This window comes from Cyprinodon tularosa, unplaced genomic scaffold (assembly GCF_016077235.1).
Source record: "Cyprinodon tularosa strain WSP-4 unplaced genomic scaffold, ASM1607723v1 ctg163, whole genome shotgun sequence".
In the NCBI taxonomy this organism is placed as follows: domain Eukaryota; kingdom Metazoa; phylum Chordata; class Actinopteri; order Cyprinodontiformes; family Cyprinodontidae; genus Cyprinodon; species Cyprinodon tularosa.
The window spans coordinates 1-144,179 of NW_024038467.1; the positions used below are offsets into that span (position 1 = coordinate 1).

Genomic DNA, 144,179 nt, shown 5'->3' on the forward strand with positions numbered 1-144,179 from the left:
TGCCACGGCAGCACAGCTGAGGAATAGTTCCGGCAGTGAGTCAGCGGTGCTGCCACGGCAGCACAGCTGAGGAATAGTTCCGCCAGTGAGTCAGCGGTGCTGCCACGGCAGCACAGCTGAGGAATAGTTCCGCCAGTGAGTCAGCGGTGCTGCCACGGCAGCACAGCTGAGGAATAGTTCCGCCAGTGAGTCAGCGGTGCTGCCACGGCAGCACAGCTGAGGAATAGTTCCGCCAGTGAGTCAGCGGTGCTGCCACGGCAGCACAGCTGAGGAATAGTTCCGCCAGTGAGTCAGCGGTGCTGCCACGGCAGCACAGCTGAGGAATAGTTCCGCCAGTGAGTCAGCGGTGCTGCCACGGCAGCACAGCTGAGGAATAGTTCCGCCAGTGAGTCAGCGGTGCTGCCACGGCAGCAAAGCTGAGGAATAGTTCCGGCAGTGAGTAAGTGCTGGTGCCACGGCAGCAGAGTTGAAGAACTTTGCTGCCGTGGCACCACTGTGAAGTGGATATGTTGGAATGTTATAGATATATATAATGCTCATTAAACCTTTTGCCAGAGTGGAAGCGGTTTTTTATAGGCTAGATATATGAATCCAAACAACTGTAAAAATGCAGCATTAATAATTTCAGTTGAATGGTTCCTCAAGGCTTTTTCCCTCAGATTAGCTGTTGCCTGAAGTGCACTTAAAATGACATTTGAATCTGTGGTAGAAATAAGACATTTAAAATATAAAAGAATTCCTTAGCTTTTGATTAAAATTATAATTTTAGCAGAAATTAGAATATTATTTTGACATTTAAAAGGTCATTTTAATTTTTACTCATTATTTTAAAATTTTTTGTAAATAGTAAAATAACATCAGCACTTCAGAATTATCTGTGGTTTACCCTGCATGCAAGATAATTGTTCGAATTACACAAGAAGAATGAAATAAAAAATATAGAGAATCATTTTTTTGGAAATCTAAAGCAGAATTTTGGTCAGTGATAACAAAACTGCTGATGTTTCTTAAACTGTAGTCATGAGGCTATGCATATGAATCATGTATAAAATGTCTATTTTTAGATTGTTGTAGTAGGTTTTGTTTTATTGAAGGACATATTCATCAGCTTATAGTGTTTGTCAGGAATCCACTTCTGTCAAGATGTAGGTTAGAGATTGTTTTTGGTAAAGGAGGCAGGAGGTATGATGTATTGGTCCTCCATTTCAAAGCACCATTTGGAATTAGGCCTTTGGCTCTTCCCATAGAGATAACAGCTATATCATGTGAATTCTTGCAGCTCTGGGCAAACACTTGTGTATCCGGTATGCAGTTCTGAAACGGGAACAGATGCAGTTGGTAAGGCTTTTACTAACATTTTAAAGATGACCAGGAGGACAAATGAAATAAAAACATAAAAATCCGACATTTTCAAAGAAATTAAGCAATTTGTTTTTAGCCTTCAAACAGTTGACCTTATAAACAGAGGTGTCAAATACAAATACTTTGTTACTTTACACTTTTTTTACTTTAGTCTTCAGCATGCTCATTAAAAATATATTCATCAGTTAAACCTTTATGTTTTCCTAAAATGTGAAAATCCCTGTCAGAAGACAAGGATGTTTTTCAGAATATTTATGATGCTCAGCAGCCATACCAGAATATGAGGCCTCTAGAGGAGAAGCCATGGAGGAGACCAGGTAAATCGGTTATTGTATATAATCTACATGACAACAAATTTTGCACCAGTTAAACCATCCATACAGATATTAACTTGGTAACATTTCTTTACTTTAGGGGCTGATATCTCTAATTACTTTAACTATGGTTTTGATGAAGAAAGCTGGAGGGCATACTGCGCTAAGCAATACAAAGTACAAGCCTTTCAAAGACATATTACTAAAGTCATGGTAAGATATTATGAATATTAATGATAAAAATATGAAATTATTTTCTTGGAAAAGAAAGAAACATTTTGAATGTGACTTTTGTGTTACTGCCTGGGCTACAGAGGCAGCAGGCTGAATATGAAGAAGCAGCGTCTCGGCGATCTGCATCAGGAAGACCATCTCAGAAATTCAGCAGGTCAGTGAGATACGTTTGGTCTGACTGTGCACATCCTTGTTCATCCATCATAACAGTATTGCATTCAGTGTTACACAGTAGTCTAGTTGTAGAAAAAGAAGGGGGATAGTGGAATTTTGTTTTTTTCAAAGCATACATTGCCTGATTTATATAGTCTATTAACCTAAATCAGTATGCATGGTATGGTTTTTACATGTTAGGTACGCCGGTCATTGAAATTGACCAAGGCACTTTACAATAGAACTGCAGTCAGTTCCAGAACAAGCATGGCTATCATTTCCCCTACATAGTTAGTGACAAATTTCCAACTGGGATCAGCTTCATATTTATTTATTTATCTATTTATTTTGCTCAGGCTACTTGTAAGCCCACAGCCAACCGAATGTTGTTAGGGTGATATTATTGCAATTACTGTTAATACAGTACATAGTAGAAATTGTACACATTCAGGTATGGGGGGATGGTCATTTAAGAAGGGGGATCATTTTTAAGATTTTTTTAAAAAGGGGGATGCCACTACCCCCACCCCCCTACCCCCATCCTTCCTCAACTTGAGTACTGGCATTACAGCTGCCTTACAGCTGCATTACAGCTGCAGGAGATGCACTGAAATAGCTGTTTCTGTTTAGTACTCTGCTCAGCAAATTATTGTTGTTTTACAAAATAGATATTTAGTAAAATGATCCAAGTAAATCCAGGGGTTGTCAATTTTAATTTAATTCTGACATTTGTTCTGTTAGGCGTTTGACATGAACTGTGACCCCGTTCTGTTTTTAACAGAAAAACAAAAAAATAGTGCTGCTATTAACTTTTACTGTGTGACTTTAACTGATTAAAGAAATTATTAGGAGACAAAAATAAATATGAATAACTTTAAAAAATACAGAAAATGAAAATATGTATATTTTTTATATTGTAACTGTTGTATACTGTATGTTTGTATAATTGTATATGGGAGAATATAACGGTTGCAGGGTCCTAACCTAATGAGACAGTGACAGAAGCAGAGAGGAGAAAGGTGTTATTCTGATCTGGTACAAAGCTTGCCTGAAGATTATTTTTTTTTCTTCTCTAAGCAAGAAAAAGGATTTAAGACAAGCACTTAACAACTTAATGAATTAGTTGTTTAAGTTGGATAGTGAATATTTACTGTTCAGATTCATCAGGGTAGTTCTGATGCAGGCAGTCCCCTTATGGTCACCTGCTCTCTGCTAGCTCCCAGCTCCTACGGTGGTGAGATTAAAAGCTGTGAATAAATTTCCAAAGTTAAAACAACAACAGTAAAAACAAAAATTCATAGCTTTGAGGGTATGTTATACAAAGCTGTCAGATCACTGTATTAGGTTATGCAGATGAGACACATTCCTTTCGTTTCCCAGCTTTGGGTCACAGATCCTATGCACAGGATTAGGGAACAGGAAGATAACTGCCCATAGAATGACAGCTCGCATCAGGGGAAACAAGAGATAAACAACACTGACTTCATGATTGATTTAAGGTTATTTATTTTAATTTTTCCCAAAGGGAAAATTTAAAATAATTTGTAAATAGTACATTTATATTTTAGTTTTAGTGGCCATGGTAATTCTGGTCCTTAGTTTAAATATAGTCAGACTTTAGATTTAACTTTTTCCTGCTCCCCCTCAGCACATATATTCTTATTTCATATCATACTTTACCCCTACTCAGCAATGATGTTACCAGATCCTAAACAGGCAAAAAAAAGTAAAATGAAACAGTACCTAACAAGCTCCCAAATTTGGTGAATTGTATCTGGGGAAGACTACTAACATGAGGACCCAAATTTGGGTCCTCAGCACTCGCCCCTACAAGATCCAAGAAGTGTCCAAGAGGTTAATCCTTCTCCTAGGTTATTAATCCAAGCAAATGTCAATTCAAAGCGTCAATGTCTCAAAGAACTTATTTTATTCATGTCAATACAACTTTTCTAATAACAGCTTTTCTCTGTGTCCGTTTGTCAAGGTTAAATTGGCATTAACTGACAGTGTTTCTTAAGTAAAGTGCAATAACTTCTACATGGTTAACCTTTTATTTTAAATATCACTCAGTCAGACATATAATGATTCAATAGTGTTTCCTGGCAATGATCGTACTAAAATCTCCCCCCACACTACTTGTCCTTTAGTTTAAAGTTAGTGAAGAAGCTAACCACAGGCATCAGTATCAGCCTAGATGAAATGCCAGTACATATTATTCAATAAGAGTTTCTTGATGATGCTCTTAACCATCGGCAAGGTTACCCTTCAGGAGAGGTCATGTAAATCTCAGTGCTATGGAGGGTCATGAATCTACCTCACTTTATATAACAAAGCAGGACCAGAGGGGATGCAGAAAGCCATACTGTCATCTTCCTCAGTGACGCTACCTATTATTACCTATTTTTTTGCATTTTTCTCCAGTTTTACCTCCAAGTCCAAAGAAATGTTGGGAAACAAATTGCATTGAATTTTAAAAAGCACAAAGCTTTAGCTAGGAGTTTTCATATGACCCCCCCCCCCCCCCCCCCCCCCCCCCCCCCCCCCCTCCCTATGATTGAGTTCCAGTGACAGAAAGAGGTTAGTGTCCCATCAGTGTGTGTGTTTCTCTTGTGTGTCTTCTGTCAGGTTGTGTGTTAGAAAGTGTATGTGTGATTAGGAGGGTTGGATTTTTGTAAAAGACTGTAGTAAGAAAAAGGCAAACTGACTCAGATAAGGAGGTTTAATGCATTAATGGACCAGTGGAGGGTTGATATAGGGGCAGTGGGAGGGAGATTAGGCCAAACTAATGTGCTGCTTTTAAAATAAGTGCACATCCACATACCATATGCTCATGATTTAAGCCTAATTGGAAAGAGGATTCAAGAAGGCCTTGGTGACCAAGTTTTTGGTGATGTATTGCATAAATGTTACCTAAATGTTCGACCACACTGTGTGCTAATGTGCTTTTTATTACATGATCAACAGAAGAAAGAAAGCTAAATGTACAAGGAGAAGAGGCAGAGCTGGGAGCAGAAGCAAAGCGGAAGCGTGCCTTTTTGGCAGCAATGCTGCCAAATATACTCAGGTAATGTGTGTTTGTCTAATAAGGGAAAAAGACACCCTCTAAAGCTATTTATAACTTTGGATGGGTGGCAAATAAAAGAGAAAATTCTAAATCCCTTCATGCACTAAAAAAGGATGCAGTTCCTCTGCCTTCTTTTGTCACAACCATCTAGTTACAACCGTTAACCTTTACTTATTAAGTCATGATAGAACCAAATAAAAATCTTTAAATCAAAAACAATGTTATAATCATTTGCTAAATAGATATTAAAGAGAGAAATAAGAAAATAAGTGCAAACAGTAAAAATATGGATAGCTAAAAAATATGATATTTTAACACAGAAGTTTTATACATCTATAAATGTAGAATTTTTATACAATCAGTAATACTGTTTAAAATGTATATATTTATAATAATTTATGATTTACAAAATTTACAATTTACTATGAATTAACACATGTGGAATTATATACTTAACAAGAAAGTGTGAAACAACTGTAAATATGTCTTATATTCTAGGTTTTTCAAAGTAGCGACCTTGTACTTTCATTACTGCTTTGCCAACTCTTGGAATTCTCTTGATGAGATCAAGAGGTAGTCATCTGGTCTTCCAACAGTATTGAAGGAGTTCCCAGAGATGCTTAGCACTTGTTGGCCCTGTTGCCTTCACTCTGCGGTCCAACTCACCCTGAAACCATCTCGATTGGGTTCAGGTCCTATCAATGGGGTAGCGACGCAATAGTAAACCCGTAAGCAACATTATCTAAGTGGGCCCCATATGAAGTACAACACCCCATTCCCCCTATGCTATGGATTACCCATAATTCCAAGTCGTAGTGTAAAAAAATTAAAATACTCAAATACATTGTTCTTTTAAGCTCTTTATTGCAGTTTGAAACATATCATATGCATTTTTTACCAACCGTCTAATGAAATATACACTGTTAATAACATAGTAATTAAAAGTACCACTGTCTGTTATCTTTCGGTTAGGTTTCCATGGCTTCATAGTTATCCTAAGTTTATCCCAGTGCGTTCCCTTATCCTCTACCTTTCCCCTTAGTCATCCTTCAGTTTGTAGTCATTAGTTGTATTCCCCTTTAGTTTAATTTAAGTTATTTTCTGGTCACAATTAAGCCCTTGTTTTTTCCCTGGTTACTCTTTCTTGCCCCCTAGTCCCTTTTTCCTTTCTCCAAAGTGTGTTTCTAGCCACTTCTGTCCACACCTGCTTCCAATTAGCTGATTACACCATTCATTGTTCTGTCGTCCTTATATTCTCTCCCTCTGCAGTTACTCGGTGCTGAATTTTCTTCATTCTTTATATAAGGATCTCCTGAGCTTCTCCTAGTTTTTGTTTCTGAGTTCCTTGCCTGTATTTTCTGGATTTATGTTTCTGTTACCGTCTACTTCATCATTAAATCTGCAAGAAACCATCTCTGCCTTCCATTTCTGCATTTGGGTCCTCAACAAGTATCAACTAAACCTGACAATAGGGCACTCCGAGTCTTTGAAAGGTTCATAGGTATTAAAATGAGGAAGATAATTTACATTTTTTTGTTTCAATTTGACCACCCTTAAAAAGGCTGCAGGCAATTCAAGGAAGATACCTAACACTCTTAACTAAGTAAAAGTTGCCTCAGTATTTCCTACCCCACTCCTGTTTAATAATACGGTGCTGCAGGATAGACACACAGAGGTTCCAATACCAATATTAGCAATATATTTGTATGAATGAGTTTCCTTTTTTTGTTGTTAAATTGTATTTTCACTTGTTTTGCCACAAAAAGTAGACACAAAAGGTTTCCCTTCAACTTAAGTAAGACAAAAACTTTCCCCCTTGATTTAAACCACACTAACCCTTCCTGTTTTGTAGTTATTTGTGAATGACCAACATGATACAGTAACTAAAGTCAAACATTTTAGTTTTCTGTTTGTAGATTGTGTTGTTTGTAATTTGATTGTGTTTGTTGCATGACAGGAGGCTGGTGGGATTACCCACAAGAAGACCAATGTTGCCAATTTCGATTTGCATCATTCACTGAATGTCAACACTCTGCTCCCCTTTGTGCCTCCACAATGTAAGTCACCATGCTTCACCATTTGCTAATAAATTATATATGTATAAACGTAAACATTTCATATAATTTAGGAGCAGATGAATCATATCTACATCAAACACAGAGTTTTTTTTTTAGATGTATGGGGCCTTAGGGGAACCACCCCTCGTCATGCAGCTGCACAAATGCCTCATTGCACTCTGAGGGTGTTTTGTTAACCTGCAACTCATATCCAAATATACAGCCCAAGTAGAGAAGTGAAGACTGATACATGCATTTGTGCATGTGTGTGTGCTTGCAGCAGACTATGATGAGTTATATGGTTTCAAATCAGGTCTGTATTCAGCCAGGTGTTTTTAGCCGTATCCAGGAGGGGGTCCATCAGGTCTGTCTGTCAGAGGACTTCCTCTTGGCTTTTAAAGGGAATGAGATAGAAATCCAGAAGGACTTCCTGGCGAAAGTGAACAGCTAAGGACATAACATATTTTCTTCTTCAAAGGCCCCAAAATAGAAACATCAGCTTGGGTCCAACTCTTACCCCTCATCCTGTGAGCCCCATATCGTGCAGCAAAGCCATGCCCGGGCTGGTAATGCAAGCAAAATATCAAACATCCTGCTGTCTGCAGCTTTGAACAGAAAACTCTTGCTTTGAAGTGTATATTTGTCGCTTTCCTCTGTGTAGGCTACTCATGTTCTTTAAGTTACAGTCACAACCTTCTCTCAAATGCAAATGGCTAACGTGATAAAAATAGACCTTACAAAAGAAAAAAATAATAAATAAATAAAAGGGAACAAAGTGCTTGGTCTGCATATTCCCAGCATGAAAATGTGCTGAGCAGACTGGCTGTGGGTAAGGGGCAGATAAAAACACTGTTGATAATATTTTTTACTGAGGTCACATCAGATGCCAGATAGATTTGTTAGGTGCAGATTGTGCTGCAGAACTATGTCATTATAAGTTTATACCTGAGGCTCAACTCCTATCAGTTATACGTTCAACAGAGAATTCACGCTGAACTAAGGAGCTTAAGGATGCAATTCTGCAGCTTCAGCTTCCTTCAGCTGGTTAGTAGGTCACTATGGTCAGTAACAGAGCTTAACCTTAGCTAAGCCCATGTTTTTTCTAAATAGGCTACAAGATCACCAAATGTTCTCTGACAACATGCATTAATGGTGAGATTTTATGTGTTCCATTTTTGCAGCAGACATTGAACGAAGCAAAGGAATGATAAATATGATGGTACACGACCTGCACTTGTATAAGGCTTTCATCAAATCTGAGAAGTCCAAAGCTTCATCAGTCACTTACACATTTGTACGTATGTGACAGCTGACATGTATGATGTCAATTGGCCCTTTGACCACCAGCAATAAAATACCACATTCATTTTAAGTAATTTGTAATAATTTTGTTGTTTAAAAAATATTTAAAAAACAATTATGAGAAAATATCTTTTTTAGGAATTTTTAAAAAATGTATGTAAAAAATACTTTAACGGAAACCACAAAATAGATGAAAAGCTAACAGCAAAAAAAAAAATTATATATATATATACATATATATATAAAGATATAAATTTAAAGATATAGAAGATATAAAAACATAAAGATATAAAGAGAACATGCTAGCTGCGTAATCTTTTGGATTTTAACAGTATAAGGCAAAATATATCAGTGAACAGGAGCGTGGCGGTTGTGATTTAGATGTTTACTGTTTTCCTGATGGCTTTCAAATAGTTCATGAAAAGGTTGTATTGAGTTTCTGACAATGCTCAATTACCAAATCCGACTATAGCACTGAATGATGTAGAGGTCTGGGTGATTTTGTATCACACAACTGCATTTTCTCAACCCAATTATCGAACAAATTTGTACCCAATTTCATACAGGTAATACATTTGAATTACTCACAGCGTTCTAAGGATATGCATGTATATGGATTGTAATTAAATCAAATATGCTTAGTTTGATACTGGTCATAATATAATACAGTGAAATTCAGATTATACAGACAACTAGTGAAATGTTATGTATGTTAGGGAACCATCCTGGTGGCATAAAGTCACTTACTTTGTAAAAATAAGGACTATTCCACAAAGGGTGCCTTTGTGGAAGCATCAATGTTTTTATTTCTTTGTCAATTTGATTTGATCATCAGTGCCATGATTCTTCAATTATGTACATTTTAATGCTTTTTTCCATGCAAGATTAATTTTCTCTTCATCTGTGGTCAGATTTGTAAATAAGTCACCCATTAACTCAGTTCCTCTGACTTTACTTAACAAAAATTCGAAGGCTTTTTGAACATCAGACTATTTTTAAAAAACAAAACATTTTATTTTATGTCTGTATGACAGTTTGAACTTTGACCTACTTAACTTTTTCCAGGGTTGCCTTGATTTGATAGTAAAGGTACTGGATTTATTTCTCTGTGAAGTATTTTTCATGAGGAAGTTTGCAGTATGCCTCCATGTTGCGCACCACTAACCTAAATTGGCTCTATTGTTGCAACTATGGGTGTAAATTTGTCACACTAAGAGTAGCATTAGCTTTTGCAATGCTGCTCGCCTTCTCCAAGTTCTTGGGAATTTTGGAGACAGTCTCTGTCATGGTTTTAAGAAGTTTGGCCCACATGCAGACATAGACGGGGAAACAAGGAGCAGTTTCTGAATGGTTCAGAACGGTAGCCACAGGCGAGGTTTGGAACATCAGTGTTTTGGGTTCTACGGGAGGAAAGAAGAAACTGATTAAGACTAGAAAAAGCTAAAGAAACCTGCTCTGTTGCTGCTCTGCTTACCGCCAGGTACGGATGACTTATCCAGGGAGGGTGAGTGAAGGAATTCGATCTGTAACTCACAGCTTTCTGATGGGAGGAGGTAGCTGAGCGACAGGTGGGACTTACTGTAGGCGGGGGCCCGAGCAGCACTGCACTGCAGAGGCAGGTTCGAGGAGCAGCTGAAGGAACCAGTGTGAATCCAGGAAAGTTATCTCTTGTCTGGCTCGGTAGCAACGAGGGGGCTCGAGGGGAACGCCAGAGCAGAATCTGAGCAGCAGGGATTCAGAGACCAGTCTTCAGAGCATGGAGACCGGCAGGTGAGCAAACCAGAGCTCAACGAACTGAGGGAGACAGGAGACAGGTTAGGATCAGGAATTCAAAACATCAGGTTTCAGAGATCTGTCGACAGGACAGAGCCCTAGGCATACCACAACGGTTTACCACTCTGGCGTCCTTCAGCTGACTGAACGCTCCTCTTGAGCTCAGCAGAGCAGCCTCAAGAAGCTGCAGGTGTGGGACCACGCCCACCTGTCAACAAAAACCACCTGTGGAAGAGAATAAGCAGAGCACAAAACACGGAACCCTGACAGTCTCCAGATTGGTCCTATGTGTGTGACTGGCATAACCGTCGGAGTCTTGTCTGTTTCTGGACGAAGCTGTTTGTGGTCTGGCTCAATAAAGAGTCAGGGCGGCGGGCACATTAACGGTTCTGGCTACATCCCGCTGTGCAAAAAAATATCAACATGATTTTTTCCCCTTTTTTCGTTTTAAGCCTCAATGCTAGTTTATCAATACAGCAGCACTATGTGAAGCATTACTATGCGTCGCCATATATATTATAATCCACAGACCTCAAGAGATGATCTCTCCTTCTATGTGAAAAATGGAAAAAAACTGCTATTTATATAGGAAGTAACTTCCAGTAGGACCCAACAAAGTTTTACAGGCTATCTGCTGTGACTAGCTGTGGGTTTAGGAAAAGCAACAGAGAAATACAGATTACTGCTGCAAGGGCAATTTTGATGCTAAAGGAGAAAGTACACATACTTAATGGTAGCAGTTGCTCAGTTAGTGGCTTCATCGAGGAGAGAAACACTGTTTAAACAGATAAGCACTAAGTTTATTAAAACCATCTATGAGATGAAAAGGATACAGTATCCATATCATTTATTTGTAGCAGTAGCCTTATCAGCCTTGTACATAATGACAGGACCAAGTGTTTTATGTTCAGATGGAGAAAATGATATTCCACAGACCTGAAAGTTATGCTTATCTTTGCAGCACAGCTGTTGATATTGAGTGGTGCTCGCTCAGGTAGTGAATTTAACAATTTGATGTATGCTGCATAAACGCTAATGTTAGCACTGGGAGTTTGAGTGAATATTCAATTTTTTTTAATTCTCAAGTGTTTTATTAAAATGTGTTGATATTTAACAGTAAAGTATTATCCGTCTTTTTATCGGAAAACAATTGCTTTGGTATGTGCAATCAGTTAAGTTAAAAGATGAATATTACAGGCTGAAGAATAAAGGGCACCATATTCTACTGTAGAAGCATATTCTTATGCTCTGGAAAGGAGCACCCATTGGTTTACAGCAAACTATCAGCTCCATCTGAGAGTCTGCAGCCTGCACCTCTGTGAAACGTTAGCATGAGACAAAGTCACGCAAACACAGTCGGTAGCCATTAGCCCTTAGCTATTAACTCTCTCATATGCTGCCAAGCATAAAAGTACAGTCCTTATCAAACACTCACTGCAGGTAGAAACAATTACTCATGCTAACCTTGAAGGCATCTGTGTAGACAAGCTGGTGTTTATTGTAAATGCACGTTTATTTCTGTGCCCCATTGTATGAAGCAAGCACTGCTTATTTTCTTTTTAATGGTGAATAAACATGTAGCTTAGTATTCATGAGGTGTTTTATGCAGTGACTTCATCTTGTGATGAGTCGGCTCTCAGGTGCATGTATCTGATGAATCACAACACGCTCTCTTTGTCTGCGGTCTTTAAAGCGATCACCTGAAGCCCCCCAGCCCTTCACTTCTGGCTTTTGTGACCAAGACTTAGAAGTTTGAAAACACATTTTCTTTCTGTGTGTTACCGTATGTCAGAGATCTTGTGTCCTTGTTCTCTCAACTGTATGGCACTTCTGTTTGGGGAAAAAAAAAATATATATATATATCTATCTATATATATATATAGATATAGATATATTGTTTTTTTTTTCTGTTACATTAGGGGTTAGCTTGGTCCTCTGGGCAAAGTACAGGATTTGTGCAATGGCTCATATCATTATTCCATCTGTTTTAACTACTTAATTGTCCTCTATCTTGAAAAGCTGCACTAAGCTTTTCTCACATTAGGGGTCATTATTAGAAACCCCCCCCTGAAAGCATAGTATCCAGATGTTAATGTGTTTTTGCCATGTGTTTACTCTCAACTCTTTTGTGTGAAAGCTGTTGTTCAAAGCAAGTTGAGTATGTAATTTGTGGTTGATTGTTTTGCTAGCTCTCATAAAATTTGTGCACTATCATAAGTTAGACCATTAACCGTGAAGAGAGTGATCTCTGGAGCTGATGCTTAATAATGGCCACATTTGTTGCTCTTATTTTAATACTTTAACTTGTACACAATAAAAGCCTTACAATATGTTGTTAATAAAAAATGAATAACACTTAAACTGTTTTTAAATAAAATATTATTATAAAGTTGTGGGATATCCTTACTTGTCTTATCAAAGACCTTTTCATTCCCTTTTGATCACTACAGTAGATCTAGCACTGATAACACCTGCAGTATGCGCTATTTGGTAAAATCTTAAATAATCACCATATGATATGAATATATTCAAGGCACCGACATTCTTTAGCAAGCTGTTGTTTTCTTTACAGTTTTTTTATAGACCACCAATTGTATTATCTTGTAGTATTTTTCTTACCGTAGACAGGAAATGCTTTGGAGAAAGAAATGACTTGAACCTGTAACAGCATGCACATGTTGAACATGCCCTCTCTATGTCCATATTACTTGGTTTAAATTATTTGATCCAGTATTCAGCCAATAATATTAGAAATGTCTTGATTAGGGTCCCACAATTCTGGGAGTTTTCGGGTTGAAAAATATAGTTCTTTGATTGCTTCTCATTGAATTCCCCAATGGCATTTTATATGATATATTGAAATTTTTTCTTGTTGTTTGCTTTTTTTTAATATATTTTTTATATTAATTGAAGTTTCACTGGTCAGCATTGATACATGGCTATAATGTCTTAATTTGGTTATGCCCCTGGTAAATGCCATAGTGCGCTGTTTAAGCATCATTTGGCATCTTTACTACTTTCTTATGTTACTGTATTGTACTTATAACTCTGACATGTAAACCCATTGTGCAGTAAATTAGCTTCTGCTATAAACTGTATGATGCAGATATCAGACTTCTGCACAACAGTTTGTCTGTGTTGTTGTACCTATGCCCTATCAAATAATACAAATAAAAACATTTAAAGAACACTGGATACATTGTGCTGAAGCTCAAACTTCAAACTGGAGTGGAGGCCAGCTACCAGACCACAGAAATAAGAGGTGAATTCTGTGATGCCAGTCTGTGGTGTCCTTAAGATATCTACCGTAATTTCAGGACAGAGTACACGAAACAAGCATATTTTGTGAAAAGTGTCGCTTTACTTTGTGACAGAAAAAGATAAGAAAAATATCCAAGACCTTGATCTCTTTCACTGCATTAATCCAGTCCTCAGGTTATTAAAATTTACAAAAGTCTTTTATCCTTAGAGTTTAGTTTGTCCACTGATATGTAACAGAAAAATATGCTTTTTAAGGTTAAAAGAAACAGATCAGAACATAATCTGTCAATTGATTTGAAACGTGTAAGACCGAATGATGGAAGTTCCAAAAAACATGGAAATAGTTGGATCCATTTCCTCGACATCACCAACAGGTACCCGCTTCCTGATGTCCTTTCTGAACAGGGGGTTTGTCAAATCTTATTATGCTTTTCCAACATATTTCACACAACATGTTTACATTTTTTCATCATTCACTGAATCTAATAGATAAGGTCCCAAATTTCCTTTGGAAGTGTTAGATTACCTTCCTTTTCCCACTTCACTTTGACATAAGCAGTGCTGTCCTTCTCACACCGCAGGTTTGGGTTGTACAATCTGGAAATAATTCAATTATATAAATGTTTCCAAAAAACGATATTTAAATTTACCTTTAGATCCTGATTAATGAAACTTCTGAGCTATATACGCATGAAGAATGTGTGTGTGTTTAAATCGTGTATTCTGTTTAAAGTCTGAAAACTTGAAAATGCACTTATTTGTTTTTCTACGTTTAATAGTGTCAAACTCAAGGCCCATGGAGCAAATTATCTGGCCCTCAACAGCCACTAATTAGTGCTTCTCCTTAAAGGTTTTATTTCCTGCCTTGGCCGGTTAAGTGAATTAAATTAAATATTTTCCTATGAAGAGCCACTGAGAACTTAAACCATTTTTTCTGTCATGCTTGATTGGGTCGCAAGGGTTACTGGTGCCTGTCTCCAGCTGTCTATGGGCGAGAGGCAGGGTACACCCTGGACAGGTCGCCGGTCCATCACAGGGCAACACAAATAGGACAAACAACCATTCACACACACTCACACTTAAGGAGAATTTAGAGAAGCCAATTAACCTAACAGTCCTTTAGACTGTGGGAGGAAGTTGGAGTACCCGGAGAGAACCCATGCATGCTCAGGGAGAACATGCAAACTCCATGCAGAAAGACCCCGGGCCGGAAATCAAACCTTTTTTTCTGCAAAGCAGCAGTGCTACCCACTGTTCCACTGAACAGAAACGGCTTTCAAATGCAACCAGTACGATGAAATAGTTTGATGCCTTGATGCTGATTATTATCTTTTTTTGTTTTTACAGCTTCTTCTTTCCAGCTGTATCAACCTGTGTCCTCCTCTAGCATGCTGGGCAGGTGAGTTCATGAGTTCATGAGTGTGTATTATTTTAGAGACCAGACTGTAGAGAAGGGTCATGATAGACTGTGGATGAGATAGGAAAAGTACCAGGAAAAGGAAGCAGCTGATCTGAATTTGGGAAATTTGGCCTGGATGAAAGGAGCAATTAAAAAGATAAGTTAAAACAACAAAAAAACAATCTACTGATTTCTGATGAAGTCAAAGTATCTTGTTGGGCTCTAAAGTATAAGACATTAAAACTCTGACTTTTTAGCTCAGTGATATTTCTCTGTGTATGCTGTTGCTCATCCTGTAACTGAAACAATAGCCAAATAAGGTAGAAATCAGATTAAAAGCTTGTTTATGCCTAAAGCCTCCTGTTTATCTGGATCCGAGGCATCGCTCACTATGTCCTTCTGATCCATGTCACAAACTGTCTTCAGACTCCCACACTTTGACCCTTGATTTATACAGCTAAGATCAAAAGTGAGCCACATTGTACCCCAAACTCCCTCATTTTTTTATATAGACACAATTTAGACCCTCTTCAGTTTTGTTTGATGAAAGGTTTGTTTCTTTTGGATGTTGTCCGCGTGCAGCTTGTCTCAATCTCTACATGTTTGTCTGTCTCTAAAGCTTCCTGTGTCTTTATCTTTTTTTCCTTTCCTAATTCCTGTTCTTTCCCTATCTCCTAATTTGCTGTATCTGACGTGTTCCTGAATTCACTTTTGCACTTTGTCCTGAAAATGTTTTTCTTCTCACATCGGAATCCAGCTGCCAAATCCTCACATCCTCCAGAGACTTACTGTTCCTTTAAACTCTGCCAGCCATCTCCTGTGCACTTTATGAATCATTTCCTTTAGATTTTTTTCCTTTTATTTTTATTTTCTATTATTTTTAGACACACATGTACATAGTTTAAAGTTTTGTTCCAGCTTTCCCTTTAGCTGCCCAGTCTTTCATTGTAGGAAATGAGAAACACCAGGTTTTACTGGCATGAGCTGGTCGCCTGCTTACAATAATGTAAAACCAAATGTTGATCTTTGCCCCACATATATTCTAGTAAATTTACATTGTGCTAGGTTTAGGTGAAAAAATGATGGTTCCATTATAATATTATGTTGTCTGTGTGATCTTCTTGGTCTTTTAGTCAGTATTTATTTAAACTGAATTTATTCAGGTGTATCCGATTTAATAGGGTTTAATGAAATTGTATGCATTATTAAAGTTTCATTCATAAGAAAAAAATGGACAACCATGCATCAGTTTCTGTCTTTCTTGTTGTTTGTGTTTGTCTTTCACAACTGACTACAAACCTTTTTCATGTTGAAAGTACTCTCTCACTGTCGAAGAAAATAAAATAAAAGATGGCAACAGAAAATTTAAAAAACAAAATTAGAATGAATTCCAATTTTATTTTATTTTTTTTTATATGCATTTTTCCTGCTCTTCAATATACTAAACATGCATATTTATGTAACTGTAGAAAAGAAACATAGAAAGTGTCTCACTGTTTGACTTGCACTGAGCTTAGTTTTAGGGTTGAATATTTTCTGTTTTATTGATCTAGAAAAATCTTTTTTTTTCATGTCTACTGTATATTACAAAGAGGGATAGGATTCCCACTTTTTTAAATATGCTTGGTGTTTTTTGGTGTGTTTAAAGGGTGGATAGGACTACAAACTGACTTTCTCAATAAAAGCCTCCTGAATGTTTGGGGTCCTGAAAATTTTATGAAATTAAAAGGAAAGATAAATGACAAGTAATAACAGAAATCGTAAAAGACAACTCATTCTGTTGTATCTAAAAAAAAGTTGTGTTTGAAGAATATTTTATTTTTGTGTGTAAAAAATTTGCCTGAAGATAATCCCGAGTCTATCTCCATTAACCCCTGCCTAGCTTATGTTACAATCTTAAATCATTGTCTTTGGCCACAAACACTAATTGCAAAGGCTTCTATCAGTCCTCAAGCCACACTTAGGAGACCTCTGGTTTATCACATGTGATCTTGATGAGTTAAGATGGTGATTCTAACAAGACAACATGAACCATGGTTTTAGAGGTATATGGTCTTTTGAGAGGAATTATTAAACCAATATGTGTTTTATAGCTGTAATAATCAGTATGTATTGGATCTGGGGCACATAAAGCCCTGATTTATTTTTTTCCTGTCAATCTTCTGCTGTGAGCCACATGTCTGACTAAATCCACATTTAATTCATTCACTGTATTCCATTCATAAGCAATCCTTTATCTGTTAATTCCTGAGAAATAAAGATAAAATGCAGGTGTCTTGAAGCCTTTGCTGTTAGATTTTTGGCACATCATGTTTTGGACTCACACCGCTGGATGAGCTTCATACACTTTTGCTTCATCCTCAGAGCACCGGAAGTTTTCAGTTGGAAAGTTTGAGCGTCCAAGCCATGTGGAGGGCAGAAGATCTAGCAGTATCCGTAATATGCCCTCCATCCATTCTCCATGGGTTGGCGAGCGCACACTGTGCTTTGACAATGAGCCAGTCGCTTCAAACACTTGGAAAACATTGCTGCGCTTTCGGAGAAGTGCTTTGATCATTTTGCAGAGTTGTGCACTATTTTCTTTTCAGCTGATTCACTTTTAATTTTTTTTGCTTACACTGTTTGTCATTATCATACTAATGATCTGAAACTCCACATAAAACAATGACAGTTAGGAATATTGCATCAACAGCTAGAGGCAGATGTTAAACTGTTTGCAGAACAGAGATGGTTTAGTAAATGTCTGATTCCAGTTCTTTCTCTGAAAGATTTCTCTCATTCTCCGTTTCAGCGGTAACACTGGAAACTTTGATCAGCCCTCAACTTCATCGAATGCTGATTTTGTAGGTAGGGAATAAATCATTCTGTGAAATTAAATGACCATAGGGGATATATTACATACAGATACTCCCTAAATTATTTGTTTCTGACTGATGATTTTACTTCTTTCTGGTAGAAAATGGAACAGGCATCTAGCAAAAATCTTTTATAACATTAGGAGCATCAAAAAAAGTGAATAATTTTTTCCGTTTTAACAAAAGTGATATGTGGAGCTTTTTTAATACATGCATTGAGAAGTCTTTGTTGGCATTAAAGCCATCACACTCCTCTTATCGTTGTTGAGGCAGCTTATGGTACTGGCATTAAGAGATTTTATCCTGGATGAAGCACTCCAAGTCTGTAAGGTAAAAAGACCTCCTGGCCATCATCACGTCCCACCTTTACATATTCTTTATTAGTTAGAACCTAGATAAAATCAACAGTCCAGTAAATCAATGCCTAATTCTGCCATTGCCAGGAAACAACTGAAAAGACAGTGAAACTGTTTTTCAGTGAAGCATGTTTCACATTATATTGGACTGAGACTGAGCTGACCAAGACAGTCGTTTTTCCAAACTTAAATTTAGACTTGTGTGAAATTTATGCTTGCACATCTGGCCAAAGATTATGGAGTTATTTTTGTGTTTTTATTAAATTCAAGAAAAAAGGCTAGCTTAAAGGGGAAGACCATTTTAAAATCAAAATAAATATATTGCAGAGAAAACATTTTCACACTGATTGCAGAAGCTTATTTGAGACCAAAGAAGTTTTGAGAGTAAATATTTTATCATTAATGAAATGAAAGCTGATTTGTAAAAAAGAAAACTGACAGGAAATGTTTCAACTCATCTGTGTACGTTTACAGGAAAACTGAGTAGGATATTTACAGGAAACAAAACAAAAAACTGAATCATTATTGGACTTAGGACTAAATTCATGTTGGCATCAGAAAAGAGTAGATTCTCAGCTTTTCAGAGAAGTAGATTAAAGGACCTTCGGTGATCCTCAGTTCAAAGCACGAAGCCGAAAAGGAAATGTAGAAAACCAAGAATGTAAATGATTAATATAAACTGAGCTAAATTGTTTCCATGCAGCATAAGAGAGGGGATTTTTATTTTAGATAATCAATTGATTACTGTAATATAAACCCAGGGAGAGCCATGGAAAAATATACAGCCCGTGTGAAAAAAAAATACACTCCATTGCAAAAGAGCTTCAAGTGCTGAAACCTATGGCAACACCAGGAGAAAAAAGTACCAACATATGCTAAACATTTGCTGTGGAATGAGGAAACAAGAAGATGCATTAGCTTTAGCCAAGCAATAATTACATGTACACACTCTTGGAAGGGATTAGGCCTCTTTCTCTTTGGGGATTATGGATGAAAAGAGTCACTCTGATTTCCCCTTCAAAAATCACGTAGTGCCCTACTACCCTGACGCCTAACATTCAGAGCACTGCTTCACATAGCCTCAAACACTGATGCCCCACATTCCCACTGAACTCATCAATGAGCATTGACCAGTCACCTGATGTCTAATCATTATCTATGCAAGCAGCCAGCGATTATAATGCATATATGCATAGTTCCTCCTCCTTGCACACCGACCAGCTGACCAAAGGCTTGTACTGAATGTGTGACAAAAGACATTTGCTCAAAATAAAGAAACTGTAGGATCAGATAAATTCTCCCATAATTACCTCTATGCATAAAAAAAAATACACAGAATATTCCCCAGTGTTTAACACTGCCTTACAGAACTGAGGTGGTGAATGTGTTTTTTATATTTTGTCACACTGCTAATGCAGGGCATTCATGCAGGGGGGCGGGGGTTGGGTGCTTTTCTCACTCATTCCGACAAGATTTATTTTCCTCCTTTGGTTTAATAAAACATAACATTGCTTTATGTTTTATTCAGTTGTTAAGCTCCTACACTGTATTGCAGTATATTAGCGTGTTTAAGAGGAGTGGGTGGAGGGAAAAAAAAAATATAGATTATAATCTGCTCTTCTATTAGTCAGCAGACTGATAGAAGTATGATAGTATTTTAAATTGTTCATATTAACCTTGACTCTTAGTTATTTTCATCATTTTATTTTTACTTCTTTATGTATAACTTTAAGATTGACTACTTATATCAGGTGAACGATATGTATTTTATTTAGTATTTTCATAATAATTATTATTTTAAGAACTATCATTGTGACCTCAATCTTCATGGCTTTGAACTTCATCTTTCTTTTATGGCCACTCTCAAATCTGCTCATTTTGATGGTTTTAACCAAATTGGTTTGCACATAGGCTGCACGGTCATGCAATGGCTAGCACTGCTGCATTGTAGCAAGAAGGTTTGGGGTTTGATTCCTGGCCCGGGGTCTTTCTGTATGAAGTTTGCATGTTCTAGCTGAGCACGCATGGGTCCAAAAGGTTATTGGCTTCTCTACATTCTCCTTAGGTGTGAGTGTGTCAGAGGCATACAGTTGGACCTGCACTTTCACAAAAAGGTGGCTATTCAAATATAAATACATTCTATACACTATATAAATACAGTGGGGCAAAAAAGTATTTAGTCAGCCACCAATAGTGCAAGTTCTCCCACTAAAAGAGATGAGAGAGGCCGGTAATTGTCATCATAGATATACCTCAACTATAAGAGACAAAATGAGAAAAAAAAAAATCCAGAAAATCACATTGTCTGATTTTTAAAGAATGTATTTGCAAAATATGGTGAAAAATAAGTATTTGGTCAGTTACAAACAAACAAGATTTCTGGCTCTCACAGACCTGTAACTTCTTCTGTAAGAGGCTCCACTGTCCTCCACTCGTTACCTTCATTAATGGCACCTGTTTGAACCCGTTATCAGTGTAAAAGACACCTGTCCACAACCTTAAACAGTCACACTCTAAACTCCACCATGGCCAAAACTAGAGAGCTGTCAAAGGACACCCGAAACAAAATTATAGACCTGCACCAGGCTGGGAAGTCTGAATGTGCAATAGGTAAACAGCTTGGTGTGAAGAAATCAACTGTGGGATCAATTATTAGAAAATGGAAAACATACAAGACCACTGATAATCTTCCTCGATCTGGGGCTCCATGCAAGATCTCACCCCGTGGGGTCAAAATGATCACAAGAACGGTGAGTAAAAATCACAGAACCACACGGGGGGACCTAGTGAATGACCTGCAGAGAGCTGGGACCAAAGTAACAAAGGCTACCATCAGTAACACACTACGCCGCCAGGGACTCAAATCCTGCAGTGCCAGACGTGTCCCCCTGCTTAAGCCAGTACATGTCAAGGCCCGTCTCAAGTTTGCTAGAGAGCATTTGGATGATCCAGACGATGACTGGGAGAATATCATATGGTCAGATGAAACCAAAATAGAACTTTTTGGTAAAAACTCTACTCGTCGTGTTTGGAGGAGAGAGAATGCTGAGTTGCATCCAAAGAACATCATACCTACAGTGGGGCATGGGGGTGGAAACATCATGCTTTGGGGCTGTTTTTCTGCTAATTGACCAGGACGACTAATCCGTGTGAAGGAAAGAATGAATGGGGCCATGTATCGTCAAATTTTGAGTGAAAACCTCTTTCCATCAGCAAGGGCATTGAAGATGAAACGAGGCTGGGTCTTTCAGCATGACAATGATCCCAAACACACCGCCCGGGTAACGAAGGAGTGGCTTCGTAAGAAGCATTTCAAGGTCCTGGAGTGGCCTAGCCAGTCTCCAGATCTCAACCCCATAGAAAATCTTTGGAGGGAGTTGAAAGTCCGTGTTGCCCAGCGACAGCCCCAGAACATCACTGCTCTAGAGCTAGAGGAGATCTGCATGGAGGAATGGGCCAAAATACCAGCAACAGTGTTTGAAAACCTTGTGAAGACTTACAGAAAATGTTTGATCTCTGTCATTGCCAACAAAGGGTATATAAAAAAGTATTGAGATGAACTTTTGGTATTGACCAAATACTTATTTTCCACCATATTTTGCAAATAAATTCTTTAAAAATCAGACAATGTGATTTTCTGGATTTTTTTTTCTCATTTTGTCTCTCATAGTTGAGGTATATCTATGATGAAAATTACCGGCCTCTCTCATCTTTTTAAGTGGGAGAACTTGCACTATTGGTGGCTGACTAAATACTTTTTTGCCCCACTGTAGATACTGCACTGTTCAGTTTTTAATCTGTAAAGATAATTAAAAGCCACATATCATTATCCTTAAACTTTGCAATCAGGTTCCCACTTGTCTCGGTTTATCACCTTCATTTCCTAATAAAAATAGATGTAAACAGAAAAAGCTTGAGGCAGAACAAATGATTAATCCCCTCAATTTGGCATTCACATAAAATATGTGCTGCAGTCTTTTGGTTTAACTGACTTTTGATTACCTATGCAAATGAGTGGCAAATTATTCAAACTGACATACTGTAGCTATAATTAAAGTACTTCCCATATAGTCAATAGTTCCACCTTTCATGGATGTTCCTAATGGTTGTTCCTAATACCGGTATTTAAATCACTCAGTCCTTATTGTACTTAAAGCTCAGGACAGTCTTGTGTGTCAGGAGAGGGAAATAGGACATTAGGACAGCTGGGAAGCTGTAGGCTAACCACATAAGACGGGAAGAACAGGAGTCACATGTGTTTGACAGGCACTATAGAAATACTCAGGAGATTTCACTATTACTGCTTCATATCTTTGCATTCATGGTCCTTTGTGTGTTTGCTGCCCACACAATATGGGCTCTACTAACTAGTTTGCCCTGAATTCAATTCACATGATCTGACTTCGTGGCGTGTATCACGCATGTGCTTATGCACAGCTTATATGTTTCCAGTTACTTTGATTTATGACTGTGTTTTGGTGTATTTTTAGCTTGAAACTGGAAGTCATTGTGTATGACTGTGTGAAATGAAGAGAAACATATGGAGCTTTTTGTCTCTTTGTTGGTAGCCACTCTTATTGTTCATTCAAGTGTTGAGTGTAGATGCTGCATGACAGATTTATGGCTGCATTTCTTATGCTGAGTCACACAAAGGCCATCAGTTTCTGCCCACTGGTTGTTTCTCAGTTGATTTTAAGGTTCAGCTATTGGTTTTAAACTGCTGTTATAAAAGACTGTCTTACATGTACTGTCATCAATGCATTACACATGGCTAAAGTTCAAATAAAGACCAAGTGATACATCATACATCTTTGACAAAGTTGACCTTTTTTCGTGGGCACAAGCTGAGCACTCTATTGACCATTTGGTGAACACTTGTGACGTGATAGTAAATCTCAGCCTTGGCTCATTAACGTAGCTCAGTCCAGCTGGCACAGCTTCTGTCTGTCTTATCAGCCTTTTCCTCCACACATGTGGCCAGATGTGCAAGAGACAATGGTGACATCTAATATTAATTTATCTATGCGGTATCAGTTCACTTAAAAAGTTGTATATTGAAAGACTTTTCTACTAGCTTTAAAAACTGCCCCCTTTCTGATTTAAGGATAGTTTAGAAGGGGACGTTTCTTTGAGGAAATTATCGTCCAGTTTAAATTTGTAGAAGTTGAACTAAACTTTAAATTAAATTTATGTTTTATTATGTTTTATTTCAACATTGATGGAGGTATATATATAGGTATCAGTATTTAGCGCCATTGATGGCGCTATATACTGATTCATTTTTTCAAATTTTTTGCTTTAGATGTAGGAGACATGGTAAACTCTAACATAAGCCAGGAGAAGCACGTGAAAATGGCTGTCTTGATTTCCATCAGCTGTTATTCTGTGTTTTGTTATTTTCAATCTGGCTTCAGGGCTTTTCTTGGGTTCTGCACATTCTTAAAACAACATCTGTTTTAGTTTTCTATCCGTTCAAATAGTTTCAGGCCCTAATGTGACACACGGTTCCCTTTATCATGAAGTCATGCATGTTATGCCCATCTTTTTCTGGGGGCTGCAGCTCAACCCGTAGTCTGAGTTATGAGTATATGATCTGTGCTTTAACTCCAATATAAGCCTACCTATGAGCTGCTAAAAATGCAGATCTACATGGCTGTCTCAATGTTAGCTTTGTAGTGGACTGACAACCTATATCAACCTATATCTCTCAACATGTGTAAGTCCGAATACTCTGCTGCTTCTGCATAGGCTGCCCTTTCATCCATTACAAATCTGAATATGTCTGAATAGAAACAGACACTTTTTGTCACAACTTTAAGTGTCTTCTTTTCAAACCTCTTGAACCTTATCAGTGTGTTAGTCCAACAAACTTTAGTTTCACAATGTTGTATAAATAAACATTTTAAAGTGTGGTTTGGGTAGAAAGGGGCTAAGCTATGAGTAGCAGCTATTCACATGGAGAACAACACAGAGAGATGTTGTCTGAGGTCTCTCCATATTCCATTTAAAAATATACCTTCAGCTCTTTACATCACTATTTCTCTGTTATTTCTATCTAAAATAATTATTTATTTTCTTATTGCTCCTTAAAGCAAAGCTGTTGGTAAAACATTGACACAGCAAGAACAAGAGTTGGTATAGTATATGTATTTTTCATGATTCTCAGAGAAAAACAGATCAGAGATGAAAAGTGTTGCTTTGTGTTAACCTTTTTAAGAAATATGCTTTTTCTCCTGCAAAGTATTAAGCCTTTTGTTGATTTGTTTTAAATAACAAATTTTCCACTTTGTAAACACAGAATCTGTAGTAGTTTCTGTATAATCTAGATCTTTAGATATTTTTTTATTTTAGAAGCAGAGGTTGACAGGATTGATTTATTTGTGTTGTTGACCATATGTCCATTGTTCCCTTCACGCAGTCCTTTTTTCATCTTTTTCTAACTATTTTTGTTTAAAAGAACTATATATCTTGTGGCATTTTTGGGCAGTTTTTTGCTCCACTTCCACCCGTATTTAATCTGCATCTTTCGCTATCTAAAGAATAGGAGCTGCTCAGAAATAGTTCCTAAATCTCATAGGTTTAACGCTCTTTTATCCTTCGGGGATAGAAGTGTTTTCTATTTTTACTTTAGCTCTATCTTTTCTATTTTGCCATAAAATAGTAAGTTAGGAATGGTCACTAGAAGAGGCTGAAACAAAAATAACAACAATCTCTAAATCCATTTAATTCAGAAACCAACCTTTCTTTCAGCTATGCTGGATGTTTAGCAGATATTATGATACTGTGTGAAATGATTTGCTTTAATTTGTCAGACATCCTGACAAATTGAAGCTTCTTTAATCTTCCTTTATACTGTGTATCCATTCATTCTGTCTTGTTGATTCTGCCAATGGTTCAGTACTGACTACAGGATGCTCAAATGGTCCCATTGTCTGAATTTTCTCTTTAGATTCAAAAAAATCCAAACAACATCCATTATGTCTGATTCAGAGAGTTTTAGTTTTTATATATGATTTTAACACAATTAAACACATTGTTATTATTGAAAAAAACAGTTTTTACTGTCTGACAATAAAAAATAGCCTCTAGGTGTCTAGATTGATCATCATAGGTTGAAGCTTTTATTTTGTGTTTGATATTACAGTAGCAGCCATTGAAAATGGCCGTTCCCAGTCAAACACCAGCTGAATGGCAGCACACTTCCCTCCAACTCCCAGCAAAATCCCCTCCAACTTCCAGCCACTGGAGTAACCGCCCCCCCCCCCCCCCCTTACATATTTTTTTACTCCACCCTTTCACTGAATTACAGGCTCTGTCCAGGAGATGACACTTCTCTTTAGGTGTTAATGTTCAATCATGACAGAAAAATTATTTTAGTACAAATATTGATGTTTAAAAAGGAATTGTAGAGGACCAGCCAGTGACCAGCCAAAAGGGCCATAAAGGAAAGTGGGGAAATTTTGAATGGCAACTACTGTAGGTTTAGCATTCTTCTTATATTGTTTTTTTTTTCATGCCGGAATAAAGCCAGTTTGATCAGTTAGATTTATTTGATTATATGTTTTTCCCTTCTTTTTGCTATTATACCTGTTTATTAATTTATTTTTTAAATGATTGAAGACTGGGCTTGCTGGTCTGCAGCAGTTGATTGTTTTCTTTATTAGGTGAAAGTGATGTAGCAACTTCAGACCATTATTTAGGAAGATCTCACAAAAAACAAATGTTCAATACCAATCTCCCACTCTATCTTCCCCTCATTTGTGAACAAGACCCCAAGATACTTAAACTCCTCCACTAAGGGCAGTACATCCTCCCCAACCTGGAGAATCCACTCTACCCTTTTCCGGGTCAAGAAACATAGTCTTGGATTTGGAGGCACTGATCCTCATCCTGGACTGCGAACTCCAGTGAGAGCTGTAGATCAGACCCTGATAAAGCCAATAGAACCACATCATCTGCAAATAACAGAGACATGATCAACACCTTGGCTGGGCCTAGAAATTCTGTCCATAAAAGTTATGAACAGAATCAGTTCATTGTTATTTTGTTATTTTTAAAGGTTTTGACCAAGTCTATTACTTCTATGTAGATATAGGCTGGCCATTATTCATGCCTCTTCTTTTGAAAAATATGGATGATCAGTCTTTTTTTCTTTAAGATTCCATATCACATTCATGAAGTTCTATTTCAGAATCATCATACATTTTTCCTATTAATCTGCAAATGCTTCTGCTATGTCTCTACGGCATGCCAATGCCATCATTTACATACCCACTGTGTGCTGTATTTTTGAGATAAGCCTGTGTTATATTGGACTTTCTATGATAAAATGCCAATAAACAGCTGGCCCTGTTTTCCCATTTTGTAAGAAATCCTTCAACTTCCACTATTAAAATCTCATCCTCTTTATCTCTCACTATTTTTAACGTAGTCAGAATAGTCTTATCTGCTTTTGTTGAATGTTCCATAATCAATTCTCTAATCTCTTTCTCTAGAAGCCTTTCAGTCTAGAAAATATTAATAATATATTTCCTGGTGATATTTCACCATTATTATTGATTTTTCTCTTGTATTTATTTTACTCATCTACTTTGAATTGAACTGAAACATTTATTTCCATCCATCTTATCCATTTTTGTCTATACAGCAGTGTGGTACTTTGTGCATATGTTGTTGAAATATATTGAATGATTATAATGGGAAGTAGAATAAAATGTGTGATCCATTTTATTTTCTCTCCATACATCAATAAGGCTAAACAATTTAGTGATATTATCCAGCAATTTATTTTTCATCATACCCTGGAGACTCCATCTCCAGGCATTGAGCCCTCGCTGGTCCATTAGAATTTTCATTCACGCCTCTCTCCTTATTGAGCTTGCCTATTTTAGCCATATTCTCCAATATCTCTTTAAGTGACTGTAGATTCCAGTTTTTCACACTTTCTGCCTGTCATATTCTCTACAAATTTAAATGATTCATGTACATTTTAAGTGTATTCATATGACCTCTCTGTTTTGCATGCTTTGATTGTAATTCTTTTTACTGATCTCAAATGGCTGAATGTGATCATTTGTTTTATGTTCCTATTGATGTAGTTTCTATTTAAGTTCATGCCCTGGAGGTATTTCTTATGCACACACATCATTACTACTGGAATTACTTATTGTAACCCAAGCAGACTTAAAGCCTGGAACTGATTTGAATCACTGTTTTCTTCTGATCACTTTAAGGAAACCTCTTTTGTTTTCAAAATTGTTCTTAAACAGATACATTGATGCTTGAACTGTTTCAAAATGTTGAGTTATCAAACAAAGTGACCAAAGCTTAAAAAAAGTTTCACACAACAAACATTAAATAATAAAATGCTAAATTAAGTTAGGTCAAATTATGTAGCAATGTACAAACTTACAATGAGAAACATAATGATGACTGACTATTATTAAATTAGAACTTAGACTGACCAACAAACCATTTAGTTGAGATTACTGGAAAAAAAGGGGTTATTACACCACAAACTCTACCACTATGTGAGTTAAATTTAAACATATAATCAATCAAAATGCACCACATGTTTATGCTGTTGCTTCAGTTTCAGTTGTTTTTTTCTAGTTATTGTTAGATTTAAATGTTATTTTTAAATGTGGCAATTACCAACCACCAATTGGATTATGGGTAAATGGGTAAAAGGATGGATTCCAATAAAGTAAAAACAAGACAAGTATCAAGGGAAAAGTCTTCAAACTTGGAAACCAAGATTGTTTTTTTTTTTACTTTTTTAGAATGACTGTCATCCGGATGACTGAGGATCTTCATCAGCATAAGGGATGGATAAATTTAAAATACAGTATGCTCAGCCTAATTTTAATTTTTTTGTTTTGTTTTGTTTAACAAAGCAATACAAATAAAGTTCGCCTATGGACCCTTGCAGCCATTTAACTGATTTTTACAGTTTAATTTATGGTGCTTGTTTCTATGTTACTAGTGGTGACTCAGAGACAGATTTAAGTCTTGGCTCTGGATTTATGCTGATTACAGAAAACTCTAAATAAGGCATGTTTAACAATGCACTGAGGATTTAAATCTATTTTCTCTCTATCTCTTTGTATTAAATGAATAGCTTGTTAAGCTCTTTAGCAAGTCTGAGGACCCCAAAGCAGTTTAAACTTCATTCAGCCATTTAACCATTTTCTGTCCACATTTATACGCTGATGTTTGCCTTTACATCAAACACTTTGTTGTGGTGTTTGAGCCTCTTTAATTGAGTCCATTCCTAAAGGTTAAGTTGATTGTAAATCCAAAACCATGCTGCCTGTTTTTAAGACTTTCATTGTTTCATATGACTTGTTTTGGGAAAGTTGTCTTAACCTGTACTGTTATATAATATTTGCACCAATCAGAGATCTGAGGCAGATTTTCTGATGTTTTTGTTAAGCTCTCATTTTGGGTTACTATTTGTAACCAATAAGTATTGGTGTGAGATCTTATAATTACCGATTTTTTTTCTTATTCTTATTATTTAAATCCCAGACTGTGGGAACTTATCATTTTTGTTGGTGAGCTGCAACTGCTTGCTTTTATTTTCCCAGTAGAGAACTCACAGCTGTGCTCACAAACAACTGAAGGTCTGGCTCTCTGATAATTGTCATGACAGAACTCTCATTTGTCGAGAGCTGTCATGACATTTGAGTTTATTTTTTTACCCTTCACCCACACAGTAGTAAACAAAGACTGTCATTTGAACAGCATTAGCTGCATCTGTTCACTCTACCTACTGAAAAGAAACTCATTTGCATGAAAACAAAAGCTGAATGTCATCTAAAAGTTCTTCATCTATACTTTTTCTTAGGTAATACATTCAGTAAGATTTTATCAGCTTTCAAACCAAGAGCGTGAAGGTGCTAGAATTTTATTTTATTTTTTCTGTCAGGTGTTTACTTATCTGAAGAAGTTTTTTTCATCTCAATGAAGACTGTGTTTATATCTTTAACAATAACAGACACCTCACTTATTTAATTCAAATAACATTGTTTTAAAAGTCCTAACCTAACAGTCTTCTCTGGGCCTCATACTGTATTAATGCTCTTTGGCTGCCTCAAACTATGAGGTATCGATATAACCCACACAACATTCGTGTTTTACTGTTCTTCTAAACACTAACACAAAACTGCATAAATCTTAGTGCAGATTAAAACAATGGTTTATCAAATAAAATATGATTTGTTTGAGTTCCTCTCCACTTGAAACCTGTATGCTTAACAGTCGTTTTTTTTAACGGTTAAACCAGTTGGTCTTTTAAAACAACATCTTTGCATTAATTTTACTACATGGTATGAGTTATGTTTGATTTGACTTGAATGTTTATGAGCCTATTACTTTTTTGGATCTATAGATCCAGTTTAAGGTATGGGCTGAGACAGTTTTTTAGGTTTGATGTCAGAGTCTCTGGCTGTTCTACGCTTCCAATATATATTGGTTAGGAAATATCTACAGTATCACTTTAGGTAATGAACTCTTTATTTAGAAATGAGTCCAAGGTTTTTTTAAAGTTCACAAGTTTAATATTTATATATATAGTCTGTATCAATTGCTCAACCCAAGGAATCTGGATTTTCCCTAATATCCTAGATGTCAGAGAGAGAGGCTGTAGTGGTGTCTACTGTCTGCCTCTATAAGACACATGTGCACAATTATTTCTGCATGTTTTGTCAGATAGAATTAATTTGAATCAATTTGGGTCAGTGTTGTTGCTGACCCACAAATCATAGTTAACATGGTGATGTTAGCCTAGAACTTTAGTTAAATTCCCACAACAGGGACTTTGTAGGTTTGTTTAGATTTTTGACACAACATTGGAAACACACGGCTGTCCTGCAACAAAATGCTTTAATTTTAGAGAAAAAAAATCCTACCAGCAATCCAAGATGAGGGGGCCAGAATGAATCCTCCAGTGCCTAAAGGCAGTTGTTGCTGCCAAACAAAGCAAAACAGCTGTAAGGTTTTGGTGGAGGTTCCTTTTTTTGCATGTGTCACCTTATTTTGCCTTTCTTTTACTTTGTGTATTTTTTTTTATTCATGCTGACTAACTTTCCTTTATAATATTTGTTTGATGATTTGAGATACTGGAAACGATAAAAGTAAAACTGGAAGAAATCTGTAAGAATGTCAATACTTTTTTACGGCACCATATGATATTTAACTGTATTTTTTCTTTTAGGGAGAGGAAGGAAGCCAGTGGAGCGCAGGGAGCATGTGAAGAGACGTCACAGAATTGGGGGAGTCACTGGTAAAAAGAAGCAGAGAGATGAAAAGGAGAGAGCCCAAAGAAACATCAAGGATTAAAACTCACATATTCCCAAAGAGTAAAGATGAAATGATAAAAAAAAGATCTATCATTGAATTATCTCTTTACTTTTAGTATCAGCAGGCATAGGGACATAAGTGGGAAAAATGACAGCGAGGAAAGGAAGACAAGAAACTATAAAGCAAAGGCCAAATATGTTGAAAGGCCTTGGAAAGCAACTCTACTATCTAAGAAAAGAAATGAATATTTTAATGAGCATATGACTAACAAATCTGCTTGAAAAGAATTATCTCTAAAGGTTTTAGATTGTAAAATTGATTATTTTTTTCTCTTTATAATCCTCTAAGTTCTCTGCTTATTGTTAATTTTCTGGTTGTAGCTGTTTGAATCCATGTGAAATCGAAAAGTCTGAACTCTTTTTGCCAAATGATTTTTATTGAGCCTTTTACCATCAGATATACTACACAGACCGAAGCGTGACAGACAGAACCACAGTAAAGAGACCTCAGGCCATCCACTGTTACACAGAAACCTACTCAATTTTTTTCTTGAAAGTAAGAAAATTAGTAAGGCCTCCACAAATGTTCTTATTTAAATGTTATTTGTTTACATGTTATGAACACATTGATCCTTTATTTTTTTCATACATTTTCTTTGTCAGTGGTTTTCAATAACTTAGCCATAGCTTCTGAGACAACAGAAAAAAACCTCACAGACTACTACTTGGCAACGTGTCTTCAGCTCAATGGATGAAGATGACAACCACTGTCAGTACAAACATAATAAAGCCTACGTTTAAAGGCCGTACGACAAACAGAAGAAACATATTACAAGTGCTTGGTTCAGTAGGTTTTTTTATAGACACCCAACATTTACGTAAAGAAATGTGAGTCCAGCTTAACGCATATCCTAATATGTATCTATTGAAATTGGCAACAAGTCTTGTCTCCATTCAGTCCTTCCACCCCACTCACTGGATGCTGTTCAAGATGCAGACAATGTCCTTTAAATGTTCAGCCAGTTTAGAATTTCCGTAGGGGCAAGTCATCCTTCTGGTAACAGTCCAGTCTCTTATCTGTACCCCTGCAAAGTCCTGGCAAAGTCCTTCAGCCCATCTGCAGTGAGGTATCCACACAGCCACAGCACAGTCATGAGCTCCTCTCCCACACAGCAAGCTTAGGGTGGTCGGCCAGTCTACAGTTCTGCCTTCCACATTCCTTGTCATTGCCGATAAAGCGGTGCTGGATGGCTTAGAGCACCGTTACAGCAGACTGCCAGGCCAAGACACGATGGTCAGAGTGATTCTGCCCCGGAGCTCCTTCAGAAGACGAACCAGAGCTGTGTGCGTCATCCCCCATGTGCTCTTCCCGTTCACCTCAAGCAAGATGTCCCCACATCTTCAAAGACAGACATAACAAACCTTTCTTAATTAATTTGTCACATCGAAGGGAATCTGAAATATTTTTTTAATGGGCTGCAGTATTTAAATATACCTTATCCTGCCATCATTGTAGGCTGGTGTTCCCTCCACGATGGAGCGGATAAAAAAAGATTGATTGCAGTTGACCTCCTCCTGACCTCCCACAATGCTGAAGCCCAGACTGCCCGATGTATTCCGCCGCAGGACGATGTCTTTGCAGCAGTAGAGATGTCTGCAGGAGCCAAGAAGAAGATTAAGCACACTAATCTCTTAGTTGAACCTTTCAATTACAAACAGTACATCTTTCTAGAGTATGTATGCAGCAGAAAAGCTAATAAAGCCGACCCTCCAACTTCAGTGGATCACAGCTTAATGGAAAAAAAAGTCATAGCCTTGAAATATTTACAATTTGCCACATTAACACAACTAATTTTTTATTGGGTTTTTATGCGATAAGCCAAACTAAAGTAGTACACAAATCGATTAGTGAAAGGATACATTGCTTTATTTATAACATTTAGTACTTGTTACCACATTCTAATGAGCTTGTTAAAGGGAAAACACATCAAAATTGCTTTTTAGTTTTGTATAAGCAAGAAGAGTGGCTGTTTATTAGTGTCAGAGCAAGGCTGTTACCATGACAACGTAAAAGCCTCTTATATAACATTAATAAAAGCCTTTAGTCCTTGCAGGTTTAATGATTTATTAGTATTGAATATAAAAAAAAATAATAATAATGATAGTTTCTTTCCTACTGCTTCTGTCAAAACGTCAGGGTTCACCAGCTGGCAGAGGTTAAAAAATAGACCTGTTCAAGCTGCGTGAACTGTCCTTAAAAATATCTATAGTGAAGACTAAGGTCACAGCAGGGTGCTTACCTGGGAAGCTGCAGCCACGAGACCCACAGTGGGGAGTAATCGTCATTAGGTAGTGGGCTCTTGGTGCTCTCTGTTGGGGACGGCGTGAGACAAGGCGGCAATGTGCACTCCTGCATGCTGTCCTCTGGTGGACGCATCTCCAAGACCTTGAGCACGACAGGAGACGAGGTGTTCTTCAAGTTGGCCACGGCCTCACCTCGTGTCACCCCTGTCAATTCCATGCCGTTCACGTTCAGCAAAATGTCACCTATTGGTGGGAAAGAGGTGACAGCAGAGCTTATCGTCACTACAGCATTAGTGCCCTGATATCTTCTTTGGAAAGACATCATAGAACCTGCGCAGCTCTTCTCCCTGCTTAATATTCACCATACTTGCAGCTGGATTACAAAGAGAGTGAAACCAAAGGCCAGCTGGGTTTTTGAAGCCTGCTAATGATGAAAGTGATGCAAAGCTGGACAGCGCAAACCAGCTTGCTAGTAAGCAACACAAAAGACACATTTGCCCTGCGAGAAAACGCAAATGAATGCACCGTCACAATCACACAGAGACAGCTGCTGCTGCTGTGTCCCCGACGAATACAGTAATGTGCACCTTGAACCGTACACAAGGCAAAAGACTTATTGCTAATTTTATGAGGTATTCATATTAGTGTTATGCCCCATCACAATATTTCTGTCCCTCCTCTCATAAAAGAAGCTTCAGCTGGGGATAAGTGGCCAGGGAATGGGCTCTAACAGGTTGGGTTGCTTGAATCAGCATTCACAGTGCATCAGCTTTTCCATTCAAAGCGCCTAAAGATTTCGATGTTTTTGTCACATTGCAACCAAAAACAATGTCTTTTCTGACTTTTATCTTGTAAATAATTGGAAAATTAGAATGTTTAGATAGATATGTAGTCTTCAAAGGTGTTTAGAAAAGAGAATCTCTATAGTTGATACTGCTATCACCATGATTTAACGTGATCACAATGTTCATGGTGATGAGGATGCAGTTTAGTGTTTTTTCAACACATGGATGTTGCAAAATATTGACTCTGCATGGCGTTTGATGAATTGCTATTCTGACTAGAGAGATGAGATGTGCCAGGTTCTTATTTTACTTGTGGGAAACTGCCAACAAGTGTAATTTCTTTCAACACTGGCCATTTTCTTTCCCCTTTTCCATAAAGGCAGTGCAGGGAGTACCGACTTTAAAATGTAATGGCGTTTGTTAATGTGTCTTTTTATTTTTTATTTAAGGGAAATAAAAATGTTATGGTACTTGTAATGACATTGTGTTGCTGCCATCTGATTGATTAATGCAGTCTGTGTTGTAGGAGAGAACTGCTTTTTTTGTGTGTAAATAGTCTATTTTTCTTTGTTAAGCATTGCACCTGTAATATAGCCAATCCAAGCCTTTGAACATCCGTCAATATTAAGTTCTAAAATATCTTGTTTGCTTTCTTGTTCTTTTATTAAAACCCTTAAACAGAACCACATCTACATCAATATATTGCAATTGAGTGTCTTTACTCTCTTCTCCAGCTACAAAGAAACCAAAGGAATGCGGATTATAGGGATGTCCCAATACAACTTTTTCAGATGAGATACTGATGTTACAGCTTTAAGTAATGACCTGATACGACATCAGCATTAATCAGACATACTATTATTATTACTCTTTCTGTAAAGTAGCATGTTAGCCAAGGTTTGATGAAGTCATATTTCTCAAACAGAGAACAATAACCAACTATAGTCGGCATGAACACAACTAAGGCATCTTTTATCAACCAATGACTTACATGAATGTCAAACAGAGGCAGATAGAAGCAGAGGGTTTTTATCAGCTTGCTTGAATCAGAGATTTTAAATATATTTTTTTAGCTTTTATAGATCTCTGATATCAACATAGGATTGGAACATTTGTAGCAGATTTATAAACAAAGATTTCAAATATGTTTCCCTACTTATTAATTCATAATAAAAATCAATCCACAGTTTTCCTTTCAGCAAATTCTCCCACCCGAGTTGTGGATCTTCGCAGCTCCTTCACAGTTATTGTGGGTCTTTTGTCTGCCTCTGTGATTTACACTGTTTTGCCTGACCTATGAGTTTAGGTGGACATCCATCTCTCTGTAGTTTTCAGTTGCACCATATTCTTTCCATTCTGAGATGATTGTTGGAAAAATGCCTCATGAAATGATAAAATGTTTGTTTCTTTATCTTAAAACTCCTTTAAATTTCTTAAAAACTTTTTCCATGAAATGTTTGCTCTATCGCTTTATCACTAACAAACCTCTGATTTATTCACATAACATTTGTACTTAGAATAAAGTCCACAAAGCTGGACTATCTACTAATTAGCTAGATTCATTTAGACGGTTGCACAATATTTGACTTAAAGATATCAGATTAAAACGGGCTAATCACACCCTTTTCAGATTTTTATTTATGCTATAATTTGTGTTTGTCTAGTTTTTAACTGTAACTTGGCAAGCTGCCAATAATGAGCGGATAGGAATACTTTTGTGAAAATATGTTTTTGTAAATCTGCTCCAACATGTAATACATTTTCATCGCTGATCTGCAAATGTTTGTGTTTTTATTGAGAGGGAAACAAATCTGCAGAGCAATGAACTACATCCGCAGCAGAGTTTTTCCGCTGGATGATTAACCTTCATAATGAAAGACGAGTATGAAGCGCTCATCCATCATTTTCTCTGTGCTCTTCTCTATAGAAAGACTGATCCGTGACAGACAGACTGCAGTAATCTCTCTGATCTACACAACACTAACAAAGCATAACAAATAAGAGTAATCAGTAGTAATTACAGGTCATTAAATGTATTTCCCTGAAATTTCCATCATAAATCAGATAATGTTCGTAATACCTTTGCGAATGGATCCCTCCTGTCCCACCACTCCATCCGGGTCCACATTTGTGACATAGATGGGAAGGTCCCATCCCCTGCTAGACATGCCGCCAGCCACTGTCATACCCAGTGAGTCGTATGGCTCCTTGGTTAGTGTGACTGTTTTCTCGTAGCATGCAGGCTTTTGACAGGAGTCCTTTACGAGAAACAGAGAAACAAAAAAATGTTATTTTTAACACAAGTTTCCAGAATACAGTTTAAAAAGTAATACAAATGGCTGTAAAGTGTACAATGGTGGATGGCAGACATATGGACCTATTTATTAATTTATAATGTATGTATGATGGGTGGAGGTACAGGTAGGGACTAACAGAGTAATGGATTGGTATAAGGATTAATTATTTAGCAAAGGCGTAGAATTCAGCACCATTTAAATGTTTTCCAGAATAAGTAGGAACCCAGCAGGCTCTAAATGTCACTACTGAAGCATTTTAACGTATAGTCATCTTATTATTATGAAAACAATAAAGTAAAGCATGCTAGGAGCTAACACCAAGGGCACCTTGTTCAAACTGCATGCTCTAATTAAAATTTCGAGGAGCTAATTTGCATAATAATAACGTCTATTATCTCTAAGACTTGCGATAATGCTGAAAAGTCAACTGGGTGCCATCCATGGAATGCCACTCTAATGTCACACTCATAGAGGATAGGTAATTGATGAATGACCTCATTAGCATAACTGCTTTGGAATGATATATGATGTTAAGTACTTTAGCATGTCAGCCGATTCAAGTGCCCCCTCAGTCTTGTTCAGCACAGACTAACTAATTAATTCATATGCACACTATGATGTTTGTGGGAAAAGTGGGTTTAGACTTTATTTATGGTGAGATTGTAGGAGAGAACAACACATCCAGACACATTGAGGTTGATGGGCTGGAGCTTGTCCTGCTATGGTAATGTGCTGCTTGCGCACATTTCGGCTGAGCTTACAGCGGATCACTTCCAGTCACGTTATTGACCCGAGGGCACTGCACTGACTCAAGCTGCGCCGAAGTTCTCCATAATCAGAGGCCTCATACGTGTTACGCAGCATGTGAATCACATCTCCTGCTCTCCTGAGCGGTGCTGTTATTAAACCTTAATGCTGTCTCATGAGCTCTAAAGGTTTTGCCACAACCAACCAGAGTCACTGTATCTTTTTATGGACACGCTGAGACAATAAGCTGCTGGTCAAATAGATGAAAATGTAATGAAGCCACGGGAAGAAATATCAAAGGGTCCACAGGGGGTGCATCTTCAGTTCTAGGTAATAATGGGCTATTACCCTGAATGTATCTGAATACTAATGTTAATATACACAATGTTCATATAACAGGTAGATCAGTTCAGTGTCTGGTTTGTTTTTAAGCACCTGTTGCTTTGTTTTGCTGGTAGTCTTTCAAACTATTTGATCCCCTATAGGAGAGGACTGATGGTTGTACCACATGTCACCAGTTTCCCCATTAAAATGAATCACATCCTCCATGTCTTATATCTTTGTTTCCGTGCAAAAAAAAAAAAAGCTCCGTTTGTCAATTCAAGCATTATTTGTGAGTGTTGCTGCAAGGACCTCTGTCCTCTCTGCTTGATTCCCTTAACCTCACCAAATGCCTCTTTGTTTAACTGTCTCTTTTTTTTTTTTTTACCATGGGCCATGACTAAACCATTACTGCGTTAATTTAGCTATTTCCTTTCTGTGATTTCTCCCAAGTATTTTAGATTCTGAGTTAAACTGCGCCTCTTTCCTCAAAAGAGTCAAGTACAAAGCCAAAACCAGTTGTCATTGAAACTGCAGACTTACAGCAATGCAAAGCCTATATTAATGCATAAATAACCTATTTTCTTTCTTGTTGTCACTCTATGCTTGACCCCTCCCACACACTCTCTTCTCAGCTGGTTATAGCTCAGACCAACCTGGGTTCTGAGTTGGTATGGGTTAATTCGACATCTTTAACCAAAGACCCTTTTAAGAGAGTATGAAAAACCCTACAATGCTGAGCTTACTTAAAATAAGTTTTAAGTTCCATCCATCCATCCATCCATCCATCCATCCATCCATCCATCCATCCATCCATCCATCCATCCATCCATCCATCCATCCATCCATCCATCCATCCATCCATCCATCCATCCATCCATCCATCCATCCATCCATCCATCCCCAATTTATTATAACTGTAAAACATGCATATACGACTTACATATAAATACATTTAATTGAATAAACTCTATCCAAAACTCGGTATAAGGTTGTATTATTTTAGTTCTTTTGTTTAAAATCCATCCATCCATTTTCTTGCGCTTATCCGGTTCTGGGTCACGGAGGCGGCGGTCTAAGCAAAGATGCCCAGACTTCCCGATCCACACACACTTCCTCCAGCTGCTCTGGGGGATCCCGAGGCCACACTAGCCCAGCTCAGAGACATACCGTATTTTCACGACTATAAGGCGCACTTAAACGTCTTTTTTTTCCCTCAAAATGTGCGGTGCGCCCTTTGGTGCGGTGCGCCCTATGTGTGTTGTAACTGCGACTTTTGAGACCACCTCATTGAGGAGATGATGAAAGAGTGGCTGAATGTAAGGAGACCAGGTGTTTTTTTTCCACTCATCACCATCGCTGTTAATATGTGACTCCATGCGTGCCCATCTCACAGCTGATGTGAAAAACATGGGGAAACAAATTAACGCTGTGCTCGCTGTTCAACCGCTCGACATCGGTGTGAACCGGACCCAGCAGGTGCAGCAGAAGCAGCGAGTTTACATGCAAAGTCAATGGTTGACGCGCGTATAGGTGCAGTAAAAGGTCCCGCAGCGCGTTTTGAGCCGCAGGTGCAGCACGTCGGGAGCGTTTAAGCATCTGACGCACCGCCAACGCGCTGCTGCTGCTCGAGATGGAAAAATTGAAGTTTTGCTGCTGGACGCGCCGCATCAACCAATCAGAGAAGCTGATCTGGGAGCTGACAGCGAGACAGACACAGCGCTCTGATGACATATGATATTAACGCAAAGAAAAGGGCTGGATGGATGAGGAGATGATGAAAGCGTGGCTGAGGGAGGTGTATGTGAGGAGAACAGGTGTTTTTTTCCACGCATCACCATCGCAGTTAATCTGTGACTCCATGCGTGCCCATCTCACAGCTGATGAGAAAAACATGGTGAAAAAAAATAAACGCTGTGCTCGCCGTTATCCCGGGAGGTCTGACAAAGGAACTTCAACCGCTCGACATCGGTGTGAAGCGGCCGTTCAAAGTAAGGCTGCGAGCGGCGTGGGAGCGATGGATGACAGACTGAGACCACAGTTTCAGGATAAGTGGAAGGCAGCGCCGGGCAAGTTACGCCACCGTTTGCGGATGGATTGTAGATGCTTGGACTAACGTGTCTGCTGGCTCTGTTGTTCAAGCTTTCGCAAAAGCCGGCATTATTTCTGAGGAGCCGCCCGGCACGGAAAGTGACTCTGACAGCGAAGATGGGAAACTGGCATGTCTGATTTAGCGCAGCTGTTTAATTCAGAAACAGAGGATGATGACTTTGATGGGTTTGATTACTACTCTGTAATAAATACATGAATAAAGCACAATCATACTCAGTTTTGCCCCCGCTCTATTTTTCTACCTGAAAACTTAATTCAACAGCAGCCTCTGGGCGGGTCTCCTCCTCTTCACAGCGGTGGCTGGCAGGTGTTTTTTCATCTAAATAATCTAAATCTTGCAGCTATATTTGCTGTGATCAGTGGGAATAAAGTAGTTTTAATATGTTTTTAAGTGAGAAAGTCCACCTGAAAACTTAATAATTGCAGTCAGTTCATCCAGATTATCTATTTCTGTCGGAGGCGCTCAGACCCCCACATACCAGCGGTGCACCGACAGCAGAAATCCTTTCATCAGCAGCCTCTAAGCAGGGTAGCCTCCAGGTTCACCGCGGCTGCTGGCAGGTGTTTTTCCTCTAAATAATTTTAGCTGCAGGCTTATACCGGCAATAAAAGCGAACAAATTCCGTCGGCAGGTTTCAGGATTTTAAGTTAATTTAGGAGTGATCACAGCGCTGTGTCATCTGCGATGTGTTTGTCTCACGGCCAGCACCCTGGTTTGATTAATAGTTTGTAATAAATACATGAATAAAGCACAATCATACTCAGTTTTGCCCCCGCTGTATTTTTAAATACGCAGTAGAGGTATTTCAAGGTAGTAGAGGACATGTACCTGTATATAAAAAACGCGCCCTATAGTCCGGTGCGCCTTATGTGTGTGTTAAATACAGAAATGGGACACATAACTAAGAGTGCGCCTTTTAGTACGGTGCGCCTTATGGTCGTGAAAATACCCTCCATCGTGTCCTGGGCCTTCAATGAGGCCTCCTCCTAATGGGACATGCCTGGAACACCACCCAAGGAAGGCGACCGGGAGGCATCCGAGACAGATGGCAGGCCACCTCAGCTGGCTCCTTTCGAAGTGGAGGAGCAACGATTCTACTCTGAGCTCCTCCCGGGTAACTGAGCTCCTCACCTGATCTCGAAGGGTGTGCACAGCCACCCTGCGAATGAAACTCATTTCGTCCGCTTGTATTTGTGATCTTGTCCTTTTGGTCATTACCAGGATCTCATGACCATAGGTGAAGGTGGGAACGTAGATTGCTCAGTAAATTGAACGACAGTCCTATACAGCGACAGCATCACTGCAGACGCTGCACCGATCTGTCTATCCATCTCACGATCCATCCGTGCCTCACTCGTGAACAAGACACCAAGATACTTGAACTCCTACACTTGACACAAGAACTCTGCACCGACCTGAAGAGGGAAGTCCACCTTTCTCCGGTGGAAAACCATGACCTTCGATTTGGAGGTGCTGATCCCCATACCGGCTGCCCCACACTGCAAACTGGCGTACAGTATTCACTGTACTGGCATACAGTGCATTTTTGTAAAAAATCTTGTATTAATTCAATTGTGCCATCTGCTTATTATTCAATTATTAAAAAAAAAATTGTCAACAAGTAATTTGATTATCGAACTAATTGTTGCAGCCCTACATTCCAATATTTTCCAGTAGGATGTTTGCAAGGCAGACATAAGAGGGCCTTTAAAAAAAAGAAAAAAAAATGATGGTAAAGCTAAAGTATGTATGAAAAATTGACAAACAATCTGATATTTATCTATAAAAAAGTCAGAGCATTTTGCAAATTTTTAAAACAATATTTTTCAACTTAGAAATTCATTATCTAAACAGACTTTCACCATATATCGCTTAAATTAATAAAAATAGTATAGTAGTTCCAGGATTACTTCTTAGCTTTATTGTTTCTGCCTTTTCTTAAGAACAAAATATGTATTTATTCTCTGCATTGTTTTCTATTCTATTTGATTAAAACAGTTTTCTCAGCTGTTATTCAGTTTAACAGTTGTGTTTGTTTGGTATTGCAGAAAAATTGACAAACTTCCTGCAGTAGTTCTACCACCTCAACAAGGAGGACCTCTGTTGTAATGCATTAACTAGTTTGATAAGCTGAAGTTCTTTTAGCATTGTTTTTTTACGTATTGACATTTTTTATTCTTTAATGTATTCATTTGTTCATGCCTTTTAGAAGTCAAAGTTTCATCTAGATTTTTTGATTTAGGACTCAAATAGTATCACTATATAAAACTATGAGGTATTTTTATTTAGCACACCAACTGGTATAGTAAAGGAAATAAACTTAGAGGATAAAATAAATCACTTTTCTCACCAAAATCTTCTAAAGATGTTGAACGCATTGTACTATTGCTAAAAAATTATTTATTCACATGACAAGCTGAATGAACACTAAGGTTATAAATTCAATCCCATTTGTTTGTCCTAACAGGAGAAGAGAACGGATAGGAATACTTAGTTTGCTGGATAAATGCTGTAAAGTAGTTTAGCTGATATGAATACAGCAAATCTGCAAGGATAGTAGACTTTCCTGCTTGTCGTTGAATGAAATGCTTGATTTTGATTGGAGAATAATTGCTCCATGAATCATTTGTACCTGAGAGGGAATAATTATCAAAAGAACAAAGCTTTTCTCTGTGTGTTTAGTAGTGCTTTTTTCTCCTGCGTATGTATTTGTTCTTCTCTTACCAGCAGCGTTTGTTCCATATCCACAGGGGAGTATGGTGGGGGACCATCCATGCCCCACGGTCCTTCTGGTAGGATGTCTGGGGTAGGCAGGCAGATCTGACGAGATACGATGAAATGCACACACTGCTCGCTTGCCTAAAACCAACGACAAAACAACAAAAGCCTTTTTTGAATCATTTGCAAATTGATATGTGTTATTTTCATTAAGTAAAAACATATGTTTAAAATGATTGTTTTCTTTGGAAAAAAAGAATCCCCTCTATCTGATCCCCACTTTTACCGTTGTGTATTAACACTCACTGCCTCACAGTCACAGACTGGATGTTTGCAGCCGTCTCCCTGCTCTCCTATTCCTTGTGAGATTTTTGCCAGTCTGTGTAACACAGCACCGAGGCCCGAATTAGCCAGTCAAACCCATTATTGCTCTAATTGGACTAATTCAGTTTCTTCCCTGCCAGTTCTTAATCTCTGACAGAAAGTGGCTGCTCTGAGAGGCCATCTTGGCTCCATAGAGATTTAAAAGAGCCAGTCAGACTGCTCAGACAGGAACTGTGAGCCCAGAGACCTTCCACACTCAGCCATAAACATGCAGTAATTAACCACTATTAACCAAATACACGCCATCACAGGCTGGCATCAACCAGGAACCAGAGGCGGCCGCACGGCCCCTGGTCCATTGGGGAGTCGCCACAATTAAACAGCATTAACTGCAGTGAGTGCAGACACGACAGCACAGCTCAACACAATTAGCTTGAATCACCACAATTATCTTTAATACCTCAGGGAGGCAGAGTAGGAGCAGAGCACAGTTGGTTGTGGTCGGAAACAGAATTTAGGTTGAATTTGTCACAACTGTGAACTTTGTGAGGGAAGTTAATGGTTTATGTGTGGCCTGCAGCCACCGCTGACTGACCTGGATAAGCAAAGCGGCGTGCTCCGGCGCCCCATAACGAAGATCATGCCCGTTGATGGCCAGCACACGGTCCCCTATGCACAGCTGCCCATCACGTGCAGCAAGCCCCCCCTCCAGCAGGTGAAAGATAAAGACCCCATGCTCCTCTGCTCGCCGGACCAGTTTGATCCCTAGCTGTTCCTCTGGAGTGCTCTTATTCAGGACCACGTGGACGCTGTCATCTCTAACCGGATGGTGGGGTAGGCCAAGAGACTGCTGCACACCCGCACCATGAGTGTGGCCGTGCGAGTGGGAACGGTAGCGGTGCCGCTGTTCTCTGAGCACGGTTAGCCGCAGGAGTTGGCACGGCTGTCTAAGGGTTGTCACAGCAAAATAGTGAGGCACATTGCTTATGTCAATGCCATTGACCTGGAAGGGAGAGAAAAAAGAAGTGTAACTCTAGATATGACCACTTGATGTTAATTTACTTCTTTTTATACCTTTAGAATCATGTCCCCAGGCAGCAAGCGGCCATCCCGAGCAATGACACCCTCTCTGTAGATATCCTGGATCAGGATGCGAACCAGAGGGGTCTCATTGCCGCCAACGATGCTGATGGCCAGCGGGTCGGAGGGATCCTGTCGTGTGATCTTAATACTGGTCAGTTCACCATCTGGGATCAGGTGATGAAGCTGAGGAAGAGCCAGCACTGATGGAGAAAATATGGAGAGCTTGATTAAACGGGAGGAAATGGTGTAAATAACCATGACCTTGGTAACCTTGGTAAATAACCAAGACCATGGTGGAGAGGTTCAGCTTAGGAACCAGCTGCCTCTTCTTTATAAAAATACTAAAATAAGGTTTTATAAACCGAGAGGAAATTTTTTTTTTTGCTTAGTGTCTTTTGCTTATGTGCTGCAAGCTGTGTTGCTGTACAAGACAGCTTGCAAAACTGGCTGTAGTTTGTGAATCTAAAATGTGTTTTCATAAAGTTTATTTTGCGACGTATCTCATCAGTTTGTGAAATGAAATTCATAATTTTCTGATATCTCCAAAAAAGTTCGTCTAACCTTTTCACCTTTTTTTTTTTTTTTTATCAACAACACACTTCTCCTTGATTTGTCTTATTTATTTTTTTACTGATTAAAAATCAGTGGGGTCCAAATAAAGAAAATCAACATCTAGCAAAGGTCTGGAGACATTTTTATTTATAATCCGTTACTTTAAACAGCATTTAACTCTGAAATTAAATGCAGGTGTTTATTCGTCCATGTTACATTAAATTTTTACAAAAAGATATAAAGAATTTCATTTTAAAATCTAAATTGTTTTTGAAGTAGAGAACAACAATCTTTCAGTTTAGTATATAGACAATATCCTGACTCACTTTTTTTCTTTCTTTCTTTTTTATGGCCTAATGAGAGCAGTGGGCTTTAGGCTGACCTGCAAGGCTTTAAACCTGGGTTTGATTGGTGACAAAGCCATTCTCAAGCACAATCAAGGTTCTCATTTTGAGCCTGGATAAATATTTATTTTTGATGGTGGAGAATCCTGCTTCACAGCAGCAGGTACAGTAGAGCCAAAAATACTCAAAATGTGCAGGTTCATCTTTGAGCTCACCATTTCACTTTTCATTTACTAGTTCACAGAGCTTCTTCCAGCAATCCACACTTTCTCTACTCTCTTTCTGTCATTGTCTTCTCCTTCTTTCCCATTGCCTGGCTATCCACAGGTTTGCCTGCTGTGTCTAAAAGAAGCTAGCATCAGCAACCCAGACTGACAGCTCATTGGATAATTTGTATCACGTGCAGCCTGGTCCCAGATGCTCTACCATACAAACAGGAGAAGCGGCACAAGTGAAGTTAGACACTGTCGTTGGACAACATGCAGTAATTTATAAATGTTTTAAATCAGGTTTGGTCCAGATGTTGGGAACTGGAAGAAATGGAATACATGTAGCATGTATTGCGTATGTAAAATGCAAATCCCTTTTTTCAGGATTTTATTTGTGGTAAGTTTAATAGTCATGTATAGAAATTCCTCTACTTTCTGTATATCTTTCAGGGAAACTTTCATTAAAATGGTTTAAGATTTATCATTGTAAAATAACATTGTTGGAAAGTCCATTTTAAAAGGCAAATACACTTGTCTCTTAATTTTTCTCTTTCCTTTGTGAATCTGCCTTTTCCCTCAGACACAGCGGTGAATTCCACATTGTAATCTGAATAATTTGCAGTAGCATCTTTGGTCATGGGCTTTGACCAGTCACTATCAGAGAAGACATATTTCTCACCTTGGGTCTTTTACTTTGGTAAAAAAAAACTCTCTCTCCTCTTATTCCTCTGAGAACTGTCCCCTGTCTCTGGGCAGTCGCCTCTGTGGTTCATTCTACCCAGTGCTGCACTTTCTCCTTTCCAGAGTCAATATTTTGTCTTTATCACAGCACATTGCTTCAGGGGTGCAGAACACTCACTGAGACCTGCAGCTCTTATGTAACCCTTTTTCTCACCATTACCACCATTTGAGTCTCTTCTTCAAACTCATAATTCTAAAATTTCTTATTCATTTTTATGCACAGGAACTTTTTAATGCAATTATTTTTACTATTATTTGTTTCTAACTAAATCTGCATCCATCTTTTACCTTTTACACAGTACGGCCCGCTCTCTCCCTTACTCTGAGCATTCAATTAATATTTAAACGGTTCTCTCAGCCTCCTCAGTGATGGCCTTTGAGAATCATCTACTCTCCAGTCATTTGTCATTCTTCATTCTTACATAATACCATATTCCTTCTCTACATCCCACCCTGCTGGGTCTTTAACTCTACATAATACTCTATTATGGTGGACTACATTTCTTCAGTTTAAAATGCTTCTGTATTGCATTTTTTTTTTAATTTACTTTATGAGGTGTTATTAATATGTAATACTCTCCCTGGGCACTACTTTGACAAAGATGATTCAAGCCTGAAGGTGAAGAGGGGGGATGAAGGGATGCAGGGTCACTGAGGATGCAGAGGACGAATCAGAAGATGGATAGGAACAACAGACAGTGGAGAAGGGGGAGAATCATGTGATCTGCCTCATCTCAAGTGACCTCTGATATACCATCACTATGCAAAATGCCTCAGGCTACCACTCTCTCTTCTGATTTCTCAGGAGAGATGCAGAAGACCAGTGGCCTTCTGCAATCTGTGGCTAAATTATTAAAGAAACATATGCTTCTGCTGTTGCACCCAAGGCCTAAAGTCATATCACCTTCCTTGCATAGCTAAGGGGAACAGAACAAATATAAACATTTGGTTAACACTAGTGATGCGCCGATTGCCATTTTTTGGCCCCTATACCTGGCTTTGCAGTATTGGCCGATACCATACCGATACCATCTGTTTAAAATTAATGTGTGTGTAAATATATGAAGAACTGCATACTACTTGGATGTAAAATTATGGCTTTGTCAAGCTGCTGCCTACCTTTGTGAATGAGGAAAAAGACTAATAATAAAGTGAATCCAGTAGAACTTTTTATTGCCTACCTGGAATGGATGACAAAAGCTGAATAGTCATTTGGCTCTCTAAATGGTATCGGTGCCCTATTTGTCGGCACTCCCCGATACTGATACCACCATTTTAGTGCAGTATCGAGGCCCTGCTCAATACTGTATCGGTATCGTTGCAGCACTAGTTAACACATGCACTTCCTAGTCTGTGTCTATTAAAGTACCTTTAGGAATCACACAGATTGATGTAAGAAGCTTTGCTCCATACCCTCTGGAGGAACGCTGGAATTCCTGGCGTTGTCTCTCTCCTCTGATGTCTCATTGCTGACCGCAGTGCCACTCTTGGTCCTCCGTAGGACGCTGAATGCCCGGTTTAACCTCCTGAAGGAGCGGCTCCTCACTGAAGATCGGTCAAAGTTTCTGACTGCAGAAAGGAGAGAAGCCTTTTATAAATGAGCTCACTTGCAACATGCCCAGACATGTCTGAGTCAGTTTCCAGCCAATCCCTGACTCTCTACTGGTAAAACCTTATGCAGGATATCGTACTGATGAATTTAAGAATTAAAAAGAGAGCAGGTTTGGTAGGATTGAGTTTTATGTTTCATACATACTTTTGGCATAGAAACTACAGAAATAAATAGTGTTTTATTGATGCATTACATCAAAGGGAATCTATAGGGATTATGCTGCTGTCATCTATAGGGAAAGTAAGACTAAACTCCTCATCAATCTCTGCATTTCTAAAGTGCGATTTGCAGACCTGCATATGACCCTTTTGAAACTTCCTGAAAAGGACACACCTGCTTGACTTTGTGTTTGCTCAGCTGTGCAAAAAATAGAAATGAAAAAGTAATGTTTATTTTAAACCCTGCAGAACTCCTGCTGTAAACATGCATGGACAATGTCAAATGTTTTTACATCTCTGTGTATCAGAAAGGTACTTGAATACTAATTAATTTCAGTAATCGACTTCCAAAAGGGAAATTCCAGTTATCTAAATTCATAACACAGTGATTTTAAGTGGGGATTTCTGTTCATTATTTTGACAATTATAGCTTTAAAACACATGAAAATCCAAAGTGTAATTTCTTAGAAAATATAAATGAAACATAACTTCAATGAAAAATAAGTACTGTTTACAAATGGCTGACAGTTCTGTCAGGGTAGCAGTTATTCTTGTTTTCTGTGAATCATTTTCTTTCAGTTTTTCCTTCCATCTAGCTTCCCATTTGACATGTCTGCATACAGCAAAGGTTATAAGCAGTTATTTTCTCCATCGTTGTTGATGTTGTTACTGATTGTCTGTTAGTTAATTGAAAAATCGCCAGTCTTCCCCATAATTATATACAGTAGGCCATATAACAATCGTTATCTTTTCAAGACATAACCATCAAAACATACCAAAATGAACTCTTGAAATATCTTACTGTTTATAATGCATATTTCTCATTTTCACTTCTTGGAATGAAAAACTGGCATAAATTGTATTTTCAATGACATTCTGAATGACTGAGTCCTGAAGCAGACTGGCAGCTCTGTAGAGAGTTGCATTATGCTGTTTGCTGCACCTGCTCTTCTCTCAGACTCTTTGGCAATTTGGCACCAACTATGCCCAATTCCTGCCTTTTTGAACAGCAAATGGATCCTTCACAAGACCAGAGGACTAACATGTTGTTTGTTTGGTAAACAATAAATACCCATTTAAAGGAAAAAACTGAACAGGTTTGAGTATGTCCATTACTTTTTAAATTAAATTATAGTTTTCTGATATAGATGGTGATGCTAAAGCTGGAGGTTATTTAAAAAGCAAGTCCAAAGTGTCTTGTCATTCCTTATTTCTTATCATCACAATGTCCCTCTGCTATGTTACCTGAAGCATTTTAATGAATCTTGTACATCTCTATCAGTTGTTGGCATCAAGAACATGATGGGTTCAAATGCGTGAATGTATTATTGGTATGCAGGGTATGAATAAATGGAACTTAAAAGAGAACAGCTTGCTGAATATTGCACTGAAGGAATCCTTTAGATCAGGGGTCACCAACTCGGTGCACACGGGCCCCAAAGGGCCCACAAGGACCACATACTGTGCCCTCAATGTCTTCTGAGAAGAGAACAACTCACCAGTAGACTTTGTTTCAGATCTTATTTTAGTCCGTTTCTCTTCTTTTTAATCATTTATAAATAACTTGATCATATTAACCATATAGAGCTTTTTAGCATTTATAGAGATTTAAAAGTTAAACATAACAATGTGTTTATTATGAATACAGTTTAGGTGAACATGGATCATAGGTCAATATTGGTAACCCTCCCTATGACTGAGTAACCAGGAAGCAACCCTCAGCCTTAAAAAGGTTGGTAACCCCTGCATTAGATATGGTTATATTGTTGTTGGTGACATGCTAATTAGTATTTGTAGAAGATATGTATATATATTTGCTTTTTAGCATTTCTCTTCCAGCTTTATTTGCAGAAGTAAGTTCAATTAGATATTATTGCTTGTTTTGGGTCAGTAGAAAAGGTTGTTTAATGTAGCAGCTCATAAATGAATAAATCCAGTCTGAGAACTGAGCATTAGTGAAAGAACACAATCTGGACTCAAGTAACCATGTCCTAAAGAGAGCAGCCCTTCTTGCTGCTTTGATTTGCAGAGTAGAGGGGGATGAAGCGAGGCCCCTGCCCCAGCCTGGCTGCTCCGTGCACGGAGCCTCTGCAGCACCACTCCCTCCCTCTGCGGTCCCAGAGAGATGCGAAGGTTTCTGACAGCCACATTATTCTTTAAAAAGTGCCAGCGGCTGCTGGAGCTGACAGCTTGTTCAGCAGTTGCAGCGCTCATGGTGATGGCGGTGGGGCGCTCAGCTGGCTGAGCTTAAAATGCTGCTGCAGCGTCATTTGGTGTCCCGAGCTCTTACTCTGGAACAGGGACAGAGAGGAACTCTCATGACTACCTCCTGATAACACAGGTGGGAAAAAAATGGAAGGAGAGCTGAGATCACGTCACCAGGCAATATCACACACTTGCAGTAGCTATTTTTAACCCGCCTCTCATTATGGTTCTCCTTTACAGTACAGTGTTCCTACCCTTTCAGTGACTTCCTCTCTGTGTGACTTTCTCTCTTTGTTTCTCTGTTGGTTTCCTTAAATAGTATTTTTTATAGATTTGTGTGGAAAAGAAAAAACAGTAGCAGGGCTAATTGGTTAACAGGATTTCTATCAGAGAGCATTAGGTAGAACAATTGTGTTTAAAAGCGAATGAGCGCCTGGGTAAACCTCAGTTTTAAATACATGTTTGAATAAGATTAAAACCATACACCTTTGACTTTGTACTATACCTTTTAGAAGCATTCATATCCCTCGAGCTTTGTAACATTTTTTATCTCGCAAACACAAACCAATAGATCTAAGAGAGATTTCAGGTTACAGTTCAACAAAAAGTTGCACAAAATCCATGTTGTTGCTTGTTGGAAGATGGAAGGAGCTAAATATAAGACTAGAATGGAGGAAAAACTATTAGAGACTTGAAGATATTTTCACCCCATTTGGTCAACAACTCAAGACTTTATTGTTTATCAATTATTGAAATAATCATTAACTATTTTAGTAAACGATTAATCATTAAATAGATGTATTTATACACACATTGGATTTCAGAATTTTTCTACCCATACTGTTTACATATGATCACTACTGCACTTTATGGAATGGAAATGTTCATTTACTGTCTGAAAAGCAGTACTAAACAAAATAATCATTAACTATTTTAGTAAACGATTAATCATTAAATAGAGTATAGGGACTGTAAAACATGCCTTTAGCTGACAGAGCTACCCACTTAGAGCATTAATTATATCAAAATTGTAAAAAGAAAATATATATAAAGATTTTGCATTTAAGATTAAAATACTTTATTGTCTGTAATTATTCTCTATCCACAACTTTTCTACTCCTCAAGTAGAAAAGTTTTGGTTTCATCTGGTTTAATTTGGTAAAAAATCTTCTTATTAATTGATTAATCAAAAAGATAATTGACAGATTAACCGATTTGCAAAGTAATTGTTGGTTGCAGCCCTAAATCTAGATGTTAAAATGTTCAAGTTAAATAGATCAAAATTCAATTGGCTTAAAAATCTTAATTCACTGATGATCTCCAGCTAATAAAGCTCAAGCTTAAACTATTATGCAACTAAAAATGTGCAGGCTGAAGCTGAGTGGATAGAGACAAACCAAGAAACTAGCAGTTGCAATTGCAGCAAAAGTATTACTTTCTAAATACACCCCTTAGACTTTTGTTTTTAAAAAAATAAAGGGAAAAAGCATGATTTGCTTTCCACCTCAAAACTATTGGTCAATGAGTTCTAATCAAAGCTAAAAAACTTTAGGTGTAACATATCAAAGTTGGAAATGTGTGACCAGAAACGTTTAAATGAACTGCATGATGTTTTTCTCAGTTACGAGATGTCATACAGTAAAGAGCATAACCGCACACATCCACACACTGCAAACAAACTCACTCTTCTTGGTGCTGCTTCGAGCAGCAAGGCTGGTCATGCTGCCTGACTGACTGTTGTCCTCCATGCTGGGGTCAAAGGCCGGGTTGACCAGCCCGGGTTCGTCTGAGAGCAGAGCCACGGCGGCGGAGGTGGGTCCATCACTGGGCAGCGTGGCCACGGTGAGTTCTGATGTGCTGTCTGTACACTCACCCTCCTGCGAGCGGCGCTTCCTGTCTGTTGAGAGTCCATAGTGGGAGGCCCCTTTACACCTACAAACAGTAGAAAAAAGATCAATAGTTTAGACTAATAAGGATTGTAAGTGTACTTCAAAATTTAATTAATGCAATTATTATGGAACATTACAGATGCATCAATGAGTTTTAGTGGGATGTTGATATGGCACTCCAACAAAGCAATGGAAAAATTTAAAGTAAGTCTTTGTGATTTTGCCAAAAATATAAATTGCAGTTTTCTTTCCAACCAAAAAAGCAAATTTCTTTAAATGTCTCATTCAGGTACATGTTTGGCTCCAGGATTTCATGGTCTTGAAAATTTCTTGTCCAAAGCCCATTGACACAGGTAGGGATCAGTGACGTGCGGTGAGGTTCATAGCTGGTGAGGCACTGACGTCATCAGAATCAGATTTGCAAATAGATGCATAGATTGACAGCAGTTTACAGGTTATGTTTCACTTCTGCATCCTTACACATACAAACTGTAGCTCACAAAACACACATTTCCTTAAAAAACAAAACAAAATAAATGTTATTACTGTCTTACCGTTACTTATAAATGAATAGAAGTCCTCCTTATCTTCCTTCAGTTTTAAAAGTCTCTCTGTCTCAATGGAGATCACTGCCAGGGAAGAAAGCCTTCCTTGATCCGTCCTGTTCCTGCCTTATGTTTTCAGTCTCTTGAGCACCCCCTGCCATGAGGCAAGAGAACTGCCTGCCTCACCTCGAACTTGTTCTCTGCCGTTTATAATCGCTCATTACACGAAACACGTTACACAAACACAGTTGGTGACAAAAAGCTCTGTACATTATATACATAAGCCAAATTATTAGAAATAAGTTCACATATTACATTTGTTTAAACTATTTTATTGACGCCGTACAGCAACATGCTCTCTCCGCTTTGCAGCCAGCGCAGAGCCAGGGGTTGCGCAATCCAAGGTGAGGCAGAGCTCGCTGCTGCCTCACCGGCATCGCTTCCAAGCATTTGAATGGGAAAATAAGAAAATTCAGCGATTTTGAACAAATAAAAATCGAAATTGGTGAAGCTACATGAAAAATGAATATTTTTTAGTACAAACCACCGGATGAATATAACAATTTAAATTACTTTATGATTATATATTTTCTTTCTTTCCATGATGGCTGGTGAGGCACTGCCTCACCTGCCTCCCCTGACCGCACGTCACTGGTAGGGATGGGAATCGAAAACCGGTTCCTGTTAAGAACCGGTTCCGTATTTTCCGATTCCATGGCATCGTTTGGCAGCTCACTGAACGATTCTTTTTTCGATTCCCGCAGCACCAGAGCCTAGAGCGCCGGCTCTGGGGAGCACGACTTACGTCACGTTTTTTACGTAAGTTACGTAAGTTACGCAAGTTACGCAAGTTACGCAAGTTGGAAGAACTATTCGAGGAGGAAGACAACGAGCTGCGGTCACTTTGTGAATCAAAGCCCCGTCTTTCCTTAGCCCAGAGGGTAGATCAGGAAATCCAGCTCTATAAAAGCTTGCCCTCCATCCCCTGCAGGGATAGCGCCACACTGTGGTGGTGGAACAAGCAAGATACGCTGCCCTTGCTATCTGACTGGCTGAAAACTACCTCTGTGTGCAGGCTTCCTCCACCCCATCTGAGAGGGTGTTCTCCACGGCTGGAGACACCATAAGCCCTGAAAGATCCTGTATCCTTCCAGAAAAAGCAGATATGCTCATCTTTCTGCAAAAGAACTGTTAATTTTTCCTACTACTGTTTTATAATTAGTATTTTTTGTTATTTAAAATAGGTTATTATCCCATCATTTGTTATTAGACATTGTTGGTTATTAAGTTTGTTCTTGTATATTTATTTTTCATTTAAACACAGATGTTACTCCAGTTTCACATTTCCTGTGGACATCTTGATCTTGTTGAGTTTGTAAGATTGTGCAATAGTTAAGTAAACAAAGTTGATTCTGATAATCAAACTGTTTGTTCTCCTTTTTCCCCCAAATTGGAATCGAAAAAAGAATCGATAAAGAATCGAATCATTTCATAGAATCGAAAAGGGAATCGGAATCGTGAAAATCTTTTCAATTCCCAACCCTAGACACAGGCCTTCACTGATAAGTGGAAAACAGCTTTCTTCTAGCTTGCTTGCATAGATGTGATTCTCTCCCCACATTAATCTTATTATCACCACCTTTATGGCTCTGATGAAAAACTTAGTGTCTTTGGTTAAATGTAATATGACTAAAAATCCAGTGCCTCTTTGAAACAGAAATTACTTCTTTTTTTTAGCTGTGATTACATAGCGCATGCAATTAATTGTCCATCCCTGACATGAACTGAAAAGTTACGCCTTAACCAACCCTACATCAATTTTAACAGTTCTTCTATGATGCTTTCTTAAACTCAGTTAGATTGGGTGGGGAGCAACCGTCGAAAATATATATTTAAAGTTTTGTCACAGATTTAAAATTGCTTGAAGTTTGGACTTTGACTAGGCCATTGTAACAGGTGAATCTGCTTTAATGAAACTGTTACTAGCTGCATGTTTCAGGTCATTGTCCTGCCGGAATATCAATCTTTAGCTCAGTTTTCTTTAGGTGTTCTAACATCTGAGCTCAAGAGAAGCATCCCCATGTTATAATGCTGACATTAGTTTGATCTGAGGAATATAGTATTAAGTAGTGTTGCACTGACACCGGTACCAGCATCGTAGCACTAATGGTGGTATCAGTATCAACGAGTACCAACAAATAGGGCACCGATACCATTTTGAGAGCCAAAAGTTTATTCAACTATTGTCAGCTATTCAAGGGAGGCAATAAAAAGTTCTACTGGATTCACTTTGTATTAGTCTTTTTCCTGCTTCACAAAGGTAAACTTGATGGTATCGGTATCGGCCAATACTGCAAAGTCATGTATCGGATATCGGTATCGGGACCATCGGGGCCAAAAAATTTGTGTCTGCTTATGATTGAAAATAACTAAATAAATAGGATTAGCGCCTTAAAAAATGTTTTCTAACAAGTCTCTGAGGCCTTTCCAGGATAGATGTATTTATACACACATTGGATTTCAGAATTTATTTCCCCATACTGTTTACATTTGATCACAACTGCACTTTATGGAATGGAAATGTTAATTTACTGTCTGAAAAGCTGTACTAAACGAAATTTTGATTTGTATACACTCTGTGTATATAAATGACAAAAAAGTTGTCTTAGTCTAAGAAAAATCAAATTCTCTTCACTATTTCGATCTCTGAAGGTTGCATCCAATTTTAGGTACAGTTATCAAAGTAGAGGTGGCTAATTACACGTGCATACCTATTTTCAGCTTTTTCTTAAACAATTTGATGCACTTTCTGTCCTACTGACAATTTAAAAAAAAGAAACCTGAATTTTGCCATTTTAGAAAACATGCAGGGTAGGTGAATTGAACAGTGAGACCGGTGATGTATGGTAGCTTGCTTTCATAATGAACCTGTCATGATCGGTACACGAATGTGACCCAATTATGCAGAACACCACGACACAGGAAACAGATGAAAAGTTAACAGAGTTTATTGAATACAATCCAATGATAGTATGTTCTGGTTCTGGTCCTGGGCAAACGGGTTCACCGGAGTCTGTGAGGAAGACAGTTAGTTAGCTGGGCTCTTAGCGGTTTGTCCTTTGATAGTCTCTGGTGTGTACCTTGTGGGTCCTTGAATGGATCTTGGAGAGGAAGGTTGTTGGAACTGGAGAGAGTCTGATTAGCTGAGTCCGTTAGCTGCTTCAGCGTCTTGCTTCTAGAAAGGTAGCAGACCTTGACTTTGGATTTCCAGCTCTTGGTCCAGAGCTGCAAGAGAATCCAGGGGAAGTCTTCAGGTTTGGCTCTGAGGGCAGGCTCGGCGGGTTAAGCTCTACCAGAGCTTCACGAAGGAAGATCAGGTTTTCCAACTGGCTCAACACTGCGGCGTTGAGGCAAGGTCTGAAGACAGCTTAAGTAGAGGGTCCTCCTGATGATGGTAACGAGCAGCAGCTGTGCAGAGGGCTCTGCTCAGGAGGATCCACGGCGGACTCTGCTGGAGAAGAGAGGTACTTCTCCAGCTTCCAACAGAACCTTCTGCAGAGGCAGTCTGAGTCGACCCAAACAGATTCCTGTTAACATTTATTAAAAAGGTCAGGCTCTCAAAACACTGATGGGAGCAGATTTCAGGTTTTTCCTTCAGGCTGCAGCCTCTGCTGTGAGGAAGCCTCACACAAAGACTGCTTATCTGACCTCAGCGCTCAAACAGCAGCTCTCTGAGATAACGTACCACCTGTACACTAAGCTACAAATACTCTGTTGGCATCAATTTTTGGCTTTTCCAGTGTGAATTCATATCACAGTGTGAAGCTACCATGACATTAGCTTTACCTTCAAAATGTTGATAAAACATCCACTTTTAGTTGCTTGTTCACCTTCCAGCTCACAGTATCCACACATAGGATACGTTTTCTCTGCCGCATTGAGCATGACTGTAACTGACAGTTAACTGAGTACAAAGTGTAAGAAATCATCCGCTGGTGAGGAGAGAGGGCGAGGAGTCGACACCACATCTGAATATGGAACAGAAATTGTTTGATTGTTGTTACACTGAAAGACAAATTTAATTCCTGAGCTCCAGATGTCTTCTGTCTGTCAACAACAGTGTAATCACTGCACACAATCATTCTCTCTAGTGCGTGTACAAATGCTCACTTACACTGCAACAGTAAGAAACTAGGGATGTGTGCATACATCGCAAGCATTTCTCTGCACACCAGAGTGTTTTGTTTTTGGAGATTTTTTTTCCACCCTCCGTAAGCCATAAAGGCTTCATCAGAGGCAGGAATAACTCTGCCTTGTGTCTCCGACAGTCTCTGCGGAGCCATCAGCACAAACATTAACTCGGTTTTAATGAGCTGGATCAGACCCAGGCTCTGCTTCACCGGTAGCTCCGGAAAAAAAGAAAACACAGGTGGTGTGGCAGTTTTCTCCTGTTCTCTGCGACTTTTTTTTTTTTTTTTTTTAAGTTTTAGCCAAATAAGACAGTAAAAGTGAGGTAAAATGACAAAGATTACTTTAGAGTCACAAAGAAATAAGAATGTGAGCTTCTTAGCCAATGCCGAGTTAGGACCCCGAGGGCTCCACATCGCCAGAAGCAGCATTTTGTCTCAATTACAGAGCTGTCTGAGCAGGTCATGCTCTGTGTCCACATTTCACAGAGAAAATCATTTCATACAAAACTGGGTTCTACATCTCACTTGTAGCCATGAGTCAGATTCCATTCAGATATAACATTACACCAAGCTGAATGCCTATTGATCGCCTTCACTCAAACTTCATCATACACTGCATGTGTGTGTACCTGTATGTGGACAGAGCCCCTCTGAGGCTTGGCCATTCACTAAATAAATTGATAACTACCAACAGCAATATGCCACTTAACCAAGTGATGTGGTCTAAGAGAAATCAATATTTGAGTGGACAGGCAAGGAGAGGGCAGCTTTAGTCAAGTCGCTCACTGTCAGACGGTTTAAAATTGAACATTTGATTAAAACCCTGGAGTGTCTCATAGGGATGTCACATGGTGTGACAACGTTCAGTCAGTCTGGGGCTCCGAAACAATCTTACCCAAAACTTTTCGTCCTGTTGTTACATTTTAGATCATCTGAAGCAACAAAAGCAATTATTTCAGTCTATTATCTGAAAAAAATCTAAGCATAAACAACTGATGATATTTAGCTTAATCTTAAAACCAGATGTTTCTTAACCAGAAAATGACATAATCAAACTGGTTTAAAATATTGCTGAAAAAAAATTGCCTTTCAATCTTATTTCTATCACTTGCTTTTTCTTATAGTAACTTTGCCTCATCTGTTCCTGTTTGGCTGTGATGCCATCCTGAAGAGAAATATCAGCTGTGCTGCTTTCATCAACACTCTTGTTTCTGGATGCTGGAGATAGGCCTGTTTTCCAGTGTGTTCCTGTTTCTCTGACCGTGACTGGCCGGGTGTGCTCTCTTCATCCTCTGATATGGGAGCTGGGAATTTTTCCTCTCCACTGTCGCTACAAGCATGCTTAGTGTGGGGGATTGCATTTGAGTCAATGAGTCGATGCAATCAACTGGCTTTCCTTAGATAGAAAACTTTGAATCAGTTGGACTGTATGATCTGGTTGAACTGTAAAGTGCCTTGAGATGACTTGTGGTGTGAATTGGCGCTATATAAATAAACCTAATTGAATTGAATTGAATTTTCAACCTAATTATATAGAAACTGTTTTCGCCTCAACACACAGTTTAGTGCTTCATTATATGTCCAATAACAATCTGATGATTTAAACTTGGACCAATTCAAATATTCAAAGATAGGAAATTCCTGCCGGTTATCAAAACAAGCAGCAGTATTAAATCGTAGCTTATTTTGTAACTAAACAAAAAAGCCTGACTTAAATATACATTGCTCTAATACACGTTGCTCTGTTTCAGCAGAACCTTGACAAAACTTACTCATGCATTCAACTTTAGCAGAACTGAGTAATGAAACTTTGTTTTCACAGGTCTGCCTAAAAAGACAATCAGACAGACTGCTGCTGCCAACACCCTCCCAGCTCTGAGATCAGTTCACCCTGGCTCCCCACATCCAAGAGAATAGACTTTAAAATACGTCTGTTAGTCTATGGCTGTGTTCTAATCCAGCAACTTATCCTCTCAAGGCTAAATTTGTAAGCCGATGTGGCGGGTAATTTTTGGTTTATTAAAAAGTTTTATCTTTTAAGCACAGATTCCAATCTCTGCAGAATGGGGGCTATGAATCTGATATCTGTGATGACGCTACTGCTGCTGAAGTTCCTCAGAAATGAAGTTAGCACACAGAACAGCAGTAAGAATTTCGGCATCCATATTTTGCCTGCTTTGTGAGTCAAAAGTCCCGGTTGCTAGGCAACAGAGAGTACGCTGAGTGAGGGGTGGGTACAGTCGGAGAAGGCTGGACCTGTTTGAATCTATAGCTAACCTCTTCCAGCCTCCTCATTTTGATAAAATCGAGCACACCTCATAAATCACTGAACAGCTTAACAAGAAATACATTACAGACTTACTCTCAGTTTATCAACCATCCACATCTGCCAGGTCTTCTGTACCAAATCTACTCTGCATACCCAGAACCAGAACCAAATCGCTTTTAGTTGTTATGCTTCACTGATCTGGAAGAACCTCCAAAAAAACTTTAAAACTACCAAAATCCTTTGTTACCTAAAGTCAAGATTAAAACCTATTTCTTTAGAGTAGCCTTTGACTGTGCTTTTTAAATGTCATTAGGAAGGTCTTTGAGACCATATTTTTCGTTCTATCAATCATTTCCTTTTTTATGTAATCATCTTATCAAAGTATTTTACTTTTATTCTCTTTATTTATTCATGTTACCAACTGCAATGTACTTTTATTTTTCTTATGTACAGCACTTTGAATTTTCTTCCAGCTCAAATGATCTATAGAAATGAACTTGCCTGATAATGTTGACCAACAACATTTACTGTTTCCTTTTGAGTCATTAACTTCATCAGGATGAGGCCAGACTGATAAGTATAGTAATATTAATACTCAGCAGTTTATGTGTTTTTTAGGGCAGATAAATTCAATGTTTCTAAATTGAGCATCTAATTCATTATCTTTAAAGTCTTTGGATTTTAGATTTAAATTTGCCTTTGTATATATAGATGGGATCAGCAAACAAAGCTAAAAATCCTGATTTTTTAAACCAACGTTTCCACTTAAAGCAGGGCTTTTATGTCCACACTAAAAATAACATTGAGCTTGCGCATCTCCAGCTACATAAAGACAAACATTATTCTGACTTCTATTCTTCCTTTCAAGAAATAATGCAAACGTTTTTTGTCATTTAATTAATCGAATTTAGTTTCTTTAACACAATTGTTTCATGTTAGTAGGGTCGAACATAAAAAATCGTGATATAGTAACTAAATATGATTAAGTAAATGCCAAAAGCATTATTCTTTTCAGTGAATGCTTCTGTCCATTTCGCTGGACCTTTTACTCCAATGACAAAGCTATTCTAATTTGCCATTTTTTCATGGATGATCACAAAGATTAGTAGGGGCTCATTAGCACTGCTGTAGCCTTGACTCAGTTATCACATCATCTCTCTAAATCCAAGGATCTGTGGAGAGATAAAGAGTGAAGACACGTGCTCATCCTTCCAGCGCTCTCTCCTCCCCCTTCCTCCTCCTGGTCCCTGTACAATAACAATTACTCGTAATGCTTGCAGTGATGCAGTGGTCGTCCCGATGCACCCTGGTTGTGACACACACAGTCTTTTTCTTGTGATGTGCTATAAACACCAGCTCACAACTCATCCGAGCCTGTGAAATTCTCCAATCCTCTTTAGGAGTGAGTGGATTATCCTTTCTAACCCAAATACACGCCGCCCTCCCTTACTGCAGTGGACAATCACGTTAGGCCTCCCTCCTACTGCAATGCAAATTACCCTTACTGAAGAAACAATGTCAGATAAGGTGCACAGATACAGGAGAGGATTTTTATTTATTTAATAAGTCTCAGAAACAATGTTCTCTCATACGTTCATTATTCTTACTAAGGAACAGTTTCTGCACAACATGAATGACTCTCCCCCTTTCCTCCCTCTAACTCCTTTAAAATAGTGGCAGCCACCTGTTCTCATTCCAGCCAGCTTTTTCGGGTTCTTTAAAAATCCCAGGCAACACCTGATGTGTAAAAAAACAAGAGAAATGAAAGCATTTCCGGCAAAAGGTGGCCTGCAGGTTTTTCTCACAACACAATGTGAGAAATACAGTAGGTGTGTGTTTGTGTGAAAAGGCTTTTTGAGCCATGTGTTGAGTGTATTCTTAGAACGCTAATGAATGTGGGGATGCACAAACACAGTTGGAGTTTTATCCACTCATTAGTCAGTTTAGAGCTCAAGGGATGGTTGTTGTTTGCAGCTCAGATTGTCTTAACCAACTGCCCATGGCAGGAAAACAAAACAGAATATGCTTTTTGCCTTCATACTGTTAAAAGGTAAATAGCTGTTGAGGCATGTTCTCAATCCAATTTTCATTGCTTGCAATATACAGTACAGAAAAGGCAATGTTGAAAAACAACCTTCAGTATCTATTCATTCAATGGGAGCCCAGGCCTTACAGCACAGCCAATCTATCTGATTCAATAAGAGAAGATAATTTTTCTGAACTAATATTAAGCTAAAGCAAAAATATAAATTTTTCTATGCATAAAAAAAAACTGGACTAATCCCTGGAGACCAATATGTTGCCTAAAAGCAAATAAGCAGCGTTTACAATAGAGGAGCCTATTCCTGAAACCCAAGCAGCATTCTGTTGTTATTGTTGCCTCTCTGTATTTCTACTGTATTCACCAATCAGAAAACAAAGTACGGGTGTGGATCCTTTACACAAAAACAATGAAGACATTGATCCAGTCATATAAGCCTAAACTTATCTACAGCTCGTGTCATTTTGTTAAATTCATATGTGATGGAGTTTTAAATCAGTAAAGCCTGTTTGCAGCCCTGTGTGGCAAAAAAAGGAGAAAAACATTCAGTAAGGGCAATATTTGTTTATTCTTTGTGTTTCAGGCTGTTGATGTTCAGAGGCGAAAATAGAAACTATCTCCCCTCCCACATTCATTAACAGAGCATAAGCTATAAAAAGAGACACACAGATAGATGATGTGTTTGTATATTTGTGGAAGATAATATTTTTGGATATGTCACTCAAACATTTATGAGTAAAGATAAACTTCCTATGAATAGGAAGTGATTCTAACTTGCTACTATGTTAACAATGTGAAATGATGTACGGTATGGCTTAAACAAAGGTTGTAACTGGTGTTCCCATTACCACAAAACTTTACAAAACCTGGAATTTGTGAATCTCTTTATAATTTTTTTGTTACACCTAGTGCCTGTAAATCTTTTAGAAAGTGTTCTCACCACTACAGAGTGAGTAAGTATGTCTGGGTCGATAGAGATAATGGACTCCACAGAGAAAACATTCAAACTATGTGTAAAAAAAACACCTGAGGTAAATCAAAGTTTCAAAATTTACAGATATAAAAATGACTTGCATAATCAAAAAACAGCCAAAGAAGAATAGTGCCAGTTTGACGTCGTTTTTGAATGGATTGCTGAGAATTTTTATTCTTAAAAGTACCCCTTCATTAAAAGTAGATGGTATTTATTGAAGAATGAGTTATAAGTAGGCGGAAAAATGGCTACTCAAGTTCTATGCTTCTAAATTATAAGCTTCTAAAAGCTTATATAATAGTTCAAAGAGTGTTGACCTAGTGGGTTAGAGCACTGTGCTGAGAAGGTTGCAAGTACCTGGTTTGATTCCTAGAGTTTCCTTGAGCAAATCCCTTAACCCCACACTGCTCCCTGGGCACCACACAATGGCAGCGCACTGCTCCCCAAGGGGATGGGTTTAATGCAGAGAACGAATTTCCCCATTGTGGAACAATAAAGGGATTTACAAATTTTGTAATCACAAAGTTATGTGCAAGTTTTGATCTTTCAAACTACAAATTAAAACAAGTTTGACACCCTTAAACAGCTCACATCTCCAAAATATTGTTGTACTTTATGTTAGAACACCTTTAGAAGCTTTTAAATCCTTCCTAGAATAATTTAAAGAGGGGCTTTTGGTTAACTTTTCCTATGTTCACGTTTGTGTAAAATGAAGCCTCTACAGGTCCTTTTCAAAATATTAGCTTACTGTGATAAAGTTCATTAATTTCCATAATGTAATGATAAAATGTGAGATAGGAATTTTGGGTTCTCAAGAGATGTATGCCAAAATCATCCGTATAAAGACAATAAAAGACCTGAAATATTTCAGTTAGTGTGCAATGGATCTAAAATATATGAATGTTCAAGTTTATCATTACGTTATGGAAAATAATGTACTTTATCACAAAATGCTAATTTTTTGAGAAGGACCTGTATCTCCACTCCACCACCAGTTTCAGGCTTGGGGGGGAAACGGCCCTATTGTTTGCTCCTGTTCATGCATATCTATCAAAATTAAGTGCTATGTTTCGTGCCGAGGTCTGAGCGCAGAAGAAAAACTAATTTCTATAAATAAATTTCTTCTAATTGTCATTTCTCTTCGTGTGAGTTTTTCAGATTTAAAAAAGATTGACTTGAATGAATGCAGTATGCAAACATGGCTGTGATTATATGATCATTAAATAGTGTTTGCATAAGAGGTTTCAGAGGTTGAAGTTTTTGAAAATGGTAAAAGTCCTGTTCGGTCTTTGCCAGATAATATGTCACCTGCAACCACTGAAAATCCCTGATACTAAACATGTCAAGATGCTGAGAGGTTTTTTCTTCAGCGGCTCAGATAGTAAATATTTACACCTTGTTAATTTCACCTCAATTATAAAAAGTTAACCATTCCTTTAAGTTTGTTTCATAAAAACAGACAGAGCGGTTTAGGATAGCACGACATAAAGACACAGAAATCCAGTTAATGACGAACCATGGGAGTGTTAATCAGATGATGTGCCTCTGTGTTGACTGGATCCGCCTGCTGTGAGGGGTAATCCCATCTGCTGCATGAGTAGGGGGTCAGGACGCAGAGATATAGGCAGTCACTGATGTGGAAAAATAATAACTGTCTTCCAAAAGACAGACCTGCAAGTCACACTGAAAGCCTCGATCTGTTGGGTGTAACTTCTCACCGCCTTTGAAGCCAATTGCGTGCCGAAAACAAAAGGAAAAGTGTGGGGACGAAGATAAAGATTTGTTTTAAAATTTTCCACTGTGCTCCTGTGCAGCGACAAGCAGCCAGGCAGGTTTGGCATGTTCTATGCAGCTGATTGTTTACAGGAACAAAAGATAAGAAGCTTTCTGTCGGCATGATATAGGAGCAGTCCGCCGGTTAAAGCAGCTCAGAACTCTGACTCATCCTTTTCTAGCCAATCAATATTGGTGATCATTGGTTGAGTCCTGACCCCATGATAAAACTGGAAGGGTATTTATGCAGCAGTTTACCGTGTCAGTGTCTAGTTTCTACCAAGTAGGCAATCCCTTCTTTTTTTGGTCAAGTGCAAGCAGCGATTTATTCTCTGCTGCCTGGCTGAGCTGGATCTCAAGCTCACTCATGCGCCTACATCCTACTCAAAAGTGGCTGCAGTAGTATCACAGAAGTTGTTCTTTTCTCTCTGGGTGCAAAATTATTTAACAGTAACTCAAAATGTGCCATACAGTGTATGGCCACAAAGAACCCTTGCAAGGTTACTGACCCACATTGCTTTTTGCACCTTTTATATTTCATTGTTCTTTATGTGCCACTGTAACCCCTGGCAATGTCCTGGTTTCTCTTCGGGCCATTATACCTGCATCAAAGCCCAACCCACACTCCAGGCAGTCTGTGGGGATCTGCTCACGTGAGAGATTAACTGCACGCCGCTCTCCTCTCAGCTGTCAGTTACAGTCTGCTGCCCGCCTGGCCTGCTCCACAGAGCCTTCCTACAGATTAGCTCACTGCAGACACAAGACTAGGAAGTTTTTTCATCCTAGTAGAGTCAAGCTGTAAATCCCATAAACAGCAGCCAGACTTTGAATCAGTGATAGGCAAAGGTTAGACACAATCCACACTTCCTAAGTTATACATCTGAGAAAGTGGGCCAGTTGATGTAAAGGATTCATTGCAGATTTAACCATGTGCTGCACTGCGGAAACAATATGCATCTAAGTTTAGTAAAATACTTTTTCTATGCCAGAGCAAACTTGGGTCCATCTATAAGCCTTCCCTGCATGCGGATGCTTATGCTCCCCTCACCTTTCTCTCATGCTGTTTTCTGCTTGAACAGTTCCAGAACTGAGAGGAAGGCACTGCTGAAGCTAACACTTTGACCTGCATTCGCTTCTCCTTATAAATAAATGAATACATATTTCATTGTTGTTTGTGACAGAGTACAGTGCTCACACATGAATTGTAAACCCTTTAGTTACATGATGTTTGTTTAAGCCTTTTATTCCCTTAATGAAGAGATAAGAAAAGCTTTTTTAAAATCTTTTAATGTTGAAAATACAAAATTTTAAGTATTTAATCTGAATTGAATTTGAAAGATCAACTAAAAGTAGTTTAAAATTATGAAGTTTGAACAGTCCATGCATTTTTATTAGAACTCCTAAACAGATTCACCTTTTTAATTAAATTATTTTATGACTTGTTTTTTTTTTATCAAAAGTTCAGTCTGATTGGAAGGCTGTATACATTTTAAGAATATATATAATCAATTCTTAAAAAAAACAAACACTTTTTGTGACTTTAAAGGTGTCAGCCTAACATTTTAATCTACTGTTAACTGACCTGTTTTATTTCTAAACTCTTTCAGAACCTAGTTAAATGCGCAATGAAGGAAGTCCATCAAATCTTACATGTCGATTTGTTAAAGATTACGTCTTCAGACAGAGCCTCCAGATTGAGTCGTAGAACCAAGAGGAATCTTTGAAGTATTCACATGAGCCATAGGTGTATGGGGGATTAACACTGACACTGACTAAATCTGTGACACATTCAATTACTTAATTAAAAGAAAACGTGCTGCATGTCATCCCTAACACGCATTTCTTTTTAGCACCAGACCTTTTCAGCTCCATTTCTCTTTCCATTAATTTTGAAATGTTTCCCTCATCCCTGTTAGAGAAAAATCCTGCCCACAGCATGATGCTGCCACCACCGCATTCATTTTTTCTCAATGAGGAATTGCAGAGTATAGGGCCAAATGATCAGTTTGCTTAAAAAATATTGAATAAACAAAAAAAAAAAATCAATCATGTAAGCAAATGCTTTTTTAATAACAGATACACTATATTGCCAAAAGTATTTGCTCACCTGCCTTGACTCACATATGAGCTTAAGTGACATCCCGTTCCTAATCCATAGGGTTCAATATGACGTCGGTCCACCCTTTGCAGCTAGAACAGCTTCAACTCTTCTGGGAAGGCTGTCCACAAGGTTTAGGAGTGTGTTTATGGGAATTTTTGACCATTCTTCCAGAAGCGCATTTGTGAGGTCGCACACTGATGTTGGACGAGAAGGCCTGGCTCTCAGTCTCCGCTCTAATTCATCCCAAAGGTGTTCTATCGGGTTGAGGTCAGGACTCTGTGCAGGCCAGTCAAGTTCATCCACACCAGACTCTGTCATCCATGTCTTTATGGACCTTGCTTTGTGCACTGGTGCACAGTCATGTTGGAAGAGGAAGGGGCCAGCTCCAAACTGTTCCCACAAAGTTGGGAGCATGGAATTGTCCAAAATGTCTTGGGATGCTGAAGCATTCAGAGTTCCTTTCACTGGAACTAAGGGGCCAAGCCCAGCTCCTGAAAAACAACCCCACACCATAATCCCCCCTCCAACAAACTTTACACTTGGCACAATGCAGTCAGACAAGTACCGTTCTCCTGGCAACCGCCAAACCCAGACCCGTCCATCAGATTGCCAGATGGAGAAGCGCGATTCGTCACTCCAGAGAACGCGTCTCCACTGCTCTAGAGTCCAGTGGCGGCGTGCTTTACACCACCGCATCCGACGCTTTGCATTGCACTTGGTGATGTATGGCTTGGATGCAGCTGCTCGACCATGGAAACCCATTCCATGAAGCTCTCTGCGCACTGTTCTTGAGCTAATCTGAAGGCCACATGAAGTTTGGAGGTCTGTAGTGATTGACTCTGCAGAAAGTTGGCGACCTCTTCGCACTATGCGCGTCAGCATCCGCTGACCCCGCTCCGTCAGTTTACGTGGCCTACCACTTCGTGGCTGAGTTGCTGTCGTTCCCAAACACTTCCATTTTCTTATAATACAGCTGACAGTTGACTGTGGAATATTTAGGAGCGAGGAAATTTCACGACTGGATTTGTTGCACAGGTGGCATCCTATCACAGTTCCACGCTGGAATTCACTGAGCTCCTGAGAGCGACCCATTCTTTCACAAATGTTTGTAAAAACAGTCTGCATGCCTAGGTGCTTGAATTTATACACCTGTGGCCATGGAAGTGATTGGAACACCTGATTCCAATAATTTGGATGGGTGAGCAAATACTTTTGGCAATATAGTGTATCTAATGTTGAGGTATTTGAACATGGTACAGCTCATTTCCTCCTTTTTACGGTAGTTTCCCTCATTCTTTGACTTCGCTTGGTGTGCACATGTAAAATACACTACTCCTCTGATAAATTCACTGAATTTGTCTTTCTCCGGTTTTTATGTGTTTTGGCCCGAAAGTTGCAATAAAACGAAGTGTGATCCTGACTACAGATCCGGGATTAATGTTCAACCCAGTCAAAAATCGAATTATCTGAGCCTGCCGCCTCAGACACGAGGCTGGAATAGGCCCGGCATGGTGCCCAGTCGTCGACTGTGGTTTGACCTGATATAAACAAATGATATGTATTGTTCAGGCTGAATGAGCCGGATTGGCTAATCCTGTTAAGATGCACCCATGCTGAAGATGTCCGGCGCACTGAGACTGCGCTGAAGCTCGCAGTGATCAAACACCTCGCAGATGAGGGCTGAAGGGACGGAAGCTAAGCTAATCATAGCGTTTAAGACATCTCAGCTCCGACTCAAGAATTAACTTAGATTAATCATGAAAGCTCTACAGCGCTGCATCGAAGGGAATGAGTCCAGTGGTGTTTATGAGTTAGGAATGAAAAAAGATCCCATAAGCAGAGGCTCTCCTGTTTGTGCCTGTGCTGCGTTCTTGTTGACTGATGCTGACAGAGGGAAAGCTTTTGATCAGAGAGAAATATTTTTTCTCCCCTTGCGATGAAAGTTGCATGTATGCACAAGGAGTATGACGTACATAGCATCCTTTGCAAACTGATGTGTGGGAAGGCAGAGTACAGCTTCTCTCTTTTTCTCCATGCTGCATAAACTAACTGTAGTAATCACTTAAAACCAAACGGAGCAGCACTGTATTAAAAAAAGAAAAAGAGAAGGATGGAAGGAAAAATGGAGGAGGAAGGAGGAGGCCGCTTCAGCACAGGCGGAGCCGGAAGATGCTCCTGTCAACATCTTGGATAAAGACGAATGGTGTGGCACTGCTCTCCAGCCATGCAGAAAAACACCACGTCCGTGTTTGTTTGCTCCTTGTTTCTTTCCATGTCAAGTCATAATCAGCAAAAAATAAATAAATCCTGTCCGAAACACTTCACAAAAACTGACATACTGTCTACAACGCTCCCCCCCCCCCCCCCCCTTTCTTTTTTTTTTGCAAGCTTTGGGAACCCCAAGCAGGTCCTGGTTGGTTCCAGGGATGCTCAATGCATCACCATGGCAGCGTATGTACGGCCAGATGGAAGCTAGACGGAGGAAGCGACCTTTTACCCTCCTGTCTTCTCTCATCTACAACATGCTACCTTCTCCTCACTGCTGCACTGCTTTATTTTAATCCATCTGCCGCTCATCTCAGTCTATCCCCCTTTTTTCCTCCCTTATATGTCCTCTTTTTGCATTACTGTCTAACTCCGGCTCCTGGTCTTACTGCCCCAAAAGGATCATTTTGTATGAAGACATCATAAAATGCAAAGACTGCTCAAGAAAGACACTCCTTTGTTCAATTATGAATTGTGCAGTTTAATGGCATGGCCTCTGTCAAACTGAGAAGAAAAACAAAACCAGCTCAGGGATCAGAGCTCTTTGACTTCCCATGGAGCGGCTGGATGTAGTCGACATTAACTCCCACACAGTGAGGGTCTGGGGGCCAATACACAGCTCAGAGCGCCGTTCAGAAGGAAACAAAGCCAAGAATGAAGACACTTTGATATACAGTGCAATGGTGTACAAGGACCTCTTAGAAGGTTGGTTAATTATTAAGGCTGACTGGGAGCTTTCATTCAATACAGATTTGTGGTTAATAAATTTGGAGAGTAGTCTCTTTTTCTGGTCTGTAGGAGCATCAAATCTCCTGCCTTAGCATTGACAATTTTGACTGCATGCAAAAAAAGTGTTTCATCCAATATAAAGGATAAAAAATAGCGTTGTTCTCATTCTGTGATTATTTAAAGAAAACCTAGCAGAATTGACTGATAGATGTGATGTATAATAGACAAAAATGTGAGTAAGGAACTCCGCCAAACTTTACAAACTGTAACAAAAACTAAAAAAGCAAAAGGTGTGTGTGTGAAATTGCTTTCTTGTTTTGCTTTTTTGCTGAATGTAATTCTTTTAAAACATTTTAGTGGCAGCATTTTGTTTCCTGGATAGAAGAGAAACAATGACAGAGAGTGAGGATGTAAGCAATCTTAACGGACAAAAAGTATGACCAGCTAACCTTTCAACCAGTTTGCTTCACAGACGCTAGCTAAAGACCCACTTTACAGGTTCTAACTAGACTGGACTATATTTGATCATCTGTAGATAAACATCTAAAACAGAGAGACTGGTTTAACTGAAAAATCTGCACTGAATGTATATTCGTTACACAACAGCTTGAGGGATCAGAAAACCTTTAAAAAAAGAAAATGGAGTATTTTCAGCGATTGTGTATATCTTGGAATGAGAGCAGGAAACAAAGAATAATTTTTGGACCAGTCAAACATGTACTGGATTATTTTACACCGATTACACTTTTTTAAAAACATTATTTAATTCATAATGCCTCTTTTTCTCTTCAGGAAAAGACTACTTGCACATAAATATATATCTTTTTAGTGTGTGTTTTAATGCATCATTATACCCCTTGTAGTTTTTTTCTATTTTGATTTTTAAAAACACTACCAAACTGACAGGAGGGATGTCACTGTGCTCTTGTTTTTCTCTGTTCGTAAGGTTTCCTGCTCGCTCAGGTTTAAATTCTGTGCAAATGAGAAATGAGAACAGTTGACTATCCGTTTTTAATGCTGAGGTAAAAGTCTTTTTCACAACCCCACACTAAAGTTACAAACATCCAAATGCTTAACAAGACTCAGCATCCATACACAGCGCTTAAAATCCACAATTTTGGGCAAATGTGTGCTGACATTCTGCTCCAATCAATACAGCACTTAGGCTCTAACTTACTCACATAGATAAATAGAGGAAGGAAGAGATGCTCTGCTGCAGTGTTGCTCTGTAAGACCCAAACAAAGCACTACCTGCCGTTCTGCAGGATCCCAGCCAGGACCACAGCGACTGGCAACCAAAGCAGCAGAAGAGTACTGACTGAGCACAGAAGAGCACTCTGACTATTCACGTGATGCTCCAAATGTAAACATTGGTGTAGTTCATAAATCCGCATGGAAGGATGGAGTGATGGATCGACGGGTGGATGGATGGATGGATGGATGGACGGATGGATGGATGGATGGATGGATGGATGGATGGACGGATGGATGGACGGATGGATGGATGAATGGATAGATGGATCGGGTAAAGGATGCAGAATTAGGCGGAGTGTTGTACTCACAGTTCGGAATAGAGAATGTGCAGGTTGCCCAAATTGTCTGTGTAGTTGGCCGGGCTGAGCCAGGGCAGAACAAGCAGCAACAGAGCCTTCATGATCCACCTTAACCCCCCCCCACCCCAGTTCTCTGGTCCCTGATTTTCCCTGAAGCTGATCCTTCCTCCTCTCCCTCCTCCACCTCCAACTCTGAGACCCTAGCCGTGCTGACCCCCCCCTCTCCCCTTGGCGCTCGCCTTCCTTCAACAGAAGCACTTTCAGATGTGATTTAATCCTTAACTTCCTACCTTGTAACTCCCCCTCCCCTCTGCTCTTCCCCACTTCTCTACTTGTGTCTGTGCGAGTTTCTTCTTCTTCTTGTGCCTTAGGCCGGCTGCCTGGTCATCTCAGCTGCAGAGCCAACTGGGCTGGTTGCCAGAGGTTGAAGATGGAGCGAAGGAGGAAAAAGCAGCCAAAGCAGGTGCAGAGCAGAAGAAGTCCTGTTATGGAACAGGGGGAGAAGGAGAAAGTGCAGGAATAAAAGGAAAGGGACCCATGCAAAGGTGGCACATTTGGAATACAATTTGAGATGTGCAGCCCCTTAATCTGCTCTGGGCACTGCCGAGTTGTAAGAGGATTTGTGCTCGTATGCACTGCGAGCGGGTGTGTGTGAGTGTGTGTGTGTCAGAGAACAGCGCAGGCTGTGACTTATACTGCCGCAGAAACCACTGAAGGGGGGGATGGAGCAAACCAAACTAGAAGCAAGGGAGGGAAAGTACTTTGTTCTCCCCTGATTGGCTCTGCCCTGTTCACATGCACCCAGTTCCACACATACACCCTCAGACATTCACACACACAGGTGCCAGTTCTGCATTCACCTCCCCCTGCCCGTTAGTATATCACTCCTGCAGCGGAGAGAGAATGTGTTGCTTTCCATTGCCTCACCCCTGGTTTACAGCAGTGGACTGCTCCTAGTGCAGCAGATTGGTCTGATCGCTTAAAAGAATCTGCCTACAAGCGTTAAAAAAAAAAAGAAAAAGAAAAAAGAAGAGGCAGAGCATGACCAAAACACACCGTCAAATCAATATTCTCTGCTGGGATGGAAGCTTGTTTGTCAGAGTGATGTGAATAAGAAAGATGAGGATCAAAAGGAGAGGATATGAAGCATGTCTGTACTGAACCAAGTGAATTTAAACAGTCTAGTTTATATTTTTATATTTTGTGATGAAAATTATATGACAGACTGGAAGCTGGGTCATTTATTATTTTAAAGGTAAAAGCCATTTGTCATCAGCACTTGTCTTTGATTGATCAGGTAACTGGAAAAAAGACTGGAGGAGATTTTTGTGCTGACAAATTTAAGCAATGACTGAAGAGACCAAAAACTTAGAAAAATGGAATTACATGTGTATTTAAAATGATGTTTTTTCGACCTGTTTCCCTTTTTCTGCTGTTTGTAGCAACGCATGATGGAACCATAAGGTTAAAAACCAGTTATAACCAACTAACCAAACGGCATTCAGTAGTCACTGAACACGTGTGAAGAATATGTATATGCCTGGGCTGCATGGAGGCCCAGTTTGTCTTGCAATGAGAAGATCCTTGGTTTGATTCCTGCATGGAGTCTGCATGTTCTCCCCATGCATGTGTAGGTTCTCTCCATCTACTCACAGTCCAGAAACACAACCTTTCGGTTTTGTTTCTATTTTAATTTATCTATACATTTGACCCATCCCTTTGGGGAGCAGTGGGCTGCCATTGTGCGACGCCCAGAGAGCAGTGTGGGGTCAAGGGTCTTCCTCAGGGAGCCAGAGTGGCAGTCTGTGGGAGTGAGGCTTGAACTCAGAACTTTAGGTAGAATTTTGGTAGAATCATAGCTGTTAGAGAGCATGTCAAAAGCTTCAGGCTGAGGTTCACCTTTCAGCAGGCATCTGTCCTTAATATACAGTTAAATGGTTAAGATTACAGTATATCCATGCATTAGAAAGACTCAAAGTCAAAGTTTAAATTGGTTTCATTGAAAAAATGTAGCATTATTTAGACGTTAGTGTTGGCAGAGGATATTTATTAGATCTTATTGAGCCTGAGCTTTTCTAAAAAGAAGAAAAGACAAAAAAATCACCTCCAGTTGTGCAAAGTCTTCATAGACACATATTCTAACTGTAACTACAACAAAGTAGACATTTTATGTAGAAACATGAAAACCCATGATATCCCAATTAAGAATGCACATTAAAGTTTCTGATTGGGAAAATACAAAATGTGGAAAAAATCTAAATGGCCTAATTAATCTGGTCAGATGCTGGATGAATTGATGAATTGTACTAATTTGTCTCACTGGTTTTGCTTCTGTTTTATCTCCTTCCCTGTTATTGCATATTCATAATACTGTCTGATGATCAGGAGAAAGTCCTTTAACATGTGTAAATACCCTGTCCCACTAAATATTTCATGGATGGAGGTGGTGTGGTAACAAACTGTATCTGCGTGTTAATGGATGCATGTGAAAGATTCAAGACATCACAGACCCTCTGGTATTTGAACACTATGCACAATAACAGGACCACAGGGCCAGCAGGAAATGGAAAAGTAATTGGATTGTGACAGGATGCAGTTTTTGTGAACAGAAGCAAGTTTGCCCCAGAGGACTCATTTTATATGCTTGTGCGTCAGGTAGCACTAACAAAAACGGCAATATGACGTACAAATGAACTCATATTCTCTCATTCTATTACACCATTCCATTTTCCATGCAAAAATGTCAAGTCTTTACTCTTCCAGAGTCAGAGTTTTGTTTTTCCTTTCACTATATAGAAACGATGTGCAGAAAAAACTGGAGAAATGTATTTGTTACTCTATAATAAACAATGCTATCTTCATCAGTTTTAAGATATGAGCACAAATTGAAGCACATTTACAACAGAAACTGTACAAGTGTTTACACACCTATAGTTTCTTCACTTTTGTTTGTTCACTTATTTCTTTTTTTCTGGTTGTTTGATGTCTTTTAACCGATATATTTTAAGCAAAACAAAAGTTTTAACTAAAAATTATGCCAAATTCTTTTCTGTTTATTGATTTGATGTGTGGATGGCAGTAACAAATCTCAACACAGGAGGCAGTTTAATTAAAAACATTGTGCTGCTCTTATTAGCACCTTTATTGGTACCATTTCAAACAAAATATTCTTAAAAGTGAATTGAAAATTTATCCTTTTTAAAAAGATTCAATTCCGTTTATTTCTATAGCGCCAACTCACAACACATGTCATCTCAAGGCACTTTACAGTTCAACCAGATCATCCAGTGAAATTATTTCAAAGTTTTCTATCTAAGGAAAACCAGTTGATTGCATTGACTCATTGACTTGAAGGCAATCCCTCACACTAAGCATGCTTGTAGCGACAGTGGAGAGGAAAAACTCCCTTTTAACAGGAAGAAACCTCCAGCAGAAACAGGCTCAGTGTGAGCGGCCATCTGCCGAGGCTGACTGGGGTTCAAGGAGACAGAAGCAAAGACACAAAAAGCAGCTGCAAAAGGCGGCCCCGTCCAGGAAACACACAGCCAGGCATGGATGCATGGAACTACCTGCACTAAACAGTCTCGGTATAGTTGTTTCAGCTCTCACCCTAGTGCAATCACTGTGCTTACATGTAAAAAAAAGGAACCTCACAATGAACTAGAGTTAGAATTTTTTTTTTACTGGTTTATTACCTGTATTATTGGGAGACAAGCACAAATAGACTAAATAGTATCAGACCAAACGGACTAAAGCCAGACTTACTCAAGACAATGGAAACAAAAGACCAAGGGGCCTTAGACCAACGGGGTCGGACCAACCAGACAGGTTGACTCAAGTCAAAACAACCAGACTCACACCAAATGGACTCAGACCAAATCAATTCTATTTAGTTGGACAAGGACCGACTGACCTAGAGCAGATAGATAAGACCCTAATATAGCAGGTATTATCAGTCCAAAATGAGACTGGACCTAAACATCTTCAGAAAAGCCAGCCTTATAGAGAAGTATACAGCTGGTGCTTTTCTTGAATCATTTTGTCTTAGTTTTCATGGTGATTGTCACCATGTGAGGCTTTGCTCATTCTTCAAATGCGGGTCTGCTGTGGGAGCTGAAACTAGTTCAACTTCAAAAGTAATCAGCTGATGTGGGTCTGCTTTCTGATCAAGATGCTTCCACTGCACTTTGCTTTGCAAACACCAGATCAGACTCAGAACTCACTAAAGTGATCACATATGCCTCTGACCACCTTCGGACAACTCAGAGTCAGCTGGACAATACAGCTTTAAAAGGGGATGTCTGTGATTTGCTGGATCTATCTCCACAACCTGTTGCTGGTTAGGTGGATGATAGTGGATGGAGAAATGGAGTTTAAGGACCTTACCACATATTTCTGTAACTGTTTTTTAAAGGAACACATGCTTATTTTGCAGATTTCATGAGTCTATTTTTACTTCCATTTCAACTATTTGTGATTTTCCATTGCTTTTTAGTAATTAAGTCAAGACAGCTTTTCTAAACAGGAAGCAAAAGAAGAAAGCATAAGTATGCTTGAAGCAGTCCTGCAAAATCAAATATTTGTACTAAAGCTGAAACTAAAAAGAAGAATTACATGAAAAACATGAATGTGAGTATCATTTGAACAAACAAGAAACAGGTTCAAAGAACCACATGTGTTTGCATGTCAGAGTACAACAAAAATGCTGTGCAAGCCCTGACAGCAAACCAACGATTCAGCCACAAATCACAGCGAAGATGTTCCTGTTTATATCAGTTTTCTTATTTGAAGGCCAATAAAGGTCATGAATGATTACATTAGTATGATGTCAGCCCTGTCCAGATGGCCAAGTCTCAGTCATTACAACTTCTGACCCACTGCCAGATTTTTGGGTGGAAACAGCCAGAAATGATGTACTGCATTATCACTAGCATCAAAATACAGGCAGAGAGAACACTGAGGTCATGCATTCTGGCTGTTCGACTATCTTTATGTCTAGATCAAATTTATTCCTCCAATACTTCAATTGAATGTCAGAGACTTGTGATGTAAGAAAATCTTTACTTCCTGAGCCAAGTATGGAGGTACATAGATTTAGATAATGTGAAATAAAAAGGTTTAATGCTGGAGTCTGGAGTGAGGGAAAATAATGACAGAAATGCCTAACACAATTATTTGTCAGATGTTCCTGTCTGTTATCTATCCATCCATCCGTCTGTCCAACTATCCGTCCATCAGTCTATCAATTCGACATTATTGCCTTCCCTTGAGGATTTTGTTTTGTAAAGCAGTGCAACATTTTTCCATTTGTCATCAGCATGTTTTGCTCTAGTTTACTGTGCCAAAGTTTTAGCTCTGTATATTGTACAAAAGATTTTGTATAACCTGAATGAATTTGTATTAGCCTTGCACAGTTATTGTAAATCATCTTGTTACTGCTATAAACATTACCTTGTGTTGCAAGTTTACCTGAATGTGTTCTCCAGAGCCGTGCATAACTCTAGGAGTCGGAAAAGGAGCATGATGAACTGCTTTGTTACAAAAGAATTGATGAAGCATCTGTTGCTTTCCCTGTTTAATCAAGCATTAGCCACAAGTAACACTAAGCTTATCTTCTTTCCATTACATTTAGCTTTTAAGGAATCTGAACAGCATCTCTTTCATCTAAAATCACAAATAGGTTAAAGTTAAACCTAAAGTGGATAATTCTAAACTAAAAGAGATGTATCAAAATCAGTTATTATTTATTCAAACTGAATATCTTTATTAAAACACAGAAAAGAGAGTGAATTTTAAAGACCACAATATAGTTGACAGAACCCCCCCCCCCATCCCCCCATCATACATAACCTCTGAAAGCTTTTATTGTGAAATCTATGATGAAATAATAAAATCTTAACTCCACTATCTTTCGATCAAATAGAGCCAGCAACCTTCTTCCAATGAGGCAACAGTTCTGCAAGCAGCTCATTGTGCAGCACCGGCGTAAACAAACTGCTTGCAACTCAATTTATAACTGCAACTTCTGGAGTTCTTAATTACATAGGTAACAATCAACCAACACCTTGGTTAGGTTTGCCCTCTATTTGCCATGGGGCATAATCCGTTTGCTGATATGAGACCTTTTGCCATCAACCTTTTAAGCAATACCTCTCGCTGAGATCTAAAAGAAGATTATTAATGCGTCAAAAAAGAAACTACTGGTATGGAAATCAGATGCAAATTAATATCTCCAGCAATTAAATTTGACATTTGCTTGATGCATTATGCAACTTGACTTTTCTCTGCCAACTCACCATTATAACTTCACACTAATAACACAGTTTGTCTCCTTAGGTTTGTCTTCAACCATTTATAATTCTTCCAGACTAAAGAAGGAATTAAAATAAATTTACTCAAGCAGAAGTGTTTTTCATTCATTGTTAGAATCAGTGGAGCATGATAGATATGTTGAAATGGGTTATTCACTCAAACCTTTTCACATCCTTGCACACAATGTGTTTCATGATCTCTGTGGATGTGGCCTCTCACCTCTACAGATAACACTCTCTAACTATGGGAGAGCAGCTGAATCCTTTTGGGAGAAAGTCTCAGAGATCCACACCTCATTATGACATTCACACTACATGAGGGGCAGCAGAAGAGAGAAAAACTGACAGAGAAAAAGGTTGAGCAGAAAGCATTGCATTAGAGGAAAAGTAATAAGAAATCGCAGATCCAATCCTCGAAATATAAAAAAGGATTTTTAAGGATTTTGAATCTAATTCTGATTTTGACTTTTGAATGTAACTGAGTAGAAACTTAATGCTTCTTCTCCAGGATGTTTGGTGGGATACATTAATTATTCCAGCAGCACTTGGGTCAGGGGAGCCTTAACAAGCATTAATGTGGGCAGACCCACACTGAGAGAAACTAAAGTGTGGCCTTTTAATGATATGTAAGCAGATGAGCTGGGCCTGGAAAGATGAAAGCCCTGTTGGAGGAGAAAGCCTGTCTTCTGGGACAGTATCTGGTGGTTAATGATTAAGAGCAAAGAGAAAAGGAAAACCTACAGTCGGTCTTCATGGCAGATTATTGTGGACAAGTACAGATGAAAAGCTAGAAATAAATGGTAAAGAGAGGTGAGCATGCAGGTCAATGAGAACCCTTTGGATTGTATGACACTGAGAATAGAAGTTCGTCTTTTCATAGCAGTCATTACAAACATACTTTCAAAAAAAGTATTATTATGTTTTTCTAAATATAACCAGTGTCTAAGGAATTGTTTTTAATATTCATCCAGTTTCGTAATTCTAATATTGAAATATATCAAACTATCTGCATATTTTTCAAGCTCTTAGTTTTTAGCACTGAGCCCCATGAGAAAAAGAGGAGCGATCCTGAGGAGGATAGTGATGGTATTTCTTATAATATGTTCTCCCTTGAACACAGTAAAACATTGTTAAACAATATTTAACTGACAAACTGCTGAAGGAAATGAAAATCGATTTTAACAGATGCCTTTTGGTGGCTCTAACCAAGCTTGAGTTGCAGCTCTGATCAATAACCTGATTTTTAAAATTTTTCTCAACGTCACATTCTGGTTTTAAATCCTAAAGAAGTACATTTATGAAACACGTCGCCCAAAAAATTCAAAAATCCCAAATGCATTTGTGTGGATAGGGTTATGCAATTTAGGTTTTTTAGTAAATTTAATAAAAATTTGAGTATAAAGTATTTGGTTACATGTTTTATTGTAGCTTACCTGCCCTTGATGTGATCTTCCATCTCCCCGCGAGGCAGTGTTTCGGTGCAAAACTCGGTAAAAGGGCAGGCTACAGTAAGCTTATCCAGCAATTTATGCACCAGCAGGCTGGGCTTCCTGCAACTCTGCAGCATGAGGGGTGCACGGCACACAGGGCAGAAGTCACTCTCCAGCAGGAAGCTGGTGATGCACTCCTGACAGTAGGTGTGACCACAGGGTGTGTCCAGGGGCCTGATGAGTGGCTGCAGACAGATGTGGCAGACAAGGTCATCGTCCACTTCATCTTGGTAGATGTATTCATGGTTCTCCTCCAGCTTATGACTGTGGCCACATGAGGCACACAGGTCAGGGGTCGGGGAAAATACATCAGAGTCTGTCGGGGAGATAGCTAAAGGGGATGCTTCAGCCATCACTGGAGCAACTTCAGGCTATAGGCTTTCCACCTGGATGCTCATTTGGAAGGCAAGACTAGGGGTATCAGAGTGGATTGGCTGTCAGCAGGAATAATCTGTGAGAAACAGGAAAACAAAGTAAATACAAAGATGCAGAAGTACTTGAAAATCAGATCAGGGTTGTTTAAGCATTGAAAGTGGAGCTGGTTTTCATATTTTACAACCTTTTGCAGTCATAGTAAAGTTTTAACACTACATCTTAAATGGGCCTGTTTTTGTTTGTTGTGATTAATACACATTCTTACAGAATGTCTGAAAATGTGTGTAACAATGAACTTAAAACAGGTCTTCCATTTAAAAAGCAGCTTAGTATTAGCTGATCTTCTCGAGATGCTGAATAAACAAACAAAAAAGTTAAAAGAGATGGGGAAATGAAAAGGTGCACAGTCAATAGAAAATAGTACAAATCTCAAGTCAAACTTGCTGAATGAGGTAGTTATCAAGCCAAAAATAGATAAGATCAAACATTATACATTTTAAAGGATAATTACTCTATTACCTGCAGTTATGAAGGAATGAATGTGATTAGATGCTCAAAAAATACAAGGTAATATTAGGAAGAGAAGCTGGACCTTTTACAAACTACAGAAGCTACAGTAAGTAAAGAGACCGCTGGAAAAAACATACAAACAAAAAACATAATTTCTGATTTAAAATTACCTACTTAAAAAAAATCCATATAATCAGCAAAAACAGTTTAACAGTTAGCAGAGTTTAACCGGTGAATGTTGCAGGGGAAAAAAAATAGAGATGCTATACAGCTCCTTTTGAGCTTAATCATGTCTTAATGACAGACTGGTCATTTTTTGATTAGTTAACTGAGTAAAAAGGATCTGTGCTGCTTTAAAACACACTTAAAGGAAGCAGACATATCAGAGGCTTTTTAAACAGAAACAGTATTGTGCAGAGAGGGAGAGTGAAACTTTCAGAGAATAACAGTAAGGCTTAACGGTGTGCAGTTTAAGTGCTATGAGGTTTCTGCTATCATTAAGTGCTAGATTTGAAAACCCTGTTAGTCTAGTCTCCTCATGTATTTTACTAATTTTGATCTAAACTGTAAGGTTTTTTCCAAAAGCCAATATGTACAGTTCCAAATCAATAGTAAAAAAAGATGTTTAAAGTCATAGGGAAGCGGCTGTTCCAATCGTTGCATTCTGAATCCTCCCGAGTGGTGGCCGACTTTACACGAGTGAATAAAGTGAATGCGATTGGTCGTTTATCAAGGGGGCGGGAGATTTGCAAGCAAGTTTGATTGTGGCCGCTGTCTCGGAAGCATCTTGCTAACCAGTTAGCAACTTAGTGCTAGTAGGTTCCCAATAAGAAATTACATTGGGTCCAAGTAGCACTAAATTGGTGACTGAGAAACAACACTGTCAAGGAACGCTATGGACAGCAGGAAGCAAGAGGAGGAGAGTTTAGTGTCGGAGGTCGTGGATGAATCTCCTCCATCATACATTTTTTATTTAGAGGAGGAAAGCGGGGACGAAGATGTTGTGGAAGAGGACGCCAGGGTTGAAGAAGCTTGGTTTGGTGTAGAAGGCTTACATGTTTGAGCCCTTGCCTCGTAACGCTGCCAGTTCTGTTAGCTCTACGCCTGCTGAAGACACAGACGTCCATCCCCGTGAACACTGGGACGGAACTCAATGGGAAAGTACATGATTCTTATTTCAACCATTGAGTATCTTAGCTACGACATATGAATCAAGATGCTATGACCGAAAAAATTTGATTGACAGATGACCATTGATATATGATTGACCGAATTTAGGTGTTTATGCTGATGTATAACTAACTGGCCTGCATAAGATACGGAAAAAACCCCCACAGATTCTAAAAAAAACCTCACAGATTCTAAGACAGGATTTTATTTTTAAATAGAAATTTTCTACATTTTGGGACATTATCATCTGATAAAGAAAACATTCATATACATCTTTAAGCCAGAATGATTTGACATTTAAATATGATTACCCTCTGACTTTAAAATATCAACTCTGTAATCATTTTGCTTTGGTTTAAAAAATTCTACTAAAGTTTTGCAATTAGGCTAAACTGTCATTTTACATCTTATGGTAATCTATATAAATGCTGGCCTCTCATGCCAAAAAGCTAATACAGTTTAAATGCTGCTTCAATGTTTTCTTATGTTGAACTTTTGAAGGAGAATTTGGAATTAGCTCAAATAGGTATTAGTCAAATAAAGATAAGCTCGGGGGTTATCTTTATTTGACTAATACCACAAATTGTCCACAAAGTCTGGATTGTGCAAACTGAGTAAAGATTAATAGATAAACAGTAGCAACTAAGGCACACAGAGGACTTAATTTCTTTTCTTTTTTAATACAATCTTTGCCTACCCCATCTTAGAATATTAAGGTGGGTCCACGTTTATCATAAATGATTTTTTTTTATGAGACTTATTGTAGAAATGCCGCAGACACAGTCAGATTCTTTTCTTCTCATTTATGCAAAGAACTGCAGCAGTTTTTTCTTTTTTTTTTTTTATTCCTAGTTTTTTTTTTCAGCAGTGGCCCAAATAAGGGATATTGAACTACTGAGATTTCTTTTCCGGTCATGGGAACATCAATACCCCTCATCTCAGCAGCAACTACAGAGAAAAATCGACACAGATGAGTCTCCTGCTCTCTACTTGGCGGACTGCATGACAATCTCTTCTCTCTGTTAATCCAGGACATGACATGGGTTGAATCATGAGTTATTGTTTTTTTGCTACACAAGTTTACATTGTAGTCCATACTGCAGGCTGTCCAGCGTTCACGTCATACCCATAGCAGCCGGGTTCCTTCGGGCACATGGGCAGCAACAGATGGGCTTAGTCAGGCACATGCCACTTTGGCAAGAGCAGCCATGTTGGCATTCCGCCTGTTTTGTTTCTGGACCCGTTACTGGCTCTGTGCTGTGTGATGACATACTAGGTTTTGTTAAAAACACCAATAGAAAAGCTTTCGTTTTGTTAAGTTTAGGTTTTAAAGTGAAAAAATAGCAAAGATCCTAAATGTTTATGAAGAAGTAATTGCCCTATTTATTAATTTTTCGATGCAGAATTGTCTTAATTTAGACATATTCAGATACATTTTCTTAATTAGATTTGGATAAACTAGGAACTTATTTTTTTCAAAACTATGATAAAGCTAAACTTCATGACTCAACTCATCATCAACTGATGGTTGTTAGGATTCATCCATTTTTTCTTTTCTGTCACAATTATCCCAAGCGGGGTTGCAAGGGGTGCTGTTGCCTATCTCCAGCTGTCTATGGGCGGGAGGCGGGGTACACCCTGGACAGGTCGCCAGTCCATCGCAGGCTAGGCAACACAGAGACAAACAGGACAAACAATCATTCATGCACACACTCACACCTAAGGAGAATTTACAGAAGTCAATTAACCTGACAGTCATATTTTTGGACTTTGGGAGGAAGCCGGAGTACCCGGAGAGAACCCACGCATGCAAACTCCATGCAGAAAAACCTCAGGCCGGTAATCAAACCCAGAACCTTCTTGATGCAAGACAGCAGTGCTACCCACTGCACAGCCCATGTTAGGATTATTTTCTATTTTTCCTGTATGTGCTTGTTAAACACTAATAATACCTGCCTGTTACGTGTTAAGGCTAATGTTTTTCAAAGCAGTTTTGGTAATTATTGTATTATTATTATTGTAATTATTTAATACATATACATTATGACATATTATTTAAAGTGTTGGTTCCGAGTGATCTCTTTTCAGGAAAGAATCAGGGAAAGAAAGCTTAAAGATGCAAACAGCTTTCCTTTACATGGTCCAACATGTTCTTTCAGGATTAGATGTCATAGAACATATTTGAATATTACATAAATTAGAGGAGGTCATTAATGTCCTTAAGCAATTAGGAGGCCATAGACCATAGCCATTTGTTTTATTCAAGATGTCACTGGAAACACACCATCCATTTAGACTTGGCCTAGTCACTCTGCAGCCTATTTTCTGCAAAGTTTTAGGAATTACGAGTATTATTTTTAGCAATACCCTGTATAGTGAAGCCCTGATCCATACTGGAATTAAATGAAATTTAGAGTTGATGCAAGTTTGAATGGGAAGTGTTCGTTGTCATTAGCATACCGTCACATTTTTTAAAAGCATTTCATATTCTAGTGGCGTGGCAGGATAATTACTCCATTTTTAATATTCCTACTTGTGGCCTATGCAGAGTAAAGGCTTTGCTGGGGTCCAAAGTCTTTAGAAATAGTTTTGTAACCATTTGCAGTCTGATAGATGTCAGCGACTTAGTTTCTCCTCTATGTTTGCTCTTTGGATTGCCTCATGATGTACAGTACAGGGCAGCTTACCGATAAATAGTTTAAACCTAGATTTTGTACATGTTTCAGTTTTTTAAAAGTTAGTTTGACAATTAAAAACATTTAGGTTTGACATAAAAAACAAAAACAGAAACAATTGCAAGAACAGATAAAGAGCTCTACAGCTTTGTAATCGAAGTACTGCTTCTGTTTAGGTTTGACACATTTTCACGTTGCTACAAACACTCGTGCTGGAAAGCTTTTATGAGGCTCAACAAACACTGACTTTGCTCTGCAACACTCCGTGGTGCTGCATCATAAGTGAATGTTTGATAACAAATGGTGTCTTTGTTTTACATTATCATTTTGAAGCCTGCAGACCATGACTCATAACACCCATAAGAATAACCGTCTGTGTTGTGTCTAATGAAGGAAGGATAATAAGAAGTGGCTGAACAGTCCAACATAAGCAACTTATCTATAGTGGGTAACAGTTTTATCACAAAACAGCTCAGACAGAAAATACAAATTAAAATGAAAACTTTTGAAAGCATTAACAATTGACAGCAAATGGAGGGGTTGGATCCTGATTCAAACATAATCCAGTGTAGAGTTTTCCCACGTAAACTACAAATGTTCTCCTAATGGGATGTGCCCAGGCTTTGGTGAGGACTTTTCTTGGATTTGCAGATAACACATTCACTTCTCAGCAGGATTTTTTTCACTGGGGAGGCAGCATGCACAGCTGGAGATATGCAAGAGATGAGTGAGTGCACAGAACACTGGGCATGATCAAAAATCAAAGTTGTTTTCTTCAAAGCACATCCTTCGACTACAGATGAAAATGAGTTTCCATGGCATATTCACATGTAAAGAAATCATGTTATTTAGTATGCACTGTTAATCTCAAATAAATGAATACTAAATAAATCCTGTATCCTGCTGTCTCTGGGCTGGATTTACCTCTAGTTATATCTTAACAGACTCATGATGTTGAAGAGTGGGTTAAAATCAATGAACATCAGGGTTGAGCATATCTGCTTTGTGGCCAATATCATCTCACAGAGAAACTAACTAAACCTCATTTAGTTAAAAAAAAAACAATAAGGAAAGACCCCCCCCCCTACAAAAAAAAATTAAAAGAAAAGAAAATTAATGCTTTTCTAACTCAGCCATCCACTGTAGCATAACTCAGTTCAATGTGGTCAATTTTCATAATTAAAATATACAAAATAAAATTGATTCATCTAATTATATAATTATATCTAATTATTATAATACTTATATAAATAATCCCTTCTACAGAAACACCCATTTCTGGATAGACTTTAACTGTTTTTCTCTTTACACTATAATCATTGTTTTGATGCATAAATAGCTTAACAGGAATGAAGATCTTGTAGCAGACATCTTTTAATGACAAACATCAGCGACCGCTTACACAAACGCACACATTTGCCTCCACACACCGATTTCAGGCTTGAATCCAGGTGTGTCACCAGCACCTGAGGAACATCAGCTCAGTTTTATAGAACGAGAACGACTTTTGGCGACACCATTATGGTGTAAAAATTTGAGGAAATGCTATTGCTCAGGACGATGTAAAAACTCTGACTGACTAAAACCGGATCTGAAGTTGCTCAAACAACCAAGGGAAAGGTTCGATTTTCAAAATCTGTAAATCTTGTTGTGTCAACGTTTCTTTTTTATCTTTAACTGAAAGAGAAAGACATGTTTACATTGTAAATACAAGAGTAGAACCTGGCTTTCTCTTTTGTCTTTGAGGCAGTCATGCCAAACTAAGGCTCAATGGGCTTTCCTTCAGGATAACATGAAGCCTGTTAGCCTACTCACTTAAGAGTATATTTCATGTAAATACCGCGGTTGGCTTTCAAATTGATCTTCTTTGATCTGAGTTAATAGCGAAACAGGACAATGCTAGGTCAGCTCTTTTTTCTAACGACTGAGTGTGGAAAAAAGCCAGAGACGAGGTATCTGTGTCTGCATCAGCATTCAGAGTGTTCACACTGAGCTGGCATGTTGCTATGTACACATCCACTCCTCAGGTTCAAGTAAAGAAATGAAATCATATCTACTGATGGAACACACCCTGAAGATAGAAGGCACAGACACAGCTGGCCAGTATGTTAACTGCTGCATGTTTAATTTGGTGTCACTTTGTTACTTAAACGCTCAAGTGAAGGACTGCTGGAGAAGGTGTGGCGTCACATTGTCAAAACAATAAAACTTTGAATCATGCTCAGAGGGAAGTCCTTCAGAGGCTGATTTAAAGTGACACAGCCCAGGTTCATAGAGCACTAGAAAGGACTGCCTTGTAAAAGAATAACTCAGTTATTAGATCATAAAGATAGGACAATAGTAATGGCTAATCAGGCTTCAGACACACTACATGAACAGGATCAGGCCGCCAGGAGTTAAAGGAACAAACAGTTCATGTCGGATCCAACATGTGCAGACTGCTGTGTTCAGGCATGCCCCAAAACACAGAAAATTCCTCTCTTTTTTTTTTCCTCTGGAAAACATCTGCTTTGTAACCCCGTACAAAAAAACAAGGAAGAAAGAAACAGCAGCATTTTTTTTACTTCTTATTTTTGCTCAAACATTTCCCCAAAATGAGCATACCTGCTAGAAATTACAACCGTTTCCAAATCAGAAGGCATAACAATCTCAATTTTTGCAAATGTTTATAGATAATCCTTTGCAATTTACATTAATTGCATTTCATGCATGCATCTAATGTTAAATTTGACAAAAGGACAAAAAACTTTCTGACATAAGATGCAGCAGTTTGTTCCAGTGTAGCAACATGGGATGTACAGGGACAGAATTACTATTTCAGTATTACTTCTCTCAAGTAACTTATCTTTCCATAAGGCTCTTGTGTCTGTTTTTGGCCTATCTGACATGTCTGTAAGTTGTATAAGCCACAGCTGACACCTCACTCAATGTGAGCAGCTGCAGGCAGATGTGAAGCTACTTGAAGTTACTTCTTAATGACTAATTGTCTGAGTGCAGACTATATGTAACATAGAAAACACCAGAAAAGCTACACCTGCCCCGCTCACATATAAACAGAAAGTGATAATATACCGAGAGACAGAAACTCCATGCAAATGATCTCTATGCAAATAAAATCATGAAAAAACACTCTGCTACAATGTTTTATGACTAGTAACAAAAACCTAATTAACCAACTAAGTATGCCTTTAGATAGAAATAAAAAAAAACGTGAAAGTTTACTTACATAACCTCATTCTGGAAGTTCACTTTCAGCACTATAGCTCACCTGGACAGGTAAAGTCTCGCAGTGGGTGTAACATAAACCCTTACGAAAGGAGGGGTGGAGAATGAGAGGTAAATGAGTCACAAAACAGGACTTTGTCCCAGTCAGAGAACCTAGTGTCTAGCTGATCGACTCTCAGAAATGTTATCCCGTTCCCTGGGTTTTGGATAATCTCCAACCCAATGTGTGGAGCAGAGCTCCTGTGTGAACTCAAAAACCAGTCATCTCAAAACCAGCCAAGGTGATCAGGAAGTGGCAGTCAGATGGGCGGGGATTAAAAAGAAAAAAGGTAAGCAGGAGAACTGCCCAAACCTGCTTTGATAGTTAAGCTGAAACTGGCTTCCCCCCAGATAGCTTTGAAAGGTGTTACTCAATGTGTTATAAAAGAAAAATATAAATGAAGTGAAATGGCACAGAAGGTTCGAGTCAGAAGGCCAACAGACATGTTTTTTGAAAAAAACAAATAACAAAACAATAAAAGTCAAACAATGAATTTCTTGCAACAACATATCTAATAAACAAAAGTGATTGAGAAGCCCCTAATCCCCCCGAAATCTCTGGCTGATGATATATGTATGTTGTAAAGACACTATAATCTTCAGTCCTTGTATAGAGCTTTCTTTTCCTGTGGCGGTTTTTCATCTCTTTGTCTATAGCTGCTTCTTTAAAGCCATCCATGTGACTGGCTTCGAACAAAAACAGTGGTTATCCCTGATTTCAGACACAGCTCCCTTCTTTTTTTCTCTCGTCGAGACTGTGAGCCACAGGTGCTTCAGGGACTCGCAGCTCCACAAAACGGCAATTTTATGAGTCATACTCTGACGTAAGAGGAGTTGAGTCTTGTACCCAATATGTTGAAAATATCAGTGAGAGTATCAGTGGAGTATATACCTGTCACACATAATAATTCATTCCTTTAGCAAAGTTTTTTTTGTTGTTGTTCTGGTGCATGTGCAGAGACAAACACACGTTGCCCAAGGTTGCTTTGACATATTAAATTCCCTGGTTTTAAAACGGAAGAAAACCACTTTGCAGTTCGGCCACAGCTCCCTCAACAAACACTAACATGCAAAACCTGTTAAGATGAGAACCAGATCAATGTCTCCTTTTCAACACTGTTAGCATTTAAGGGTTGATATTGTTTTACTGATATACTGCTTCCCCTCACCAAAGTTGGATTCATCATTCCTCTTTGCTCTGATTTTGTTTTACTGTATCTACTTCAGACTAACACTTCAAAACAATGCATACCTTTGAAGATGAGCAAAGATATCCATGATCTTCATAATTTATACTAAGACCACCATCGCCTCCGAGCCTTCTACTTTGCAGAGTCAACTTTCACTGTTGCCGAAGCTGCAGGTTCTTGTACATGTCTATCAATCAGCTTTTGCACATCTATAAACTAATTTCTATTCATTTAAACAGCTCAATTTGACTATTCTATTGTAGTTTTTTGGGGGGTTTGTTGGTCTGTACCCCAGTCTCGGTTCTTTTTTCTTAATTCTGACCAAAGCAGCTTCTCCGACACAGTTGTATCAAACTAAAAACAGAAACTCTCATGTTTTTATTTTTCCGTGATTTTTTTCTTTTATTTCCCCTCTAATAAACATATCAAGTTTATACTAGCCGTTTTCCAGCTGAGTTGTTGATCACTCCAGAGTTTATTATCACTAAATACTAACTTACGGTAGGTGAGCTTGCTCCGTCATGTCATGTGCTATTTCATGTTTCAGCTTTATACAAGGCAGTTGTTTGCAGGAACTGTCAGATTTCACAACCTCGCTGCATAAATGAGACACATGGGTGTGTGTTCTCATGAAATCTGTAGACTGTAAAGGAGGGAAAACAGTTTCTTTACATGCACGATATCAGTACTTTGATTCTTATGCTGTTATCATATAAAAAACGTCAACTAAATACACCATATTTAAGTTGAATTTTTTCTTTAATTAGCAGTTAGTTGAATTTTATCACATTAAATAATATACATAGGATGCTGATTGGAGCAAAATTGCTTTCATTGTTGCTAGAAGTATGTTAGTACCCTCTTGGATTTGTCAGCATTTATTTTATGAAATTGTTTTTTAAAGCCTTGGATAGTCATATTCAGAAAATTGTAACCACAACCTCAACATATTTTTATTTTAGTTCTAACTCAGAAATTAAACATTGGTGAGGAGATTTCAGATGAATAGTTCCTGGTGTCCTTCTTCACTGTTTTCATTTTCCTCCTACTTCCTTTGCAGAGGACCTGTTCTGTCTTCTTGGGAAGCGTATAATGTGTCAGGATGTGCTTAGAGCCAAGAAATGCCCATAAAATACCACTTTTTCCTTACTCAATGTCTATCACTGCAGTAAATCAGAGATTTAGAGTTCCTTGAACTCTTGAGTTTTCTTTGAAATGCTTAGTTGGACCTGCATCCTGTCTCGTTTCTGCTGATTCCTCTGCTTCCCACTGCTAGAGTTTATCTAAACACTGTAGTGCAGGTGAAACCAATCTCCTCTGTCTCTCTAGGACGCTGTCTTTGCTTTCTCTTATTTCCCTACTCCTCTTGGACTGAAGTGGAAATACGAAGCTCAACTTGCTCGCTCCATCCCTCCGTCCTCAACTCCCAATGAAAGTCAGTGACAGATCTCATATGATAATCCAAAACAGCAGGTCACCGCAAAGTCATTCAATATTTTCCTTTTAACAGACTGTTTGAAATGTTTATTACCTTTTTTATTTATACGTCTTTGATATTTGTGAATAGAATATTGACAATAAATGACTGAAAGAAGTGATCAAATAAGACGGGTGCATTAATAACCAGGAAAATGCAGAAGCAACCAGGCTTAATAAAGAACGAATGTACAAAGAAGTGTCACCTTTAGGAAAATTAAGACAGAAGTGAAACTTCTGGCATGGATTTAATCTTACAGAAAAAGACGGATATCTACAGTTAAACATGGTGGTGGTAGTGTAATGGTCTGGTTCTGCTTTGATTCTTTGTGGCCTCAAAACCTGCTAAAATTTTAGAAATAAAAAATTCTGACCTCTGATTGAAAACCCTGAATAGGAACATCCATCAATCAGTTTGGGACACTTAAATTATGGAGTAGGAGAACAATTTCAAGGAACACTGAAGACATATCAGGTCACCTTGAATACAGACCTGTACAGGTTGTGGATGGAGGGAAGGTCAGTTCTGACACAATTTATAATTTCACTAAGTGCAAATTGTTCACTAATTTACTAACCAAATTGCTTCTGCGTCTGTTCCCTGTTTGGACAAAAATCATATTTTTAAGACCAGTTTCAGGACATTTTTTTTCTGGTAGTCTAACAAATCTCCACCATTCTACAACAGAAAAAAGACATACTCTGCACTTCATGTCCACTTTCCTTAACTACACTACATTAACATTGATAGCAAATTAACCTATGACATGACAGCAAGCCAGTACCTACAGTTATTTTTGGTGGTGAAGATCAAATAAGCATAGGAATGGGAATGGAATAATACGTGAAAGAAAAAAATGTGCAGTGAGCAGGGGATTTTTGGAGTCAGAAATGTGTTTCTAATTTCAGAATCAGCGCACCAGCTTATTATGATAGAGAGGCAATAATGGGTCTTATAACTTAATACAATTATAAAAACAACAACATTTCTGAAAGCATCATATGTCAAACCAATATGGGCCACAGCAGGAGACCCCGCCCAGTCCCACTTGTGTCAGCTAAGAATGTTAGACTTACGCTACAGTTCAAGTAACATTTAGAAAAAATTAGACAAACTCTGAAATATCAGAGCTGCTGAAAATCACATTAAACGTGTCAGGCTGCTTAGATCCATATGAGCATCACTGAAAACCCATAGCCTACCTGAGTAGTGCTGCTGAATGTATCCATTGCTTAATGACCACTGTAAACCATCCGTCCAATACTTTCAGAGGACTAATGTCATAAAGCTCATTTCAATCAGATTTCTTAATTATGACAATGAACCCACCGTGCTCTGACTGCGCTCACAGATCTCGGTCGCCTAGATTACCTTAAGGATGTGGTAAAACAGGAGACTTACTTGTATAACTTTCAGATTAGGTTATTTTAACCCTGGTCTTCAGGGCCCACCATCCTTCATTTTTTAGGTATTTCCCTGCCTGAATACACCTGATTTTTGCAGCATTTGATGGTTGCCCAGGAGGTAATGCAATCATTTAAATCAGATAGATAGCTTGATCAGAGACACGGCAAAAAAAATGAAGGACAGTAAGCCCTGATGAGACAAATTCTAATGGTATCATGTCAATATGGGTAAACGTTCCTGAAGAAAGTCTCTGACACCACATTAAATCCTTGCCACAAAGAGTTAAAGCCATTCTAAAAGAAAAAAACAAATTGATACAATATCTAATATTTCTTCGAAAGGCTGGTTAAAGAACTCATCGTCTCCAGTCTGCCGCCAACATTCAACCTGTTCCATTTCGCCTACCGACACAACCGCTCCACTGAGGACGCCATCTCTGCTGCCCTCCACCTGAGCCTGGCACACCTGGAGAAGAAGAACACTCATGTGCGGATGCTGTTTCTGGACTTCAGTTCAGCTTTCAACACCATCATCCCACAGCATCTGATGAACAAACTGGAACAGCTGGGCTTCAATACACGCCTCCGCAATTGGCTGCTAGACTTCCTCATCAACAGACCTCAGTCAGTCCGGGTTGGACAGAACACCTCGGATGTCATCAGTCTAAGCACAGGCTCCCCTCAGGGCTGCGTCCTGAGCCTCCTGCTGTTCACCCTGATGACACATGACTGCGCCCCCAGGTTGACCACCAATCACATGGTGAAGTTTGCAGAGGACACCACGGTGGTGGGCCTCATCAGAGAAGACAACGACCTGGACTACAGAGAGGAGGTGGAGCAGCTGGTGGAGCAGAGATAACAGCCTGATCCTGAACGTGGAGAAGACGAAGGAGATCATCTTGGACTTCAGGAAGAACCAGCCTAACCACACTCCACTGGTCATCAACAGCTAAGCTTTAGAGGTCATCAACTGCACCAAATTCCTGGGGGTTCACATTATAGACACCCTCACCTGGAATGTAAACACCACCTCACTGGTCAAAACATCATCAATGACCCCTCACACCCCCACCATGGACTGTTCTCCCTGCTGCTCTCTGGGAAGAGACTTCGAAGCATTGGATGCAGGTCCAGCAGATTCCAATACAGGTTCTTCTCCACTGCCATTAGACTGCTGAATGTTTTGTAAAATGGGTCATTGTATTAGATTTTATTACAGTATATATAAAAGAAAGTTAGAACTGTAAATGTACAGTTATATGCTTATATTACTGTTAAAATATACATGCATATACAGTATATATATATATATATATATATATATATATATATATATATATATATATATATATATATATATATATATATATATATATATTTTTTTTTTTTATTTTATTTTATTTTTTTTTTTTTACTATTTTTCATGGCTGCAATTTTAAAAAAGATTAAATTGTCCAGAGAGCTGTTTCTTTTTGTTTTACACTTGTGTAAAAAAAAAAAGACAAATAAAATCTGTCTAAGTCATATCTACAAGGGATACATGGTATTTATTCTGAGCTCTGCTGCTAAAGACTAGATAGTTTAAACAATCTTTACTTCTTGCAGGTTCCAGTGACTTTGCTGCTTTCCCAAAAATAAATAAGATACACTGTAGTTTATTTCAATTTAGGGAAAAGCTCATTTATTGCTATGATTTATTTGTTTGAACCTAAATGGGGTTGTGATAAAAAGCAAGAAATTACTTCAAGTTGCAATGTCAAGTTCTAGATTAAAAAAAAAATCTGTTGATGCTGTACCATAAGATTTTTTTCTCTTTCCATTTCCTTCAGTCTATAAAAGTAGTACTGCTGTATCTCCTCTGCCCTCACATGAATGCATTTTCAGAGGCAAACACTTTCGATTTCTGCAGGTAACCTTCAGCATACCAGCCTAATTCAAAATGGCATCTGAAATACACAAGTGCTCCTGTCTAATATGGTTTCCCTCACCCTTCAGTCACATCAGTAATGGAATGTGGCTTTCCATCATGCCGGGAACCACACACTTGAAACCATATGCGTTTAACTGCACACACACACACACACATAGGGTAAGTAAACACTAAAAATGCCACACTTCAGGCAACAGCAATCTATTAGTCTGTACCATGACACCGCTGGCTCACTGCCACCTCTGGCACACTTCAGCCTGCAGCTAAGGTAACACATGCAGGAACGATGAGATTTGGACTACTTCTTTTAATTTGCAGTAAAAAGCATGTTGATAAAGCAGGGCAGTCGATTTTCATTTTCACCTTCCTGGTAATAATAAAAAAGCACCTAATTATTCGTTCAATAGGTCATTAGCATCAAAAGGTGTTCTACTTTTTGCACTTCAAACCTGTGCAGAAGCTGAGAGTGTTTGTGGGGCGATCTGACATCTGCTCTGTAAGCAGAAATCAATGGTGTGGATATTATCATTCGAAGTGAAAAGGATGGATGGCGTGATTTGCTGCGCTATTTGTCAAATGTCACGGTGACACCAGGCCAGATTGCAACAAAAAAGGGAGACATTTGTACATAATCGGAAACAGGGACGAGTATGAAGCAGAATACAGAATGAGAAGCTGGCAGGCAACGAGGCCCGGAGGGACGGAGAGAGAGGGAAGGATGGAGAGTGGTATGTCTCATTCATTTTTTAGAGTTGAGCAGTGGTCTGTGCATCTGTGGGAGAGATGGGGGGGGGGGGGGGGGGGGGGTTATTGCTGTTCCAGTCTGTAACACAAAGCCAGCAACAGTCAGGCAAATGAAGATAAATGCACCTAATCTGTCTGCTGCTAAAGCTACACCTTTGATTTGGAACTTACTGCAACCTCCAACCCTGCCACTCTGACTTATACAAACAAATTAGATAAAACAAGATCCCCCCCATCGCTGTAATGGAGCATAGCCATTTGTATGGCCCTGCACAAAAAGCTCTAATGAGTGCATGTTAATTCCTGTTAGCGGAAGTGTGTCGAAGCAAAACTAGAATGGGGACGCAGATGCTTGACAGCGGGACAGTCTCATTATCCCGGTCCAATGATAAAGGCCAGCAGCGATTCCTGCCGACCACATATGTCAGTCACAAGCTGCCTTGGGTAGCAGTACAATAGGGTGATTGACTGAAACAAGGAAACTAGTTAATTTAGAGATCATGTAATATGGGGTCGAATTCAAATTGGGGCTCCCTGTGAAATTTCACATAATTTGTCACATCACAACTAAATGCTGCAGTGGTTGATACAGGAGTTTAAAGTAAGAGATTAACTCACAGTGGTGTATAATTGTTAAGTGAAAGGATAAGGGTGGATGGGTTTTCTAATTATTTCAATGTATAACTGGAAAATGTGGTTGGCATTGGATTCCATCCATTACCTTCTCTTCCTCCCTCAGTCAATGCTTTTTAGAATCCCCTTTTCCTGCAATTAAAGATGCTTTTTGTTACAGGTAAGTCTACATCAGCACAGTCCATGATGCCATTACCTATGACTGTGTTTAACAGCCAGATTAGGCATTCTGACAGATGTTGCATTTGATTTACATCTGAGCTCAGAACTGCTAAGTCAGAGTGATGTAATTTGAGTTGTTCCAGCTTCTCATGTGTGCACACTCGTGTTCTTCATTGTTTGTATTTGCACCACTATAGCCACTTTTATAACCATAATACAACAATTATTTTTGAGGATATAAATACTTTTATGTTTTGTTTTATAAATGCTTGAAATCATTAGGTAAATAACTGACTTAGTGCTTAAAACATAAAAACGAACTCCCACAAAGAAGTTTTGTTGGCCTGTTGGCCCAGTGGTTAGAGCAGTGCACTTGTGCACTGGGAAGATGCAAGTACCCAGTTCCATCCCCACAGCCTACACACTGGATTCCTGAGCAAGACCCTTAACCCAACACTGCTCCTCAGGTGCCACACAATTGCAGCCCTCTGCTCCCCAAGTGGATGGGTCAAATACAGTGAGTGAATTTCCCCATTGTGGTACAAGAAAGGGATTTACGCAATTTCACAAAATAGCACCCATTTTATGCAAAAGTGGGGTCTTGTTGTGCTCTGTGGCTCAGAGTTTGAACTTCCAAGAGCGCTCCACTGAAAATCTTTTCATCAAAGTTCAGAAATTTCAGTCATATAGCAAAAAAATAGCCTTAAAAGCCAGCCAGCCAGCCAGCCAGCCGTCAGTCAGTCCTTCCGTCCGTCCTTTCGTCCATCCATCCAGGAGATTGCCTATCTCCGGCAGTCTATGGGTGAGAGGTGAAAACATCTTGGACAGGTTTGCCAGTCTGATGCAAAGCCAGCCTGAAAATATACATGAAAATTATTTAATAGCAGCTCCACATTCATCTTGTTTTAATGCAACTTCTGGTACTTTTGTAAAGGCAACACATAGACTTTTTTCATTCTAGTTAGAGCAACATTACATAAATTATTATACCTAGTTTATTTGTGATTAAACCTTGAATCTGTTAAGACTGGCCCAGGTTTGCTGAGCTGTTCTAGAACAGTGAAAAGAAAAAAACTCTGCTTTTAACTTCTCTACAGCATCCTGCCTGAACTGTCTGCTCATGAAGCTGTTTGTCCACTTATTTTCCCAAACAAACCCCTGAAGCTTTTATACTTATAGAGAGATTATGACTTTTGAGGAAAGGTAATTGCTTTAGATTTTATCTAAGTATACCAAATAGACTGAGACCTGCCACAGTTCTCGTTTTACTGTGTCACATCCCTGTGATTTGAGTTAAAGTTATCTCTTTTGTTGTTTTTGGTGTTGTTTTTTTGGTTCTATGTGTAATTTTTTAGCTATTGCTTCTCTGTCCATATCTATGCCCTTTACCACAGCTGCAGCACATTCAGTTGATCTCAGCTCCATGCTCCAATAACTCTTGTGCCAATATTTACAATTTCTCTGCTAAATTTCTACCACATTTCTTGCTGCTCCTCTGGCTGCCATAGTTTCATACAGTTATCAGTTTAAAAAAAGATTTTTTTTTTAATCATATTTCACTAGATTAAAAAAAAAATGTTTGGCTCCTGCTTACATACGGGTCAAAAAACAAAACATTACACTTACCATTTCCCTTTTACGTCATAACTTCGCGCCTCTTTGCATTAAGACTGGGCACATGGCTTAAAAATATAACCTCCATTCTTTTCCTACTAAATATGATGAATTGCTCTTTTACTTAAGTTTCATAGTAAAATACAAAATTATATATATTGCTTTCAAAATCTATCCCTCACCCTCTCTGAAAGGTGACCCTAATTTAAAAGGCAATGAAGTTCAAGCTGGGAAACATGTTTATAAAATAATCCTGTTTCCCGACAAACGGTGAAAATATAACACACTAAATGTTTACACAGTGAGCTACTTTATAAGTTATGAGTAGACTTTTAGGAAGAAAAAGTGATGAACTTACATCACTCTGAGCTATGGTAGTCCAAGGATTGGTTTGGTGGAAAAAAATCCTGATTTTTTTATAAATTACATTTTCATAAACAAAGAAAACCGATAAAACAATAAAAATGATTAATCGCCTACCCCTGTTTGTATTGATATACAATGTAAAATCTCAAACAACTGCATAGATTGAGTCTGTGATGTGACAAATTGAGGGAAAACTTAGATGGGTATGAATGCTTTTGCACATTTTATGCAGCCCTCTCAAATGTCCCAGCTGTGAAAACCCATTTCACTCCTCTGAGAATATCTGGCAGGATGTGAGCATCCACTGTCTAATTTTCCATGACATTTATATCAGGATCTGCTTCCCAGTAGCACCTTAACGTCTTCTCCTATCAGTAAAAGCTCTTCCTGAAAATGTCATTTCATGGCCTACAACTCTCATGCCGCCTCTCTTTCATGCTGTAAATAAGGTTTACATAACAGCGAGTCAGGATACAGCAACCACTGTTACCAAAGTAAGGTAAGTTTTGGTTTGTGCCAGTCTCATTTTAATCATTTTCATTGCATTTTGGAGTGATTAAAATGGGCTTATGATGCAACAGTCCAGATGACCGGAACTTATAAGAATGTGAACAGACGGAGTCATTCATACCAAATGTAATCCTCTCATCCGTTTATTAGATACTTGCTCCATTCATACAAACCTGCATCTACAGCAGACAGTCAGAGATGCTCCAGTCCAGACATGTGCAAATACTGAAGAAGAACCTTGTAAAAGATTGTATGGGCTGAAAGCCTGTTTCTATTCAGTGTGTCTAAGAGGACTTTGGAGCGGTGGATGAATCAGACTTTATAAATATTCTCACATACTCATATTCTCTCCTCTGCTCTCTCTACCCTGCTGCGATCACTTAGCTGCACATCCAGAAAGCTTTAGATCTTTGTAAGCACTTCCATGGGGGATTCAGAACCGTACCAATACAGCGAAACTACACATGTCTATTTATTGAACAACACATTATTTGACCCAGAATGAAGCATAAATCCTTGTTTGGAATTGCTGCTGCAAATCACATTAGCACAAAAGTTAATTATGGGAGCAGCCTAATCATTCTGTGTGGCTCTTTTGACATCTATGTATGAGCTTTTCTCCGTCTGTCTGTTGCTATGGTAATAGGTTTCTACATTAATGCTAGCTGGCACAGCCTTTGTGCTTGTTGACACTTCAATGAAATTTTTTCCTGTTTTATTTTATGCTCTTGTGTTTTCTGACTGGTGTCCCTGAGTGTGTCTGAAGCTCATTGTGCTTTGCCAAGGCTGCTAGATTATTCCCATGTTGTATTGATTTTCACAGTGCAGTGCTTGTCTCCCCATGTTTCTCTATTGGAGCCTGATGTGGAACTCTGACCATTATGCTCACTGTTACAGTGACAGCGGCCGCTCTGCTCTTATGCCGACCCACAGCAGATAATTCAGCCTTTGATGTGAGGCATCAGGGTGGCTCTCATTCGGCTCCAGGTGGTCAGACCTGTTAAGGATACGTTCCCTATTTGGGAGCATCTGTTTTATTAGAGCTAACATACACTAATGCAACCTTTTTAGCATTCATAACTAGGAAAAAAAGGTTTGCCTAAATACAGATTTTCTCTGTTTTTGCTTATCTGTGACCCTTAAATGTTTCAAATTATCAAACAAATTTGAATATCTGGCTTTCCTGATAAATACCAGACCGGCACAATAAAATAAAAATAAAAAATAAAAAACTGAAATAGATCCTGTCCAGCAACAGGATGTATGATAAAATGATCTGAAAAAGTAGGACATCATCCCTTCATTCGTATAATACAGGAACAGCTGTCTTAATCAGGTATCTTAATCTGGAAAAGGATTTACAAAGCCATATCTTAGGTTTTGGGTTGCTGGCAAAACCAAAACCAAATGGAGAAAACAAAAGAAAGAGAGAACGTTCCAGGAGGAAAGGTGAAAGCCTGCACTGACAATAAAACCCAGAAAGGCCTGGACTGATGAGACACAAAATCAAACAGACAGTCAGACATAGTGGTAGTGTTGTTATGGTCTGGGGTGACCTGCCAGATGAAACCATGTTTTCTGCCCTTACCACGGAATCCACAAAGGGAATGCTTTGTCATCAGGATGTCTGGACTTATATTTAATAAAGCCAAATATACTGTACTGCAGGGGCCATCTTCTGGGATTTTTGCAATTCAAGATGGAGGTACACACCAGAAGTACAATGAAATGGCTACACATCACTCCCAAAGGAAATGTTATATAGCAATAAATCCACTGACTTATGATGTAATGTTTTTATTCACCAATGTTTACCAATATCCGGGTTTACACTCAGGGAAGGAAAGGAGGAAGGAATAAAAATTTGAAATTCCTTAAGTTTTGAAAAAGTTTATTAAATGAAACAGATTGTAACGGTTTGGTTGAGAGGCTGAGAGGCAGGGGTGAGTTCTTGCAGTTTTAATTAGTGGTAACAGTTAACAGAGGCAGTAATCCGAAATCCAACTTAAAATCTAACACAAACTAGAACCATGGAGACATCAGGGGAAAACAATCATGAGGAGCCAGGGTAAGACAAGGTAAGACAAAGTAGGATGAGGTATGAAGAAGTAAGACGAGTTATGATGAGGAACCAGCACCGAGGAACTCCACACGGAGAGTATTTATGGTAGACTGAACAAAGAGAGGACTAACAAGCAGATTGGGAGCAGGTGTGAAGAGAGCAGTCAAGGAAGGAGCTAGGGAAAAGGAGACCAACACAAGAGGGCAAAAACCTTAGAACTCAAACATATCCAGAAAATACAACAAAATAGAAATAAAACCAATAAAACTAGAAAACAAGGAGAAAAGTAAAACTGAATACTCAAAAGAAAACATAACAGAACCAAGAAAGTGACAGTACCCCCCACTTCAGGGCAGATTCCAGACACCCTAAAATGCCCCAAAACAAAAAACAACCCACCTAGGGTGGGCGGAGGGGGAACCAGGAAGAGGGGCAAGTAACCAAAAGACAGAATCCAAAAAACAAAACAACCCACCAAAGGTGGGCGAGGGCAATCGAGTCTCCAAAGGCCGGCCGTGAGGCCTGAGGCAAAAAAGAATCTCTGAAGGCCGGCAGTGGGGTCGAAGGCGAGGAAGAGTCTCTGAAGGCCGGCAGTGGGGTCGAAGGCGAGGAAGAGTCTCTGAAGGCCGGCAGTGGGGCCGAAGGTGAGGAAGAGTCTCTGAAGGCCGGCAGTGGGGCCGAAGATGAGGAAGAGTCTCTGAAGGCCGGCAGTGGGGCCGAAGGCGAGGAAGAGTCTCTGAAGGCCGGCAGTGCAACCCAGTCTCATGGGAAAATGTACCCCCACTACGTTGGTCCACACTGCAAAACGTAGTGGAGGTACATTAATGGCCATTTTTTTGTGGTACTGTTACGTTTCTTCTACCTATACGCTTTCTATTGTTTTACGTCATAGTCACGTGACTTTCAAGATTCCAGCTGGCTGGGAGAAGAAAAAAATAAATATATGGCCGACATTCGCTCATTTTTTTGTGGAAAGATTAATGACTTGAGTTTGTTTTTGCATTAAAATGAGTTTTGATTACATTTCTAGTGAGAAATGTATAGTTTGTTACCAGAATATTTACTCAGGGAATGTACATGTTCACTTGCTTGTTCGTTTCTTGCAAAGATTTTTCAAGATAATGTGAAACTGTAACATTTTGGTATAAACATGGCTGAGATTTCTCTAACTTTTAGTGGGAAAATCAATAATTTCAATCAGTTTCTGCATTTAAATGGGTTTTTGATTACATTTATAGCGAGAAGTGTAGGGTTTATTTACATAATATTTCCTTAGTGAACATACATAATCACCCGCTTGCTAGTTTTTGCTACGGTATTTCGGATCTCGTCAGGATTATGTGAAATTGCAACGTTTTGGCTGCTACCCATCGCCTAGCATTTAGCTGCCGCCCCGATTCAACATTGAATTCTTTGTGATTTAACTACATCTGACGGATCAAACCCTCGCCACTGCGGCGTTGCGTCTCAGGTTGATTTTCAGATCAATGCATTACGTCGTGGCATACGGGAGAAACTAATTAAATTAGTTAAAAAAAGGATCATGGGTTAAGATCGGATGTGTTTTATTTGGAAATCTACCGGATCCTTTGTGCATTTCACTTCCTGTTTGGTGCGATCTCATTGATGGGTTTTGACCAGATTTTGACCAAAGAGGAACTAAAAAAAAAAAAAACAATTTAAATACACAACCAGCATATCTGGAATCAGTGACAGAGAGCATACATAATCACCCGCTTGCTAGTTTTTGCTGCGTTTTTCGGATCTCGTCAGGATTATGTGAAATTGCAACGTTTTGGCTGCTACCCATCTCCTACCATTTAGCTGCCGCCCCGATTCAACATTGAATTCTTTGTGATTTAACTCCATCTGACGGATCAAACCCTCGCCACTGCGTGCATTGCGTCTGAGGTTGATTTTCAGATCAATGCATTACGTCGTGGCATACAGGAGAAACTAATTAAACTAGTTAAAAAAAGGATCATGGGTTAAGATCGGATGTGTTTTATTTGGAAATCTACCGGATCCTTTGTGCAATTAACTTCCTGTTTGGTGCGATCTCATTGATGGGTTTTGACCAGATTTTGACCAAAGAGGAACTAAAAAAAAACAAAACAATTTAAATACACAACCAGCATATCTGGAATCAGTGACAGAGAGCATACATAATCACCCGCTTGCTAGTTTTTGCTGCGTTTTTCGGATCTCGTCAGGATTATGTGAAATTGCAACGTTTTGGCTGCTACCCATCTCCTAGCATTTAGCTGCCGCCCCGATTCAACATTGAATTCTTTGTGATTTAACTCCATCTGACGGATCAAACCCTCGCCACTGCGTGCATTGCGTCTGAGGTTGATTTTCAGATCAATGCATTACGTCGTGGCATACAGGAGAAACTAATTAAACTAGTTAAAAAAAGGATCATGGGTTAAGATCGGATGTGTTTTATTTGGAAATCTACCGGATCGTTTGTGCAATTAACTTCCTGTTTGGTGCGATCTCATTGATGGGTTTTGACCAGATTTTGACCAAAGAGGAACTAAAAAAAAAAAAAACAATTTGAATACACAACCAGCATATCTGGAATCAGTGACAGAGAGCGACTGGGACCAGAAGTTTATTCATCTCTCCCCACTGATTTCCATTCAAAATGTTTTCGATCCCACCGTGCTCTAGGGAAGGGGCGGGCATACCGCCACCTACTGTTCATGAGTGTGTAGCATCATTGTTTTACATCTATTAAATTCTATTTTTTTATTTTGTATTCTGAAGATAAATAAATAATGCTTTCCTTAATCTATAAATATCTTTTATATTTCCTTTATTTCCCAATAATCCTTTAAAGCTACAGTGTGTAATAATTACAGGCATATAAAGTCAGAAATTTAATATATTATACATAACTATGTTATTTATCATCACTTATGAGCTCAGCCTTTTAACCATAATATTTGCGTTGCCTTAGAATTCGTTATTTATAATTACATAGGAGCGGGTCTCGCAGCCATGGAGGCTGACATCTTTGCGCTACGGCAAGCGCAGAGGCAACAAACTAGCGATTGCGAGATCTCCCATGACGCTCAAAAATAACTACGGCAAGTTGAGAGAGATTAACTGAGACGGTACTGAACAGTAGATGGCAGTATTATGCCTGAGAAGCGTTTAGTCTGCCTGAAACCAAAGAAGAAGAAGAAGCAGGTATACTGCGCCTCAGTAACAAGAAAGGTGAACAAGGCGGCAGGCGTGAGTGACTTTGCAAACTGTTTGGCACTGTGTGGCCAAACATCAGACGAATGGAGGATCATGCCTACTCTGTATCACAACGAAAAGCGGCGGACACCGAACCCCCGTCATCTAAGAAGCGGAAACACGACGAGAATAAACGCAAGCGTGACAAGAAACGGCAAAAAACACGGATCAACATTGGCACGGCATTTACACGATGGAAGTCACTGATGGAGGAAAAAGGTTTTCAAAGTGACGCTCAAGTTGCCAGTTTTCTCTTGGACAGGTAATTAATCCTACACACACAATTGTCTAATATCACTGCAGTTTTTGGAGTACAGGATGCTCAGACCTGTCTAAAACAATAACATGCTGCGTGATGATGCTGTTACTCTCCAGTATACTTATTCAGCAACGTCCCTGACGTTTCACAGGTAATGATTCAGTAATTTTCTGTAAAATAATTTTCTGGATATATACCTCGGTTACTTCTCTCCGGCTCCTTTGGAGATCTTCAAGCCTTTCCTCCTCTGCTCTCACCCCGCTGGCTCCCCTCTCTCGCCTGGCCCTAGCTGCACGGCCTCCCTGCCTTCGCCCTCGTCCTCTCCCTCTCCCTCGCGTTGTAACCCCCGTGCCACCAAAATGACTTGGACTCTGTAAACGGGGGATATATATTCTTCCAGCGAACACAATCTCGCTGTTAAACTAATGACTACAATTACTTCGTCTGTTTATATCACCATGCAAAGCAGCTCACCAAGACGTCACAACGATGTAGAAAAAATAACGGGTATATTTATTATCTTAAGTCTACATGAAATCTATACCCTACACAGACTAATGAAATACTATCTGTAAAATTATCTATGTAAACAAACCTCATCACTTGAGAGGGTAGGTGATGTGGACGTCGTAGAAGAAATTTTGTCCCGTAACGCTCGCCGTACTGTTGGGGGGGAGAAGCGGTGGGGGGGAGATGTTCATGTTGCTGCGGTCTGTAGTCTGACCGCTAGATGTCGCTGAAAATTACACACTGTAGCTTTAAGACTCCATTCTTGGCCTGTCCTCTTTTCAATTTCTTCCTTTCAGGTTCATATGTTTTGCAGTTCATCAATACATCTGCATTTTCTATCTCTCCACATCCTTCACATTTATCATTATTTTTCCTCCCTATTAAGTATAAATTGTCATTTAGATAAGTATGACCTACTCTTAATCTGATCATTATTATTTCTTCCCTTCGGTTTCTCTCATTAATATTTCTATTTAATACTGACTTTTGTACTTTATATAACCTTCTTCCTTTTTATCTTCATTCCACCTTTTTTTTTTGCCATTTTTCAATGTCTTTCCTCTTAATAAATGATTTTCCTTTCCCTAAAGGAATTGTAATTGTTATTGCCTCCTCTAATTGCTAATTTGTCTACTACTACTACATTTTCCCACTTTGACCTTTTAAGGTTAGCATATTGACCAAAAGCTGACACCAAATATAAAGCAATCGATTATTTACAACAATATGTTACATTTAATGAAGACTAATACAGATTTTACTCTCTTATAAGAATTAGTTTTAGGTTTTATAGGGGAGAGTTTGTATCGGCAGTCATCTGGGAATCTTTTATGTATTTACTGGTAAAGAACAACCTCTCAACCCATTTAATGTAAATGTTGCGTCGAACCAGAAAGTTATTTGATGAGCATAGATGCATAAATATGTGCATAGCTTTAACAAGGGCCTCATGAAGGTCTGTTCTGTTATTCTCTTTTGGAGAATATAGACATTGTAGGCATTCATTTCCCTGATAAGCTGGTGAAGATTCTTAGACATCCAGGTCATAATCATTCCAAAAAAAAAAAAAAAAAAACTTTGGACTTTGTTTTTCAAGTTTGAAGACTTCCCATTCAGGACGTTTTTCAATTCAAAATTACAGTAGCCCAACAAATCCTTGTTTTGGCTAAGAAAATATGCAAATTGAACCTGATGCCTGATCCCAATAGCTTGACTCTGAACCGAATTTGATCCCTATTACTTTTTGGCCACATGCACATTATTGTGCTGCCTGGTCAACCCTAAGAAAATATTCTGGAACTGCCACTGAAATGACACCCAATGCATGGAGGGTAACCCAAAAAGGGCCATTGTTAGAGAAACTGGGTGCCTACAAAGTGCTGTTTTCAAGCTAATTAATGGAAAGTTAGCTGGAATGAAAAGTAGACAAATAACAATTACAATTCCTTTAGGGAAAGGGGAAGGAAAATCATTTATTAAGAGGAAAGAAATTGAAAAATGGCACAAAAAAAAAGGTGGAATGAAGATAAAAAGGAAGAAGGTTATATAAAGTACAAAAGTCAGTATTAAATAGAAATATTAATGAGAGAAACCGAAGGGAAGAAAAAATAATGATCAGATTAAGAGTAGGTCATACTTATTTAAATGACAATTTATACTTAATAGGGAGGAAAAATAATGATAAATGTGAAGGATGTGGAGAGATAGAAAATGCAGATGTATTGATGAACTGCAAAACATATGAACCTGAAAGGAAGAAATTGAAAAGAGGACAGGCCAAGAATGGAGTCTTAAAGGATTATTGGGAAATAAAGGAAATATAAAAGATATTTATAGATTAAGGAAAGCATTATTTATTTATCTTCAGAATACAAAATTTAAAAATAGAATTTAATAGATGTAAAACAATGTTGCTACACACTCATGAACAGTAGGTGGCGGTATGCCCGCCCCTTCCCTAGAGCCCGGTGGGAGCGAAAACATTTTGAATGGAAATCAGTGGGGAGAAATTAATAAACTTCTGGTCCCAGTCGCTCTCTGTCACTGATTCCAGATATGCTGGTTGTGTATTTAAATTGTTTTTTGTTTTTTTTTTAGTTCCTCTTTGGTCAAAATCTGGTCAAAACCCATCAATGAGATCGCACCAAACAGGAAGTTAATTGCACAAAGGATCCGGTAGATTTCCAAATAAAACACATCCGATCTTAACCCATGATCCTTTTTTTAAACTAGTTTAATTAGTTTCTCCCGTATGCCACGACGTAATGCATTGATCTGAAAATCAACCTCAGACGCAACGCACACAGTGGCGAGGGTTTGATCCGTCAGATGGAGTTAAATCACAAAGAATTCAATGTTGAATCGGGGCGGCAGCTAAATGCTAGGAGATGGGTAGCAGCCAAAACGTTGCAATTTCACATAATCCTGACGAGATCCGAAAAACGTAGCAAAAACTAGCAAGCGGGTGATTATGTATGCTCTCTGTCACTGATTCCAGATATGCTGGTTGTGTATTTAAATTGTTTTGTTTTTTTTTAGTTCCTCTTTGGTCAAAATCTGGTCAAAACCCATCAATGAGATCGCACCAAACAGGAAGTGAAATGCACAAAGGATCCGGTAGATTTCCAAATAAAACACATCCGATCTTAACCCATGATCCTTTTTTTAACTAGTTTAATTAGTTTCTCCCGTATGCCACGACGTAATGCATTGATCTGAAAATCAACCTGAGACGCAACGCCGCAGTGGCGAGGGTTTGATCCGTCAGATGGAGTTAAATCACAAAGAATTCAATGTTGAATGGGGGCGGCAGCTAAATGCTAGGCGATGGGTAGCAGCCAAAACTTTGCAATTTCACATAATCCTGACGAGATCCGAAAACGTAGCAAAAACTAGCAAGCGGGTGATTATGTATGTTCACTAAGTAAATATTATGTAAATAAACCCTACACTTCTCGCTATAAATGTAATCAAAAACCCATTTAAATGCAGAAACTGATTGAAATTATTGATTTTCCCACTAAAAGTTAGAGAAATCTCAGCCATGTTTATACCAAAATGTTACAGTTTCACATTATCTTGAAAAATCTTTGCAAGAAACGAACAAGCAAGTGAATATGTACATTCCCTGAGTAAATATTCTGGTAACAAACTATACATTTCTCACTAGAAATGTAATCAAAACTCTTTTTAATGCAAAAACAAACTCAAGTTATTAATCTTTCCACAAAAAATGAGCGAATGTCGGCCATCTAAATATATTTTTTTCTTCTCCCAGCTGGAATCTTGAAAGTCACGTGACTATGACGTAAAACAATAGAAAGCGTATAGGTAGAAGAAACGTAACAGTACCACAAAAAAATGGCCATTAATGTACCTCCACTACGTTTTGCAGTGTGGACCAACGTAGTGGGGGTACATTTTCCCATGAGACTGGGTTGGGCAGTGGGGCCGAAGGTGAGGAAGAGTCTCTGAAGGCCGGCCGTGGGGCCGGAGGCGACGGCGGAGGGCCTTTGGAGGGCAGCAGTGAGGCCAGAGGTGAGGCAGAGTCTCTGGAGGCCGGTGGTGGGGCTGGAGGCAAGGAAGAGTCTCCGGAGGCCGGCGGTGGGGCTGGAGGCGACAGAGGAGGAGAATATCTTTAGAATGACAAAAATACTTGGAACCAGTTATTGTACATTTTTCCTGATACTTTGAAATGGCTAGTTAGGATTTTTATTTACTTCTAAAATGTATTTTAATATCTGTATTATTTAATGTGACATAAAAGCAAAAACAGTGAGATTTGCGTAAAAGATTGTTTTGCACAGTTCTGTTTTGTTATTTTTTTTGTTCTACAACTAATCATATCCACTTCTACAGTGAGTATATCTAATGTTAAAATACAAGATAAACAATTATTATTCAATATTCAAAAGTCCCTTAAACAACCCCAGCCAAAAAACAGGTGTTTTTAGAATCTGATTTATTTAGCATCTCCTCAAATATCTATTACCATCATGTTTCCAACCTCAACAATGCTTTCAATGATGAATATTTATTGCTGCCATCAAAATATTCAATTTCCAGCCAGCAAGGGAGATGAGTCCAGCCGACAAAATAGGGCTCCAGCTGAATATAAATTAGTCTGAAAGTTGTTTGGTGAGTGAGCCATAAATATGCACATTTCATCTCCATAATAGCAAAGGTGAATTTACTGGTGTCTTAGAATATTTTTTAGAGCTGGCATAGAGATGAGAACAGTGTCTGTAAACAGTAGGACATAACATTTAAAATATTTAATCTCAGTTGTTTTAGTGTTTTACTATACGATGCTCATATCCAATATTTCATAGTGATATCGTCAACATTATATAATGTTGAAACCATCCTCTGTAAGCCTACCCCTACAAAAACATCTGAGGTGCCTCAAAAGTATTCATACCCATTTGAATTGTTCATAGTTTGTCTTTTTGCAGCCAGCAGCTTTTACATAATTTGCAAAGTATTGAACTAAAAAAAAAAATTTTTCTACCCCTTTAGTTTGATACCCAAAAATTCTATCCAGTTGCCACTTGAATTTGGGGTTTCTGTTAATGATTCTCTAGAGGTAGGAATAAGATTGGAATGCGTCAACTGAATTAAAGTTAATTAGTGCATGCACAATAAAAAAAATAATAATTTTTACATGGCATATTGCAGCTGTGTGACTCATCCTTTTTTATCTCATTCTGAGCAGCTGGGAAAATGCTTCCAGTATCTGTAAAAACACTTTTTCTGATTCAGTTTTATCTCGGTAAACCAAATTTCTAAGATCTTAATGTTTCAGAACTTAATCTCACAAAAAGGCAAATAAAGAGACATTCTAAAGTTATCACTATCTGGGTGAAGCTAAGGAAGAGAGATGCTTCCGTAAAAAAAACCCAGCTGTTTTCACAGAGGAAGGCAAACATGGGAAATAAGCCGTGGATGCATGGGGAAACGTCAGGCTTTTAAGAGAAATGAGTGACTGGTGAGGGATTAACGCAACTCTCCAGATATTGTCTGAAAAGGGCCAGTGAGGACCCTACAGTCACACATGGAGCTGCATCCCTATCTTTTAGTTTATTTTTCAACTATTGCATCTTTATACTGCGTTCCCTCTGCCTCTAAGTTACCCCTGCGGTTGTCTTGTGACATTGAACAGATGTGGAAGTTAACGTCACTGGGAGAGTGCATATGTGTGCAGGAGAGACTTAAACAGACAGTGACTTATTATGAACATGTCCTGAAACATTAAATAGGGCTTTGAGAAAATGTAGGAAACACACACTTGCGTATATTTCTGTCTGTAGTAAAGATTAGCTTTTTTTTCTGCAGAGATTCAAACGAAATTCTAACTACTGTGATTTTAAACCAGCGTAATGAAACTGATGGTTCTGTCCTTTTGTGGAGGTCTCCAAATCCACCCTGAATAAATGTCAGCCTAATCAGACATCCCAGCTTTGTCAGTCTTTGGTAATATCTGCATTGTGGTGCAGAGAGACGGATCACCATAAACTACTGGTAGAAAACAACATTTACAGAAACGTAGCTATAAATTTCAGTCTGCCTGTACAAATAGGAACCATCGCAACATACCTACCAATATTGAGCATTCTAAAGCGACCTGTATTGAATTGGAATTTAAAGTGGTCTATTAATCTTAGAGCAGGGTGACCAGTGAATATTAAAGCGGGTCTTTGAGATGGTAGTAATCCCATTAGGTGACCCCTAATCCTGTGATATAGATGTCCTAAGAACATAAGATAAAACTGGATTTGTAGTTGTGGAGGCTATATGCTCTGATGACAGGCTATTTTTTTTAAACTTTAACTATTATATAATGAAGAATGGGTCAATAAGTGGGTTGAAGAAGGCAGGCTAACAGCGACAAACTTCATATTAGAACATGTTAACAAGGCCCTTGAGGGCAACATTAGGAGAAACTCTCTGTCTTGTCTGGTTTATTACACACAGAGGAACACAACACAAAGTGATCTTCAAATCCTGCATGTAAGTATTCATTGGCAGGGCTCTGCAAGCAAAACCAAAGGCGGTTTCAGTCCCAATCAACAAAGAGCAGTGAAGCAGTGAACTAGGAAATTATGCACAGATTCATCACATTTTGTTCTCCTTTGTCATTTTTTATTACAAGAAAATGCATCTGTATTCAGCCATTATGCTAAATGATTGAAATTAAATGCAATGGCTGAGATCTGATGGAGCTCTTTAGCCCTCTTTTCACTCCTGTGTAAATGCTGTGCTATTAGCAATGCCTAGCCAGTCAAACTGGCTGCATGACAATCATGTAGGACAGGTTGAATTGTGACACGGTATGAGCATTTGTAACACGGCACATGGCCTGTCAGAGGTGAAGCGGGTAATTGCACTTATCTAACCTCCAATTGGGATTATTAAAGCATCACCCAGTTCAATTGGACTTTTTGAAATTGATCTTTCCTCACACTGCTGCTGTAAGTAAAGCTTTGATGAACTTCTGACAGCATCCCTTAAGATGTGTGCAGTAAAATGGATTTTAGCTACAAGTCTCTGCAGGAAGTCATGCTAACACAGGACAAACAGGGGATTTAATGTTGTTCCCTTTGCCAAAAGTATCATTTTGGTTAAATAAGTGGTTAATTTAGAGCAACGACATAAACTTCATTGTGCTTACAGTATAAAACTAATCACAGTAAGAAAACTTTTAAAATATATTTTATTAGGATTTCATGTAACATAGCTAATTAAAGTTGTGCACAATTACTTGATGGAAGATAACCATTTTATGTTTTGGGGCTTTTGTTATAAGTGAAAAAATCTGAAGTGGTGAATCATGCTTGAAAATGAACCAAAATTCATCCCCCAAATCCAGTGCAATCATTTATCTTTAGAAATTAAACAATTGCAGATCAAGTCTACCTGTAAGTAATTTATTATCCCTATAATACTTGTGCTCTGGAATGTTGGAGAACAGACACAAGGACTAGAGCAGACAGGTCAGGGAAAACATTTTGAAGAACAATAAAGATTTTTTTAATTTTATTTACAATATGTAAAAAAAAAAAAGGGGATAGTTTTAAATCAGTCTAATTTGGTTTTCTTGGGTTACATCTGCAGCCATAGGGGCAGCAGTAGGTATTAAAGTACATATAAATATAAAATACATATGCCACTCTAGTAGGGAGCTCAGCAGTGGCGGATCTAGGGGGTGGCTACTTGGGCTGCAGCCCCGGATGTTTCCCCAAGAGCCCCGGATCTCGCTTCTGAGCTGATCAGAGTAAAATGTGCAGTACTGGAATTCACCAGAGAGTGGCAGCATGTGCAGGAAAGCAGCCTGTATGTAGCATTCCTGTGCAGAAGAAGTTCCCACTAGCTGTTGCTAAACAGACTGATGTCCCAGGTAGAGTCCTGCACGGGTCGAGTTTTACCAACCCGCACCTGCCCGAACCCGTTAGGATAACTACCGAACCAGACCCGTCACCCACGGATGTCTTCAATTCAAATCCGAACCGGACCCGACGATATTTAACCCGCAACCCGACCCGTTAACACATCAAGTAATAGGCTAGTACGCTGCGCTGCAGAACAGCGCCATTAACACTGCAGCAGACGTGTATGCACTGACTGTGGCCTTTTTGGAGGGAAGCCCACACTGCCGGCAGGGCTTTAAGCTACAACAAGGGTGACCCCAGTGCCTGATTAATAGAACATTTCTGATGTCCATAACAACACACACGCATAAAAAAAAATCACCAACTACCCGCCCGCACAAAAAAAAATATCCGCCCGACCCCCGATCGTTTATTTTTATTTATGTATTTTTCACCCGCAAAAGACCATTTCAGTGGGTGACCCGTCGGGGACCCGCGGGTACCCGACCCGTTGCAGGACTCTAGTCCCAGGTATGTGAAGCTCTGACTGACTTCCAGACGTTCTTTGTCCTGGAGTTGTATAAAATTCTGTTCCCCTTGTGTCGGGAGCGCTCATTAAAGCCAGAGAGGCGAACATGGCGGATGGGACCATTTTCATTCATGTCAATGTTGTAACATCCAGTTTAATCAGCAGCTGTTGTCTATAAAATTGTAAAATAAATAGACGAGGTCCTTTTAAGCTGTTTTGTGTTATTTTTTAAACGCCAAGAGAATCTGTCTTTTTCCAACTTCTGTCAGTTAAGCCTGACAGAAATAAAAGTCAGAAGTATTTATCATTTTTCACTGCTTGATATAAGAGGACGGAAACTGGCTGATAGCAGGACACAAAAATTAAGATTTCCAGAAAAGATGAAAGAGTAGAAGACTTTCTGGTAAATCCCGTTCTAATGTAAAATATGACAGATTACTGGATTAAAGAAATTTCTAGTATACTACATGCTATCAAACATAACATTTTTTGAGAATTTGGAAACAGTTGCTGTTTATTTCCTAAACATATGGGAGGAGGAGAGGAGAGAATGGATATTTCAGCTGCCTGGAATATTCCGTTCCTCCTCCATAACATGGGAAGGAATTAATTCACCTACAAATCTTTAACTGTTTTTTTCCTCTCTTCATCAACAACATATCCTGTGGATTTGGTGACATTAAATCATTATTTGCCAAAGTTATGAGAGGGAAATCGTATATTTTAGCCACCTGATATAATCCGTTTCCCCTTTGATGATCTTTATGAAATTTCTTTTCTGTTTAAATGTTTATCTAAAAATTTACAAATATATTTCAAAAGAAAAGTTCAAACCAAAACAGCTGGACTTTGTTTTCCAAGTTTGAAGATGTTTCGTTTTCCATCCAGAGAGCTTTCTCAATTCAAAATGTCTGAAGTAATGCTATTCCAGACATTTAGAATTGAGAATTGACATATTTTTATTAACTATTTAAGATTTCAAAATATAAAATAATAAATGTTTCAAACATAATATAGAAAAATTCACAGTTTCAAAATTCACAGGATTTGTTTCATTTTTCCCATGTTATGGGGGAGCAGATTCTATCAGGTGGCTAAAATATATGATTTCTCCTTCATAACTTTGGCAAATAATGATCAAATGTCTCCACAGAGCTTGTTGTTGAAGAAAGAAATAAACACAGTTAAAGACTTGCAGGTAAATGAATTTCTTCCCATGTTATGGAGCTGGAATTGTTACATGTGATAGCATGTAGTATACTAGAAATTTCTTTAATCCAGTAATCTGTCATATTTTACATTAGAACGGGATTTAGCAGAAAGTCTACACGCTCATCTTCACCCTCGGGGCTAAGCCCCTGATCTCCTAGAATCCTAGATCCTCCCCTGGTCTCCACAGATTGTTCCTCTAAATCTGCTTTTTGGGCGAGCACGTAAAAAGCCTCTTTTTACACCAGTAATTTACGCAGAAAACCTTCCTGGACGTTTTTCATATGTATTTAGTCGAAACCTCTTCACACTTAACCCAGCAACAGTGGAATTGGTTAGAATCAAGCGGTTTACTGCAGAATTTTGCAAACTTTTACAGTTTTGTTTCAGCAAAGTTTCAAACGTTTTACGATTTTTTAAATATTTTCGGTTTCATAATGGAAGTTCAATGACGGAATCTTTGCGCTCCTAGAGTGAGCCAAGTAGAGCTTTTAAACATTTTACTTTTGGCAAACAACTTTTGCTAACTCGCTGAATGTTTAAACTACCCATACGAATTATACATCAAAACGTAGGTGATTTTGTCAGGATTCAGGAAATGGAACTCTCATTGGTGTGGGATTTACAGTTTTCCTACAGTTTGGACTAGACCACCAAGACTAATGTAGCCCACGTTGTTTTCAGGACACCACCTAGACAACCAGCGGATGAATGACGACATGCGGCTAAACATGTCATCACTGGTCAGATCAGGGAGGGGACCAGAGAAAATTACAGAGTCCCACATTGTTTTGGCAAACTTACACACCGAAGCAACACTAATGTTAGTGACCTCCGATCAAGCTACTTGTCCAGTGTAGTGAGCTAAGCTATCAGTTACTCAACAATAAATTAAGCTTCACTACACCAAAGCTACCACCTAAATAATTATAGTAAGCTAAGTTACACTAATGTGTTAACAGTAGCTTAACTACATCAGAAGCTACTTAACGTTGTACCAAGCTAATGTCAATTCAAATACACTGGTTAAAATATTTATTAAAGATCAGCCAAAGGCATAACACAGTGTAAACATTGTTTTATGATCAGCGTAATAAAAAAAAACTGAAGTAATTACTAGTAGACGAAAAAAATAAACAATCTGCTGTTATTAGAACCAAATGAAAGGTACTGTGTAGTGTTCTACACATGGAGACATGGCTATGAGTTTGCATTCAATGGACATCTCTAGGGAAAACAAAACCCTACAAAAGGCATCTTATTTCTTTAGGGTCTCCCTTAGAGAAAACTTCTTCAGACCTCAATTAAACAGTCGATTCAAGTAAAAAATGAAACTGTTTACAAAAAAGGTGAAAAAATAAAGAAGCTAATTAAGATATATATATATATACATATACATTTATGTCTCACTGTATAATTTAATTTCTACCTAAATATTTATTCATTGTATTTTGGGGGGTAATTAATTGAATGCTTATTTATTTATTTATTGAGAATGTATTTATTTATGTATTTATTTTTATATATGGGAGAGCTGTTCCTCCATACCTAAAAAATCTTATCTGTGCAAATAAGCCTTAAAACAGATTTATGTAAACATCCTGTCTGGTAAATTAGGCCATGAAAATACAATATCGAAGTTTGGCTACTGCTCTCTAATGAGAATATCTTAGTGGCACTCATCAGATTTAACTATCTGGAAATTAAAGGCGCCAATAAAGTTAAAGCTGATATATTTTTCTCATTTTTATTTCAAAAAATTGACTGTAGTTGACTGTTTTAATGAGTGTTTGGCTATGTAAAACAAATAGCTAGTCTTGGCCACATGAGCTCTCTATGGCCAAGAACCTTTAAAATCACACGTTTGACATCAGAGAACTTTCTCAATTCAAAATGCCTGAAGTAGTGCTATTCCAGACATTCCTCTGGAGGGCAAGCCTCTGGATCCCAACAGAATTGACATATTTTTATTAACTATTAAAGATTTCAAAATATAAAATAATAAATGTTTCAAACATAATATAGAAAAATAATGGAAGTTTCAAAATTCACAGGATTTGTTTAATTTTTTCCATGTTATGGGGGAGCAGATTATATTAGGTGGCTAAAATATATGATTTCCCCTTCATAACTTTGGCAAATAATGATCAAATGTCTCCACAGAGCTTGTTGTTGAAGAAAGAAATAAACACAGTTAAAGACTTGCAGGTAAATGAATTTCTTCCCATGTTATGGAGCTGGAATTGTTACATGTGATAGCATGTAGTATACTAGAAATTTCTTTAATCCAGTAATCTGTCATATTTTACATTAGAACGGGATTTAGCAGAAAGTCTACACGCTCATCTTCACCCTCGGGGCTAAGCCCCTGATCTCCTAGAATCCTAGATCCTCCCCTGAAGCTCGGTAATACAGCCACTGAATAAGAAGGAAGAAGAGCAGGAGGAAACAACACAGCAAAATGTATTGAATAAATCCACAATAAACTGAATAGTTTCTGAAACAAAAGGTGGCTCCAATGTTTACCATTATTAAGCTCTACAGATAGTGTTTTTTGCAGAGAGAACGCACGGATACAGATATAATTGTTTTTACTGCCATTTTTCCTGGATAGGACCACTGTTTGAAAATTGATTGGCCCAAATATTTTCTATGCACCCTCACTAGAGCTTGTAGGAACAGAGGTTGCCATTCTGAATTGTTTATTTTTTGGTTTCTACTTCTACTATCAGGCTTGGACTGCATTTGGCAAAAGTCACTTCATTTACTCCTTACTATTCATATCCAAGCAGTTCTGTATATAACCACCAGATTTGTGAGAGCGTTTCTGCTGCAGATAAAAGTAGGGCAAACCCTCGGCTTGGTTTTATACTAAGTGATGAAAAGGCATTATTTCAGAGGGAGCCAGTGCATTCAGAACAATAAGGCTATTCTACCATAACTTTTAAAAGATGCTCTATAACAATTTTTAATGGAACCACTGGAGCCAATCAGAATCAAGGCCATGCTATAACTATGAAGGCTGTCCCAATCCGCTATTAAGAACGGGTATTGGTCCAATATTAGGCAAAAATCTAATATTGAATCCTATCAGCCTGCATCTAAAATCTCTGATATTTCCATGCTAATAGAAACACCCTGCTTCTGTAAGTTACTGATTAATTTTACATGGGTCAGTTGTTTTCAAACTTATTGTTGTTGATTTTTCCCCTGTTTTAGTCATATAATACCTGTACTTGATCAAGTATTTCTAATGTTCTAAAATTTTAAATAAGTAATAAAAGCCAGTGTATTGCCTGGTTTTTGCTTAATACGTCTCTGGGATCCATGTGGCCAAATTACATCATTCAAACATCCACACCTCTACGCAAAGCATCCTGTCAGCATCTCTTTCTGCACGGTGCACATTGAACTATGGGGACAGGGCTACGTGGAAACACATGCTGATAAGCGTCAGTTCCTACTTGCAAGAGTTTTTGAAATAAATATCTAAAAACATCATATGATATGTGTCACAGTCTTGGTTCTGTTAAGTTTTCTTTTGAGTATTCAGTTTTACTTTGCTCCATGTTTTCTAGTTTTATTGTTTTAATTCCTATTTTGTTGTGTTTTCTGGATATATTTGAGTTCTTAGGTTTTTATTTGTAGCTCACTGTTGCCCTCTTGTGTTGGTCTCCTTTGCCTTAGCTCCTTTCTAGACTCCTCTCTTCACACCTGCTCCCTATCAGCTCGTTAGTCCTCTCTATGTTCAGTTTCCAATAAATACTCTCTTTGTGCAGTTCCTCACTGCTGGTTCCCCGTCTTACCTTGTCTTTCCTCGTCCTACCTTGGCTCTTCGCGATTGTTTTCCCTGATGTTTCCATGGTTCTGGTTTGTTTATTATTATTGTTATGTTGGATTTTTTGATTCCTCCCTCAGTTGTTTGTAATCATTCAATTAAATCTTCAAGAAACTCAACTGCATGATGAAGACAATGTGAACAACTCATAAAAAAGAAATGGCTGTCACGCTTAAAACGCCCAAAAGGCCTTGAAAAAGCTGGAAATCAACATGTAATACAGCCAGCCAGAATATAAGTTATGTGGTGAAAAAACTGCATGGAGTACAAACACTGTGGTTTGCATGCATCTCATTTCCATGCTGAACGTACATGCGTCAAGCAATCTAGCCTTTATTGTGATTTAACCACATTCTCTGAAAGCTGGTTTCAAACATTTTACACTGAGCGTGTAAAATCTATATGAATGTAAAATTCAGATGTTTGAAAATTACTATAAAGAACATACTAAGAGATATTATTATATTGTATTGCACCATATTTACTAAGTGGGTAAAAGCAGGGTAAGGTAAGGTGCAAAAGTGTGCTGCTAGTGCTTCAAAGTGACTGAGGTGGAACATAACAGTATAGTTCTTGGAGTCATGGAAATGGAAGTGCAACCAGTGTACACTATTTAACTCTAATGAGCCTCTGACTTTGAGGCACATCAATGAAGCGCCTCATTCATAATAAAAAGCTTCAGCCCTGCGGGCAGCAGCTAAATGAACTGGGACCAAATGCAGGCAAACAGTTTAGACTGCTCCCTCAGCTCTGTGAGTGTCAGCTATGATAATTAAGCACACAACTAACATCCTCAGCCTCTGATTATACTCCACATATCTTAACAGACAGTGGAGATGCACACGGGGTAGCAAAATGTAAACATGTGACAACATGTGAATCTGAACAATTATGTTTTAAGATTACCAAGAGGTTCAACCAGCCTATGAGTCAAAGCGTGATCAAAAGACTCAAGATAAAAGAAATAAAATTCCCCCTTTCCCTCATTGTTATGCATGCAAGTATTAAAACTAGTCATTACATTCTGCCTCTAGCTGAAATTCCAGTCTTTAGGATCCAATAACGGACAAAGTTGTGTAAGGCAAGTTTGGGATTAATTAAACATGTTGTGATTAAAGTCTCCAACACCACAATCAACTTCTTTAGAGTTCACATTGAATCTCTAAAGACATTAAGCTTTTTGTCACGTACTTCTCCATAGAAAAGATCTTTGCAACTTTGCAATTCTAATAAACACAACCAAGCACTCAGTGGGGGATTAATCATGTTTATCATTACTATCTAATCAAATCAAAGGGTATGGATTAAAGGAAGTAGTTCATGCCTTCTAGTTCCTTAACATTAGGAAAAGGAGAGAGGTGGGAGATAGGTGAATTATAAAGCTGATCACACAGAAAACATTGTAAAGTTGGAAATTGTGTTGTTTTTTTTCCTTTTAGTTTTTTTTTTTCTTATGAATAGTGCTGTTATTTTTTTGCCATAACTTTCTATCTGGACTATTTGTCCAAATACTAAGCAAGCTAGCAAACAGCATCACACATTGAAAAGTCCTTTTCAATTCTTACCAGAGATTTTAAACTGGTTTAGCTCTAGACTTTGACTTGACAATTTTAACACATAAATATGGATTGATCAATGTTTTTGTGCCCAGCCTGCATGTTTAAGGAAATTTTCCTGGAGGAAGGGGATACAACTTTATCTCTGACCTATCTGAGATCTGTTTTTTTTTATTGTAAATGGTAAATGGCCTGTAACTATATAGCATTTTTTCAAAGTCCAAGGCGCTTTTTACCTCTGCATTTAACCCATCCACTTGGCACTGCATGAAAAGTGGGATTTTCGTCAATATACGGCACTGTAGATTGTCGTGGAACTTCAGGTTAGCGGCAGTTTACGGCAATTTGCAGGCTTCGTCGAAAACTCCCGTAAATTGTCAGAAATTGACGTGGAATTTCTTAGGCAGTGTTCCCCCCATCCCCACCCCCCATGGAATTCTAGGGGAGGCTTTAACATGTAAATGAACATGCTGTGAGCTATACAAATGCAAACCAGGGTTGCAGGGGGGGTTTTACCCCAAGTGACATCTTTCTGAGGAAGAAAATCTCTGATACAAAGAGATCAGGCTTAGTATAGCCTCTCACATTTTAGCTTGAATTGATTTATTTAATTAAAGTATAGAGACCAAAACAGATCTTTAGCTGACAGAGCAATACATTTAGAGCAGTAATTATTTTAAAAAAAATTTGCATTTAAGATAAAAAATAAAATGTTGTCTGTCAATATGCTCAATTCACAATTACTTAAGTGGAAAAGTTTCAAGAAATGAGTCTGAGATGATTCACTTTATAACATGGCGCATTATCCTGTTGGAAGTAGCCATCAGAAGATTGGTACACTGTGGTCATAAGGTCCGGCCAGGTCAAGATCCGCAATTGCAATTGCACCAAACAGGAAAAAGAACATCGACAAATTCCGGTTCGTCAAATTAAAATATAGCAGCAACAGATCGGTGACTAGAAATTATAGCACAATTCTTATATATATATATATAAAAAAAAAAAAAAAAAACTAACACCGTTTATTTAAATGATTGGATCCAAACTATTGGTTATTCACCAACGAGGAAGCAGATTTCTCATCTCCATCAAAATATTTATTTTATACCGAGGGACTTAAACTTTAATGAAATCCATTCAAAAGAAACTTCTTATTACAGGAATGAAAAGAGATGCTGAGTTTGGAAGTAGTGAACAAGTTCATTAAAAAAAAGCAGTTTTGAATTATCCTTATCCCCGTTACAAAAATCTACAAAAATATATATATATATTTGGGCAGAAACTGAACATATGCTGGATGATGGTGGGATTTTTTTAATATGTCATATTAAATTAAGCGCTCACAGGGTTCATACAGGAATGAGTGACTCTAATTTAATGCTATTTAAATGCTATTAGAAATGATTTTAATGCCATCAACAAGAATCATGTACACAAGTTATTAGTGTACATGAAATATGAAGGAGCTGTAAGCAGAGTTCCATGACTCCTGTATGTATGTAAACACACACACACACATATACGTATATATATATATCCTCTAGCTTTTTCTCCGCCTGGAGCGATATAATATATCTGACGAAATTGTTTTTATAAGCATTTTTTATTAAAGAATTATAAATACTTCGATAAACATATTTAAATAATTTTAGTGCCAATTAAGGCCTTGATTTAAAAAAAAAAAAAAAAAAGAATGATTTTTTAATTATTTTTATTGATCCGCGGAAACTCTGGTTCATCTCGCGCATGCTCTGTACGATCTCCAAGAAACTGGGGGGTCTGGATCCACAATGGAGGATGCTGCTTTGCTTTGTGCAGGCGGTCTGGAGCGTCTGGATTTCGGGGTAAAACTCCTCTTGGACGCGATGGCGACTCTGCATCGAACAAGACGAACTCAAAGAAGAGATGCTAGCGGTAAATATATGTTCGATTACTGCCTGCTAAGCTAAAAGCAGCCTAGCCTAAGCTACCGGCTAATAGCAGCCTAGCTATTAGCCTATCTAGCCTAGCCTTGCAAGAACAAGCTTTATTAAAGTGTATTTTTTGTGATTACAGGAAGCAGTATGCCGTCTTAACAACTCGGAGACTAATTGCAGGCGCTATGAACCGGAGCAAGGGTAAGATTTAAAGAATATGCTTTCATTCTGCGGTAAAAGGAAATGGATACGGATAGATACCGATCATAGCTTTACATTTTGTTTTCACAGACTACTGTCGCCTCACAATGAGGCGGTGACCTCCTATTTGCTCGGAGCCATAATCAGCAAGTCCAGATTTGCACGATGTTGATAAAGACGACATTGTGTGTAAGTGACTTGTTTTAATGTTGTTTAACTTGTTTCTCCTTCCTTGTTACTGTGACTTGCGTTTGATTTTTTATTTATACCACTCTCATTTGTTTTCCAGCTGCCTGTAAGACGTATTTTCAGACGGCACGCAGGAGCTTCAGATATAAGCTGCCAGCCACACGCTGCGTGCGGAGGCAATCTGCTCGGAGTCGGGCCAGAAGAAAGAGGGTAAGACTTTATTTGGTGACTATTTTTCAGGTGCATTAATAGATGTGTTGTGTCCATACGCAGTGCGCTGATTCCTTGTTTTTTTTTTCAGCTGCTGAAAGCGAGGCAGAGTGTGCTAACAGATGAGGAAGTGGAACTCAGGAAGTCCGCCTTCCTCGGCGGTGTCTCTGGATGGATTGTACGGTCGCCGCCATTTCGTAGGCCGGATCTCACTGAACTCTGTGTTAAGCTGCAGTCCCGGTTAGAAGCGATGCCGAAGAACAGGGCCACGCACAGTAGGCGTCTGCACATCGGACCTGCCTCGGAGGGAATGCTGCCAGTTACCTCCAACCCCGAGGAAGCAAACGGACCGTTCACGGACTTTTAATTTTTAGAAACGCATGTGTTTGGATACGCGTTGTATATAGTTGTGTGTGTTTCAATAAAGCTCTTTCTTTGCATAAACAGCTTCCTGCAAATGTTCATTTCCTGTATAAATTCATTCATGTCCTTGATGGTAGCCTAATAATTGTGTAGTAGTGTAGGATAACATAAATACACAGCATATGAATGAATAAATATATGAATGAATAAATATATGAATATATATATATATATACACTATATTGCCAAAAGTATTTGCTCACCTGCCTTGACTCACATATGAGCTTAAGTGACATCCCGTTCCTAATCCATAGGGTTCAATATGACGTCGGTCCACCCTTTGCAGCTAGAACAGCTTCAACTCTTCTGGGAAGGCTGTCCACAAGGTTTAGGAGTGTGTTTATGGGAATTTTTGACCATTCTTCCAGAAGCGCATTTGTGAGGTCGCACACTGATGTTGGACGAGAAGGCCTGGCTCTCAGTCTCCGCTCTAATTCATCCCGAAGGTGTTCTATCGGGTTGAGGTCAGGACTCTGTGCAGGCCAGTCAAGTTCATCCACACCAGACTCTGTCATCCATGTCTTTATGGACCTTGCTTTGTTCACTGGTGCACAGTCATGTTGGAAGAGGAAGGGGCCAGCTCCAAACTGTTCCCACAAAGTTGGGAGCATGGAATTGTCCAAAATGTCTTGGTATGCTGAAGCATTCAGAGTTCCTTTCACTGGAACTAAGGGGCCAAGCCCAGCTCCTGAAAAACAACCCCACACCATAATCCCCCCTCCACCAAACTTTACACTTGGCACAATGCAGTCAGACAAGTACCGTTCTCCTGGCAACCGCCAAACCCAGACCCGTCCATCAGATTGCCAGATGGAGAAGCGCGATTCGTCACTCCAGAGAACGCGTCTCCACTGCTCTAGAGTCCAGTGGCGGCGTGCTTTACACCACCGCATCCGACGCTTTGCATTGCACTTGGTGATGTATGGCTTGGATGCAGCTGCTCGCCCATGGAAACCCATTCCATGAAGCTCTCTGCGCACTGTTCTTGAGCTACATGAAGTTTGGAGGTCTGTAGTGATTGACTCTGCAGAAAGTTGGCGACCTCTTCGCACTATGCGCGTCAGCATCCGCTGACCCCGCTCCGTCAGTTTACGTGGCCTACCACTTCGTGGCTGAGTTGCTGTCGTTCCCAAACACTTCCATTTTCTTATAATACAGCTGACAGTTGACTGTGGAATATTTAGGAGCGAGGAAATTTCATGACTGGATTTGTTGCACAGGTGGCATCCTATCACAGTTCCACGCTGGAATTCACTGAGCTCCTGAGAGCGACCCATTCTTTCACAAATGTTTGTAAAAACAGTCTGCATGCCTAGGTGCTTGAATTTATACACCTGTGGCCATGGAAGTGATTGGAACACCTGATTCCAATAATTTGGATGGGTGAGCAAATACTTTTGGCAATATAGTGTATATATATATATATATATATATATATATGAATGAATAAATATATATATATATGAATAAATATATATATGTAAATATATATATATGCCAACCAATCACGTGCGACTTTACTTGTTTAAAAAGAAGTGGTTCCGTCCAATACTCAGTAAGAAAATTAAAGCCTGGCGTGGCCACGTGTGGTTTTGCTGCCAATCACGAGCGATTTCATTTGTTTGAGAATAGTGGTTTCAGCCAATACTGAGAAGGTTATTCAAGCCAGACCTGGCCAGCCGCGCGGGTTTGCTGTATTCATATGCTAATTAGGGCCATTAGTACAGCTGATCGCTCTCCAGATACGTCACGGTACGTTTTCGACAATTTGTGGCACGACAAACGCGGACAAGCACGGGTTGCAAATTGTCGGAAACTGACGAAAATCAGGCAGATCTGCGGGAGTTTACGGGGGTTTACGGGGACGAAAATCTCACTTTTCATGCAGTGTGGGTAGCAATGGGCTGCCATTGTGCAGTGCCTGGGGAGCAGTGTGGGGTTAAGGGTCTTGCTCAGGGACCCAGAGTGGAGGCTGTGGGGATCAAACCGGGTACTTGCAACCTTCTCAGAGCACAAGCGCACTGCTCTAACCACTGGGACAACACTCCCCACTCCCCATAGATGCAAATGCACTTTTAAAAGGAGGTGAGGATTTTATTATATATCTTTCTATGCTGTCACTATTCTAAAAAGATTATACATTTTCAACACAAAAAGAATCTGAATTACAGCCTGGTCAGCCAGACTAAGCACGCCATGTACACAATGTAGTAGTCTGGAAAGAAGCAGGAAGAGCCCACTTTCAAAGGCAGGGCTAATTGAGTCAACAAAAACAGTTTAGAACCAATCAGATTACTGGACTACTACAGATGTGGTGCAAAAACATAAAAAAAAAAAAGAAAAACTCTTACAGAAACCAGTTTTAGGGATATAAGCAGCTTTTTCAGAACGTCAATAAAACGCCCCTCCATTGTGCCTGAAATCTTGACTGTCATGGTTACAGAAATGTACTGTTGCATTATTGGCCAACTTCCTGCTCTGTGATTGGTCCAGTCTGTTTTAGACCAGAGTATTAACTGATTGACGTCCGGCCAGTGCAAATCAGTCTAGCTGGCCAGGCTACCTGAATGCCAAGGACCAGGATCTGCAGACTGATCAAAGGCTAAATGGACCTGATGGGAAACACCAGAAGGAAGTCACTGCAAAACAGACTGTTTGCAACATTTCTCTCTTAGTTTCAGGAACGTTTGGAAGCCTTGAGACCCAAGCTTCCCTACTGTGAGCCTGCCACACTAAAGCCGGGCGTACACTGTGCGATTTTCAGGGCAATTTTCCAGTCATGCGAGAATGATTTGATCGGGCCGACTTTCAGCCTGATCCTGCGTCGTGTAGTGTGCAAGGGGTAACGAGGGGCAATCAGCCTCTTACGACTACCTCCCTATCACACATGTTTGATTTTCTCCTGACCGTCGTGGCAAATCGCTCAGTGGGCATGCGCAAAGAAGGATTCTTTTTCTTCTTCTTCCTCTCAGATGTAAATACAGAATCATGGCGGGGGTGCAATGAGTGAAATTGAATTCTTTCTGTAAAATTGACAGACCATAGTAGCCACGTTTGCTCAGCCATGTCTTTGTCTAAATATGTCCTTTTCTTTTTAGGGCTTTCAGCACAAAATTGCACCAATTGCCAAGGCAGCGCATTTCACTCTAGTGAACTTCATATTCCCCTTCTATTTGTTTGGCTTCCGGATAGACGAGTCAGAGCATCTCCATCTCACTACGGAGCTGAAGTCCGACGTGGTTTTAAGAAGTGCAGTGTGAGCAGGTAGATCGCATGAGAGTGTCGTGCTGCACATACATCGTGACCTTTGAACTTACACTGTACGACGAAACCCTGTGGTTGCAGCTACGGGCAATGATTGAAAAAAATCGCACAGTGTATGCCCGGCTTTAGCTGCTAATACTGGCGAAAGTCAGCTTTTAAAAAAATGGAAATCAGCAGAGGTTTGAATGTCTGATACATGAGGAAAATAATTTCCTGCTAAATATTTTGTCTTTCACAGGATTTCTGATCATTACATGTGTTTACTGTTGTGTAAGACAAGTTAACTAGATGGGTCACAGGACTCACCATGCTGACACATTTTCAGCTGTTGTTTATTAAACTAAAACAAGCAATATTTCACTAATGGTTTAACCACGTATAACATCAATGTTTATGTGCTTCCTCATTTGCTCTTCACATTTTCATTACCAAATTATGACCAAAGATGAATTTAAGATGAGTCCCTTTATAACCGCTAGCAACTAGATCTATCATATTTGATGAAGATTAAGATTGAGATTAAGATTCAAATAACTAAATGGTATTGGTTTCTGATTAAGAAAAAAAAAATACATTATTTTGACAAATAATGTTTTATCAACCTCTTGGATTTGCATTGTGAATTGGTTTGAACAATTTCCAGTTACTATAAATTAGTTAAAACTAATTTGGCCATATTCCAATGTCTTCAGTTTAAACTTTGATTATTGATTTTGGTTTTTCAACCATGTTTTTTTTGTGTACATAACAGCTTAGTTTAGTTTTGTTTCAGACAAGAACTTTTTATGGAAATAGATTTGACTTGGAGCTGAATGATATTTAATAAACCCTTATATTTTGAATAGATGCTGTCGTGAATTTATAAATGCACACCCTCATATACGTGCACTTATCTGTTTATTCCTAATTTGAGCTCAGTTGACACTTTCGTCTGTTGTTCTAACACACAGGTAAGTGTTTACAGAGCAATATACGACAGTCTGAATATTATTTGATTAAAAAACATATTTGCAGCCCCAACTGGGCTGGGCATTAAATGAATCAGCAATGCACAAGTGTGAGTCTGGATTTAACAATCTGTCTTTATAGAAAACATAACATCACACAAAATATAACATACTGAGTCACATAATCAATACCTACATCAAGTGAGAAGAAACATCTGGCAACAAACAAAATCCCTTTTTCTTACATTTTGCTTTTCATTCAAACCCACATATGTTCGTCACAGTGGTGACTAAGGCTCTGTAATTCTCTGACAGATTCATGTTATTAATTGATTATTTTGTGCTATTTGTAGATACTAAGGTAAAAGCTCTCCATTAGCGACTCTGGAAATGCCAGCCCTGCTGTGGTTAGTGTTATTTTGCACCAAAGACCCTCACAAATGAAAGCGGACAGCATTTTAAAGGTTTTTCAGAGAATTGCTCATATCTTAGTGGGAGTAGCATGAGTCATATTTGAAAGGAGTTCAGATTTGGTCTTGTTAAGGCCATGCAGCAGGGGTGTTCTGATGAGGTGAGTAATGGAAGTAGGAAGAAATAGCACCAACCTGTTGGGGGTGTTACTTCGAGCAAAAAGACCTAAATAAGACTAATCTTACCACATTGAAAAGACACAAAAGTCTTGACAGAAAACCCTTGGACAGGTTCAACATTTTTTTGTAAGGCTCCATTCTAACAGCAAGTAAAGTGAAAATGCAAAATAGCTACCAATATGGAAAGGAAATTACAAAAACCACACCTAAAATTGTAAGCATTAGGTCAACCAATCAATCAGTATTTTTTATTTATTGTTCATGTAAGACTTATTAGATTCACTCCTTAAAGAGGCCACTTTTCCATTCATTTCATAAGAAAGTTTACAAGTCATGTGAAAACTATGTTGTATATGAATAAAGGATATGTCGACATATATTTTCCATACATGTTTTCTATAAATCTTTTTTATTATATAATGTTTACACTTTACATATTTGAGCAAACACCATCACAGGTTTTCTGTATTTCTTTTGTGTTCTTTTGTCCTCTCCTGTTTTCAGGGAACACCACAGCAAGTCAGTCCCTTTCATTTCATCGTTACCCTGGGCTAACTAACCCACCTTAACAGGAGATGTATGTAGCTTTTGGTATGCAGGATAATGTCTGCCTGGATGCAAAACTCAGGTAAAAAGGTGACCATAGTGAGAACATTATTTTTTTTTACCAACAAAATTTAATTTATTTTGGTGAACAAATCTGTTGTTTAGACGTATAAGCGTCACTACAATGAATTTAGGATTTGTGAAAAGATAACCACACACAACCAATTTAAAAAGTATTTCATGAACAATAGTAGACTAAACTTTTTTGAATATTTTTATAATTTTTGAAATATTTGGCCAAATACCACTGATAATGTATAAGTTAACAGTCAACTGTTACCTGCTTTTTGTGGACTATTTCCTTGTTATTTTATTTTCAAATGTATTTGTTTATTTATCTCTTACATTTGTGAAACCACATCTATTATCTACATTTCTTTCGATAGTTAGTTTTGCTAATCATTGACATATAGGTTTAATATTACAATAATATCGATGTGAAATGTCATCGTCTGATGCAATAACATATACAAGATTAACCAAAATCAACACACGCTTTATAAGATTTATGCATATAAATTTTACAAACTGGTAACTTGACAAGATAAAAACAGATACTACAAAAACATCAGAGGTCTTCCATTTTAGTTTGTTTCACAAGCTATGCAGGAGACAAAGCCTCAAGAGAAAGAATGAGCTCTTCTACCAAGCAAAGAAAAAATGTACTAAATTTAAACTTTATAGCCTTGGTGTAAAATGCCACTTGTGACATAGAATAACCTTGTAAATCAACCTGAAGACACCATCCTAGAGTTAAGACATGATAGAGTTAAAAAAGGTACTTAAGCAGCATCATGTAAGGACGGAAATGCTGGTTAGAGATCATGAGAAGATGGATGAAGCTAAACATACATCAAGAATTCATATTCTAGAATGTCCCAGTCAGTTCAGATCTAAATTCAACTGAATACATTATTAAGAGGAAATCATATTTATTCATGTTTCAACCCACTCTGAGTGTGTTTGGTCTGTTTTACAAAGAAAAGGAAAGAAAAAAAAACCTCAGTTTTTATGCAGGTAAAGTTGGTTTTACAACATATTCACTTAGGGGACATGGAAATGCATGGAACAGTTTCTGTTTTTAATTTGTTTAAAGTGTTCATATATTCTCATGCTTCTCCTTCGTAAGTGTCCATAAGACAAATCATAATTACAAAACCCAAATTAATGGTCGTAATGGGGAAAAATGTGTTTGACCTCAGTGTTCTTCTTCTGTTAGATAAAATTATTTAAGGTACATAGGAGAAAATAATTGTGGTTGTAAAATTAAATATAATCCAAACTAAGACATACGCTTTAAAAGAAATCAGGTTGTCAAACAAGAACAAATAAAACCAAAGGGAAAAAAAGGAACATCATTTTCCTTAGGATTGAAATTACAAATAAAATCACCATGGAATATGTAACTGACATCCCTGATAAGAGCTTCTTAAATCCTCTAAGAACTATAAAAACAAGCTTCAGCTCTTTCTTTTATTATCTCTCTAAGCACAGAAAGCCTTGGGCCATGCTGTTCTGAAAGAAAGGTGTCAAAATGCTTTATGATAAGAGAGCCACAGACAGGCAGCCATTGAGAGAGGTGTCAAAATAGCATCCTTTGTTCAAGTAACACAAAAACCTAAGGCACTGCAAAGATTAAATTAAGTATCTAAAACTAAATTTAGCGAAAAATTTAGACAGAACTTATCAAAGTGAATTAGGGACAAAAAGATCAAATCTGAAAGAAAGCCAGGAAAACTTGATGTTCTTATACTGATTGGATTCAATTAGAGTGGAGGTTTGTAGAGCTTTCTTAGAGTGGTGGCAACAGAAGCAGAAATCCAGAAATAACTAACCAGGGAACACAGGAACCAGAAAAAGGGGAAATAAAGGAGAACAAAGAGCCTCTGGAGGGATTGAAGAAAATCTAGCAATGAATAACCGTAGTGGAGGAGTATAGATGCCAAACAGAACAATTAATGGAGTAATCAACTAATTTGGAGCAGTTGTGGACAGAAATAGCTGGAAGGCAGCTAAGGGGAAAGCAGTAAAACAACAGGGCTTAATTACTGTACAACTAGGAAATAACTTAATGTTAAAGGGGAATTAAACCATCCATCCATCCATCCATCCATCCATCCATCCATCCATCCATCCATCCATCCATCCATCCATCCATCCATCCATCCATCCATCCATCCATCCATCCATCCATCCATCCATCCATCCATCCATCCACTTTCCGTAACCCTTATCCCTGCTGGGGTCATGAGGGGTGTTGGTGCCTATCTGCGGCAGACAATGGCTGTGAGGAGGGGTACATCCTGGACAGGTCGCTAGTCTGTTGCAGGGCAACACAGAGACAAACTAATGACTAGAAAATATTGAATAACCAAGGGGAAACTAGAGGATAGGGGAAGAGACTGGAGATAACATAACTACGACGCCATGGGAAGCATGACCTAAAGGTAACTGTAAACAATAAATGTCAAAATAAAACTAGAGCAAAGACTACAGAACGCTGATGTTTCGACACCTATCCAGGAGTCTTTGTCGATTCTGTTGGCTCGCACCAGAGCAGAGAAAATCCCCTAGTGTGAGCTCTGGTGTGAGCCAACAGAACTTAGAAAGATAGGTGGATCTGGATAGGTGTAGAAACAACTTAAAAAAACTGAGCGAAAGTCTGCTCGTCTTCCAACTTAAGCCTGTTTGTGGAAATCAAAGCTTAACTGAAAACCCAAAGTGAAAACTTGAACAGAACCAAAAACCCAGTGCAGTAGATCATGACACACATGATATTGTTGAAAAACTTGATGGACTGAGAGCAACCATCACTATTCTATATGGGTAATTTTTTCATTTCTGTCTTTTCTAATACCATAATTAAAAGAAAACCTCTTTTTTTTTTTTCTCTAATTTACTATTACTAATCTTTTATAGCCTGGTATCCAGATCCTGTACGTTTAAGTTTATGCCATCTGTTAGAGTAGATTTCATGGGCTGCAAGGTGTAGCATTTGCAAGTTGTGGGATTTTTATTTTATTTTTTACTTTTATGAATAAAGACCTGAAAATATGCACTTATTTCAGCCCCATTTTCTGCTATACACATCAGTAACCAGATGTCTTCAGAAACCCATCCATGGCATATTTTCCTTCCTAAAGGAACTTCAAAGCCATAATCCTTTCCCTTTTCGCTTTACAAATATGCATTTTTTGTTTATCTAGAAAACACTGAATACTTTGGTAACAATCTGTCAAAATGTGACCAGGTATAAGATGTATGATCTCGTTATGCGAAGCAAGTATAAATGAATGATCTCTGCACATTTGAGAGCAACATGGCAGCTCTGACCCAGAAAACTGCAGATCTGTTATTGTAACCCTTCTCTCCCAGGGTGAAACACAACAATTCTAACGTTTGTACTGGCTGAAAGAATCAGGTCGTGGCTCCAAACACTTAAAGAAACTTTGGTCTAAAACATCCGGGACAAAGAAAAGTGAAAACTCACAGTTTTGTAGTGAACATGATTCTAAACTTTTTACTGCATATTTTACTTTTAATACATCATATACTTTTGAGTTTTTTCACAATGTATTTTTCTGTTTTTAGATTTTTTTTAAATGTTTATACATTCTTAGGAACTCCCAAGAGGCAAAACCCTCTACTTTTATCAAATGATTTAAAAAAAACGGATAAAATATGAGTGTTTTTCCAGAGTAGGAATGGGCTGGCATGAGGTTCAGGAAACTGTTGGATCAATTTTATGCAAACTCTTGTCCTCGCAGGCTGGTTTCTATGCTCAGCTCTCACTGGCAGAGGTAAGTTAACCCTGGAAAGGTTATCTGTTTGTTTCTTGGTCACACAGAGACACACAGGAAAGACAAACATTCATACAGACGCTCAAATATAAGAGCAATATAGACTGACCAATTGACAGTATGTTTTTGAATGCAGGAAAGGACACTGGCACATAAAGGGGATCTAAAACCAAGGATCCTCTTGCTGTTGGACAATGGTGTTATTAAGTGCCCCACATTGAAACCTGCTAATTTCTTTGATTCAAAACCAAAAAGACACAGTAATGCCTTTGTCTATGAATGTGATCTAAAGAATTATTTTTCCCAAATCTGCTTTCATTATCCATGCCATCTTTTTTGGTGTTATTCAGATTGTAATACTTGGATTTAGACTGCACAACTGTTTTTAGAATGAACAATTGACTGACACTGCTTCCCAAATCTCCCACATGCAGCTCACAAACAGTTCAGGGGGTCCATTAACATTGGTAAAAAAAACAGTAACTGATGAGTATTAATACGGCACACAGCATGTTTCAGATATTGTACATAAAACTCAATAAAGCAGTTAGGTTAACTATTTAAAAGGAAAATAAGTTTGGGACTCTGGTTCATAATGTGACAAATGGAAATTCCTATTAAGTTATTTTCCTTGGGTGAATCTCCCTCACATTGTAAATATCTTGCAGGGTGAATGCAGGCATGTTTCCAAGCTGTATTTGTAAAAAATAAAAACATGTGTGCCACTTCTCTGTCATTGGAAAACAAAGTTAAGCCACCCCTGCGACAGCTGGGTATGAATAAATGTATTCATATTTATTCAGTTAGCTTTTATCTCAGTCAGACATATGAATTACCAAGGGCTGTGTGCCCAAAGCAAGCATGTTTTTATCAGCCTGTTTTTATTTATTTTTTTACTTTCCTTTAAATTCTCGAGTCTTACAGCTTTCCCTGATCCCCTAGATCAGTCTTTTCGCCCCTCTTTCTTCCCCCCCAGTCAGAGCTGATCGCACCCCCCCGCCCTGTCACTGCAGGCAGCAGCAGGTATTTCAGGGCTGTCTCTCAGCTCACCCACAAATGTCATCCTCTCATGTTGCCACGTGGCATTTACAGAGTCCTCCAGGGCCAGGTACTTTGAAGTATTGATCGAAGTGCCCTTGTCTCCTGAGCGCCATTATGTAAGAGAGATGCAAAAACACACAAAGTCACTGACAGGTAGGGACAGTGAGGGTAAGAGGGAGGAAAGAGAAAAGGCTGGAGGGCAAAGGATATTATAAGGAAGCAGAAAAGGCAGAGAGAGATGAGAGACAGAGGTTAGAGTGTTGAAGAAGAAAGGGAGAAAGTTCATCTTTCTGGAGGAGGTAGATAGCAGGACAGCTGGTAAAAGCGCGAAAGATTAAGAGGCTTAAAACAAAACCGTCTTTATTTCATCATTATTATTGTCATGTGACTCTCCTTGGAAATAGTTAAAAGATTTAAAGAAGTAATAAACTTCCACTTCTCAACCAAATGCAGCAAAATTAATCATCTTTTTTCTAAGTTATTTATTATGAAAAATATACAGAATAAAACAAAGGTATGCACTATATACAGATGGAGATGCTCTAGTATACAGTGTAGGGGTCATGTGTAACCACTTACACAATACTCAAAGGTGGTGGGTGCTTTCTCTGTGATTGGATATTTGGAGGGCATTTTACTCATGCTAATGCTGTCATGATAGAATCCCTTCCATATTTATTGGCAACCCAGGATTAAGATTTTTAAATAAGCTCTGAAATGAATCAATCTTTAGCACAGAAGTTTAATCTCACATGGAAAAAAACAAAACAAAGTCCTAGTCTCTTCATGGGGGTGGACTACAAAAATAAAACTTGTTTCACAGAAATATTGATGGCATGCATCTTGTCACATCAAATAACGTCCATTAAAAAAAAAGAAAAAAAAGAAATGAACTGAAGCATCTTTGATTTTCAGATAATCCTGCTGTTTGTGTAGCTTTTGGCAGAATGCACATTGGTCCTGTTTGTATTACAATTGCCTTTCAGTACAGGCCCTGATTTTGATCTGTTTCTTCAGTAGGATTTCAACACATGTGAGGATTAATGGAAAACTCTAAATTGCCATTGGCTGTGTCAGTATATGGTTTTTCATTCCTGTATGTTTCTATAATGTCCTTGGAGAGAATAGCAACCTGTCCAGAGTGTACTTTGCCTCCTTCCAGGTGACCACTGGGAATAGGAAAGTCTCCTGTGACCCTGTGAGGATAAAATGAGTAAAGAACATGAGTCTACCTTTAACTTTTCATGTGTTGGTTGTAGGTCATCAAAACAGGTCCCTTTGGTATATCAATCTCGGGTTTAAGCTCCCCCTTAGTGGCAACACATCATGCAAGGTTGAGTCACCTATAATCAACCTCCCCAGCTTCCCTGCTCAGTTCCCCTTTTTTTCACCATGTACCTCCTTATGTTCATGTGACTTTTTACAGTGGTTAGTCCAATTTGTGCTGCTTTTGTTCCTCTATGCAGTATTGGATTTTTATGTCTTCTACAGTATTAAAACAAGATGCTTTCCATTTATTACTTAAATTTTTTCTTTAGTTTAAACAATATGTTTATGAACTCTAAACTCATAATCTATCCTTTCATATTTCAATGAAGTATATGATAAGACAAAAAGTTTATTTCTCATAGATAAGCTGCCCGATCACAAAAAAAAATACAATAACAAAAAATACAGATGTGTGTGTTTTCCAAATAAGTTAGGAAATGGGGAGGTACAATAAAGAAGCCATTAGTCTGTAGCACTTCCCCTAATTCACAGTCAGAGCATTTATTAAAACGGCCAAACAACTGGAGATGTAACAAACTGGGCTGGACCAGGGCCCTCGCTAGTTTTTTCTTTCTACTGAACGAATCGTGGAAGATAATAAATAAGTTAAAAAAACATTGAGTGTTTACTACTTGTAAATATGTTATTATTTATTATAATATTATGCTTCTGCAATAAAAGATAAATGTATTCAGTTTGCTTCTTGCACGTCTCTAATAGGAGTGTCTACAAATGGGGGTAATTACTAGTTCTTAACTTTGCCTTTGAGGTAACCTTACAGGGCTCTGCTGTGCAGTTAGAGGAAAATATAAAAAACTACAGCTAGCTGCTAGGAAAAATATCACTTATAAAAATATGATACAAAATATTTCAGTATCTTTTCATGTTTTTTGTTATTGCAGTATTTAACAGAAGAAGCGTGTAACTACCGTTCTTAAATCTTTGTCCATTCTCTGCTTTACAGCCACTCAGAAATACACCTGCTTTTTTTCATTCACTTTAATTTAAGCCATGATGGCTACGCTCCACTTAAATGCACAGGCAGCTAACACATTACACAGAGGTGCCTCAAAACAACTTCCTAAACATTTACATAACCAATAATCATGTAATGTACAGCAGATTCAAAAGTTTTAGATTCACCCAAACTATACTACTCTCTTTATGGTATTTGCAAACCACAAGCATGACTTCATAAAGCTTTATTCTTGTCAGTTTAAGTCTGATTTGTGGTGTGCAGAACTAATTAAGGCTAAAAATGTCCTGTCAACAGTCTCTCCCATCTCAGTTGTGGAGCTCTGTTGCTCCTCCAGAGTTAAGTGGGGCCTCTTAACTGCTTTTACCACACTTTAGGATTTCATATCACAGCTGCAATCCCTCAGAGATTAAATCTTGCATCAGTTATCTTTGGCTTTAAACAGATTTATGCCAGATTTAAAAAAAATTTCTTCCACTACTGCCATCTTTAAAAGGTGTCTTCTTATGTTAGCTCTAAGATAACAAATTCAGGAAGCTCTCAAACGAGCCCCCCAAGTCACAATTTAAAGTAATCAGTCAGGGCAATGCAGGAATAACTGAATGATGAAGATTTCACGGTAACATGATTAGCATATATGCAGTGATTCATACAGTTAATGTACATTAATGTGAATCGTACTTATGAAAGTAAGTGATGAGCCTTAGTGCACAACAGACTGAAAAGAAAATACGAGAATAATTCAATAGGTTTAATGGTACTGTAAAAGTGTTATGTAAGTAAAAAAAATTGTATTTCCTAATTACTAAACACAAACTTGGCTTAAAAACCTTTTTTGTGGGAACAGATAACTAAACAAAAGTCATGCAAAATGCAACAATAGTCCTGTATGTGGGAACTAAAAGATTGTCCTTGTTCCACAGTGTCTTGGTTTGACATGCAGAACTCCCCGCAATGATGTACGATGGCTCTTCAAAGGATTCGGAGACGAGGGCCAGTACGAAGACAGACTCAGTATGTGACCTCTGAACTGGGTCAGACCCTTTTGAGCAGCACATAACTCTCCTGTTGCTTTAAAAGCAGATGCATATGTGTGAGAGTGTGAGCTGATTCCTGTGCCTTTCTGTGACCTCCTTAACTCATCTAAATGAATGTAAACTCTTTTGTGAGTAAAGTAAATTTTAGAAAAGAGATGCCTAAATGACTGAAATGTACATTTTCATTCACTTATTTGTATGCATACTGTTGAGTCTGCAGAAATGCTAAAAGCTAAATCTAATCACCATACAAGGGCGTCAGGAAAAAAGCTGATTTCCTTTCACTTAAGAGTTCAGTTTTTCCCATCTTAAATCTGAACATTAAAGCTTTTTCAAATCAAATATGTTGTTTCAATTTGTTTGTGTTTTGTTTTTTTTATCTCACCAATGTGACTTGGTTTTCTTTGAACAGAATCTTGATATCTGCATTTTATCTGTTTTTCACCAGTTGCACCAAAGCATGCACACAAATCAATACCAAAGGGCAATTTGCAGAGACCAGTTATTCTAACATGTCTTTGGACTGTGGAAGAAAGCCAGAGTACCCGGTGAGAACCTGTGCATGCATCAGGAGAACCGGCAAACTCTTTTTTAGATATTTAGTGATATGCAGCTTGTTTTCTGATTAATAGAATAAAACAAGACTCATTTTGCTTCGCAAAATTGTTTTTGTGCAGGATTGCCAAAATCTTTTGTAGATGTATGTCATAAATCAAGTCTGATTTTAAATAGGAGCTTTGATTGAGATTTTGATTAGGGAAAATAGAAGCTACTCCTTTCTTCCAAAAACAAAAAATAAAAAATTCTTTCTACAAATTTGGTTACAGACCTTAGCAAAAGCCTTCTTACTGCTTTAACTTTTGCCATGTTGTCACATTACAGCCAAAAAAGTTAGCAGTGTTTTGGGGGATTTTATGTTGAATTCCAATTTTATATTAAAATATTATTTCTAAATACAAAAAATTAAGTTGATCTGATATTAGGGAAAATTGGAGCATACTTGCAGAGCTTCCTACAGATTCTCAGTTGGACTTAGGTCTAAATTTTTGGCCACTTTATACACCTATACGACTGATATACACATATACAACTGAGGGATTGTTGCATCTTTAAGTTCATTCTGGAAGATTAAGCTCTTTTTTTGTGTCATGACAATCCAACGGGTTTTCTCTGCTCCATCCATTTACCAAACATTCCTCATCAGCTTCTCTTTTCCTGTGGAAGAAAACTATCCCCATGCAGTGATGGTACCACTACTCACTTGACTTTAGGAACGGTACCTCTATGGTGACTGGAGTCTCCACTGCGCCTACTTCCTCATGTTTACCTTGTCCTCTACATGGCTTGGGGCAAACTCCCAGTTTGACTTCTTCTTCGTTCCTCCTTGATCTTTGTGATGCGGTATTGTCACGAACATATTCTGGTGAACCTTTTGGGCCTCGACAGAAAAACAGGATTCACACTTATATTAAATTACACACATATTGAGGAAAGAAGGCAGTTGGCTGCATTGAATTTTAATTTGGGATATGAGAGGAAAACAGTCCAGATATGCATATGCATCACACTTTTCAGTTTTATTTGAAAAAATAAAATCATACATTATATTCCTTGTTTTACAGCTTTTTTTGTTTTGATCAATCAAAAAATCACATAAAATGAATAATATCTTCATAAAATGAGAAAAAATGAACAAAGTTGGAATGCTTCACATGCTTTTTTAGGATCTGATGAATTTGAAACATGGCAGCTTTTATAAATAAGAAATTTGCCTTTTTTGCTTCATGAGTGATCTTTCACTTTTCTTCTGAGCTGTCCATAACTAAGAAATTCCTTCCTGCTGAGTGTAACTTATAAAAAGCGGTGTGTCAAATAATGTATGCAGTAATTAGCCAGGACTCTTTGAACTCATTATCGGTTTAGTATCAGGGAGCCTTAAAGTTATCTCACAATGATATCAGAGATAAGACGAATCAGCCAGCTTTCCCGTCTATCACGGAACACTTACGTAATGTAAGCCCACCTCCCTTTCATATGTATGCATCCACACGCTTCTGGTGGAACAGGGAGGTGACAGAGCTGCCGCCAAGGGACATTTTCATGAGCGTCAGGACTCACTTTGAAGATTAGAGAGGGAGAGATATCATCACAGACAGAAGAATGGAGCGACTGCAGTGAGATTAAACCAAATGAGCTGAAAACAGGATACACAGCACAGCCTCACCCTCTTGGCTCATAGCCTAATAAAAAGTTGTATCAACTTGAATATTTCAGTCAGTTCATGTTAAAGCAGTTGCTCCAAATGATGCAAAAGTATCTGGCAGCAGTTGCTTGTTGCTAAGTGATGCCCACCTTACATCTGCCTTTGTTAATTCCTCAGTCATCATCGAACTCTAATTGAAATTCAAGACACTGATTTGAAGATGATGAATCGTTAAATGAATCACTGGCTCTGACATCCATATGCAAACACTAGCTTAGGTTGAATCTGGACAGGACTCCCTCAGCTAACCTTATGGCTCACTGGCTGCCATTCATTTCAGTTCATCGCAAGTGAGTGTTTGTGATTTGGCAGAGATGATCCACAATGGGAGCCAACCGCAGAGAGCTTCAGCAGTGAGGTCAGAGGTCATGGCTGTTCTCACCGAGGCAGAGGTGACTTGTCTCTGTTCACTGTCACCTCATCAGTGCACTCGTGGTCTTTGACCCTCATAAATAACTGAGACAGATTAATTGTTCGTTGAATAGAAATGTGCAAACACAATCAGACTGATTACAATCAGAGTATTTTTTTTACAGTTTGAAATGTGGCTGATGATGTCACCCAAAATGTTATTTTCAGCTCGAAAGTTAAACTGTTTCAGCCTCTGACACCATTCAATCTTATAATTCACTGTAATGACTAAAGGGCTAATTAGGCCCCTCATTAACTTGCTTAAATTACCTAAATCTGGGTGCTGAGTATCACTCTTTCTTTCTGCTCATAAAAAAAGGAGGCAAGCTTGAAGTTGCACACCTCCAACTCTGATCCCAACTGGCTTTCTCCTGGGAAACTGTGATGTGAGCATGACAGACTCTGACACATGACTCTGATTGAGTTGGGACTGCAGTAAATGTTGTGGATACTCCAGAGTCCAACAAGCTGCTGTTGAGTGGTCACTGCCAGGTGGGGGAATCTGGGTGGTGCTAGAGTTTGCTGTAAGGGGCCTTTCAAAGTCAAAGGCATTAAAGATGAAGAAATACTCTATCAGATTTGTATTTTCTTTGATTCCTATTTCTTTTATTTTATCATGTGTTAATTTAAAAGAGAAAAAATGTAAAATAGATACCATTACTTTTAAATGTTTTTTTTTTTTTTGCAGCATTCCTGTAGTAGAGAAGGACATTCATAAATGCAATGGCTAACAGAATTTTATTTAGGGGAATGGACGAAAATTGTGCCATGCAATTCCATTTTTATTTGTCTGAAAAATATGTCTGTTTGAAAGTCACATTTAATCTAACTTGATAAAAACTATTTCCACTATTATTTAAATAATTTTGTCAATTTTGCATTATTTCTAAATACAGTTTAATTTCCATCATGTATTATGGAAGGGTAAAATAAGTTTTAATAAATACAAAAAAAGTTTTTTAAGATATCTGGACATAGGAACCAAGATTTAGAAATGTGCACCATGGAAGCCATAGGCCTTAAAGGACAAAATCTAAGAGGAATGATTTGTTGGGCAATTATAAACAATAACCTCTGTAACTTCGTAACTGGAAGTAGATTCACTTGTTTACCAGACTCTCTCAGGCCCATTTGTTTTGTCCTGACCTCCATGCTCCTGCTGCCATCTCTCTTCCAAGTACAAACTCCCTGTTTCAAAGCAGTGTGCAGAGGAAAAAAGGTCTATCAATCCCATTAGTAGAGAGAAGTCCAGCAGTGTTATTACTTTGAGCCAAGCCATTAAGTTTTTACCTCGAAGCGATCGATGGCAGATGCCAGAGGGATTGTTTATCTTTTGTCTTCTTATCAGAGCTGTAAGGAGAGGTAGGTACACGGAGGGGAAAGATGGTGGAGGAGGAACAGGAGGCATGTGGAAAGACTGAGAAAAACAAAGGAAGAACACCTTGTTCCAGGATACATGGATGCTCCTTCTACTTAGGATTCAATACCTCATCCCAAATTCAACCTTTTGATTTTCCAGGATTGATTTGAGGAACTCTTCTGATGTAGGAGATTGTGATTAGACAAGGCTATGTGATAGGCTTACAGCCAACAAAGGAATAACTGAATACGATATTTAGTTGGGTTGAAAGCTATCCTTAAGCTCACTAACATTATGGTCCTCCTTAATTTTTACACCACTTTAAGTCTACCTTTGGTGTCCTGTTAAAGTAATTAATCTGCTTGCACTTTCTTAGATTTTACCACATTACATCCCCAAACCTAACTTGTTTTATTGGGATTTTGTGTCTGAAAATGTATAACCATGTGGCTAGAATTTGCAATCAGCTTCCCAGTAGTTTGCTGCAATTACACTTATGAGACTTTCAGGGTATGTTTTTACTGACTTTAAAAGCACAGAAATACTTTTTTTTGCCTATTACTGTTGGAAATAACTCAAGCTTGATCAAACTGCAGTAGGATGCATCTTTTAGTTTTTTCAACCAATCATCAGTTGCATTAAGTCTGAAGTTTCACTTGGTTATTTTAATACCTACAGTAGATATGCTGTTTAGGATTGTTGTCCTGTTAGAGGATTGACCTCCATACCAGTCTTATGGGTTTTGGTGTCACTTACATCCTTTTCTTTCCTGCACCCGAATCAACTCTTACAATGTTCCTTTCTCTAAATAACAAAACCATTCCCACAGTATGATGCTGCACCAACAACGTTAACCATAGAACTTATTTGTTGAGAGCACTCTGCACTATTCATATTCTCCTCCACTTGGTTGTAACACTTTATAAGTGTCTTCCACATTTAGCTGTGTTTTCACCCACATTGCATGTATTCAGCTGTAAATGACAGTTCTCGTTGCTTCTGTCTGCTGTGTTCCTAGATCTTTGATACTGTTTATTTTTTCATGTTTTCCAACAGCCCTCTGAGGCTGTCACAGAACAGCTAGATTTATACTGAGATCAGGAAGGCTCTATTTCCTTGTTAATTAAAGCCTGAATGAGATTGTTTACAGCAATCTGAGTAGCATCGCTATATTTATCACTTTCCTCCTATTCTAACACGATTTAGTACATAATGTCAGTCTGTTATGTCAAATTTCATAAAATAGTTGTAAATAATGTGACCAAAGGACAGTGTGTAAGCTGTATGAATAACCTTAAAATGCACTGGACCATTTGTGTTTACTTTAAAGATTAGATTTGACATATAGTCCTTATGGAGGTGTCTCCCTGCATTGTTTCTGCTGGCTCAAAGGCAATGCCGCAGGTGACTTATGTAACACAGGGAAGCATAGAGTACATATAAGAGAAAGTGAGGGAGGTTGATGAAAGCTGTGTGGGTTGTCCCTAACAAGGAAGATGGACAGAGCATGAAGCAGAACGATGAAAAACAGCTGTCTGGAGGAGCTGACTCCCTCCCTGTCTTTCTGTCTTGTTTGGTCTCTTGTCTCAGACTTGTAAACACAAAATTTCATCCCTTCCTTTTTTATCAACGGTAACTTTAAACCCTCATTATAATATGTGTTAACGAAGTAGACACAGAATTGATATCTTTGTGATTATGAGATTTAGGTTTTAGTTGTCCTTCTATAATCACTGCTTCCTTTCTCGTCCTCTCAGTCTTACATGTCTTACAGTCTAACATTTACTGTTTAAACATTTCAACTAATTCATATAGCAACATATTAATAAACTGACAGAAAAAAAATGATAATTACTAACTGTAGTACATAAGAAATGTTACACAAAGGCTTATTCCTAAAATGTAAGTCAAACACACAGCAGCTCCTTCTCTGGAAGGTGTGGTCCATGCTAATAAATTTGCACCAAAAAAAAAAACAACAACAGATGAATTGATGCATATAGTGTAGGGACAAAACCTCTGGGTTAGTGCATGAGGTGTGAATCCTGTTTTAATTACCTGGTGATAACACAGCTGGTCTGTAACCGATGAAAGGATCCATTGATAGGCCTGAATCCAGGGTATTTCCTGCTGAACGGCTGCTGACAGTGCTTACGGTGCTCCAGGGAGCTCCCTGTCAGCAGCTTCTACTCTCCATAAACAAGCAGCTTTGAACAGCTTTAGGACTCTGTCTGTGGTCCAGAGGACAATAAACTTGGGCCAATGTCCTTGCAGTGGAGCCCAGTTTTCAGGGTTAAGATCATTGTGCATGCTGAGTTTCAAGAAATTGTTCGTATTGTTGTTGTTTAAAGTATCTAAGTACTCGCTGTCTTACATCAGTACAGTAAACAGTGAGCAGTGAGACCCATGACCCAAAAACAGTGTCATGTCTTTAATATCGAGGGCATGTTTGTTTTTAGCATTTGTCAAATTGGTGTATTTGTAAGCACATCCTGGGTTTTACCCCAGACAGCTCCTGTATGTTACTGTTGGTAACAATGGATTCCACTGTCCTAAGACAGGTCAAAAACGTTTGGAAAATCTTCATGAGCTCTGTTTAAAAACCAGAGAGTTTGTGTTTCAATGTGCTTATATAAACAGGGGAGAAGGGATAAACATGCGATTCATTCTACTTGATATGGATATTTTAAACTTGCTAATTTTTAAAGAAAAATTTAAAAAAATTTTCTTCCCAAAACCACTATTTTACATTAGGGAAAGTTTCTACTTTATATTTGCGGTGAAGGAATAAAGTCTAAGAGCAATAAGCTTTGCAAGTGAGCAAGCAGTCATGGATTGGCATATTGAGATTACATTCAATTATTGCTATTATGTTTTATTAAGAGTTTTAATAAGGCAGTAAACATTTTGTATCCATCCATCTATTTTCTGAAACGCTTTATCCCAAGCAGGATCGTGAGGGGTGCTGGTCCCTATCTCCAGCTGTCAATTGGCAAGAGGCGGGGTCCACCCTGGACAGGTCACCAGTCCATTGCCAGTCCTCAGTGCTCCAGTGCTACCCATTGCTCCACTGAGCCCAAAATATATATATTTTTTTCTTTCTTTAAATGGTAAATGGCATGTACTTATATATAAGTCAGGTAACTTGACCAAAGCGCTTTACACTACATTCATTCACCCATTCACACACACACTCACACACTGATGGTGGCAAGCTACATTGTAGCCACAGCTGCCCTGGGCTCACTGACAGAAGCGGGGCTGCCGTACACTGGCGCCACCATCAGTAGACAATGCAGGTGAAGTGTCTTGCCCAAGGACACAAAGACACTGAAAGCCAGAGTCGGGGCTTGAACCGTCAACCCTTCGACTTCAGGGCAAACTCCTACATCCAACGCCACTGTCACCCCTACTTTTCTTTCTTTAGTTTGAAAGAAAATGTATAATTAATACTTAATCCCAGAATTAAAACAGGGCTTACTGTAGAGGAATAGTAAGCAACATACAGAACCAGACCATCCTCAGTTAGAATATTGGTAATCCCTATAGAGCCTTAAAGTTTGCCCTGTGCATTTATGGGTTCTTTAGGTATTTCAGCTGCCCATCACTGTCAAATGAATTTTTGTAAATGTATAACACTCAAATTGCCTTTAGATTGAAAGTCTGTTTGTATGCATACATGGCTGTATGCCAGCCCTGGAATGGACTGGCAACCTTTCCAGGATCCACCCTATCTCTCGTCTACTAACTGCTAAAGATAGGTACTGACCCACATGCACAGGATTAAGTGAGTACAGAAAATGGATGAATGACTGATTACAAAACTCCTATCTGTTTAAAGGTTTGCATGACAGTCAGAGCAACCTATAGAGAATGATTTTATTTATAAAGTGGACTTCTCTCCATTGTAATATTTTCCTTACATCTATAAAGATGATGAGTTTGCCATTACTTAAAGTTACTTTCACATAAAAAAACAAACGGAAACACAAAACTTTATGGTATATTTCAGATGTGAGTGTAAACCTATAAACCACCTTAAGGATACAGCAAATTACCACTTTATATAGACAATTGTTTGCATTGATGCTTGTATATACCTATATTTTCAGTTGCCATTGAAAAGATTAGATTTTAGGCTATTCTTTTGTCTTTGTAATTGTATCCTGTAAGGAGGATATTTCCCCTTTTATTAAAGTGTTTTTAATTTCTGGCTGTGTCCTATATGTGCACTTCGTGTGATTTCATAATGATCATAAAGTCACTTGATTCATGATATTAACTCTAAAATAAAAACCCTTCCTTCCTTTTAAAATTATATAAGCAGAAATTTAAACTGTGACTTTTTTATCATGTTAAGTGACTATAAAAACTATAGGCATACATTATACTGAAATCAATGCATACTGTGGCTATATGTGCATTTTTCATTTTTTACATTTTAAATTTGCATTACCTCTAACCCTTTTCTTATAAAATAATGTAAATGAAAAGAAAATATCACCTTAACACATTGCTAAGATGTTTAGAAAATTGCTATTTGTTATACACCCATAAAAGGCATTAGCAATAATGTCCGGAGACAAAGAATATAAGTTTCCAAAGCAAGTTCATGGTGTGCATGTTGTCAAATTCTGAAAAAAAAAAGGTAAATCCCTTACAAACTGACTGACAACACCAGGCATCTGGAAATCAAACCAAACCTCACAGGCTTTATAGAAATTAAAATGACATTCTTAACAACATAAGCTGATGCCTGTAAACTGGAATACAAGTTTAACAGTATTTTTCTCTCTATTTATACGGAGGTCAGTTAAAGACTGAGGCTGTAACCTGGACATCCCCTCTCCGACCTTTTCTTTTAAAGCTCAGTCATGCCATTCCTGCCAGCAGGAATTCTCAGAAGCTTCAAGCCTCCATTAAATCACCTGACTACTCTTGTGATCGGCCACCTGCCTGCGCAGCTGCCGCTCACTTCCTCATTAGCACTTCAGGATATATAGAGGATACTTAGCCTGGTGCTTCACCAGCCTGTTTATGGGGCCCTTGTGCAGACCAGAGGCCCACTATCTTTACTGAACCTGTTGCCTTTAACGTTTTTGTGGTTTGCTTGATGCCTGGTTCTGTCTTTCAGGAGTTTCCTATTTTAATTGACTAAAAATAAGAAGATTGACATTAACTGATTAATTAATACATAATCGTTACCCACTAATTCCTGCAAGTCCTAGGAGAGCTAGTGTGTATTCACCTGTCATTGGGTGAGAGAATAGGTTCACCCTGGAAAGGTCATCAGCCAATGACATGCCAAAATTATTATTGGAACTTACATACAGTAAGCACCTGCAAGCTCTAATTTATATTTTATGCAAAAAAAATGTGAATAAGTATGACTTTCAAAGTTTTCATTTTTTCAATCCTTTTTTCTCACCCTTGTGACAGTTGCCCTGATGATGAAGTACGAATATATATATATATTTTTTTTATAGGTTAAAATGATTCAATTTGATGCAACAAAGATGCAATGACTCGAGAAAAAGGATAAAAAACACTGTGAGACATTGTGGTTTGCAGTGTCTTTAGTTAATCCACTGGTTTTAAATAGTCTGACATAAACCTCATGTTTATGTCAGACTATTCTTTTGAGTGAATTGAGTAAAAGTTAAGCAAAGTCAAAGTTTTTATACTTTAATGTAGTCAGATATTGATCTGCGGCAGCCGCTGCTCTTAGCTAACAGAAGAAGCTATATTCACTGAGGCTTACAGAGCGTTATCGACATGTCCACCGCCTGTTTCCCCCGCGTTGCTCTTGGTAGCAGCTGTGTGCTTGAGAACAGGCTAAAATCCCTGTCAAATAACCCAGATTTCAAGCTGTCAGAACACTGACACACTCCCGCCGGCTGTCACTCTCCATGACCCTTATCACTTATCACCAGTCTGGTCCCGGCATATACACATCCACTTGTATAAACATTTCAAACACACACTGAGGGACCACATGCATGCTTCTATAAACTACAAGCTGGTCACACCACCAACCCTACTATTAAATTTGTACTTTCACCTACTTAAACTCATGTTCTGTGATCAGTCTCTCAACCATATAAGCTTTGTTTTACCAGAATTACATGACATCAACTTTCTGCTTGTGGTTTAATCATTCAGAATGTGCAAATGAATACACTGAGGCGATTAGTATTAACAAGGGGGTGTGCTCTGTGTCGCCCGGCTGTCCTGTAATGGGAGACCTACATTCAGAGCATTTCATCCCTTAAAGGATCAAGATTGCCTCTGATCTGTTGCCTCGTCTCAGCGGGTTTCTCCCAACTCATATGCTCATTAAACAGTGCTGGGTGGCAGTAAGGGGTATTTGAGCTTGGTAGCTTATGACTCTATGAAGACATCTTTTCAGAAAAGTTATCAATAATTGACCAACTTTGCAGAATCCTAATTACAGCAACACACAGAGGAGAAATGTGAAAGTTACCCAAAGGTTGAACATGTGTACAGAATTGTTTATTTTGGAAATAAATAAAGAAATGGCAACTTATAGCAGAATGCGACAGATCAGCAGATCAGAAACAGATCAGAAACTATATAATTTCATTGAATTATTGTTACAAAAAAAGTTTTTTAATTAAATTTTTATAAAAAAAAAAAAAAAAGACAAGCAGTACATTTCTATACATTTTAAAGTAAAAGCTTATGCACTTTGAGAAAAGACCTGAAGTGATAACTTTCAACGTGCAGCTCTATGAGAACTTTGGTCTCTGAACTTTTTTCAAAGGCAGCCTTGACATCACTGGCACACTTTAGGCAGCAAATCAAAGAAACACATGTTTGACTCTGCAAACAATAGAAAGCTTGAGGAGAAGCAAATGTAGCTGTGAGTGTGGTGACTGGCTGGACTTGAAACGTCCTTGTAAGTCAGACTGAAATGATTACAGCAAACACAGAGCTGTCCGTTTGTAGGAGCAGATGGCTCAGACACATGATGTTACTGGCCACTGTTGTGGTTCTATCACTGTGTGAGTTAGAAACGTGTGGTGAGCTGTTGTCAACTATTACGTAAGCAGGAGCACTTTTTTGATGAGGTGCTGAGATGAAACAGTCATCGGTGCCCTACTGTGGCTTCAACCCCCCCACCAAAAAAGGAAAATCTATGTAGACAAATTATCTGTGTCTGGTTTGCATTGAGTTGGACAATCAGAGATGGACAGAGGAAACAAACATAGATGCACCGGAGACTGTTGCTTAAGAAGCTGTAAAATGTCATGTTTTCAACATGATAGAAAAGAAAAAACATTTTCCTTTAACCTTTTTTCAACACAAATTTCTGTTTGGACTTTGTTTTGATCTGAAACAGGTTTTGGAAATCTATTCGCTCAAGTTATTCGATATGCTTCTATTCTAGAAGTATAATGAGGATGTTTTTATTTACACGAGGCAACCAGACAGTTTCTATGCATTTCATAGCATTGCAAAATATTCAATTCCCTTGAACCTTTCTCATTACAGCCACACATTTAATTATAGTTACTAATTATATGATAACCAGCTCAGACTAAGAAGTAAAGTAAAATCTGTTTTTTACATTTTTCCACCCAAAATATTTCAGCATAAAGCCACATAATGTATTCAAATATCAAAGCCCATTCAAATCTTGACCAAACAGAGAGCTGGTCTTGGACACCCTGTGGGCAAAACTTGATGTGTCCAAGAGCAAGTGGCAAGAACCATGAAGACAATGCTGCTTCTTTTGTTCTCATAGCTGTGAGGGAGAAAAAAAGTCCTTGCTCTCATGCAGGTTTCAGATCTCACTAAGCCTTGAATCTGAGTGAGATTAGAAAAAAGGAGTATCTTGTACGGAGCCCCTTTTAAGTCTTTCCACAGGATGTGGAACTGAAATTTGAACTGTTTTAACAGTTTTGACTGTATGTTAAGGGTAATTTTCTTGATGAAGTCTGAATCTCTCGCAGTCTGCATCTTTAGCAGCCTGT

The 144,179-nt window shown here is 38.6% G+C and overlaps 2 protein-coding genes across 5 annotated transcripts; one reads left to right on the forward strand and one right to left on the reverse strand.

Annotated features, from left to right (window-relative positions):
* Window positions 1–1,283: 1,283 nt before the first annotated feature.
* Window positions 1,284–34,197, forward strand: fip1l1a (FIP1 like 1a (S. cerevisiae)). Its single transcript, XM_038280700.1, has 9 exons — window positions 1,284–1,338; window positions 1,590–1,679; window positions 1,777–1,889; window positions 1,991–2,064; window positions 5,028–5,127; window positions 7,085–7,184; window positions 14,868–14,919; window positions 17,711–17,766; window positions 30,348–34,197. The coding sequence occupies exons 2-9, from the start codon at window positions 1,643–1,645 to the stop codon at window positions 30,470–30,472; spliced, it is 657 nt and encodes a 218-aa protein (XP_038136628.1). The 5' UTR covers window positions 1,284–1,338; window positions 1,590–1,642; the 3' UTR covers window positions 30,473–34,197.
* On the reverse strand, window positions 30,849–85,323 carry lnx1 (ligand of numb-protein X 1). 4 transcript variants are annotated; one of them, XM_038280695.1, is made up of 11 exons: window positions 85,073–85,323; window positions 77,018–77,525; window positions 50,630–50,877; window positions 46,384–46,539; window positions 43,116–43,324; window positions 42,637–43,044; window positions 41,724–41,858; window positions 35,602–35,779; window positions 32,733–32,979; window positions 31,928–32,086; window positions 31,690–31,831 (listed from the first exon to the last, which is right to left on the reverse strand). In XM_038280695.1, exons 2-11 carry the CDS (start codon window positions 77,425–77,427, stop codon window positions 31,696–31,698), a joined length of 2,286 nt encoding a protein of 761 aa, XP_038136623.1. In that variant the 5' UTR covers window positions 77,428–77,525; window positions 85,073–85,323; the 3' UTR covers window positions 31,690–31,695. The 4 variants fall into 4 exon arrangements, with proteins under 4 accessions (XP_038136625.1, XP_038136623.1, XP_038136622.1 ...); XM_038280694.1 differs by having other exon boundaries at window positions 85,031–85,323; XM_038280697.1 differs by lacking the exon at window positions 85,073–85,323 and having other exon boundaries at window positions 30,849–31,831; window positions 77,018–77,427.
* Window positions 85,324–144,179: the final 58,856 nt, after the last annotated feature.

Bases quoted from the DNA above. Each gene is read 5' to 3' on its own strand.
- fip1l1a (XM_038280700.1), top strand. From the start codon at position 1,643: ATGAGGCCTCTAGAGGAGAAGCCATGGAGGAGACCAG. The intron at 2,065-5,027 runs GTCAGTGAGATA...CATGATCAACAG, and splicing joins CCATCTCAGAAATTCAGCAG to AAGAAAGAAAGCTAAATGTA. The intron at 7,185-14,867 runs GTAAGTCACCAT...TTGTTTTTACAG, and splicing joins CCCCTTTGTGCCTCCACAAT to CTTCTTCTTTCCAGCTGTAT.
- lnx1 (XM_038280697.1), bottom strand. From the start codon at position 77,427: ATGGCTGAAGCATCCCCTTTAGCTATCTCCCCGACAGACTCTGATGTA. The intron at 46,540-50,629 runs GTGAGTTTGTTT...TCCTTTCTGCAG, and splicing joins TCGAAGCAGCACCAAGAAGA to TCAGAAACTTTGACCGATCT. The intron at 43,325-46,383 runs GTATGGAGCAAA...TTTCTCCATCAG, and splicing joins TTCCAGCGTTCCTCCAGAGG to TGCTGGCTCTTCCTCAGCTT.